The sequence below is a fragment of the Mus caroli genome, unplaced genomic scaffold, assembly GCF_978045245.1.
Source record: "Mus caroli unplaced genomic scaffold, Mus_caroli_1 scaffold_18, whole genome shotgun sequence".
Lineage (NCBI taxonomy): Eukaryota > Metazoa > Chordata > Mammalia > Rodentia > Muridae > Mus > Mus caroli.
This window is the reverse complement of record NW_028227273.1, coordinates 87,207,566-87,351,744: the sequence shown is the minus strand read 5'-3', so window position 1 is coordinate 87,351,744 and position 144,179 is coordinate 87,207,566. Positions and strand designations below refer to the sequence as shown.

General features: G+C 45.3%; 1 protein-coding gene and 2 pseudogenes across 4 annotated transcripts; 2 read left to right on the top strand and 1 right to left on the bottom strand.

Annotated features, from left to right (window-relative positions):
• The first annotated feature begins 33,417 nt into the window (after positions 1 to 33,417).
• LOC110283902 (vitamin K epoxide reductase complex subunit 1-like protein 1 pseudogene) lies at positions 33,418 to 34,050 on the top strand (annotated as a pseudogene).
• A 16,916-nt stretch (positions 34,051 to 50,966) lies between these two features.
• Fndc1 (fibronectin type III domain containing 1) lies at positions 50,967 to 139,583 on the top strand. 4 transcript variants are annotated; one of them, XM_029471659.2, is made up of 23 exons: positions 50,967 to 51,231; positions 73,229 to 73,423; positions 76,614 to 76,700; positions 77,302 to 77,370; positions 88,989 to 89,195; positions 92,498 to 92,596; positions 94,499 to 94,616; positions 96,971 to 97,158; positions 98,521 to 98,628; positions 101,518 to 101,706; positions 103,271 to 105,685; positions 107,313 to 107,422; positions 110,599 to 110,710; positions 111,638 to 112,087; positions 119,693 to 119,761; positions 121,432 to 121,575; positions 124,027 to 124,257; positions 127,266 to 127,374; positions 131,014 to 131,093; positions 134,420 to 134,449; positions 135,932 to 136,093; positions 137,351 to 137,473; positions 138,806 to 139,583. In XM_029471659.2, exons 1-23 carry the CDS (start codon positions 51,132 to 51,134, stop codon positions 138,919 to 138,921), a joined length of 5,511 nt encoding a protein of 1,836 aa, XP_029327519.1. In that variant the 5' UTR covers positions 50,967 to 51,131; the 3' UTR covers positions 138,922 to 139,583. The 4 variants fall into 4 exon arrangements, with proteins under 4 accessions (XP_029327519.1, XP_029327521.1, XP_029327518.1 ...); XM_029471658.1 differs by lacking the exon at positions 50,967 to 51,231 and having other exon boundaries at positions 73,006 to 73,423; XM_029471661.2 differs by lacking the exons at positions 73,229 to 73,423; positions 76,614 to 76,700; positions 77,302 to 77,370.
• On the bottom strand, positions 65,139 to 65,709 carry LOC110283674 (AP-3 complex subunit sigma-1 pseudogene; annotated as a pseudogene).
• Positions 139,584 to 144,179: the final 4,596 nt, after the last annotated feature.

Below are 144,179 nucleotides of genomic sequence, written 5' to 3'. Positions count from 1 at the left end.
CTGCCTGGCATGTGCTCTTCCCTCTTGTTCTCGTCCAGTTCTCAAAACACTCCCCCCAGATTCAGGCCCGCTTACTGAGGAAGGAATTGAGGGAAATCAAGCAGGCTGCTGACCCCACAGCTGTCACGTGGAACGACGCAGTGTTACCAGAGTTTGTCGTCTGTTGGGGAATTTTCCTTCTCCGTGTGTCCCACGTCCATTTTCCAGACTGCTTGCAAACCTATCACCGGCCTGCATGTCTGTCTTCTCTGTCACACATGCAAGCGGCCCCATTTATTCCCACCGCCAATCCTCCCTCACTGTGGCTAGCCTGAAGCCAGCCTCTGTGTGGAGATGGGGGAAGCAGTTGGTTGGGGAAGTCAAGGGAATGGCAGGGATCCAGCCAGGCCCTGCCCTGGAACAGTGACAGCTACAGTCCTGGGTGGCATGCCTGGGCTCACTAACTATCACTACAGCCTTTTCAATGTTGGAACAGTCTTGAACAGATGGGAAACTGAAGAGGTCAGTCCAAAAACTTTGGAAAATTCCACCAGACCCCTCCCCTCCTGAAAGAAAAAGATCATAAAGAGCATAGGCACCCCTCCCCTCCTGAAGGGAGGGGCTAATTACAGTCCTCAGACCACAGGGAGGTGGGGCTGACCACTGGCCACCTGTGGGTGGTTAGGGGAGGCCCAGAGCTCATAGACACATTCTGGGACCCTTGGCCACCTACCTCATTCCCTAAAGGCCAATCAATTTAAAAGTCACATTGTTCTGCCAATCACATTGTGCCTAATGGCTGCTGCTTTCAGAACTGTATAAAGGCTCGCTGGACAGGCTGTGTGTGGTTGTTCTCTCATGTGTAGGGTGGCCCCAACAGCTGGAACAATAAATCCCTCTTGCTTTTTGCATCGATTCTCCACTCCATGTCTTCACTCAGGGAGTCCCCAGTAAGCCAGAGTCTTAGAGAACACCTGCCGTGTGCCAGCCAGAGAATCATGTTCAGTACTGCTGAAACAGTGTAACTCTCACCCGGAAGTACATGGGAGGTCCTGTTCTTTCTGTTCTGAAGTTCTAGAATGGATGCTGTAAGTTCAATATAAAGTGTGCTCCAAAAGGCTAGTATTTTGAAAGCTTGGTCCTCAGCTGGTGGATCGAGTGGCCATGAGGAGTCTGACTTCCTAAGTGGGCTTATAACGCCACAGCATTATTGAGTGGCCGTTAGAAGGTGAGGCCTGTTTGAGGAGGACATCATGGGGGGCGTGTCTGTGATAAGCATCTTTTGCTTGTCCCCTGCTTTCTCCTCTTACTGGTTATCCTGGGCAGAGCATCTCTTTCCCCGTGACCATAACACTCTGGCCTCACCACAGTCCTGAGAGCAGCGGGTACAGCTGACCAAGGACTGAAACCTCTGAAACTGGGAGCCAAAACAAATCTTAGCTTCTTTTTTAGTGGTTTCTCTTGGGTATTTGTCACAGTGGTGTCTGGTGACTTCAAAGACAAACATAGTTACGATACCATCAATGACACTCCTGACTGGGTATATAGCTTTAAGATATATTTTACTTTGTTGATATTTTGATCTTGTATTAAAGTGGTGTCCCCTCTCCTGTTCAAGAATGCTACTTATTCTGTAGTGTGATTTTCTGTAGCGATGCATGGTTTTTAGATGGTTCTGAATTCAAAGCACTTTGACCCTCACACCTTACTTGATTTCAGTTTTCATTTTTCTCTGGAATGGGACAGGGCTTCTTAATTTTGTGTAGAGACGGTAAACAAGGTCAGAGAAGAGGGCAACAGAATGAATGAGGGAAGGGTGGGGACTAGACCATCACTCTGGACTGCACACTGAATCTAACCTGTCTGAGATACCAGTTGCTGGCCTCCGCTCATTGCCACCAAACGAGCCTCCCACTTGTGTTAAGGCCAGATGGAATGTTCTCTTTGCAGCCCCTTGTTGCTAGGGGGTGGGTTGGCTCAGGGGAAATACCTCCGGGCTAGCAGACACCCACACACGCGTGAGTGGCAGGAAACAAACCCGGTCGCCTGCATAGGAGTGTGTGCAGGTCTAGCCTGTGCAGGTGCCGGGCATGGGTGGGCTGAGCAGTGTGACATTTCATTCCCCGGTCGCATCTTTTGGTGGAAAAGGCTTGTAACGTAAAGTTTGGGAAGAGAAGCCAAGTGGGAGGCACGGGAAGGCTCTAGCGGAGGTAGCAGCCCCTTATCTGACACTGTGATACTTTGCTTTCTTTGGAAAGGATATGTTGGCCGGGGGTCCTCCCCCTGAGTGTGTGTGTGTGTGTGTGTGTGTATGTGTGTGTGTGTGTGTGCGTGTGTTCTCAAAGGGCTCTGATGCCCCCTTAATGTTTTAAGCTTTACCATTTTTATAGGACTCTCATGAATGTATAAGTAACATGTTGTGCCCAGTGTAGAGATGTTTTTATCCTTCTTAGGGGACTGTCAAGGAGCAAGTCAAATGGCATTTTCTGGTGTACTTTGAAGTGTCATGGCATTTAGAACAGGCTGCCTACCTACTTGGAGCACCCTCTTCTACAGTGACCAACTCTGATTGGTCTATCAGAACCTAACTCAATTCTGCTGCCTGCTGGAGCCTCTGAGGGCTCACCTGGTACCTTATTCTTAGAGTGCTCAGCACTCTGTCTCTAACATGCATCTCCTTGTCCTGTGGTGACTGTTCACCTGTCTCTATACGGGGACACTCCTTGACATATTGGTTTTTACCTCCCTAGTGTCAATCGCTGTGCCAGATAGATCGTTGTTTGATCGGCAGTCTGAAAGTCAATCTATCAGGTACATCTATGAAGCTAAATCTCAGCTAACTTTGGTCAGGATTCAAAGTGTGATTCACCCAGACTCCTTAAATGTCACTAAAGGTCACCACTGACATTAGGGTGCTGTGGCCCCTGAAGCAAACAGTAGAACCTTCAGCCAATCACCAGGGAGCTATTGTGCTTGGAACTTTTTTTTTTTTTTTTTTTTAAATAGAGGGCAGTGGCTTGCCCGCTCCTCCAGGAGATCCAGAATGCCATTTGCTCGGACTTAAGCCAGAGGTCATTTACTTCTCCAGCCTGATTTCCTTGAGCTCAAGTCTGCAGAATTTTGTACTTAGTTGCTATTTCATAGCATGGACGTGAGCTCAAAGGAAACACACAGACCACTTGGCAAGACAAATTTCTTTTTTAGGTATCTTTAGAAACTAAAGAGCTCAGAGCCTCTACTCTCTAATTACAGACGGCACTCCTACCGCTTTGGTGGAGCTGAGCCTGGCTATGGGGACAGGCACTGGGTCCACCCCAGAAGCAGCAGCTGGGTAACTTTAGTGTCCCTTGGCTCTTGAACATTGCTTGACTCCTCAATTCCCTTTTTTTCCTACTGATGTTAGCTTATGTTGTAGAAGGAGGTCAGGGAACCTCGGGTCAGAGCAGCTGCCCGCTGCATCAGGTCAGCTGCGCCTGCTTGCAAGAATCCATAATTACAGCATTTATAGCCTGTTCCCATTCTCTCTGGGGCCGGAGTAGAGGGGCTGGCAGTCACGGGAGCCTATCCACTCCTCCAAGCCTCTCGTCTGCAATTCTGCTTTAATTTCAAGAGACATCCTGATCTTGGGAGACAATAGAATTTGTAGATTTGTAGGCTGCAGAAATGAAAGGGGCTCCATCTAGGCAGCTATGGGGAAGCCATCATCCATGCTGGTCAAAGAATTTGCATGTGGCTACAGTAAATCCTCCTCCCATCCATGCTCTCTGAGGAACCCCAACCTACTTTTTAGCTGACCAGGGTGGACTCTGGCAGAATCTGTACTTTGCTGTGTTGTTAGGACCTCATGGGAGGGGTGGTATTGACTCTGTCTCCCCAGGGAAGGAGTCTTCACCGTAATTGGGATGCACTTTAGCATCTACAGATATCTTGAAGCCTTTGAAGTGTGAACACCTTATGTCACGGGTCCACCCTTTTGGCTTCTCTGGCTGTGTTGTAATCTACAACATTCAAGCTCAAGAAAAGCACAAGTCAGTTATTGAAAAAATGCAAAGAATCGCAAAACAACAACAAAAAAACCACCCCAAAACAAAACAAAAGAACAAAACCAAAAACCAAACCAAACCAAACAAACAAACAAAAACCCCTTTCCTCATGGCATTTTATGTAGGTTTATGATTTTGTGTTGACCTACAGCTGTCCCTGGCCTGAGGGTTAGACATCCTGGGACATATGTCATTTATATATTCAAGTATTTGGTTCCTTGCTAGTATATTGAAATTAACCTTAATCCCAGTTTTTAAAAAACAAATCATTTTTATTTCTTAATTATGTATCCGTGAGATCTCCTAGAAATACAGGTGGTTGAGCCCTGGGATGGGAACCCAACTTGGAGCCGTTTTGAGAATAGTGTGTGCTCTTAACTGCTGAACCATCTCTCCAGTTCACCTCTCCTGAAAGAGCTTCTGTGGATTTGCCATGCTCCCTGTGCGATGCAGAAGAGAGCGGGGTGTTCCCAAGTGACGATAAGTGCTTGTGACCCCAGGTAGACCCACACACCTTGGTAGAGACGTTACTAACTCCCAAGCCTCACTCAGACTCTTGCTCTAGTTTCTCTGCTGTCTGGGGAGCTTTGGGAACATGGCGTACAAGTGGTAGCTGAGGAGAGGAAGTTCCTGTCGCTGTCCCAGAGAATCCGACCCCATCTTTCACATCCTCTTTGCATTCCCCAGGCCCTCTGACCGGCAGTCAGGTCTCCACTGCATAAGGCTTCATTCAAATAGATCCTTAAATGCACCAGTCTGTCCTCTGCAGTCTCTCTTCCTCTTCCCTCCTTCCCTCTCATCAGTGCCCCAACATCTCTTTATCCCTCCATCCTGCCTCAGTTACCAGAAGCACCCTGCCTAGAGACCTCTGCCACTGAGATCGGGGTGGTGCCCTCAGCTGGTGCCCTCAGGCTTTTCCTTGTCTATGCCCCTCACCTCCGCCCCGTACAGATGTCCTGGGATCAGAGGCTGCTGGGAATGGGGGTGGTGGTGGTGTGGGCTTCTCCACTGCATGATCTTAATTCCTATAGGAGGAGCGACAGCAAGGAAGACTGTTTCTGCCCCAGACTGCTGTGGCTTTCCTGTAAGGGCTCCCAACAGCTATGCAAAAGCAGAACCTGTCTAGACTGGGGGCTCTCAAGGCTGAAAGAGGTTGTCCCAGCGGTGAGTTCTCCGTGGGGGAGAGAGCAAGGTCGCCCTCTACAGGCAGCAGTGAGCTCTGTTGTATCTTCAGAGTTGCTGACTTCTCAGCTCTGCCTGTGTAGACCTGAATTGGTGTTGAAGGCAGCCTGGAATGGGGCCTTGAGAGAATCCCGGGGTAAAGAGGGATGCAGTGTAGTTCTTTCTTCTGAAGCCACTTTGGCCTTCTCGATGTGCCCCATTGCCAGGAGCAGCGTTTGTGTTCTTGGCTCCACAGTCATGCCGTTTTAACTTCATCTAACTCCCCCCATGCAAAGGGCTTTCTTTAGGCAAGAACTGAGGCTTTGGTTTCATCGAGATCAGATCTGGGGTTCCTGAGTTTCTCACCATCTGTGTGACCCACTCACTGCCCAGGACCTCGTTGCAGTAGTAGCCGAAGTATCCCTGCCTAAGGTGAGCTCTGGGAAATGTTGAGCCTATTGAGCTCCGTTGTTGTGGGCAGCATCTGGCCTGCGATTGCTGAATGCTCAGATGCTGGGACAAATGTCTGTCCTGCTTGGGGCAGGTGAGCACTTTAACAATCTCATCTTTAGGGCTATCCATCTAGAAGACTGTAAATAACCCGCTTAGGTTAACTACTTGCTGCTTTTGTGATTTCTTTTCTTATGTTCTGTGATTCCTTTTGGGCTACATCCACACGGTGCCCAAAGTACCCAGGTAACTCAGTGAGCACCTCTCAGATCATCCATGTAACATGTGTGAAGCTCTCTCCTCCTTACCCCTTGCCCTGCTGGAAGGGAGTTAGCCTAAACCAGAATAAACACGTTGATCAATGGTACCCCAGCACTCACACCAGTGATGCAGGGTCAGGGATATCTGTCTGCTTGGAGGATCGATTGGTAAGGGGTAGATGGAGAATTGCCACGAGTGTAACCATGTCAGAAGCATCCGTAACAATAATTTAATAAGCTATGTCAGTTTCCTTGGCTACAATTTCCCTCCAGTGTTAGCCATTGGCCATCACAGGTTCTTTGATGCTCATCTTAAATACTCATATCGACTCAGAACACACATTCACATCATTCAGTATGTAGATATATATGAAATACATATCGATGTACATATGTGAAATATAGATGTATGTATACACACATATGAGATATATAGAGATGTATGTACATGAAATATTATAGATGTATGTATACACACATATGAGATATATAGAGATGTATGTACATGAAATATTATAGATGTATGTATACACACATATGAGATATATAGAGATGTATGTACATGAAATATTATAGATGTATGTATACACACACACACATATGAGATATGTAGAGATGTATGTAGATACACAGGTTACAGAGGGTAACGAAGCCTCAGCTGACTTCCTGAGGGCAGTGGCACATTGCTGCACAGCTAAGGAATGCCATCACAGGGTCAGATATTAACTAAGCTAGCTGGAAAGTTGCTACAAGCATCAAGCTGAGCTGCAGAGGCACAGAACTGGAGCTGGCCGGTCGGACACAACTCAAGGGAACAAACATCAAACACTGGGCCAGGTGGAAGTTTTCTGCTGGTGAGTCCCTTGTAGCACACCGAGTGGTTGGGTGACTGGTTGGCAGCGTCATTGCCAGTGTAGTGTTAGGCTCCATTCCTTTCCTGGGGTCCACGTGATGGCCTCGCTATCGGCTGCCCCACTCATCCCCTTGCCTGTAGGTCCTGTTCCTTCAGACTGATGGCTTTATCTCGTCCAAGTAGGGTGACTTAATCTCCCCACCACCACCACACTGGTATTTCAAAACAGGGTTTCTCTGTGTAGCCCTGGCTGTCCTGGAACTCACTCTGTAGACCAGGCTGGCCTGGAACTCAGAGATCTACCTGCCTCTGCCTCCTGAGTCCTGGGATTAAAGGTGTGCGCCACCAGACCCAACTATGACTCAATACCTTACGGCAGGGGTTGGGATGTTCCCTGAACCTTTACTTGCCTTACCCATTGCTCTTTGCAAAGAAGCTAATTAGCCTGGAAGGCCAGGCTGAGCTGCTGCCCCACTGCACTGACTGGGGCTTCCCAGTTCACAGTAAGACAGAAGTCATGTTCTCTTTCTCCTTACACAGCCCCCTTGAAACTCAGGATAAACACTGGGACTCTGTCTGATGCCCTGGATTGGCTGCAGAGGGGGTGAGGGGAACCAGAAGGGAGGAGTGCCTGAAAGGGGATCCTGGGGTTGAACCTGTGAGCCCAGTGCATCACTCATTCTCCCATAGACACTGACTCCCCTCTGTCGCAGGATTCTCCCTGTCCTATTCTATTAATGCAGAGGAGGTCTGGGGGAAAGGGAGTCAGAGCCAAGAGTTGCAGAGAGAGAGAGGGAGAGAGAGAGAGAAAGAGAGAGAGAGAGAGAGAGAGAGAGAGAGAGAGAGAGAGAGAGAGAGAGAGAGAGAGAGAGATCTGGAGGAGAGAGAACCAGAATGGAGGCTGACGTTCTCAAATGGTTAGAATAATTGGGTTAAAGTTTTATCATTATCAATTGGTTCTGAAATTATTGCATTGACATCTTGTAAATTGTGATTTTATTGATATATAAATCTAATTGGTTAACTATAAGCTTAAGAGTCTTCATTTTACTGGGTAATTTAGGTCAGATGGCTGACCTTGGGGCTTTGTGTGGTAGAAAGAGAAACTCACCCCCTCCCTCCCAGATGGCCAGGTGGGAGCCCCGTGGCTGAGACAGAGCCTGAGCAAATGAGATAAGAGAGGGAGCAAGTGAGATAAGCTGACTAGGGGGCTAGCTCCAGAGAGTTGGCAGAGGCAGGAGCAGGGAGTGTGGCCTGGCCCCACTGAGAGTTGGCAGGTTCACTTTTTTTTTGTTTTTGACATTTCCCAAAACACCCCTCCCCTGTAAATTCGATGGCTGTGTTTGCTTTTGCATTTTCCTTGCTCCTGAGATAGCCAGTTCTCTAAATTGCATCTTTTATGAAAGTTTACGTTCTCATGAAATTGTCAGAGACCAGGTGGGAAACAATTTAGGGAGGTTGATGAAGAGTCACTGTCCCTTTCTTGGGACTCAAAATATTTCTGCTACTTTGCTTCTAGAAATGTGTGGACAGTGTTGTTTCTAAAGTCACATTTGAGTGCTTGCTCTTGACAGGGTGGCCCGCAGGGGCAGGGGCTGTATCTTCTTACGCCATTCCAGAGCCAGCCTGGCACAGAGTAGTTGTTTGTTTGTTTGTTTTGTTTTGAATACAAGCGTTTCTTTCTAAGAACGATGAAGTGGGTGCATAATTAGCCTGGAAGTGGCAGAGTTTCAGAATCATGCCAGCTCGGTGCACCCTTCTTTGTCTGGCTCTCTGTCTCTGGCTGAACTCCGAGTGGGTGGATGGTGAAAAGTTAACAGCTTAGAGTTCCCTCATCGCTCATGGTTACTGCCTTACACATAGGCTGTGCTGAAGAAGGCGCTCCATTGTAGAGAGGCCACTGAGAGAAGCTACGTGGTCTAGAGAGGGCTGGAAGGTCTTCCTGGAGGAGGCCCGTTAGAAACAGCAGTCCGGTCGGGAGGCTGGGAACACACCAGGAAGTTTGAGTTCCAGTCCCAGACTGGAGAAACAAACAGATAGGAAAGCGGCAGCATGAGGACCGATCCTACGATCCTACATCAGGAGGGATCCCCCCAGCGTGGATGTGGCCTCGAATCCCTCAGTGTGTGCATCCCAGCAGCAGACCCTCCTCCCCTGCCACAATCCTTCATCTCTCCGTCTCTGTTCTTTCTGAACAGTGGTGGGTGGAGAACCTGAAAAATGCTCTCTTGCAGGGCCTTAGGGTGAACTTTATATTTTCACGTTTTCTTGATGTTTTTGGGTGCACCTCTGTTCCTACTCGCTTCTCACTGGCCTCCACCTCCAAGAGATTTAATTACATTCTCCGAGCACGATGCGCCTTCTTCTGGCAAGAGTCGGTAACTACAGCACCCAGTGGCCAATTCTAGGTCCAACATAAGACTTAGCAGAGTTTTCAGGACATTAAAATCAAATGAGACCACATGACAAACCCTCATCTGATGTGACTGGTGTCCTTGTAAGAATAAACTAGGACAGAGATGTGGTTGCAGACTCAACTGTAGGCAGATGCAGGAATGTCACCTTCTACAGGGCATAGAGTTTCCACTCACAGAAGAAATCACTGTAGCCAACACCTTGACTTTGGATTTCTGACTCAAAGCCGGGAGAAGGCAAACTTTGATGTTTTGGTGCTACCATCTGTGGCACTCTGCCGTGTGGCCCTGGAGAATGGCTCATCTGTGTTCTGCTCTGTGCCTTCCTGTCTCGCAGCAGAAGCCCAGAGCCATCTTTGGTTATCCCTGCGTCTCTTTGGTATCCAGAGATGCTACTTTCCAGCGTCCTTTGCTGGTGTGATTTTTGCCCTTTTCCCTAACTACTAGACAAAGATAAAAACAGGATTAGCAAGTGATGTGGGACACCCCTTCCTCTCAATTCGGCTGGAGTGTCCTGGGAGTCAGCTGACATTATTTAGGCATGATATACTGGCCTCCAGTGCACAGCATGTTAAGTTTTTACAGGGTACTGGCTGTGTGGATTCCTCTCTGCCGCTTTCGATCTGGTAAGGTGCCGGGATTTTATAGGTGTGCGATCGTTTTATTTTTGAAAGAATAATGTGTGCTTATGAGGAAACGGAGACTCCAAAGAGAATTCTGTGGGCAACCCCAGCCTTGGGGACATACCGAGTCTGTCTTTTCCTTGCACATGGTAGCTTGTTCAATAAACACAAGTAAGAGAAAAACTTCTCTTATTTAAGCAAAAACAATGAGTTTCTAGTAATTTTCACCCACCTCGTGCATCGCTTGCTCAGACAATTTCAGGGTCAGAGGCTGGGGAGCAACAGCTCTCCTCTGCTAACAGGGAAGGGCCGCCCCCTCTGTCTCCCGATGGAACTCTGCTTCTCTCTGGTGGCCAATTCTAGAACTGCAGTTAAAGCAGGAAAGTATAAAATGTACTTATTTTAAAGTAGGTACATTTTAAAGCCCTTTAAGAGTCCAGTGGCTAGAATATTTTTCTAGCTGACTGTTGAAATAAATTTGGAAGGATCTGAATACTATTTGAGGATTGGTGTCCATCTAATAAATATAAGCAGATTCTGGACTGTGAGGTTGACCACTTCTTAATGACACACTGTGCTATAGTTCTGTTCATAATCTGTGTTTGTGTTCCCAGCCACAGTGGTGCTGAATATTACAATTTAATCTTAGGAGACTCAGGAATTTATGAACTTCCTGTATCAACAGGAGCCCGGCAGTTTGGAAGCAGCAGAAATGACAGGGTGTGTCACCTGCGTTGGGCTAGGCAGCCAGAGACAATGGTCAAGCCACCCATCCAGAGGTATGCCAAGCCAGTCCTCTGCCCAGTGTGCCTGAAGTCTCAGGCAATCCCAATCCTGTGTATGTGACACTGGTTCATACACCTGCATGGTAAGATTTAATTAATAAATTAGACAGGTTAAGAGATTAACAACAATAACCAATAGTAAAATATACTCATTATGGTGTGATAAAATGTATGTGAACACACTCTCCCTCGAACACCTCAGTTCCTCATTGTGCTTTAGTAATCCCCCCCTTCGTTCTTTCCCTTTCACCCACAATGTCCACCCTCCCTCTATCCCTCCCTCACCCTTGCTCCCTCCCTTCTTTCTTTCCTTAGTTTTAACAGAGGGGTTCAGTTTGGCCCAGACTAACCTAGATCACACTATGTAGCCCAAGCTAGCCTCAAACTTGTAGCAATCCCCCTGCCTCATCCTCCCCAGTGTTTACTTACAAGCATGAGCTACTATGCCTGCCTGTCTAATTTTTTTGTTTCTCTTTTCTTTTCTTTTCTTTTCTTTTCTTGTCCTTTCTTTTCCTTCCCTTCCCTTCCCTTCCTGCCCCCTCTTTTTCTTTTTCTTTTTTTCTTCAAGACAGGGTTTCTCTGTATAGCCCTGGCTGTAGACCAGGCTGGCCTTGAACTCAGATTTGCCTGCTTCTGCCTCCCAAGTGCTGAGATTAAAGGTGTGTGCCACCAGTGCCAGATGTCTGGTTTATTTATTTATTTATATTGAATATTTTATATATTTACATTTCAAATGTTTTCATCTTTCCCAGTTTCCCCTCCAGAACCCCCCTATCCCATTCTCCCCCCCCCTGCTTCTATGAGGGTGCTCCCCCTCCCACCCACCCACTCCCAACTCACTACCCTGGCATTCCCCTGCACTGGGGAATCGAGCCTTCACAGGACCAAGGGCCTCTCCTTCTAGAGGATGCTAGACAAAGCCATCCTCTGTTACATATGCAGCTGGAGCCATGGATCCCTCCATGTGTACTCTATGGTTGGTGGTTTAGTCCCTGGGAGCTCAGGGGTGGGGGTGGGTGGGTTCTGGTTGGTTGATATTGTTGTTCTTCCTTGGGGTTGCAAAGCCCTTCAGTCCTTTAACTCCTCCATTGGGATCCCCATGGTTGGCTGTGAGCATCCAAAGACAGGATCTCATGTGTCTCATGGTGAGCTTTGAACTTGCTGCATAGCCAAGAATGCGCTCCAGTTTCTGATCTCTCTGTCCCTACCTCCATGGTGCTGGGGTTGCAGGAATGTATACCACCATGCCTACTGTAAGGTGCTGGGAGTGAACTTAGGGCTTTGCTCATGCTAGGCCAGCATTCTACTGACTGGGCTCAACCCCAGACCGACAACAACGCTTTGCATTGCAAATATTACTGTAACTGAGTCTTCAGAGAAGGGGGATCTGCTGTGTTTCCTTGTGTGCTATAAGCCTACATTGTTTAGCATTTATTTATTACTGTGTATTAAATTTTCCTGGAATTATTTATTCTGTGTGGATGGATGTTTTCCCCATATGAGTGTATTTGCATCGTGTGTGTGTGTGTGCCTGGTGGCCAATGATGGCACCTGATTCCCTGGAACTGGAGTTATGCATAGCTGTGAGCTCCCGTGTGGGTGCTGAGAACTGGACTTAGGTCATCTGCAAGAGCAGTGCCCTTAACACCTGAGCCCTCTCTTCAGCCCATTTGTGTATTTTTAAAACTGTGAATGGGTATTTTGCCCGCATGTAGGTCTGTGAAGCCTGTATGCGAAGCCTGTGTGTGCCTGGTGCCTGTGGAAGCCAGGTATGATTCTCTCGAGCTGGAGACAGTTGTGAGCTGTCATGTGGATGTCGGGAATTGAACTCAGGTCCTCTGGAAGAGCAGAGACTGCTCTTAACTGGTGAGCCATCTCTCCAGCACTGGTAAAGGTGTATTTGTTTATTAAATGCACATGCATGCTTTGCCTGTGTTTATCTAAGTACGATGTATGTGCAGGGCATGAGGAGGTCAGAAGGTGGCACCTGTCGGATACCTGGGAACTGCAGTTTGTGAGTGACCATGTGGGTACCACGGAGGGACAAAATCCACAAGAGCAGCATATGTTCTTCATCTCTGAGCAACCTCTCCAGTCCTTAACTGTATCTTATGTGTTGTTAGAGTAAAAATGAAAGAACCCACCAGGCGGTGGTGGCGCATGCCTTTAATCCCAGCATTTAGGAGGCAGAGACAGGGAGATTTCTGAGTTCGAAGCCAGCCTGGTCTACAAAGTGAGTTCCAGGACAGCCAGGGCTACACAGAGAAACCCTGTCTCGAAAACCCAAAAACAAACAAAAATGAAAGAACCCAACGTGTCCGTCCAAGCCCACGCCCACTTTTCTCAACAGCTCCCAGGGGGTAATGAGGTCCCGGCCAAGGAGAGCACACGTTAGGCCTTGTAAATGGTCTGATGCATAGCTATGGTCTGAGCAGTAGCTAACAGTGAGTGCAGGGGGGACTTAACCCTCCTCTGTGAAGCTTGATAACTGAGTCTGTCAAAGTAAACCGACAACAGACAAGAGGAAAATAAACGATTATATTAACACGCAGGAGCATGGCAGGCACATAAAGTAAAATACAAGAAGGCTCAGAGAGCCAGAGCCAAGAGAACCCCCTTCCCAGGGAGAGTGAGACCATGATTCCAGCTAGAGAAGGGGAAGGGGAAATGATTTTAGGATTGAAGAATTAGCATCGGAGGGGGCGTGGTCCCCTGGGTGTGGCTACACTGTCTTGTTTAGGTTTCCAATCTTCTGAGGAAACAGTCTTTAGGGGGACGGAGGAGAGAAGGACACCTTAGGGGAGCAATCCAGCACAACGGTGTGACAGAAGTAAGGGTGACAGCTGCTGCGACAGCTGGAGGCAGAAAGACCTCAGGCTGATTATTTAGTTCAGCATAACAAGATACCACACACATGGGGGTGGGGAGCTGGTCTTTGTTACTCTATATCACCCTTTATCCCCACCCCCGATATTTTACCCCATCACTAGATAAGAGAGAAAGAAGGGTAGAGACAGAGAGAGAGACAGAGCGACAGAAACAGAGCTCTCAGAGTCTAATATTTTTCTCTTTGTTTCTTCTTTGAGCACAATTACTAACAAAACACAACCAAGCCTGCCCCAAAATGACCAGCAACCACCAGCCCCGTCTCTCAGGGCCCTAGCATTTTCTGAAAAGTTCCCAGAATTCCAAATGTCACACAATCACAGAAACTATCTGCAGCTGACAAAACCATGCCTCTGCTAGAGCACGAGGCAAATCACAGTCAGCTGTGGGGTTTGGGGATGAAATGAGCTCAGTTAATTATATTTAATTAATTAAATGTATTTATCATTGATTTTATTATTTAATTATCTAACTAATTAACCGGAACAATTAATTAATTCAATTTAATTCTGGGATTAAAATGAAAACATATTCTTAGAATATTTCTGTGCCACTACAGAGGTGTCTTTCCCTGAGCCACAGGAACAGCGTGGCAAGGCACCAGACAAACAGTAGAGTGTCAGCATCTGTCATCACTGTTCTTGTGTCCTGCAGGGGGACAGGAGCAATTCCCAGTCCCTAGACTTGGATCTGCCCAGTGTGGGCAGGGTCCCTGTCTTCTGAAAGTAGCATGGGTGTTCTTCAAGGGAGCCCTTAGGAGGATGGCGTCTCATAAACACGCTGCCCAAGGGTCTCGTGCCTTGTAACGCTCTGAAAATCGCTGAAGGAAGACCCCAGATTCAGATAGTATGCAAAGACAAAGATCATTGATTCTGCAGAAACAAGCATGGTTAATTTTTTGAAATGGCGACCTGCATGCAGACAAAGGCATGCAGGCCTTCTTACAGTGAATCTGGGGAACTCCCTAGAAGAGCTAGGTAATCTCAAATTTCATTGGTGGGTGCTAGGGGGTCACAGGCGTTCAGTGGTCTGCATCCCTATGTCATGAACGTTTAACCATAGGATGAGATTGGGCTGCCCAGTGCAGATGGCCCATTCTGAGATAAGATGTTTCCCCATTTTGTGGCTGACCTCAGGCTGTTCTTTGGGAGGGGTTTTATGACTCGGTTTCTGGATCTTAGGGTCTGTTCCTGGAGCTGGTGCCTATGGCCTTCTGTTTTAAATCAGGCCTGGCCCTTACATGGAGACAACAGGGGTTATGTTGTCCTTTCAGTCTGAGGACCCCAAGGAAGAACTGGTGCAGCCCCGTTTGCCCTACTGAGTCTGCTTCCATAGCACTGGACCAGGGTGCTGTTCACTGGTGGCATTGCACTCACCAAAACTGCTCTGGCCACACATGCCTGTGCCTGCTCGGGTGTGCATGCAAGTTTGTGCACACATACACATGGGCGGCCAGTGTAGTGTGGCGTGGGGCAGCTTTGTGTATGGTGTGGATTTCTCAGACTGTGAACTGCAATGTAGGGAGAATCACCTGTCAATAAAAAAACTGATGGCTGCCAGGCATGGTGGCACATGCCTTTAATCCCAGCACTTGGGAGGCAGAGGCAGGAGGATTTCTGAGTTCGAGGCCAGCCTGGTCTACAGAGTGAGTTCCAGGACAGCCAGGGCTACACAGAGAAACCCTGTTTTGAAAAACAAAACAAAACAAAACAAAACGCCGATGGCCAATGAGCTGAGGCAGGAAATAGGAGGTGAGACACTGGCAGGAAGTGAGAGGATTCTGGGAAAGAATAAGGTTATAAAAGAGAGCAGAGCTGGGTGAAGAGCAGAGACAGGCGGAAACCAGCAGGTAGGCGAGCCCAGGGAGGCGCTGAGGAAGACACAAAGGAAGACGCGGTCCAGAGCCCAAGGAGAGGTAACTAACCACATGACAGACAGAAAATAGTTTAAAAGGGTTAATTAGGTTACAAACTAGTCACTAATGAGCCAAAGCTTATGGCCTAGGCATTTAATAATGATTAGTCCCTTACTCATTGTCCCAGGAGCAGGCATGAGGTTAGGAAAAAGAACCGGGCTTAACTTGTACAGTGAACAATACTTTTCGGGGCTCTGGGGACAGGACTGGCTATTTCCTGCTCAGTCTGAACACTGAGACTTTCTGTTCCTTTTGCCTGCTCCATCTCCAAATGCAGATCTCTGGCAGTTCCTAACTGAGGACAGTCCGTTCTGAATCTGGAGAGCGTCCTTTGAAGACAAATTTCTGGGCCCACAGAGACAGACATGAAGGGCTAATTACCCAAAGGCCTCAAGTGAGCGGACACACTCAGGACTGGGAAGCCGACATGCGGAAAGATCTGCAGGCTGTTAGCATGGGCAGAACCCAGGAAGATCGACATACCAACCTGCATTCGTATTTACAGTGTGGATGCTGCAGGGGACAGATCTGCAGATGGAATCTTTCAACCCATAGTTCTCTGTTCTGACCTATAAAACCTTCACCCTCCCCCATCCCCACCCCCACCACTGTACACACAGACACACCACACATGCGGGAATTGAACCCTGGTCCTCTGGAAGAGCAGCCAGTGCTCTTAACAGAGGAGCCATCTCTCCAGCTCCTGCTGGTCTTTTCTATGTGGCCCAAGATGGTTCCTCTAACTGTGTCCAGCGTTGTCTGGTGCTTGCTGGGGTGTGACCTGTTCTCTGGTACCCACCTAGGCTATGCTGCACTGTGCCTGAACCCGGGTCCCCCAGCGTCCATCTTTGTTGTGTCCCACTGGACCAGATGCACTCGGCCAAGTCTAGTTTTGCAGTGGTGGAGGGAGGTGGATTTTACCACTGGTCAGCAGTTGGTGTCAAGTCATAGTATGAAGTGACCAGGGTGGGGGAAGAAGGGAGACCTGAGAACCTGTGTTGAGTCTCAACAAAGGTTATGACATGGGTCCCTCTCACAGGACTCAGACCAGAGCTGGAAGCCAAGCGAGGAGTAATAGTTCCAGTGACCCAGAGTTAGAGTTGTCGCTCTCAGTTGGGGCCATTAGATGGCAAAGAGGATCCCAGACTGGGGGGTGCAGAGATGATTCACAAGTGAAGGGGCACAGAGCAAGTGAGGTCTGTGGAGTGGTGGGAGGGGCTAGGATGCCACGTGTGGACCTGAACCACCACCACAATGACCTAATCATTTATTGTCTCCCCAGTTCCCTTCCCTGGCTCTGGGGTCTCCCTGTCTCCTTACTTTCCTGTCTCTGTTCTTTACCTTTCTCCCATCCCCTCTTCCTTATTTCTCTGTCCCTGCCCCTTTTCCCTCTGTCCCCTTTCCTGTTCTGTTACTTTCTCTCTTCCCCTTTCCTCTCCTCCTCTTCCCTCCCTCCCTTCCCCTTCTCCTTCCCTCCCCTCCCCTTGCTTTCCCCTTCCTCCCACCCCTCCCCCTCTCTTTGGCCTTTATTACTGTCATTGACACAGTGGAATGGAAGTATGTGGTTGGATTTGGATCCTGAGTCTGAGGGTGATGTATTTATTTCATCCCTTTTCAATTTCAGACATATGTTGCTCTTTCTGTGGGGTTCCACCCGAACCATCCACATGAGACCGTCACAGGAAAAAGTCCTTCTTAGCTGAGTGTTGCTAACTTGGCTTTTCTGATTAAATCTGGCCCAAGGACTGTGGAAGCAGAGGGAGGAGCTGCAGTTGCTTGCCATGTATTAATTGTGGCCTGCAGCCACTGCAGTAGAAACGGAATTTTGTCTGGGGCTGTAAAGGCCTGAGGACTTCTGGAAGCACCATTTGGTGAATGTCTCTGCAAAGGACATTGAGTGTAATCCCTGCTCCAGGAGAGGTGCGGTGAGGCGGGGCCAGATGTTCCCTTCCCACACTCTGCCCTTCTGCTCCCCCTCAAACCTCAATCTCCAGCTCTTCTCCCTCTTCTCTTCCCCCTCTCCACCTTCCTTATCCTCTCTCTCCTTCTCTCTCCCTCCATCCCTCTTTCCCCCCCTCTCCCAGCTATGAGTTTTGCTTTGTACCCCTGACCAGTGTGGAGCTTGCTGTAGCCCAGGCAGGCCTTCAACACTGGGGGATTCTGGTGCCTCCACTTCCCAAGTGCTGAGATTTCAGGCTCGCACAACCACAGCCAGGACCTTTCTCTTCTGTTAGTTTTCTCTGCGTTTGGTATTGGGGCCAGATCACTACCACTGATCTACAGCCTCAGACTCCTCTCTTCTCACACAAAGAAGTGGCCAGTGTGTGTCCTTTTCCAAATCCTGGTCATGCTTTCTAAATAAGATAGATCTGCCCTGGGGCTCGGCTGGGACAGGCCACTTTTCACAGGGACATACTCAAGCTTTCCTCAGAAAATGAGGAAAAAATACAAGAATGTAGTTTAGAAATTGGAGAGTTATTTATTTACCTATTTAATAAAATCTATCATTTTTTTTCCTGCAGAATCTTGTCTGTCCCTGGGCACAGCCACATCAGCAGGAGGCAAGAGGAGGCAAGGCTCTCCTTCAGAGAGAGAGAGAGAGAGAGAGGGAGGGAGAAGGAGAGAGACAAAGATGAGTGGAAAGGATGAAGAGGGCTTAGTTTTCTATTGCTGTGAAGAGATGCCACGCCCAAGGCAGGTCTTTTAAAGGAAAGCATTTAATTGAGGCTGGCCTATATTCAGAGATTTAGTTAATTATCATTACGGCAGGAAGAATGTTGGCACACAGACAGACATGGTGCTGGAAGTAGCTGAGAGTTCTACATCTGGATCAGAAGGCAGCAAGAAAAGACAATGAATCATTAGGCCTAGCTTGAGCTTCTGAAACCTCAACCCCCTCTCCCCAAGTGAGGTACTTCCTCTAACAAGGCCATGCCCACTCCAACGAGGCCATGCCCACTCCAACAAGGCCATGCATCCTGATAGCGCCACTCCCTGGAGACCAAGCATTTGAATTTATGAGCTGATGGGGCCATTCCTGTTCAAACCACCACAGAAGATGACAGAAGGGAGCAAGAGGTCTGAACTCTAGCCAGGCTCCCACGTGGAGCTCGGACCATCCAAACAGTGTACAAGATTTGCAAATTAGCTACTCAACTATGGGTAAGAAGGAGCTGGTATAGGCTGGCCTGGGCGCCGTGTGTGGAAGGCAGTGTCCAGTGCAGATAGCAAGAGGAGCTGTTGCCTTATTTTCTACTGCTGTGAAGAGACACCATGACAAAGGCGACTTATAAAAAGAAACATTTAATTGAAGGCTTGCTTACTGTTTCAGAAGGTTAGGCCATCACGGCAGGGAGCATGGCAGCAGGCAGGCAGTCATGGTGCCAGAGCAGTAGTTGAGAGTTCACATCCATGAGACAGTGTAGACACCCAACTCGCCAGCAAGAAGGACGCCACAACAGGATTCTTCTGCATACATTTATTGGGAGAGCTTTATAGTGAAAGCAAAAGACCCAGCCCAAAAACCAGTGCTGCTTATATAGGCCTAGGATAGGTGTGTCTACACCCGATTGGTTATGCTTTCAGTACCTCATTTACATGCCTCGGGCCAGGCAGTGACTCGGCAAAAAACTCTACCGCACATGCACACATTGGTTGTTTACCCATATTCATGGGCATCAGCTTATTGAAACCAGCGCCATCTTGTAATGGCGTTTATTGGCTTCCCACATCTCCCCCTTTTTTATTTAATAGAAAAGGCCTAATCCGATGATCTAGTCTCGCACTTCCTTAGCACAAAACGATCAAGAAGGATTTAGAAGGGCAAATCAGATCACCCTACCGCGTGCGATGAGGAAACCTCAGCCGTGTGCAAGGGCTGATCAATGATCGTTGAGTCTCTCATCCCAGTGCAATGGATCCATAGATCCGTGAGGTCCGAGAGCAGAGGACTCAGATGCTGACTAATTCTTGAGCATAGATAACCAAACTTCAGGGGAGGCGCTGTTTTCAATGGCTAAAAGTGCTTGAGTTATAATCACCTTGTCACGTTTTTGTTGGGTTCTGAATTTGCATACCAACCAGAGCATGAACACCAGTCCACAGCATATGGCAGCACCAAACAAAATCACTCCCACCCATTCCTTAAAGTAAGAAAATGCAGAGGTAAGCCAAGAGGTAAAGTCTCCAAGGGTCACTGGTTTCACTCTGGTTCCAGGATCTGTATCTGCAGCTTCGTCTGCAATCTTTCAAGCTCCTGCGACCAGTTCCCCTTTAGATAATTCGATAAATCTGTACTTTTAATAAAAGAATTATTAATATACCTAATGGGAGTAATGCACACATGCAGGGTTGATGCCACACAACTCATTTGTATGACATCCATGTCAGGTTGTAAAACATCCACTCTTTGATTCACTAACAATAACCCTGAGGTGATATGAGAATCCACCCTTTGCAGGGTAAGCAATGCCTCAGACGTTTTTTTCTGCTTCCTGATTTATGGTGTCAGCAGTATTAACTTGATTGGCCATAGCAATTCCTGCGGTAACCACTGACACTGCGGACACCACAATGGCAGTAACAATGGCAGCTGTGATTCCAAAATCTCTCTTTTGCTGAACAAGACTCATGATTGGGAACTTCTCTGGATCTGCCTCAACAGGAAAAGGGACAAAGGTTGGTAGATGTACCACTAAGGCTAAGAAATTGGTTCCATTCCAGCATTGCGTCAAAAAACAAGTGATATTTGTACAATCTAACCATTCTGTATTATTTTGAAATTCAGCCAATATAAAGAAAAACGGAGGATTGACACAAACTTCTACTGGAGAAGTAGTCATATTTCTGATAACTCTATTAGATGTCACATTATCTAAATGAGCAGAGGTATTGGAACGTATGGCAGAAACATTCAATATCTCATGAAAGGTTCCAGTCAGCAATGCAAAGGCTGACAAACTGGTACTAGCACCTGCCTCATTACTTAAAATCCATTGGTAATATGGCCAAATATTTTCTTTTCCTGTAGCATCTCCTTTATCATTCATTACGGCAAAATCCAATGGAGGTGACAAAACAAAACCCTTTGCTATTTCTTTCCGAGGAAAAATTTTTGATTGACAAGGTGAAAAAACTATAGGAAATGCAAGGTCCGGATGACACCAGGGCACACTGCGTATAGCAGTAGCATTACCAACAGGCCATCGTGATCTTTTGGGAATAGTCACATTTCCCTTTATCATAATAGTGGTGATGTTTATAGGTGAAGTTACATTATTTCCAACATCACTTGAGCCTGATTGTGCTCCTTGAACAACTTGCGTTAAAGCATTAAATAACACTCCAGAGCTCACTTTATTTTGGCTAATGGGATCTGCCCAATTAGAGATAATCTTTTTCTTTAAAAACATACAGGGTGTAAAAGGTTTATCCACATTATGCACAAAGCATAGTGTATAATTTAAATGAAAACTCGTACTATTATATACCTGTGGCTCTTGAGGAGTTTGCCGTGCACAAGGCACATCCAAAAAACATTCAGTTGCAAGAAACAAAGGCAAGATAGAAGAATTGGAATGTACCGGTAAGGGTACTGGCCATGATCTCACTATGGCCCACAAAGGTATACTTATCCCTGCCTCAATCATCAGGAGTAAGAATAACAGAATCATCTTGGGATTCCTCTTGATCTTTCACGGTTCTTATCAGTTGCGTCGGAACCCAAAGTGGATTATCTTCACCCTGTGGAAAAACACAAATAGCTCCCCTGGATCTGATTAATATGGGATCAGGGCCATACCATTTATTATCAAGGACATTTTTCTATTTGACCATTTCATTGGGCGGTTGAGGCCATTGTCCGTGCCTTTCGGCTGGTGATGTCCCAGCATCATCCAATTTTTAAAAATTAAGGGTAAATATTGTAAGGGATAGAGCCAACTTTGGCGTCATAGCCTCTATCCCCCCTTTTGTTTTAGCAAATATTGTTTCAAAGTACGATGGGTTCTTTCAATGATGCCTTGGCCCTGTGGATTATAGGGCAACCCAGTAATATGTTTCACTTGCATTTGTTTGCAAAATTGATTAAATTTAGAAGAAGTATATGCAGGACCATTGTCTGTCTTCAGCACAAGGGGCTTGCCCCATGCAGCCCAAGCCTCTAAGCAGTGAGATATGACATGAACTGCTTTTTCCCCTGTCAAGGGAGAGGCATGTAGGACACCAGAACTGGTATCGATGGACACATGTATGTATTGTAATTTACCAAAAGCTGGGATATGCATGACGTCCATCTGCCAAACATCTAGGGGTCGCAATCCGTGAGGATTAGCGCCTACAGAAGGTACATTAACAAATTCTACACACCTACCACACTGTAGAACAATATCTCGAGCTTCTGTTCGTGTGAGCTTAAACTTTTGTCGTAATGTAGAAGCAGGGACATGATAAAGTTGATGAAAATTCTTAGCACCTTCTATAGAACTTTGTGAGAGCAAAACCATATCTCTGGTGGCTGAATCAGCAATTGCATTTCCCTTAACCATAGGTCCAGGTAATGATGTATGTGCTCTAATATGTTGAATATAAAAGGGGTGTTCACGCATCAAAATACAATCCTGTATTTTCATCAAAATTTCAGATACTGGACTAGACTGCTTAAAATTTCCAGCGGTCTCTAATGCTAATACAGCATTAACCACATAAACAGAATCAGAAATAATATTTATGGGCATAAAGAATCTCTTAAAAACTTCTAAAACCACCAAACATTCCACCAATTGAGGGGTTCCTGGTGTAAATTGCAACCTTACAGCCTTTTCATTAATCACATAACTTCCAATTCCTGTTTTGGATCCATCTGTATAAATATCAATGGCTCCCTTTATAGGGGTATTAGCCGTCACCTTTGGAAATATCACTGGATGCAATAACATAAAATGTAATAAAGGATGTTTAAGATAATGATTATCAATTAAACCAGAATAACTGCATCTAAGAATGGCCCATTCATCTATAGTCGAACACAACATTTGCATTTGTGCGGCAGTATATGGAATTATTATGCTATCAGGCAGTTTTCCAAGTGAGTAATTGAACTTTTTATGCCTTTATGGGCCATATTTGCCACCATGGTGGGATAATGCTCTATAGTCTTATTAGGGGATATATGTGGATGTATCCATACTAAAGGACCATCTTGCCATAACACAGCAGTTGGCAAATTTATGGTTCTTAATATGCATAGGTACAAAGGTTCTTGCTCATTTATGCGATTTAGCTGTGCTTTTTGGATAGCTCTTTCTACCTTCCTAAGAATTTCAGAAGCCTCAGGTGTTAATTGTCTCAATGAGGTAATATGTGATTCTCCTTCTAAAATTTGAAATAGAGGTTTTAATTCCGAAGTAGGGATTCTTAAATAAGGTCTAATCCAATTTATGTCTCCTAATAATTTTTGAAAATCATTTAATTTCTTTAAATGATCTTTTCTTATACTAATCTTTTGTGGGGCAACACACCATAAAGTAATAGTGGCTCCTAAAAAAATGACTAATATTAGACTGTTGTACCTTTTCCAATGCAATAATCAAGCCATTATTTTTTAAAGTTTCATTAAGCAAGCCATAAGCTTGCTGTATACTTTCTTCTTCAGGTCTACATATCAAATAAAAGAGGCACTGACTCCATAGATCCTTACTGACTCTACTACATCTTTCAATTCTTTATGCAATATTGGCTCATAATATCGCTGTTGATCTTGATCCTGAAAAACAGGAAAAGCCTGACATATTTTACGCAACCCTCTAGGAGTGCAAAAAGAGTGGCCATTGCCACTTGTTTTCTTTTCTGTATAAGGCAGAGGTGGTGGGGGAGCACTGAGACTCCTCCCCATTGGACCAGATCTTTCTGCCTCACACTCCCCAGCAGCCTCCTCCAAATCTTCCTCCTCCCCTGCTGATAAATTCCGAGTCCTCCGAGCTAGATAATTCTAACAACTCAAAGTCCTCGAGAGGAGGGTAAATTGACTTAATTTTTTGATCTTGATTCTTTATATTATCTTATCTTTTGAATCTCTATATTTTGGTTTCTTTTCCTTTTCTCTTTTTATATCTCTTCCTTTACTTATTTTTCTGTGCGTTCCTTCCTTTTCATTTCTCTCTGTTTCTGACATGCTTTCCTGGTGCTCCTGCAAAAGTCGCTGCCCTTCCTTAACAGCTGGTTCGCATTTCTTGTCCTGGATACAAGCCTTAATTAACTTCCATAGCAGTCTTGTTCCTGCTTTCACTTTCCCTTCAGCCTCCTCTCTCGCTATATCTCTCCCTAACTTTTCCCAACTAGGTAGCGTCAGTGACCCAGTGGGGGCAAACCAAGGAGTGAGTCTATCTCTTTTAAGAACCCTCTCACTGTACTTTCAGAAATCTTTAAACCTCGTTCTTTGAGCAAGGCTTGCACCAGCCCTACTAACGGCGTAGACCCATGATCGTCCTGGACTAAAGTGTTATCTACGTGAGATTATTCCCAGCAGATACATTCATGTCCAGGGCGATGAAAATTAAGACAATAACACAATATCAGGACAAGAAAAAAAAAAACAAAAAAAACCAAACAAGCAACACAACCCCAGCAACAATCACAGGATCTATTCCGAAAGAAAGCATACTTCTCAGAGACTTACCTTAATTCTCCCAGTTCTGAATCCTCCCTTTCTTGGGGGTCCTCGCTCGTGCCTTAAGATGTCTTGTTCTCGGATTTCGGCACCACTTGTAGATGCCAGACTCGACAGCAAGAAGGACGCCACAACAGGATTCTTCTGCATACATTTATTGGGAGAGCTTTATAATGAAAGTGAAAGACCCCAGCCCAAAAACCAGTGCTGCTTATATAGGCCTAGGATAGGCATGTCTACACCCGATTGGTTATGCTTTCAGTACCTCATTTGCATGCCTTGGGCCAGGCAGTGACTCGGCAAAAAAAAAAAAAAAAAAAAAAAAAAAAAAAAACTCTACCGCACATGCATACATTGGTTGTTTACCCATATTCATGGGCGTTGGCTTATTGAAACCAGCGCCATTTTGTAATGGCGTTTATTGGCTTCCCACAAGACAGAGGCAGGGGGAAAAGGGAGGCGGAGGGAGGGGACTGAGGAGAGGGAGGAATTGAGGAATGGGGCCCGGTGAAGGCTTTTGAAAGATAAAAGCCAAAATCCACTCCAACAGGGCCACACCTCCTCTTCCAAGGCAACACCTCCACCTCCAACACCTCCTAATCCTAACTCAGCCCACTAATGGGGAATAAAACTTCTAACTATATGTGCCTATGGGCGCCATTCGCATTCAAACCACCAAAGCCTTTCTTCCAAAGAGATAGAAAATAATCTAAAACTATGAGTAGAACAGTACTTGTTGATACTAAAACACACTCATGAGATGCTTTTCAGTTTAACAAGGCAGACGCTGTTGCGGGGAAATATAAAAAGAACCGCCAGGTTCCTGCCCTTGAGGCCCGCAACTCTCTGCCCCACAGGCCTGGCCAGCCATGCACTGGCAGGCAATGGCATACCTGTTTTTATCTCGTGGAGATTCTGAGTCAGAACTCCACAATCTCTCCCCGACGTCACTAGGCTCCCACTGACGGGTTGTTACCACGCCAGCCCCATGCTTCAAAGCCCCCACCCACGCACGCCGCTGTACCTTTTTGCTCTGGAACCAGTCGAATCCGTGAGAAGAAAAACACCACACAAGCTTAGCTCAGAAACAATGATAACTCTATCTCTGGGTGCAACAATTAAAATCTTATCTTGTAAGCCCTATTAAATCTGATTCCTCCGGTGCGGAATCCTGAGGATCCACCATGATACTGGGAAACTCTCGCAGCTACATCTTGCCTTCAAGCTATCCCCATTGCAAAAGCCTCTAACTTTATCCTCCTTCCTCGCTTCCGCCGTCAAACCCGGAAGTCCCGCCTACTTGCCCAGTGATTGGCTCCTTTATTCATTAAGGGATTGGTTCACAAGAAGTCATCTGGGTTCGGGACTCACTCCTTGTCCATAACCCCTCCCAGGAGAGCAGAATTAGCATCAACATACAAACAGCACCAGGCCCATCCACAAGACACAATCTAGGGTCACCTGAAAAGAGAGCCTCAGTGAGGAGTCCTCTAGACCCGGTTGGCCTGTGGAAATGCTTGCAGGGGTTGTCTTGCTTGTTCGTTGATGTAAGAGGACCCATCCCACTGGGGGCGGTATCATTCCTTTGGCAAGGGTTTCTGAACTGGGCAAGAATAGAGGAAGCCAGCTTAGTGAGCGAGCGACTGTATTAATTCCTCCCTGCTCCTGAGTGCCCAGGTGAAGTGACTTCCTGTTGGAAGTTCCTGCCTTGTGCTCCAAGCACCTGGCAAAGCTTTACAGCTTTATAGCACGTTTAGTATGCACCCCTTTGGGTAGACACTAGGGACAGCTGTGACCCATGCGTCACAAGTCAGAAGTGATGCTCACAGATCATTAACTGTGACATATATTTGTCTTTCAGCTCTGTTTCTGTCCCCTGCTTGCCCCTTCCCCTCCACACCATTCAAGCAGGCAGTAAACTGGTTCTGAGTAGGCTGGTTCTGAGAGTGTAGGGTGCTAAAACTGGCAAATGTGCCCTGTATCCTTAAGTCTGGACCAGAACTCATGAATGATGCTGCCAAGAAGTAAGGAGGGTGCTCCAGTCAGGAACAGCGGGGTCCCAGGGGAACAGAGATAACAAAAAGCCTTTCTATAGGTCAGGCTTCCTAGGTCTTAAAAATGTCTCCATGCGAAGAGTGGGACTGGGCCTCCCTCATCCTACTAGAATGGAGAATCGGAACAGAAAACTAAGCTAGGCTCAGAAAATAAAGCTTTACTTGAGGACTGTGACACCTGCCCCCAGACTTACGGACTTATGGAAACAATGCCACAAGTATGCACCCTGTGGGAGGCGTCATATTAAATGTTTACGGGTTTGGGAAGGTGCAGGCATGCATGTGTATTCTTGTGTGAGAACCCTAATATCTTAGGCCCTTGGGGAAGTTTAAAAAAAAGAAGAGTTGGCTAAGCTAATAAATAAAAACCCTGTACAAAAATCACACCCTCCTTTTGTGGTTTGATTTGGCTGTCTTCACTTTTAGCTTGCCTGGAGGCTTTGTAATCCCCAACCCATGGCTGGTTAGAGCTAATCGGTGCAGTTTCCTTAACAAAGCCGAGGCGGGTCCGTGGTTCAGAAGCAAAAGATGCAGGAGTTTAGTTCTTATGAACACAGATGCACCATATTTACAGAACCCCTGATCTGTTCCTGGTGCCGAGGGGCCTCTTGACCTCTTGTGAGGATAAATAAGGGCAGGGGGCTCGGTTCCTAGCAGGTCGTTCCTTGTCTTAGTCTCAGAATGAAGGATAAATGTGCCAAGCCTGGCTCCTTAGAGATTGGGATTCCTGCATCACTTCCTTATTTGTAGGCCAGAAAGAGTTTCTCTACTAGTCATGAAAGCAAGAGAAGAGAGAGAAAGCATCCCATAGACTGAGCATGGCCCTAGATAGTGCTTCGGAGCATCCACTGATTGATTCTGAGAGGGTTGCTGGCCATGGTGATGCCGGTAAGCCATTGCATCAGACAGGATCCAGAGAAGCTGAGCCACGGAGGAAAGGATCTATCTATCATCGATCATCTCCATCTATTATCTATTTATCACCCATCTAAATATTATCTATTAATTATCTACCTATCAGTTATCTACTTGGCTATCCTTGTCTTAGGGTTTTACTGCTGTGAACACACACCATGACCAAGGCAACTCTTATAAGAACAACATGTAATTGGGGCTGGCTTATAGGTTCAGAGGTTCAATTCATTGTCATCAAGGTGGGTACATGGCAGCATTCAGCTGAGAGTTCTACATCTTCATCTGAAGGCTGCTAGCAGAATACCTACTTCCAGGCAGTTAGAACTAGGGCCTTATAGCCCACATCCACAGTGACACACCTACTCCAACAAGGCTACACCTCCTAATAGTGCCATTCCCTGGCCCAAGCATATACAAACCATTACAATCCTCTGAGATCTATCAGTTATCTATCTTCTACCTATCAATCATGTGTGGGTATGTCTATCAACTATTATGTCTATGTATTTATCTGTCAATGTATGTATGTATGTATGTATGTATGTATGTATGTATGTATCTATCTATCTATCTATCTATCTATCTATCTATCTTTATCATCACCTGCTTATCAATGTCTATCTACCTTGATATTGATCTACATACTAATTATCTACCTACGGATTACTTACTTATTTATCTATCAATAATCTAGCTATTGTCATTTAACTATGTCTACCTACTCACCTATCATTTATCTATCTTCACCTTGTAATGACTTATCGATATCATAGGTATACACACATTCACACACACACACACACACACACACACACACAGACTTAATCACAGAGGTTTGGGCCCCCATAGTCTGGGAGTTGGGCAGGGTGTGTTAATGGTAACTGGTGGTGCTGACTCAGGTAACCGGGTAACCTATGTTCTTGTCCTGCTAAGGACAGATTGCTTCTGGTTTAAAGCCGGTTGCTTCTAGGTTATTACAGATCTGTCACAGGAACCAAACTGAAGACCTCATCATGACTCCAGCTCTGTTAGAATATTTTGCATCTAGAATGCTGTGCTGTATCTTTCCACAAAATCTCCGTTCCTATCAAAAGTTTCTGGGTTACTCTGAGTCTCTGAAGGTCCCTGAAGTCTGTAATGATTAGACTGACTCAATTTATTGGCAGCTGAAGCTGACAGCATTAGACTGGATAGTTTTAGGGCCTCAGCTTCCTCATCTGAACAGTGTAAAGAGTGACAGAGCCCATAGCATTGTCCTGAAGAGTAAACGGTACAATGTACTAACAGCTAAAGTAACTGCATTGTCAGTTATTACCAGTTTCTGGTAGATAGTGGTTCTAAGTAATGGCACGTCCACAGTTAAGCTTTACCCACAAACATCTCATAGAACTTTAAAACACTTCCTCTTTACTCAGTGGTGGCCATACAAGAAGTATGTTGGGGAGTTAGCTGTGTCCACTCAGGAACATGGGGAAACCAGGGACTGTAGACAGTGGAGTTGGTTTGAAAGTTGTTGGTTTGAGAGACCCACTTGACACCCAGTGAGGAAGGACAACTGGGCTGTACAAGTGTGGGGTTGTTGGATCAGAGAAGTAGAGAAAGCAAATCAGATCAGCCACATGACATTTGCGACGGGTGTTTTAGGAAGTCAATCTTACATTAAAGTAATGAGCGGGCAGGGAAGACTGGGGGCATTGGGAAGAAGGGACTGGCGCTTGCTAGGGATGATGGAAAATCTGGTTGGTATAGGAGTAAGAAGACTACAAAGAAGGGAGGTTATTCCGGGGCTGAGGGGGTGAAGTCAAGGATTGGCTAAGGAGGGTGAAATTGCATCCAAGGTTCCGTGTCTGATGACAGAAATAGAAAGGGTTAATGGTTGTAGGGCACGGTTTGGGAGATGACGGAGAAAAGTATACAGGGTATTTTCATTTGATAATATAACAGAATTTTTATAATATTCAAGTGGCAATACCCAGGAGGAAGTCAGACTGTACTCTCAGAGGCTGGGTCGCTCACCCATCTTTGCAGGGCTTAAAGATGAAGCTCTGAAGTGGAATGAGTCCCAAGAACTTCCGCTAAGTGTAAGTTTGAAAATATACCAGGATAGGCCATCTTTTCTCTGATTGCAAACTGTCAACAAGTGAGGCATAGCAATTTCTCATTTTCCACGGTACTTACGATCAGTGAATTTGCTCTGAGCGTTGGATTAGCAAATCCTGAGGAGCTACCTCAGGAGGAAACACAGGCTTAATCCCTGTGTCTCGTCACAGTGTTTTCTTCAGCCAGTCAATACATTCTCTCTCTGTCTCTCTCTCTCTGTCTCTGTCTCTGTCTCTCTCTCTCTGTCTCTCTCTCTCTGTCTCTCTCTCTCTGTCTCTCTCTCTCTCTCTCTGTCTCTGTCTCTGTCTCTCTCTCTCTCCTCTCTCTGAATAGTATCCTGTAGTGTGTGTGTGTGTGTGTGTGTGTGTGTGTGTGTGTGTGTGTAGGCCAAGGCTGAGGGCTAGGAGTTCCACTATTGTTCTTCATCTTAGCTTTTAGACAGGGTCTTTCACTGACCCCGGAGCTGACCAGTGGGCTGGTGCTAGCCTTACAGAGATGCAAGACCACGCCCAGCTTTTACAGTGTGCTGGAGAGCCAACTCCTGCACAGAAAGCTCTTTATAAATAGAGTTACCTCCCTTGCTGTCTTAGGGTTTCCATCGCTGTGAAGAGACATCATGACATTGTAAAGCAACTCTTATAAAGGACAACATTTACCTGGGACTGGCTTGTGGTTTCAGCGGTTCAGTCCGGTATCATCAGGGCAGCATGCAGGCAGACATGGTGCTGGAGGAGCCTAGAGTTCTACATCTCCATCCGGAGCCAGCCAGGAGGAGACTGGCTTCTGAAGGAGGCAGGAAGAGAGTCTTCTCCTCATTGGGCAGAGCTTGAACCCTGGACCTCAAAACCATGACCCCTACAGCTGAACTTCCTTCAGTAAGGCCACACCTACTCCAAAAGGCCACACCCCCTAGTATTGCCACTTCCCATGAGCCAATCCTATTCAAACCACCACACTGGTTTGCTTTATATTGGATGTTTCTCCTTCAAGACACTTTATTTAACATAGATAGTCCACTTAGCGCTATAGAACGCTTGACTGACTGACTGCATATACTCTCCCTGCGTGAACTGTCTCTAACACATGCATTCAGGAGCTCTTGCATTTAGGAGTGCTATGCTTGGGGACCACTTGATATCGAGATATCAACTGACCATTTGATATCGAGTTTAGGAGGGCCTTCAGTGCTATGTTTGGGGACCATTTGATATTAAGAACTCACCAACAAGGGGTAGAGAAATGTGAATGGTGGTGCATGTTTAAATGAGCACTGAGAGAAAAAGGCTGCCAGTTGCTAATTGTTAGCTTTCTGCTGGAACATGCCAGGTGGGGGATTTGAAGCTTTCAGCGCCCCACACACATCCAGAAACTACCCCCTGAGTGCTGTTAGCACTGACTTAGAGGTTATAAATAAGTGTCATGAAATAGGTGGATCACAAAACTGGAGTCGGGATAACGGGGTCATTGTGCTTGCCTGAGGACACAAGGCGAACAACAGTGACGACTGTTTGCTGTTTAGTCCCCAAAGCCTGAGGCTTTGGAGTTCATTTGTAAATGAACTTGTAAATATTTGTCGTTGGAGAGTAAACTTGGATGTGAACCACCATAAAGATGTTGGGCCAAGCTCAACTGGAGCCCTTTCTTCTGCATTTCTTACCACTTAAGCCAACTTGTGTCAGCGATAGCAGCTTCACACTAATTGTCTGTATTGGTCACTAGCTGCATTGCTGTGACAAAATACTCAGTAAGAAGCAACTTTAGGGTAAAGGGCTTATTTCGGCTTACAGTTTGAGTGTGTGGTCCAATGTCAGGGAAGGCATGATGGCAGGAACTGGGGACTCCTGCTCATTGTGTGCAGTCAAGGAGTAGAAAGGATGAGTGTTGGTATGTAATTCAGTCTAGTACATTTTTATCCAGTCTAGTTCCCCAACCCATGGGATAGTGCTGCCCACCTTGAGGGTGGGACTCCCCCCTCAGTTGACTCTCCACAGAAATGCACCCACAGGTAGGTGTATCTCCTGGATGGTTCTAAATACAGTCAAGTTAACCATGGCAATTAGTCCTCACACCCTGTTGGTGTCTGAATACGCTTAGCCCAAGGGGTGGCACTATTAGAGGGTGTGGCCTTGTTGGAGGAATTATGTCATTGTGGGTGTGGGTTTTAAGACCCTCCACCTAGCTGCCTGGAAACCAATCTTCTATCGACCTTCAGATGAAGATGCAGAACTCTCAGCTCCTCCTGCACCACTCCTGCCTGGATGCTGCCATGTTCACTCCTTGATAATAATGGACTGAACCTCTGAACCTGTAAGCCAGCCCCAGTTAAATGTTGTCCTTATAAGAGTTGCCTTGGCCATGGTGTCTGTTCACATGAGTAAAGTCCAAGCTAAGACAAACCCCAACATCTTAGTGACTCACTATATACAATAAGGTACATTTCTTGTTCGCAGGGACAAGTCACATAGTCAGGCCAACAGGCATCTGGGGACGCAGGGTCCTTTCACCCATCTGCTAAGCTATTGGAAGGACCAGAAATCTTCTACTGGGTTTTCTACAAGTTGGCCACCAGAGGGTGAGAAAAATCCTGTGGCTGTCTTAGGGGCCAGGACTTGGCAATGGCACAGTATTGGCCTCTGCACTTTACTGGCCAGAACGCAGTCATGACCCTCCATACCTAGAGGTGGGAGCCAGAGAAATGCTGGGGACGTACAAGGGTGTGTGTTTGTTCCTGGTATTGCAACGAAGACCACACTCATTTATAAATGTCCAGCCCATCGATTTGGGGGTCAGAGGTCCAAATCAAGCTGGATGGACCTGAATTCTAATGGGATATCCACATGGGGGGAGATTCCTGGAGAAACAGCAGTCACCTGGAAAACAAAACCACTTAGCCAGCGCTGTATGAGATCCTGTGAACCGTGTCCTGAGGAAGACTCCACAAAGTCTTCAGAAGTGGGATTTAGGAGAGAGGGGTTCAGCCTCTGCCTTTGCTGTGGGGCAGGGCCTCCTTTTGGGGTCCTTCCCTCTTTGACCTTGACCCTGAAAGGTCAGAAACCATGAGGCTGGAAGCATTTATGGAGGGAAAGGCTCCAACAGTTTGCATGTTCCCAGATGTAGCGAGAATTATGAAAATACAATTTTATGTCCTTTGGAATTTTTATCACTATAAAGGAGTAGACATTTTTGGTTACTGAATTGACACTGGTTTTGGCTTGAAAGGGTCAGAGACTTTCTTCTTCTTCTTCTTCTTCTTCTTCTTCTTCTTCTTCTTCTTCTTCTTCTTAGCTGTTTAGTGGCCTCATAAGTCACGCTTGTCCGAGTTTCTCTCTGAGGCAGGAGAACTTTATCCAATAAATATGCTTTAAAGAGCAGTGGCTTCTTACTGAGCTTAAATGTGTTCCTTGTTCCCCTTTGGAATGTTCCCCTCAGCAAGCTGTGTGTTAGCATACTGCGGCTTGACTCAGTCCGTGGCTGTTCACGGTGCTTAGGATCCTGCAGCATAGACAGATGTACAACTGTCCTCTTCACTGATGGACTACCTGCCACTTGGCCCACCAACTGTGTGAAATGGTGGATGTGTGCTCTCTGTAAGAAAGCAGGCTGAGCAAGCCATGAGGAGCAAGCAAGTAAGCAGCACCCCTCCATGGCCTCTGGACGAGCTCCTGCCTCCAGGTTCCTGTTAGGTCTGAGTTCCTGTCCTGACTCCCTTCAGTGATGAACAGTGATGTGGAAGTGTAAGGAAAATAAACCCTTTCTTACACTCTGTCTTGATTAGGGTTACTATTGCTGTGATGAAAAACCATGACCAAAGCAAGTTGGGGAGGAAAGGGTTTTTACAGAACTCAGACCACCACAGCAACACCCACAATGAGCTGCCCCTACCCCAAATAAATCACCAAGAAAACGATGGCTCACCTACATCCTGATCTTTTGATTTTTTTTTTTCCTTTAAGATTTATTTTATGTATGTGAGTACACTGTTGCTGTCTTCAGACACACCGGAAGAGGGTATCAAATCCCATTACAGATGGCTGTGAGCCACCATGTGGTTGCTGGGAATTGAACTCAGGACCTCTGGAAGAACAACCATTGCTCTTAAATGCTAAGCCATCTCTCCAGCCCCTATATCCTGATCTTATGGAGACTTTTTCTTAATTTGAGTCTCCTTCTTCTTTGATGACTCCGGCTTGTGTCAAGTCAACATAAAACTAGCCAGCACCTTGCTCCCACCCCCCTAAGAAAGACAGCTCTACTTCCATAGGTGTGTGAAGCCAGGAAGTCATGTGATCCAATTAAGTCAATCACCCTGGGAATATGAATCTTGGGCACACTAACAGAAAAATCTATCAGAGGGTGGCGGCATCTGGGTCGGTCCCCAACGATGGGCAGCAGCCTCTGAGGTGGAGGTGGGTGGAGGGGACCGTCCTGCCAGGGTGGGAACGGGTAAGCAGTGTGCACTCTCCAGTGATCCTGCTCTCCCTCCATCTATGCCTGCCACGCGGAGCGGAGCGGGAGGAGAGGGACCCGGAGCACCAGGCCCTCAGCGACCTGGGACCCTGGTTCACCCGCCACCCTGATGGGGATGAAGGATTTGGTCTTTTTGGGTTCCAGTTCTGGAAAAGATGGTGTTTTAAACCAGCCAAACAGTGTCTTTGGACTTGTATTTTATATACTACAGTTATTGATTGGCATGACAGTGGCGCAGTTGCAGCTCTGGGCCTCACGACCTCCTCCATTGTGTCTGTGGTGGGCTCTGTATCTGGCCTACATTCTGTACTTTGTGCTGAAGGAGTTTTACATCATCTGCGTCCCCACATATGTGATGAACTTCCTCTTCCAACTCCTCTTCCTCCTCTTCCTTTTCCTCTTCCTCCTCCTCCTCCATTACAAAGACTAGTTTACTTAAACGAGGCCTGAAAGCGACAGCTGCAGCCTAAGGAAGACTGACGCCAGCGGATCTCCACCCAACCATCTCAAATACTTCTTTCATTAAGTTTATTTTGCAAGTTTTTTTTTTTAATTTACAACAGACACTCTCCCTGAGAATCTTAAACTAATTTTTAAAAGTATTGTACATTAGAAGGGGCCCTAGCTATTTCCTGTGTCAGTCTTCATTTTAAATCCGGATACTAAAAAGGGTTCATGGAGCCAATTGAAAGACCAGCTTTAACTTTACCTTGAAGGCGTTTCTGAGATAATAAAATGTAGCCCTAGCCCCAGATCCTCAACCATAAAGAGAGCAGCCATTGCTAGTAATTCTTTAATGTGTATAAATTCAATTTCAGGTATAACAGATGTGATCACGAACATGAAAATATTTTAGAATAGATACTGTATTAAATATTGCCATGTTTACAGTTAAAAAACGAGAAAAATCTACTAGACAATCTAATAGAAGGTGGTGTGCCCCAAAACAAGTCTGAGAGAAGCTGGCTGGGTGTTTCTGTCCCAGGGCCTTCCTGGGTCCTGTTACCCCAACCTGTGTAATTTAGCCTTTTCTTTAACCCACTAAGTCATGTCTTACTCTTCTAACACTCTTTAAAAGCTTAATTAATTTCTCAATTCTTTGCCAAAACACATTAAGAGTTATGTTTGTTTGTTTATTTATTTTAATAACTAATACCCTTCTTGCTCACCAGTCTGAAGCGGTGTGGAAACTTCTAGCAACATCTGGAAGAATTGGAGGCTTGCTTTACTTTGATTTACTGTTAACAGTTCTGTGTTACAGAGAATCTTCTCTCCATTTTCCTAACACAGTATAAATCTTATTCCTTTAAAACAAAAACTATCTATTTTTATTTATGTGTATGTGTCTATGTTGTCTGGGTACATGTGTGTGAGTACCTGGAGAAGGCCTGAAGAGGGCATCAGACCCCCCGGAGCTGGGGTTACAGATGGCTGGGAGTGCTGGGAACAGAACCCAGGTCTTCCGGGGAAGCAGCAAGCGTTCTTAAACCACAGAACCCTCTCTCTAGCCCCTTGCCTCCACTTTGATTTCTTGAGAGTTGTTTGTTTTTTAGTGCAATGATTGTGGCCAACAAATCAGCTCACCTGTTACTTGTAATGCAGCTGGTTTGTATTAGTTTGCAGCAGGCACCCTTAGTGAAATGATCTAGTGTCGAATTAATTTTGCTGATACGTGGGGGTGATTCACAAGTACCTTAAGTCACAGAATTAGACACAGCCTTCTTACACAACCACCTTCGAGATTATAAACAATGACATAATCAGTAAATACTGGCACAAAGGATGGCCGACCATGATATTAAGGGTTTCTTCAATGAGCATACTTACGGGTTACTATATTTTTACTTTAATATACATCAGGGGGAAAAAAAGGCAAGTGTGAAAGTAGAGCAACTTGTGATTTGAATTGGCAGCACATAGTAACAGTTCAGAGCAACTGGGCCAGAAATACCATTGCATTTAGAGCAGTGCATGCTGGGTTATCTGAGTTCGGTAAAGAAAACTTTCAGGTGACTTAAGCAGCAGATGAGTTCTATAGAGAGATGAGCGGAATCACTAAGAACTGTGTGTCCTGGGGAGAGTATGAAGAAGTGACTCCGTGCCCACAATTAAGCTACCAAACTATGTCATAAATGGAGATGTGTGTCAATTTTCTGAATTCTGCCTACTTTTACCCAGATTTTTAAAGACAGTGGAAAATACCCAGAGGAGAGCGATTCTCAGAGCTAACACCTGGGCTTGTCGTGATTCTCCTAAGAGCCAGGGTGTCATTCACAAAGTTTGAGACCCACCACAATCATGTAAATGAACAAACAGGATGAATGAGATCAATAGCCAGCGTTGTGCTTTACAGAATCTTTGTAAGGAAGATTACTTAAGTAAATAAAGAGCCCTGTTGCTCTGTTGCTAGGACATGTGGAAAGATTGGCTTTCACGTGCCAAGCCGTGCAACTGACAGCGGGGAAATATTGCCAAGTGCCTGGAAGAGATAAAGGACTCTGTGTGCCAAAGACTCTGGTGCAGCTGGGATAGGGCCGATGGCCACAAACATCCGTGCTTCCTGTGTTTCAAAATTAAGGGCAACTTGCAGGAGAGTCTTGGTTGAGACTATCCATGAGTCTATGGGATCTCCCTTGGGTTGTAAATTTAATAAGAATAATCTCTTTTTTTTTTTTTTCGACATGAGGAGATGTGGAATTTTATCAACTACTTTCTGAGTCAAATGGCCATGTGACCATATGAGGACCATATGGTCATTCTCCTAACGGTGGTAAATTACATTTCCTCTTAAAGTTAAATGTCTTTTGAATTCATAAGACAGAGGGAATTTGGGTATGCTTTCACTTTTTCCATATTAAGCTGGATCTGATTTGTTAATTTTTGAAATGATATTTGTACCAAAGTTCATGAGTGTATCTGCTTTAGTCTCCTGGCATCAGATTATAGCCGTCTAGTTTTGTTATCAAGTCTGAATATATGACCATTCGGGTCTTCCTTTCTTTTGGGGTCAAATTTAGAAACTATAATCTCTAGGAAATTTTTTGTTTATTGTTATGAGTGGATGAGCCCCAGGACCTTGTGAACTCTCAGTGGCTGAAATACCACCAAGGCATGTCCCAGGCCTTTTCTGTATAGGATCTTGCTTTGCAGCTGGAACAGGTCTTAATTCACACGCCTCATCTCCTTGGTGCTGGGTTGACAGGTGTGCACCAATATACCCAGACCAGGAATTTTCTTATTTTACCTAAGTTTCAAATTTGCCAAGATATTTGATGAAGTAATTTTAATCAGATAAAATAATCACAACAATTCAAATATACTCCTTTTAGTACCTATGGCTTTATAGTTATTTGCTTTTAAAAATGCCATTGTCCATCTTTATCCATGCCTTCTCTAGCTTTTTTGTTTCTTACATATTTAAACACAAAAATTTAAAGTTGCATATTTCTCTCCTATTTCAACATTAGAGATATATATTGTCTACTTTTTAAATCTCTGTGTATATATGTGCCAAGGTTTTCATTCATGTCTATGTTTTCAACATCTTACAAGTTGCCATACACAAAGTTTATTTATTGTTCAAATTTATTTAGCATCAAAAGGTTCTATTTGATGATGCCTAATTTCTAGAAAAAAATTTTAAATTTCCATTTTGACTCCTGATTTCATCTCAAAATAAAAAGAGAGTGTATGATCCCGAGTTTGTGAAATTTACTCTGTTACTGTTTGACCCAATTTATGGTCAGATTTTCTAAGAAGGACCCCACGTGTGCTTGAGAAAAATGTGCTTTGCATACATGACTATGCAGTCAGGTCTCTCAGTGCACGGCTTGGGCATTCCACAATGTTGTTACTTCATCCAGTTTATCTGCCCACAGTGGAGAAATGGGTGATGAAAGCCACTCCTCATGGCCTTGAGGTTGTATGCTCCAAAGTTTTCAATTTTGCCATGTGTAACAACAGCGAAAAGTCTAGTTATTCCTATTACACCATGACCAAGGCAAGTCTTATAAGAAACAACATTTAATTGGAGCTGGCTTACAGGTTCAGAGGTTCAGTCCATTATCATCAAGGTGGGAGCTTGGCAGCATCTAGGCAGGCATGGCACAGGCAGAGCTGAGAGTTCTATGTCTTCATCCAAAGGCTGCTAGTGGAAGACTGACTTCCAGGCAACTGGGGTGAGAGTCTTAAGCCCACATCCACAGTGACACACCTACTCCAACCAGGTCACACCTATTCCAACAAGGCCACACCTCCAAATGGTGCCACTCCCCAGTCCAGGAATATACAAACCATCACAGCACCCAAACAAAGGCAGTTCATTTGGACACCTTTGCCAACACTCACACGGAACCCACTCTCTTGTGTGTAAAGCCAGAATTTCCATTATCTTGTTTCTAGGCCATACACCTTTATGGTACTCTATTTTAAAAATTCTTTGTTCCCCAGACCTTCCCTCCAAGTCTGTCTTTTCTTTCTGAACCACCTTTAGAAGCCCCTCTAGAGAAAGGTCTACAGGCAGTGATGGCTTTCAAAGTTTATTCACTGGAGAATGCCTCCTTGTACCTAATCCTTGAAAGGTAATTACCCTGAGTACATAGACCTAGAACGGTGTTTACTTTTCCACCTGTGGTGGTTTGATTACGCTTGCCCCAGAGGGAGTGGCACTGTTAGGAGGTGTGACCTTGTTGGAGGAAGTGTGTCACTGTGCTTTGAAACTCTCTCAGTGACAGAGTCAGTTTTCTGCTGGATGCAGTCAGGTTGAGATGCTGAACTCTCAGCTGCCCCTGTGCCGTGCCTGCTTGGATGCTGCCATGTTTCCTGCCGTGATAATAATGGCCCGGAACTTTGAACCTATAAGTCATCCCCAATTAAATGGTGTCCTTTGTAGGAGGTGCCTTGGTCATGGTGTCTGTTCACAGCAGTACAACCCCAACTAAGACACCGTCCAAGTCGGAAGATTTTGTTGCTTTGGTTTCCTCTTGAGAGGTTTCCTTTTGCAGGCCTCCCTTGCTGCTTTCTGGCTAATCTTCTTCATCTATTGAACCCTGGTGTGTGCAGACCTGGGTTTCCTCATTGGCACTCGTTTGTTTCCTGTATCTGTGGATTTGTATCTCTCCTCATTGTTCAGCTACAGTTTCGCTGCATATTGCTTCTCGGTCCAGTCATCCCTTGCCTCCTTGGATTTTGCCTGGATACCCATTAGATCTTTCAATGCCATTCCATCTGTTTACTTCTTTACAGTCTCTGTCTTCCTCTCTCTCTCTCTCTCTCTCTCTCTCTCTCTCTCTCTCTCTCTCTCTCTGTATAAAATGTTAGTAATTTGTTTTCTGACTTTTGTTTCTTTTGTTTGTTTGTTTGTGTTTGTTTTTTTCAGACAGGGTCTCTCTACACAGCCATGGCCATCCTCTGCCACACCATCTCCAGTAGGATCTGTGTGACAAGTTCCACAGACTGAGACAATTGACCTCAAAAGGGGGAGGCCTCCTGGAACCAGTTGTGGAACTCTTCGCCCAAGGAAAAATATTGAGCTGTAGTTCTCATGGCGATCTATATGTGTTGTTTTCTCTTATTCCTTTTCTTATTTACATGTTCCTGGTAGCCTAGGCCAAGATCTTAAGCGAGAATCATGCGTGGGTAAGAAACCATCCCTATGAGATGGAGTCACTAACATGATCTTATCCCCAAGGAAACCAACGCTTTACTTTCTAAATCATTTACAAAACTAGTATGATAGTAAAAACTTTCCAACAATAAAATTTCATATGGCTACACATGTGTCATTGGAGGTGGATTTTGGTATATGGTAAAGAAAGCCTTGATTAGAAAGAATTAAAATAGTTTAAATTTATACATTGAAGATTTATAAAAAATCAGGCACTAGATGTTAAATAATAATTGACCATGGGGCTGGAAAGTTAGTTTAGAAGTTAAGAGCCCTGACCATTAAAGATTTATTATCCTGCTCCTGGAAATATGCCACTAGCCTTGGACGACAGCCCCCATTGAATACATCCTTTTAGAATTGTTATATTTTGATGATTTATAATGATGTTACCTGTTCTGTTTGTGAATCACTGAATACATAGTTTCAGAGTTGCGATGCTTGGATGATTTTTGTCCTTTAATGTGCCAAATAATTTTTGTTGGTATTTGTGATTGTTTCACTGGATATAGTTTCTAAGAGATGTAATTTGTTTGTTTGTTTAAATTATAATATCCCCTACTTGAGAACTGCAAAACACACTCAAATTCAAACTGCTTCTGTGTTTGATTCTATTTGTCACCACTGCCGAATCCTTACCCATCTAGCTTTGAGGACCCTCATTCTAGGGACCCCCACACCCGACTGGGCTGGTCCGTAGCAATCCTCGAACTCACTCTACAGACCAAACTGGCCTTGAACTCTGAGATCTGCCTGCCTTTTGTCTCCAGTGTGCTGGAATTAAAGGTGTGTGCCTTTATGCAGTTTCTTAAAGAGCCTTTCACTTCTCTAATTTTTCTCTCTTGTCATGTCTAGTCTACTATTTAGAATGTATTATCCATAATAATGTTTTTATTTATGTTATGCTTGATCATGCTTAAATCATCATTTATCTTGTCATATTCTTATTTCTACCATTACATAACATTGTTTTGCATTTTGAATTTAATAATTTTAAAATGGCAAACACGTAGAAGCTTTGTCTTGTATCTGTTGAGTCTTCTCATGGTATTTTCTCCTTTAAGGGTTCTATGATGACTTGTTTAATTGGTCTTAAACTGTGGAAGTTCCAAGGGCCTAAGTTGGGATGTTTTACTGTGTTTGTTAGGAGAATCTCTCTGATCTAGGACTCAAGGATTTAGACTAATGTAAAGATCAGAAGATGTCAGATCCACTCTCTGCCTGTGGTAAGCTTGGACATCAATGATGACAGCTCTTTACGCCTCTTGACACACATATGTGATGTCAGCTAGACCTTCCTTCACAGGTCTCATCTCGGGATTTGTTTCTCTGCTGATGTCCTCACTCAAGATGCCCTTCTGATGTCTGCTCTGAATTACTTTAATGCTTCCCAAACTTCCTCGATACCTTTATTCTTTCCCACTTCTCTGATCTCCAGATAGCCGCCTAGTATTTTTAAAATATGATTCTGAAGTCTTTCAAGATAATGGGATGTCTCCCCTCTATCTACTGCTTCTCTGTAAGGAGTGCTGGCTCAGTGGCCTCCTCTTGCCCCCAGTCTTCTTTTTAATGAACTCTAACCTATCTTTAACACCCGATGCCTGTAGGTGCCTTGCATCCATCCTTCTGTCTAGTCAGTGTGCATGCTCAAACCTACTTTCATCTTTGGTCCCTGCCATCCTCACTTCCAAGGGAATTATCTTTTCTTCAAGGCCCAATCCAGTGATTTTCTCTTTGTCATAACTCCCACCCCCAGCTGAGAGCTGTTGACAGCTGCTGGCTGCTGGGGGAGGGAGAGCCAGTTTTCATTAAGGATGTGGTCCCTAGTAGGTAGGCGGGCCATGCTCCAGTGGATGGCCCGTGCCTGTGTTTATATGGGCAGTACAAGTCTGACTCAGTGGGCTTTTAAAACTCCCGACCACCAACTCAAAGCAACACAGACGTGAAGCTGAGAGGAAGCGCATCTGGGAGAAGATGCAGGAGAGTGGAGGGTAAATATGATCACAATACCCTGCGTGCATGTACGAAACTCTTAACGGATTATCAGAATATTATCTTAGAAATAATGACTCTCCAGGCCAGGTGTGGTAGTGCTCACCTTTAATCCCAGCACTCAGGAGGCAGAGGCAGGTGGATCTCTGTGAGTTCAAAGCCAGCCTAGTCTACAAAGAGTTCCAGGACAGCAAGGGCTGTTACAAAGAGAAACCCTGTCTGGAAACCAACCAAACAAAAACAACTTCTAAGATGCCCTTGTGAGTGCATGCACACACACACACTTATGTGTGTATACTACAGAGGTCTTTTGTCTCAGAAAGTAATATTGTATTCTTTTCTTTCTTTCTTTCTTTCTTTCTTTCTTTCTTTCTTTCTTTCTTTCTTTCTTTTTTGCCTGCCTTTGATGTCAGATTCTGTTTCATCTCTGTAAGTCAGTTTTCTCTTCTGTTCACTCCAACCCCGTCTTTGGGATTTTCAGCATGAAGACAACTGCTTTTACAGCATCCTAAATGTTTTTCTGGAGCACAAGCAGACACGATGGAGAAACCTGTAGTGGCTGTAACTGATTCCAAGGCTCCCCAGGGCTTTTGGATGGAGCGGGGCACATACCGGGATGTATTTTGGATGGAGCAGGGCACACACGGGGATGCATTTGGAGCATGGTTTAGGGGCCAAAGTCTGAAGCTCTGTGGTTTCTGTACATTAGGAAAACAAACTCAAGTAAACCAAAGGCCCCACCCTGAACGATGAGAGCCACAATTCATAAGAACATCTGTGTTCACAAGGAGAAGATGAGCTGTGTGGTGTAGGGCAGGGCTCCGGTTCCTTTGATGGAGGACTCTGCTCATTATGGAGATTATGCTGGTGAGCCAGCCCTTCCTAATAGACCCATGATAGGTCTTTGATTTGATGAGTGACTCAGTAGTTTCAAGTTTCTTGTTGCTTTTGGTTCTTCACATATTTTCTTTCTTGGCAATAGTTCTAACAAGGCATCCAGCTTTAAAACACTTACATACCACTGGTACGTTCATGCCAGGCTTTATGACAGTGCTCACCGCAAAATGAAAAGAAGGATAGCTAGCTTGCCCAATTGGCCTTGTCTCTGAGCTTACTAACCATTGCAATATGCAAAATGATCACCTTGCTGCAGTCCAGCCTTGACTTAAGATGAAGTTTATTTATTCATTAACAGCCTAAGTCATATGTTAGAGGACAATGTGCCATGGCCACACTGGAAGACAGTGTTTCCACACATTTGTACCTGTGTGCCTCTGTTTATCGTAATGTTCTGCATGCAATAGGTATTCTAGGAATGTCTTTTAAAAAATCCATGAAGTTGTTTATAAAAAAAAATTTTTTTAGAGATTCAGTGTATGCTCCAGGTTTTCAGTAGTTTCACGGGCTGGCATCATGGTGTAAGCACATGTCAAAGTGAGAACTCATGTTGTATGCTATGTCTGTCTCAGGCTTTTAGAATTCTGCAATACAATTTAGAATGTTATTTTAAATATAGAACAAGTCCAGAGTCCCATGAAAGCTACCTTTCTTTGTTCCATCTCTGTGACCAGAAGAACTTCCATGAGGCCTCCCATCTCTTCTCCCCAGCTCTTACCATTGTACCCCAGAAAACCAACCTCCCTCACAGGAGTTCTCCAGCGGCAAGCAGCTCCGGAGACGTAGCTGTCTTGAGGACCAAGATGCCACGTCTGCACCCCAGGATAAAGAATCTGCATCAGCTGCTGTCGGAAGGGAGGACACAGCAACCATGGTGAGCATCACCAGCGTGAAAGAAGAAAGGACTTGGATGGATGAGCTCCTGACACCTCCTCCACCTCCAGCTTGGAAATAAGCAGCCAGCCTCTCGTAACTGACTAGATGCACCTCGATAGTGGGATGAAAAAGACCGTTTCTAAGATGCCATTGCTGCAGGGTCTCTCTGCCCCAAGTCACCCACCTGTGCACAGGTTCACAGGATCGTGCAGGGTGTTCACCATAGCCAGGGGGCGGGGCGGGAGTGGAATGATTACACTGGTTTCTTGCAAAGGGCCATTCGTCCAAGTCTGTACCGCTCAATACAGACTGTCCATACATGAACTCACAAGCCCTTTCCATGCGCTTGCTACAAGGGAGGGCATGTGCTAGGTCCTAAGGCGTGTAGGGTATAGTGTATGTAATTTAGATGAAAATGTCCCTCGAAAGTCTATATGCTAAAGTTTGGTCCTCAGTTGGCACTGTTGGAAGGCAGTAGAAACTTTGAGATGTGGGGAAGAGTTGGAGGGTCTTGAGGTCATGGGGTAGATGCCCTAGGATGGGATGGTGGAACAGGGACCTTTCCGTTTTTCTCCTTGTTGTTTCCTGTCAATTCGGTGAATGATTTGGATCTCCTGTGTGTTCCCACTCTGATGTGCTTTGCTGGTCCAGGCCCGAAGCAACAGGACCCAACAGCACTCTCCACTCTGTGATGAGATGCTTAGCTCAACTATTTGTTACTGTGAGGAGAAGCTGACAGACACTTGGTTGTGAGCAAAACCAAACATGACACCTATTCTCATGGAGTCACACCAGGATCAGGGACAAGGACTAACCCCAAAGACAAGGGCAATTCTACCGCCAGGAGAGCAACTACATATAGAATGGATGCAAGCAGACTTCCCTGACCTAGAGAGGTTTGTGGGCGACTCTAGTAGAAGCTGAGCTTGGAAAGGCTAAGTGAAGGCCGAAAGGGAAAGTCGCCAGTATCCAGCTGTGAGGAGATCAAGTGGTCCTGTGGTCTGAGCAGTCAGGTTGTGGATAGGTCTTTTGTGGGTGGCAGACAGGGGACAGGAAGGGGCTTAGACACAGTGGAGATGGAGAAGGATTGGCTGGCTCTGTGTGTGAAAAGAAGCTGGAACAGCTAGATGCTTCCAGAAAAAAGAGGATGCCTTGGGGCTGAATGTGCTGAGGGCAAAAGCAGAGAGACAGGTCCTTCCCTGCTCGAGGAGTTCAAGTGCCCCCTTTCTTCCCCAGAGCATCATGTAAATACGGACTGAGAATCACCTGGGAGCTCTAATTCAGATGACACAAACCCCACAGAATGTTGTTGATGAGACGCCTCTGTTAGGAAAGTGCTTGCTACTCAGGCCTGGAGGCCTGAGTCAAGTGCTTAGCATCTGTGTAAAAGCTGGGCATGGCAGAGCATGCCTGTAATTCCAGTGCTGGAGTGGCAGAGAGGATCCTGGGGTTTGCTGACCAGCCAGTCTAGCTATTTGCCCAGCTCTGGGTTTGATGAGAAGCCCTGTCTCAAAAATAATATGGAACACTGTAGAGAAAGGCAGCCTGCATGGCTTGGTGGCTGCCTTAAACGCTTGCTGGCTTAAAACGCAGGTGTGGAAAATGGCCCTTTTCCCGAGGCTAGAAATACCTGAAGGAGAAATGAAAGAGTCCTTGCCTCGATGCCTCCCAGACAACACTGTTTCTGCTCATGCTACTTTTGATTCTGAGATGGTGCAAAGAGGCTCCAAGCTTGTCCATGGGAAGTCAGGTTGACCTCCCCTGGCTGTGCTGTCTACTGACTGAATAAATATACAAACCCTTTGTCTCTTCTACCTCGGCGAAATGTCTCCTGTGACAGTTCATGATCATGAAGGAATGGGCGCCACATGAGCTGTTAAGCATTACGTATGTACAGAGGAGATCACTTGAAGGTTTCCCAGCCAATCACAAGTCAGTTAGAAAGAAGTGGTTGCCACCCCTGCCCCCATCAGCTTCAGAAGGGAAGGGTTATGCTACCAGGGCTTCAGAACCTTGCTTGGCTTTTCCATGGGACAGCTCACTGGAGTGACGGCAAGTCAATTTTCGATCAATGGCCAGCTGCTTCTGATGGTATTTTGCAGATGAGCATTTAGGCCTGTGCCAGGTACACAGCTGGGGCACATCACAGGACTACTGAGCTGATAATTAGTTTCCTGATTCTGAGAACAAGTGCCTTTCTGTCCTCTCACAGGACATGGGCCTTGGAGGACACATTCTGGATGACCCAGCAGCTTAGGACTGTGTGTGCGCGGCTCTGTAGCAGCTTCTTGGTTGTATGGTGGTCTCAGCAAGGGGCTGGGAGTCAAGTGATGTGCAGCCTGGGAAGGTGGCCAGACATGTTTCCCTACTATGGTGCATGGGCCAACTTTTAAAACTGTGACTGCAACATGAGGACTGTACATTTTGAGCTCTGCTTCTGCTCAGACTGGCCAGTGCCTCTCACTCATCCCACACTCTCTGTAATTACTTAGGATTACAGTAAATGTGACTGTGTCTACCTATAGCACTGGTTCGCAACCTGAGAGTCACAACTCCTGGTAGACCTCTATCTCCAAAAATATTTACATTGTGGTTTGCAACAGTAGCAAAATTACAGTTGTGAAGTAGCAAGGAAAATAATTTTATGGTGAGGGTCGCTACAACCTAAGGGTTTGCAGAATTAGGAAGGTTGAGAACCATGGCCTAGGGGAGCACACATGCTGTGTACAGATGGAGTCAAACACCTCCTTGGGATAAAGGAGGATGAAGGATGCTCGATGTGTGTAACGTTTCCTTGGAGGTCATCGCCTCTGTACAACACTCACGGTTTTAGTTTGGTTTTGATTGATTGGTTGATCTACTGTGTTGGACATGGAGCTCTTTGAAGCAAGGGCGATCTGTCTTGACTACATTTGAATACTCAGATCCTAGTACACTGTGTGGGACAAGAATAGATGATCAATATTGAGAATGCACAGGAGGTGATGGGTAAATAAGCTCTCTTCATATAATCCAAGCTAAGGGACCACTGAGGAGTGTAGATGACGGAGCTGGACTATCAGCTTTCTTTTGTGATATGGTGTGCCTGACTAACCTAGGACACTGAACAGAAGGGGAGATTCTGTCTCTGGCTTTCTGTTTATATGTGTGCTCTCTCTCTCTCTCTCTCTCTCTCTCTCTCACACACACACACACACACACACACACAAGCACACGCACAGTACAATGTGTAACGGAAAGCCAGAAATCACATCAGGTATTGTTTCTTCCTGAGGTGTGCACCCTGCTATTTGTGACAAAGTCTCTCATTGGCCTGGGGTTTGCAAACTGTCTTAGGCTGGCTGGTGAGGCCTTCAGACCTGCCTGTCTGCCTTTGTTTTTGTTTTTGTTTTTGTTTTTGTTTTGCAGGGGTTGTAGGACCTCATGATGTACTCAGACCTCATGATGTACTGCGAACACTTTGTCAACAGAGCAGGCTATGGTTTTATATGGGGCCAATAGATACAGTCTCAGCCAGAGCTCGTAAGGAAGCACACGCCAGGCTGACATCTTACGTCCTTCCTGTTTCACCAACCCCCCCCCACCCCCCCGTTTGTACTAAGGAAGAAACCATCCCGACCTTGCATGGAAGCAAAGTCAGAGCTTCTGTGCTCAGGAGCTCGCCATGGGCAGTCACATGGCTGCAGAATAATTTTCTGACCACAGACACCATTTCTTTCCTATCCCTCCCAAACTCTGAGAAGATAAATGACTTGACATCCAGGGCTTGCCTGGTTGTGTGTTATCGAGGTCGGGCTCCCTCTGGACACTAGGAGAGTGTTTCTCTCAAATCTATGGTGGTATTGGTGTAAGTGAGATAGACTTCACTCTGCACTCTCTGCTTTGATCACACTCTGAGTGGTCATGCCCTGTGGAGAGAGTCCTGAACTTGGAGTCAAAGCTTGGCTGGGCTGTCATGCCCACTGGTTAGAGAACCCAGGACGTACCAGATTTCCTGAATCATTGATTTCTCCGTAAAAGCTGAGCCATGATGACATCTTTCAAGGAGCAAATGAATACAGTTCAAGGGAAGGTTTGCAAAGCGTCATCGCATTGCCAGATGGAAGCAAGTTTATTTTTCCATATCAACAGCATCGGGAGGAATGGCCGAGTCTGCTATTGACTTCTACTTTTCCTGTCTTTTCTGTTTGTTTACTGAATCCTAGAGAAACTCTCTTTCTTCCTGATTCGTCATGGTGAAGTTATATTCATCCCAAGCATGTTAGGCACGTTCTCTTTGTCGTGTGTAACCTCTAAAGACTGTGTGCACACCACCATTGTGTAATGGGCACCGCACGGCATCTGCTATTACCACCTCCTAAAGGCAGTGTTTTCAGAGGAACTAGAGAGCCAAACCCAAGGCTGAACAGGACTGGATGTCCCATGAAAGGGATGAGATGCAGACTTTTAGGACTCTGCTTGAATCTGCTCTAGATGGTTCCCATTCATCTATGTGAAGCATGAGAACCCCACTCTAATCCCCATCCTGCCACATAGGAATGCCTTGACAATGTGTAGGGAGAGTGCTGAACTCTTTTGATGCATGGTTATTTAAAACATAACTAGAACCAGAGACAGTTATGTGGACACAGCCTGATAGGGTGTAGCTGGGAATAAAGCATAGAACGGAGCTGGAGGCAGGCTAACAGAGGGTCAGACTTCAATAGCTGATGATCTACATGACCACGGAGAGACAGCTATCTATCTGTCTGTCTATCTGTCTATTATCTATCTATCTATATCTATATCTATCTATCATCTTTCTCTCTCTCTCTCTCTCCTTCCTCCCTTCCTCCCTTCCTCCCTTCCTCCCTTCCTCCCTTCCTCCCTTCCTCCCTTCCTCCCTTCCTCCCTTCCTCCCTTCCTCCCTTCCTCCCTTCCTCCCTTCCTCCCTTCCTTCCTTCCTTCCTTCCTTCCTTCCTTCCTTCTTTCTTTTAAAGATGGGAGCTCATGTAAACAAGGCTGGCCTTGAACTTTTGATCCTCTTGCCTTCAACTCCCATGTTCTGAAATTTTATTCCAGTGCCATTAAGCCCTGACTTTTTACAGTTTTGATGAGCGAAATCAAAGCAACTGTCAGGAGATTAAGAAAAGGTGTGAAAAAGAGTGAAACTTGTTAGGACAGCATTGGTGGGTGAGCACACTCAAAATTAAAGCAGAAGGGGGGCATTATGGGGAAGGGAACTAGCCACTGGGGGCAGGGTAATGATGGAAGGGTTCAAATTAGAACAAAGTATATATGACACACACACACACATGAACAAGATGATACATATCTATACAAATATATAGCTCATTGAGCAGAGTGGGTTGTAGCACACACAAAGCCTTGTGTTTTAAACATAGCACCACATAAGCCAAGTGTGGTACTAACACACACCTGTAATCCCAGCACTTGGGCAATAGTGGCAGGAAGAGCAGAGATTCAAAGCCATTCTCACTGAGTGGTGAGCTTGAAGCCAGCCTGGAACACGTGAGACCCTGTCTCAAAAACAAGCCAGGAAGATGTCAGCTTGCCTACATTTCTGAGACAGTTATGTGCTGGACCAATGGCAATGAGTCTTAAGTGAGCTGACACCCCCCCCCCCCGGTGTGTGTGTGTGTGTGTGTGTTTTGAACCTAGAAGTAGGGATGGGGAGATGGTGCAGTTGGTAAAATGCTTCTGTGAAGGCGTGAGGACCAGTTCAGACCTGCAGCATCCATGGAAATGCCAGGTGTGGCATGAGGAGCCTGTAACCCTGGGATGTGTAGACGTTGGCCACATCACTGGGTGCCCAGCAGCCCTCAGCTGACTTCTGGTTGGATGTCCAGACTTTAACGCTGGCACTTGATTTATCCCGTGGTCTCTGAAGAGCCCACAGAAGGCGGTTACTCTAATGAGCCACCTTATGGGGTGGGAGGTAAATATGTATGTGTCTCAAGCTAAAAGAAGGAACCCACTGTCTGCTGAGATGTCACACAATAAATTTTGTTGACTCTAAACTAAGGAATGACATCTTGAAGTTACAAAAGTCCCACAGAGTGGGCTGAGGACAGAATGCCGTTGTGCACTGCCAATCTCTTTTCTCCATAGCCCACCAGTCTTCCTTGCTGTCTTTTCCAGATGATCCTGGGATGTTTCTGGTTCTCATGCCCTACTGATATCCCAGCTGTGCGCCCTAGTCTTCCCTGGGTCATGAGAGCCTATTCCTGGTTTTTCTCTCTGTCCTGCTCAGAGTTCTGAGCCCAGCACCTGATCCCTGTTTGGTGGCTTTCTGTGGGAGGTTCCCTTTTCTTGGGCCACATCTCTTGCAGCCAGAACCACGGCTCACTTTGGCTACTATATTAGACTCCTCTGGCCACTATAACAAAGCATCACACACTGGGTGGGTGGCATAAACTTTGGAAATTTCTTTTGTCATGGTTGTAGAGACTCGGGTCTAAAATTAGATCTGCAGGGCTTACAGCTGGGGCTGCAGGGCCCTGGAGAGTGCCGTTCTTTGCCTCTTCTGCTTGAATCCTTTGGTCTTTGACTGCCTCCCTCTCCTGGTCTCCCATAGCCCATTTTCTGTGGTCACACATCTTCTCTTATATACAGATCAAGTCCCTCTCTTCTTTTTATACACATACATGTTACATTCATAGCCTAAACTCTCTGAGAATGTTCAGTTGAACCACGAGCCACCCCGGTGTAGCCTCCAGTGATGAAGACAGACACATTTTTTGGGAACTGAGTTCCAGCAAACCATGGCCACTGCCCTTCACCACCATGGAGCGAGGAAGAAGAGAAGATTCTGTTATCTAGAGAGATTTCCACCTCTGACTGACCAGCTGTGACCACAGGAGCCCTGGATCCACTGACTTGGAACACACTTGAGAGAGAGAGAGAGAGAGGGAGGAGTGCAGAAGGAACCTGACACTCCTAAAGGGAGACCAAGCTGGGGTCACAAAAGCCAGAGGCCAGACTAATGAGAGCCCTAAGGGGCGAGGCAAGAGCATCTGTTTAATTGTAGAAGGTTCCCGAACTCTAAAGAGGGGATCAGTGGAGAGCCTTCCTGGGGGGAACCTGGAGACTTCACTGCAGGTCACAGTTAGGCAAGAGGTGCCAGCCTGGGCTCAGCGTGTGGATGTCTTGATTTTGTAATTTTTGTTTCCGAATAGAGATTCCGTATTTCAGTACCATCCTTCCAGACTTTGTTTAGCGTCCTGGTCAAGTTTGGGGTTGCCACGTGGGCGAACAGATTCCATGTTCCGTCTGTCGTGTGCCAGTGGCATCAGGATGGTTTGCAGAGAGCAGCAGTCTGCTTCCCTAGCGCGGAGTCTTTGTCGCCTGAAAGGGCGCTCCTACTCCGCTAGTGTCTCAGACTGGGAGTGGACCAAAACCCAGTCTGTTATCCCGCACAACGGGATCCTAAGGCGGTGTTTAAATTACAGAAAGGGAGGTCAAATGAGTTCTTGGCAGGGCTTTTTGCAGCGTGCTTAAAGTCAGCTTCTGTTTCAATTGGGATCACGCGCTCCTGCGCAATGACAGCCAGGAGCTCCCGCAGCGAGTCCGGTTCCTCATTCTTTCCCAAGGGCTCCGGCTGCGTGGGAAGGATATCGAGAGCCCACAGACCACTGCCATGTGCAGAAAAAGGTGGAGGGTTCTGACCCGGTCCCCGAAGATGAAACTACACAGAGGTTTAAGTTCACGCCTCGTCTTAGCACCGATTGTTTATAATAGGTCACTTCCCTGGCCAGAGAGTATTAGAGACTTAGACAAAGGGAGGGAACTTTCCTGGTCACTCTTCCTGGTGCAGTTTTTTAATTTCACAAAAATCGAATGGGGTTCCGGGACTTGCGCCCCGCCCGCCTCGTGGGGGTCTCATCGCGAGCGCGCAGGCAGGGGGCGCCCGAGCGCAGCTAAAAGGAGCTGCGGGCAGCGGGTGGCCTCAGTGGCAGAGCGCGGCCGCGGTGCGTGGCCAGGAGCGGTCGCCTAGGGGCTGCACCGCCGCTCGCACAGTACACCGGACGCTCAGCCACGGGCACCCGACGGCATTGCTCTGCGTTCCTCTCACTGCGGCCCGCGCCCTGCCAGCCACCTACGCTAGGTCTCCGCGCATCCCGGGCTTCCGATGGCCCCCGAGGCCAGGGCGTCCCCGCGCCTGCTGCTCAGGGCGGCACTGCTGCTCCTGGCGGCGCTGTTACCAGTGGCTACCTCAGCAGGACCCCCAGGTACGCGCATGCCTGACTCTGCGGTCGGCTAGGCTGTGCTGTCCTCTGCCCACCCGCTTGTCACTCTGGGGGACCAATGTCCCGCACTGGCTCTGTGTTGCCCGCGTGCGTGTCTTGTCACTAACCTGTGCATCATCTTGAGTGGAGTCAGGACGCGCTGGGTGTGGGCACTGGGCACCCTGAGTATGGGAGAAGTGTGGACACGGAACACACAACAGAACTGGGGACTGAAACTTGTCTAAGTGCCCTGGAGATCCAGGCAAAGGAAAGGAGAAGTGACTTTGGGCATCGCGGTGGGGGTGGGGGTCTGGGGTGATAGGAGTTGGGGGGCACTCTCTTTGGTCAGACTCTCCTCCGGGTTGAGGGTGAGCATCTTTCTGTCATCTTCTTCACCTGTCTCGATGTTGGATAAGGTCACTGAGGGAACTCAGATGGAAACTGAGAGGCAGGACTGTACTCCAGGACCAGCAGCAACTGAAGTCCTAAGCTTGGGAACTTTGCAGCTGGAAGAAGACATTTGTCTTCGAGGAGGGAGAGGGAAGTTGGACCGTCCAGTGAGTTCCAGAGAGCCTAACCCACTCCAAAGGTCAGGCTGCAGCCTGGATGGACACCTGCTTTGCACAAGAGGCTTAGCTGACTCTCTGCTTTCTTGCGTGTTTCACCAGCGTCCAGATGGTTACACAGTAGTGGGCTTTCACCCCTATGTCCTTGGCGTCTTCATGTCTAGCATGCATGCATTTCCACACTTGGAAACCGTGACTTTTGTTTATGGCATCAATTTGTAGGAACCTGAAAAGTGGACTCCCCTTCCCCTTTCTGGTATTGTTCAGTGCCAGCAGGGCTGAAAACAACAAAACAAAACAAACTTCTTTTCCAACAGGGGCCACTAGTTTTGCATGCTGGTGTCTGTATTGCTCTCCCCATAAGGATATAGGGAGAGTGCTTGGTGACCTCTTGGTAGTATCGGGTGCTACGTATTCTGGCGTTGAGTTCCCTTTTTGTAAAAGGGTCATATAGAAGTAGGGATCCTTTCTCTTCCACTTATGATCTCAAGGCAAGTATTCCCTTCATATTTTATACAATGCCTGACAGAATAAATCTCTTCTAGCCTCCCAGCTTCCCCACCTACAGTCCAAAGGCTTCGTTCTTTCTAAGCTCAAGTGTTCCAGGCTCTGAAAGAGTTCTTGTTACAGAAAGCGATCTGAGAGTGGGGGCCCTGGAAAGTGAGCTTTGTGGTGGTTCCAGCCTCCTTCCTTTCCGTGTCCATGGTCACCTTAGGATGGGTTCTGTTTGTGAATGTGGGAAGTCAGGGCTTGTCATGCTCCTCATGGGCTCGACAGCGTTGTCGGCTGCTCTTTCTTTGGCTCTCTGCTCTGCAAATCACTGCACTGTGGAATGTTGGAACTGGGCGGCTTGTTGGCACTTCTCTCTACTGTGTTGACGTGGGATCTGCAGTGAAATGATGACCAGACTAGAAACTGACAGAGGAGACAAGCACATTTCCAAGTGCCTATTTACTGTACTTAAGTTCAATTAGAGAAGGGAAGAAGTGGACATAGCAGCCTGCAGAAGGCTCCTGTGCCGGGGAAGAAATCACGAAGCAGCATGTAATTTATTCCGTGGGCTCCTTGAGGAGCCTTCCTGTCTGTCTGTCTTGCCATTCCCAGTTGCAGCAGCTGCTTGGATTTGTGTCTAGTGGGGCAAAGCCACGGGCAGACGTAACTCATGCTTCCTGCAAGTGGCTACTGTCAGCCCCATTCCTCCTCTTTTGGGTCCAGCATTTCTGGTAAAGCAAATTACCCAGAGCTATGCCGACAGTTAGCACACTGTTACAGCGCTAGAGGTGTTATTCTTCTTCCAGCACACATGGAAGATCCCTGCAACTCAGGACAAAGTAAGCAGGTGATGCCCGCCCCCCATTCCTGCCATAGGCTACTAGGCAAACATTAAAGAACAGGGGTGCTCCCAGTCTGAAGGACTGAAACCATCTATGCATTTACAGTAGACACTCAGGGAGGGCTAGGGATCATCTCTATTTTCTTCTTTAAGGCTAAAGATCTTTTTAATGAAGCTGCAAGGCCACAGTCATTTTCAAAGTGATACGGGTTCAGTCCCAGCCTCTTTCCTGGGTTGATGTTCACATGAGTGAACAAAAGCTTACTGGGTAATAAATGGTGTCTGACAGGGCCCACCACTTGGAGCCTGAAAACACTAAGAGTTTAACCCCAGGGATAAACACCTGTGGGACTCCAGTCAGCACTCGAATGACTTGCATGACTTGCTTTAAAAGAGGAATGCGGTATTTACTCTAAAAAAAAAAAAAAAAAAAAATCTACAGACAAACTATAGTTGCCTACTTGAATAACTCTCACAAATTTTTTCCCTCCAAAAATGAGTAAACTGAGCCTGATGTCTCTTGTTATGTAACTGCACAAATTTCTTGTCAGTGATGCAACTTGAGTTTCTTTCTTTTATAAAAAAATCGAAGAGGCCAGGCGGTGGTGGCGCACGCCTTTAATCCCAGCAGTTGGGAGGCAGAGGCAGGCGGATTTCTGAGTTCGAGGCCAGCCTGGTCTACAAAGTGAGTTCCAGGACAGGTAGGGCTACACAGAGAAACCCTGTCTCGAAAAAAAAAATCTAGTGAGGAATTTCAATTTTTTTTTAAAGATTTATTTATTTATTATATGTAAGTACACTGTAGCTGTCTTCAGACACACCAGAAGAGGGTGTCATATCTCATTACGGATGGTTGTGAGCCACCATGTGGTTACTGGGATTTGAACTCGGGACCTTTGGAAGAGCAGTCACTGCTCTTAACCGCTGAGCCATCTCTCCAGCCCCGAATTTCAATTTTTTAAAAAAGATTTTATTTATTTATTTTATGTTTATGGGTACACTGTAGCTGTACTGATGGTTGTGAGCTATCAGTGGTTTCTGGGAATGAAGGTTGCTCACTCCAGTTAGTCTGGCTCACTCCGGTCTACCCTGCTCTCATCTGGCCTAAAGATTTCATTTATTATTATATGTAAGTACACTGTAGCTGTTTTCAGACTCACCAGAAGAGGGCGTCAGATCTCATTACAGATGGTTGTGAGCCACCATGTGGTTGCTGGGATTTGAACTCAGGAACTTTGGAGGAGCAGTTAGTGCTCCTAACCCCTGAGCCATCTCTTCAGCCTGCAACTTGAGTTTCATAAGTTAAAACTTGAATGCAGCTAAGCTGTCTCTCCCCTGGTAGGCTTGAAATACTTCTCTGTATTAGAAACTTTTTTTATGGCCATGGTGATAGGAACGAATGTGGTTTTAATAGCAATAGGAATGAAGATGTGCCTTTAAAATGTCACGCGATGAGACATGGTGAATTCAAATAGCGACTACACCAAGTATTACACAGGGATCCGACATGGTGGCACGCATCTGTGATACATCTGCAATGGCCCCTGGAGCAAGATGGGAGGTGGAGCTGGGAGAATCACTGCAAATTACTCACAGTTGCGAATCAGGTGCATAGGGATGCAGAGTACAGCAACAGAAGCAAGAGAGACTCCGCCCCAATAAGGTAGAACACTAGAACGGACTTCCAAAGACCATCTTCTGGCCTTCGTGTGCAAGTGTGCATTCATATGTGCACATGCAGGGCACATGTGAGTACACAGCATCCATGAATACACACACACATACCTATGTGGGCGCACATATGCATGCATACACACAACCAAACTTTCCACAGGGCCTTATACATGCTAGACACACTGCTCCTGAGCTCCACCCCCCATTATAAACAAACTGATTTTAAATTAGCATAATTCCTACTATAGTAGGGAAAGATAGACGACAGACATCCCATTCAAGTATAACTTTTATGGGAACCTTGCAAGTTTAAACGTAGAAAGGAATCCAGAGGCCACAGAGTGTTATAGCTCCTGGCATACACAGCTGAATGGAAGTTAGAAGTCCAGATGCCAGGGTCTTAACACCATCACGGCCTCTCTGCTGGCCTTCAGCAGTCCATCTGAGTTTGTGGGTAGATGTGGTCAGTGAGACCCTTTCATCTTTAGAAGCCCTGGAAACTTTCCTATGACCCAGGCGGCCCCAGCTCTCTGGTGTGTCTCTCTTCATTTCTGCCTTTACGAGCAGGTTGGACCCCTTTGGCTTCAGTTTGTGCTTCGGAGCCTAGCAGGCAGATGACCCAAATCACTCATTTGTGTGAGCATAGAAAACATTATTGTAAAATTAGGGAGTGTAGTGGGATTGCAGGATGGCAATTCATGTCCCTAAAATGCCATCACTAGAAGCCACTCCATGTCCCCAACACGCCCTATCAACATGTAAGTCACAGTGGCCCATCCCTTGTCCACGGGACAGACACGGATGTGGGCTGCATCCTTTCCCTCTGTTTGCTGTGAGGAATGACCACACACCTTTGGCTTAAAGCAGCAGGAATGATTATAAGATGGTATTGGAGATCAGGATTCCAGATTGGGTCTCCTGGGGCTAAAATCCAGGGCTGTGTTCCCTCTGGCGACTTTGGACACTATCGGGTTTCTTTTACTTCCAGCTCCAGAGTGCTCACCTTCCTTGGCTCTGGAGACTTAGGAGGAGATATTTGGGTACCACGACTGCTCTGCCAACCTCAAGGGGCGTGAATAAGAAACCTGGGCACAAACATTTCCAGAGTTGCTCCCGGAGGTTGATTGGGGACAGGACCTCTGTTTATTTATGGAATTTCAGGGCTGTCTCCATTGTAATTAAACTTCAATAGTCAGGAGCTTTTGTTTTAATTAGAAAGCACGGGGGTGGGTGTTTAAAGCTATAAAGATGAAAGCGAGAAGGGAACAGGCCTACCTGCTGTATAGTTAGTTACTTGTGAATGCACAGAATCCATCTGTTAAAATACAAAGCAAACTGGAAACTTCGGTGCCTTGGGGAGATCAGGGAATTGGGGGAAAGGGGACAACTGTGGGTTTTGTTGCCCTCACATCTTCCCCAGCCTTAATAAATGAGCATTTGCGTATTTGGAACCATTGGTTAATCGCATAAACCAGCATACCTTTTCTTCCTTTCCCTTTAAATCTTGGACTCTTCCTTTCTGGATCTAGCTCTCGGCAGCACTTGCGTTCTGTGGTCCATAGAGGGCGCCCCTGGCCTTTCGGAGGCGGGCCATCATCCTTGGGCTTCCTTCAAGCAGGGCCTTAGAGAGATGAAAATGAGCACAAACTTCCAGTTATCTGCTTTGTTCCCTTGGTGCACTGCTTCAAAATTTTCTTTAAATTAAATTAAATTTAATTTAAAATTTAAAATGTTCTTTAGCTTGCCATTCGTTGGATCTGCCTGCACACCGGGAAGGACATGGTCGACATTACCGCACTTTAACAATTAAGTGTTAATAAATACGGGGTTTGAAACTTTTTGAAACTTAAGTCTAGCTGAAGTTTGCAACTTTTTAGCTGTTGGGGCACCTTTGTAGGCCAGGCCAAAGTTGAAACAGTTGGACCATAGGGAAAAATTAAAAAAAAACATGGAGGGGGGCAGGTCATAGTCTTGGTAGCCCCCCTCTCTCCCAGCCTCAAGGCTTACTTTCGTGACTAGGGTAATATTGCAAATTATTTTAATTATAATAGCCAGAGTCTATCGTAACTTACTGTTAAGTGTAGCAACTTAATTGCAGAGCTGTAAATGTTGATTAAAAACAGACAGCAGTGTAGTTTTCTGCGGTGGCATTAAAATACTCAACAAAACACAAGCTGCGGATGTGAATCTCACCCTTGCCCTGTAGGTAGACGTTTTTAAAATGTTCTCTTCCTAACTGGCTCTTCCTGTTCTCATGCTTGGTTTCCATAGTCACCATGTGAACTTGGTGGTACCCTCCTTTTCTTCCTGTGGGAACCAGGCGTAAAGCTGTTAAACTGTTCTCCCACAGATATAGTCTGGTATATACTTGTCCTAGGATTTGGACTCAAATCTTTGAAATCCTACAATCCTCCCATGCAGGCTACCTGGGGTTACATGTCTGGGAATTAACTGTGCTAACCAGATTTTCTTCCCTAGGCTATGTGTAAATGTCAGTACAAGCATTTCTGCCCTGCTCTGAGGGTTGGTTCGTTTTAACTGTCAGCTACACACAGCATAACATCACCCGGAAAGAGTCTTATTTGGGATTATTTAGATTGGATTGGCCTGTGGGCAGGTCTGTTGGAGATCGCTCGTATTAACTGATATAGGAAGACCCGGCCCACTGTGAGCGGAAGCAGGCAGTACAAGACAGGACAAAGCTCTGTTGCTGGGAGCAAGCCAACAAGCAAGCGCTCATGCATTTGTTTCTTCCTACTCTTGCCTGTGGATGTCTTCTCTAAATTGCTGTTGCCTCAACTTCCCTACATGACAGTCTGTAAACCGGAACTGTAAGCCGACGAAATGAATGGAGAGCAGCACCTTTTCTAGGTCTCTCCTACTGTGGTTAGCTGCCAAGGAATGGTTCCATCACACCGTGGGACGCTCAACTTCAGGGAAACAGGGCTTCCCATAAGCTGACTAGGTTGGTGTGAACCTAGTCCCTATTACAAAACAGATGTTAGGGTAAAGTGGCGACGTGGGGGCGCTTTGGCCAAGGTGTGTGCCACTTAGAAATTATGCCGCACATCGGTCTAGGGCAAGATGTTTATTGAGAGAGGAGGAAATCGAAAGGCTATCTCTGAGTGGGGACATAAGAAATAGACAGACAGGCAGACAAACAGAAGCAAAACGAATGAAAGAGAGAGAGAGAGGGAGAGAGAGAGAGAGAGAGCCCGATCTTGAGTGACCAGAACCTTTTATGAACTGCACCTGGTGTATCTGGCCATCTAGGAGATGACCTAAGATGCTGCTGCTAGGTCCCCGAGGGCAGGCCAATGGGAATGCCTGATTTCCAACAAGGGGCGTGGTTATAACAAGGTCCTGCCTGTAATTGGTCTTGTTAAACTTGTCCCATCCCCATTGGAGACCTGTGCTTGTGTGTCTAATCCCATCCTTCATGGTTCATGGTTTACCTCCACAGGCTCATAGCCAGCACACACAAGCTCCCTACCTGTAAAAACTTTGAAAGTGTGTTCTTGATTTCAGCCAGGTCTGGGTTTGGTCACTGTCCCTTTCCGGCTGTGTAAGAGCTCTCTAAGCTCCCTCATGGTCAGTTCGAGGAATACCTGGATGGAAGACTGTAGTTGAACAAATTTAAATTTATAACCTAATCTACCCTTCTAACTGCAGGCCTGGCTACCTCCCTCTAGTGTACCCCAGATACTTGCTGTTTCTCCTGGCCATGTGTTCATGTTCGATCTCCTGTCATGGTGGCTCCTCCCACCTCTCCCCACCCCCTCTGCAACCCCAAACTCGGTAACTCAAAACCCACCTACCTCTAATACCTCCAGTAATTGGCTGTACCATTTTCATTTAACCAATAGTTTTAAATTAAGGAACAAGGTTTACACAACGGAAGCTAGCAAATGTGAGAATTCACTTGTAGGCAACTAGACCTTTGGGTCTAATTTAGCATTACAATACACAGCAACAGACCAAACCTCAACAGAAAACACATGAGTGAAAATGGCTCCCATAGGTGGAAGTCTCTCTAGTCACTTTTGTATCCCTCGTGCCTTACGTACACTCCAAGACCTACTAAGTGCTACAAAAAACGTTTGTGGGATGAATAAATGTGGTTGATGCAAGTTATCTGTTTAACCAATGAGCATCACACACACACACACACACACACACACATACACATGCCTCTTTTTGTTCAATATATTATTTGTATTCCTCTTTTATTGATATATTATTTGTCTATTCCCATTAACAATCACTAAGTGATTAAAAATTTTTGAAACTATTCAATTGAAATTTGGACTGTCACTGGGTCTTTTTTGGTGTGGTCACATCTGTCTCACTTGCCCCCCCCCCTTTTTTGGTAAACCTACCTCCCCACAGTTCTTGTTGACTCTCTTATGTGTGTGTGTGTGTGTCCCAGGATGGCCTTAAACTCACTATCTTGCCAAAGATGGTTTTGAGTTTCTGATCCTTCTGATCCACGTGCTGGGATTGCAAGCATGTATCACCATTTTTGGGTTATGTGGTGTTGGGCACTGAACTTAGGGGCTTGTGAACCCTAGGCCAGCATTCACCAACTGAGCCCTGTACCAGACCCTGCCTGGCACATTTTCTAAGGGAATTTTCCAGGGAGTTTTCAGGGCTATATATGAGTGGTGACTGAGGACACAGGATTGTCCAAGTGTTTAACATAGTTAGACAATGACTTTCACATTTTGGGGAAAGAAATTAATTTTTAGAGAGACTGGTGTGTGTGTGTGTGTTGCCTGGTATGTCAAACAGTTTACAGTGGGCTGAATCGGAATTGAACCAGTGAACAATGGCAGTTCTTTTGGGAATCATTTCTTGTTTGCAAACTGAATTTGAAGAATGTGCAAGAGATTCCCTAAAAACCTAGGAGGTACTGATTTCCCATGAGTCTGTGGTGTTATCACCAGCAGGCATGGCATGGTGTTCCCTCCACAGCTCTCAAACTTTGCTCTTGCCAGTGGCAGATTGTCTTATAAGTCTTACAAGGAAAACAACCACCAAATCCCTCTGATTTATCTTTCTAATCCATGCTGGAAAGCCAGTGGCACATGTGGGTGGAGGAGATCTTATTTCCCCTGAAACAGTAGCTTTTGTTTCTGTTAATTTCTAAACAGAAAGTCCAAGAACTTTAAAAACGTTATGTCCTAATGATCACACTTTGCCGGAGGTGCTGCTTAGGTTCACTTTCATTTCCGGTTTTGTTGTTCTGGGGACAGATGTACTTACTCAAGTCAATGGCATGCCTACAAAAGGACTGACGTCGTCAAAATGGCATTTCCAGAATGGACCCCTAATATCATCGGGAGCAAGCTAAAGTGAGCACAGTTCTTGCTTAAAGTCAAAAGTGACTTGACATCATAAATCCACAAGCAACAGTGTGGCTAGCCCCAAATCCTTTATGATATCAGTGGATAAACAGATGAGGGAATTGTTTATCTCTTCCTTGTAAACTTGGGAGCAGAGAGACCTAGACTGGGGTTTAGTGAGGCCAACAGGGCCCCAGATCATCCCATGTTTCCACTCTGCCATTACTGCCCATGTCATCTCACCTCCCATGGCTAGACGGTTGCTGCCTGTCTAGGGATTATGTATGACATCACAGGAGGCAAGAAAAGAGGAAACTAAAAGAGGTGAGGAGCACACGATGGCTGACAGCACCTTTCCTCACCTGTGTCATGGACCAGGCTAACTTGTAAATGTATCCTAGCTGCAAGGGAAGCTGAGAGTCAGGGCGTTCGTATTTGGAATTCTAGCCTTATGTATGGCAAGGGAAAACAAGGGCCAGAGAAGTGAGCAATGACCTTGGAGTGGCTCATAGGCAGTGTTCATTATGACAGTTTCAGATTCTATCAACCTACTAAACTGTTACAAATTACTTATGAAATTGTTACAAATTACTTACAAAACACTAGGAGTGATAAAAATCCAACAGAAAGCATCTTGGAGACAAGACTGTTTGTTTGTTTAATGAGTATTCTTGGGCACAAAAATCTCCTGATTTTAGGTGTTTGATTTTAAATTTGTCATTTGCTGCTCTCTCTCTCTTTTAAAAAAGAATTCCTTAATGATTTCTTTATTGTTGTTGTTATTTTTATTTTAAATTTTGAAATCCCAAGCTTGCCTTGGACTATGCAGTTCAGGATGACTGCATATTTGAAACAAAAGATTTATTTTGAGTGTATCTGCATGTGGGTATGTGAATGAGTGTGTGTGTGTGTGTGTGTGTGTGTGTGTGTGTGTGTGCATGCGCATGCAAGAGGCCAGAAGGCATTGGCTCTCTTGGAACTGGAATTGCATATGCTTCTCTGGTTCATTACATAGATGCTGGGATCTGCACGTGGGTCCTCGTGACTGTGAAGTAAGCATTCATGACTACTCAGCCAGTTTTCCCGCCCAGATGTTTCTTTTTATTGCTCCATTTTATGTTTCTCTGTGTTGTAGCTCTTTCTCCAGCTGCAGAGGATGGAGAGATACAGCGAGGAGAAAGGAGGGAATCCTGGGAAGAGAGCTGCAGTGGCCTGTGTGCATTTTTGCCTCTCAGTTTCCCTTGAATACTAATCAATGATATTCTGTACCAACAATGTCTGAAAGAAGCTGCTAACCCCATGTAGTGGGAGCATGCTTGATGTGAAGACACTGTGAGCCAGCATCTTCATTATGCAGATGGTCTTGCATGTAGATTGGGGCTCTTGCTCTGGGCTATTCCCAATAGTATATGTGGTGGCCTTCTGTGACCAGCTTGAGTGTAGCACCCAGACAGACCCTAGTGACACAGTGTTTGACTGCAGTTTCTATAGTCAAGTGTGAACCTACTGAGGCAGCCCACTCTGTGCAGACCAGTGATGCTCACACAAAAAGGGAAGCAGAGCAGACTGTGACAAACACTATGTAAAGGTTAGCAAGTAAGTGTTGGATAGCATCAGTCACCAGTTAGCTTCTTGGGGCTGATGAATTAAAAATGTGACTCACAATTGTATTCAGAGTCAGCTCAGCGTTGTCATGAGCACTTTCACATGCATGCAGAGGGACGAGGCCTTCTGTCTTCTATTCTGAATAAGTGGTACTTTGTTATTATCAAAAGGCTGGCTGGGGGGACAACCACAGGTAGTTCACATTTAGCTGAAGTGGCAGGAGTGTCCGACTGGTTGCTGGGTGCATCTGTGAATGCTGATGGCAGCCAGGCCTGCTGCAGCCACCTGCCAGGAGCAGCCCCAGTCATTCTGGGTCTCTCTAGCTCACACTCAGTCATGTGTGGTGCTTCCCCTGCACAAATGCAGCAGAGCACATTGAGTGCCAGAAGCAGAATCCACTGAGTTAGCACGGTGTGGGGAATGATTGCCTTCCAGGGACCCTGAACTGTTGTGTTGGCTGTCCTTGTCCTTGTGGGGGACACAGGACACATCTGATTGCCTTGATGCTTCTCTGTGCAAAAGTTCCCTGTGGTGGGGTCAGGTGCTTTCTATGCAAAGGTCTTCCAACTCCCTGTGGTATTTTATTTCATTTATCTATCATCTATCTATCTATCTATCTATCTATCTATCTATCTATCCATCTATATATCTATCTATCCATCTATATATCTATCCATCCATCCATCCATCCATCTATCTATCTATCTATCCATTCTATCTATCTATCTTGAGTGTTTGAGACAGGGTCCCACTACATAGGCTAGCTGTCCTGAAACTCACTATAAAGACCAGGCTGGCCTTGAACACACAGAGATCCACCTGTCTCTGTCTTCCAAGTGTTGCAATTAAAGACCATGCCGCCATGCCCAGCTCCCTGTGGTGTTTTATAAGGGCAGACTCCAAAGACCCAGAGACAGACCTCCAAGCAACCAATAACTATGGAAAATGCTTTTTATAGAGCCTTGAGGTCAAGAAACTCCAGAAGAGAAACCAGGCTGTTGTTTTAAGGTACAGGTGCCTGCCTCTTAGGAAAGATTCAGCCAACCATCTGTGGATCTTACTGGTAGGTACCTTTCTATATAGACCAGGCTGGCCTCAGACATACAGAGATCCACCTGCCTCTGCCTCCCACCTTTAGTCAACCTGTCTCTCCGAAGTCAACCATCTGTGGGTCTTGCAGGTACCAGTTCTGTATTACAGAACCTTCAGTCAACCTTCACCTTCACCTTTGAGGAGACAAGAAAGGTCATAATTATTTGACAAATATAATTCCTTTTAATGACTGATTTAAGCTTTATCCAGTTAACTCAGGCCTTCTGGACGTTTCTGTATATTCTGATGCTATCTAATACTCGTGGGAGTTAGCGCAGTGCGTCCACTTCCCTCTCACATGAAGCTCAAACGTGTCTCTCACCTTGATTGCCACTTGCAAGCTGCACTAACCCAGGTGTGTCTCCTCTCTTCTGATGCACCTGTTGGGTTTTTGGTTAGATGCTTGTGGTTGAGATGGAGGAGATGACTTAGTTTGTAAAGTCCTTGCTCATAAGCAAGTGCTGACTTCTAAAACCCAAGTAAATGCCAGTGGTCATGGCACATGCTTGTGATCCCAGTGCAGGGGAGACAGAGCCAGGTGCATCCCTGGGCCTCAGTGGTCAGCCAGTCTAACCAGTGAACTGCAGGTCAGTGAAAGATTTTATTTCCGAGAAGGTGGGTGGTGTTCCAGAGAACACATGAGGTTGTCCTTTATTATACATACATGCACACATACGTACATGTACACACACATGCTCACACACGCACACGCACATGCACAGAGAGAGAGAGAATCTAGTAGTTGCACTGAAATGAATGCTTTCTGCACTAGAGAATCTTGGAAGCATTTAGATGCTTTCAAAAGACGGTAGAACTTGATTTTCAAAGATGAAGCAGGGAGACTTCTGTCAACATCCAGACTCCAAGCCGTTGGAGAGTAATTCTAGTGTCTTTGGGGTTTAAGTGGCTCACCTACTTCAAAAGCTTTGAACATTCCTCTGGGGGCCTTCTTTGTAACTAAGCCTGTTCTCACCTGCTCTGTGGACCCGCCTGCCTCTCTGTGTGGTGCTCACTGGGCACGGCAGCCTCTGTTTGCTGACCTTGGCTTTCCTTGCTTTGGGTGGGTTCATCACTGGCAGTTTTTGTGACCAAATGCACTACTGGCTGCTGGGTTAGTTTCAAAGGTTGCCTCTGATTTTCACAGCAGGTCTTTATTAACAATACCCTAACCTACCAGTGCCTGAATACTAGTAACAGAATCTCACCTTGGACTTCTTTAAAGTTCAGAATTCATTGATTTTTGGAGCCAGAGCACGGGAAGTCCAGGAATTGGCTTTAGGGACCCTGATAACCCAGAACTCTTTATTAGTCTGGTTAGTGCTATAACTAACTATCCATAACTAACTATCCAAGGCTAGATGTCCACAAAGAAAAGGTGTTTACTCAGATCACAATTTTGGATCTCTGTTGCCTTCAGTGTATAACAGGAAGTAAGATTAGGCTTCCTTAAAGCCCAGAACTCCCTCCCTAGCTTCTTGGTGGCATCCCCAGTTAGAGTAAGCCCAGAGAAGGCTCCTAGGCATATTGGTGGTCATAGGATCACAGGGTTGCAGTGTGTTACAGGATCGAGTGATTACTGGACAGACAGAAGAAAGACACAACCATTATATAGCTGCCCTCTGAGACCACTGCTTTATAGAGACCTCAGGGCCTTTACCTGTGTAAGGCACTGGCAGACTCTGGACTCAGTTACTCTTACTTTAGGGCAGCACTTCTCAACCTTCCTAGTGGTGCACCCTTTAATACAGTTCTTCATTTTGTGGCGCCCCCCAAAAAATTATTTCATTGCTACTTCATATCTAATTTTGATATCTTTCCAGTTACCTTGGAGTTTATTTAAACTAAAGAAAAGGTCATGTTTTCATGCAATACATACTTTGTTCTTTAAATAACAAATATGACAAACAGCAGAAAGAATTAGAGAATGCTGCACTTGTGGTCCATACAAACATATCAACATCTCGGGTTGTACATAATTAAAGAAACATCTCATTTTTTTGAATTACTGTAATAGCCAATGTATAGAGGCAGGCCTTTATGTGGGCGTAGGAATGCAATTTAGAAAAGAAAGAAAAAAATCACACGGGAACACTAGTCAATTTCTTTAAAACCACTGAGCAAAAAAGCAACATTGAATTTCCATACTGATTTTACGCAGCTTCTATACAGTACCTTGACTTGAATCCAAGAGCAAAGTTACAAGTCTCCTCCTCTATTTTTGGTAAACAACTGCATGGTAAACTTAGATAATGTTCCCTCTGGGCTTTACCTGGGAGTGGCCCTTTTAATATTTATTTAAGAGGACAGGTTTGGCACTTTTATTCTGATGTCACCAATACTAATATTTCTTGGGAAGATTCATATTCTTTGCAGCTGATACAGCACAAGCTGGAGCTCCAGCTAAGCCAGCCTCAGATTTCCCCAGTTTATTTTGTGCATCAATTGGTATGGCAATTCTCATTCATGTTGGTCTCCAGTACCATTGCCCCCATCACCATCTATCTCTGCAAGAATATTATGAACCTTGTCTACCTGGAATACTAAGTCCAGTTCACAGATGTTTTCAAAACATTTGTGTAATGTTTCTGCAAATACTTCCCTTAGATCGAAAATGCCAAGTTCACTTTCTGAGGAATCCACACAGAAGACAAAATACAGTGTTGCGTAATGTTTGTAAATGAGTTTGCTGTCAGAACCTCCAATTAATAATCCTCCTTCTAGGAAACTACAAACATCCTCATCTCGCTTAGATACCAAATGACAAGTCTCCCTGATGAGTTGCTGTTGTAGCTTCACTACAGGGCAGGTAGAACTTGAAGAGCCCCGGCTTCCCATGGTTGTTGAAGATGAGGATGACCTTGATCATGGCTTGGCCGGGCCCGGCCGACTGGGTGGACGCTGGGGCCAGGGCGGGGTTGGGCGGGGGAGCTTGTTGCTGCTGCTTCCCCACCCGTCCCCTCCCGCACGAGCCTGGGCTGAGGGGCGGGGCCTGAAGGCGGGCAATTTTGATATTGTTATGAATCATAATAAAAATATCTGATATGCAGGATAACTGATATGGGACTCCTGTGAGAAGGTTGTTTGACTCCGCCCATCCACCCAAAGGGATTTTGGCCCACAGGTTGAGTGAGAACTGCTGCTTTTAGGGTGTCCAGCAGGCTCTGTACCAGTTTGACGGAGATGCTATTGCTGAGAGAACTCTGCCCCGATCTGGGCATTTGATTCTATAGAGGCCAAGTGGAGTAAGAAGCTGGGGAGGAGAGAAGTTTAGATATTTGTTTCTTTGATTTTAAGCTAGAAGACAAAGATGGCTTCATGTCTGCCTGCCCTGTCTGTAACTGTCCCCGGGGACTTTAGTGATGAGATGAACGTACCTGAGCATTGTGCATGTTTGTCTTGCTGGCATTTTGAGGATGTCACACCATCTCCTTACTTACACCCTGGTGAGCTCTTTTTGGCATCACACACTGAGCAAACTTGGAGATCGAGGTAGGCCAGGCTTAGGAGGGGACTTTCAGCCTAGAAGTCAGCTTGGTTGTGGAGTTGTGCTCATTTCACAGCCCTCTGGGGCCTAGGAAACACCAGTTCCATTTCTAGTCCTGGGAAGACACATGCTGCCTCTCAGTGGGTATCGCAGGGGTCCCCAAACATAGGCCGAGGTCATCTTGAATCTTACTTGGAGAAGTCAGTACGGCCTGAGCATAGAGTAATGCTCACACCGCATTCGAACAGGGACAGCCCAACAGCTAGGGTTGTTTGTAAGGGAACCGCCTCTTTGTCCTCTTCAGTCCTCTCCTGTCCTCTGTCCTCTTCAGCGAAGTGGCTCTGGCTTCTGTTCTATGCATCCTCCTCCATGCAGTGCAGAGGGCACTATACTTCTTGGCTTTTTCTGTTAGGCAGCGTTGCTGGCTTTGAAGCTCCTGGCCCTTCCTCTAGGTGGGAGAGTTTGCATTTGGCTTCACCCTTGCTTCTACATGGCACCTCCTTAGGATAGACCAGACCTGATGTTCTAGTCCTCCCTGGGATTTGTCATCCTAAGGAACTCTTCTGGGTTTGTCTAATGCTCCGGAGCTTGAGAAAGGGGGCAGAGAAACAGGAAACACATTAGTGACAGAACACGCCCCATTCTCTGATTCAGTGTTGTCAACAGTAAACTTTATGTTTTCGTTTCTGACTCCACCTAGTGTTGAATTTAGATTTTTAAAATAAATACACAGAGAAGTCACTATATATACACCTGTCAGACAAAATAAAGTCCACGCCTGGTTTGCTATTTGTTGATGTGGTAGAAACACGCAGTTCTTTTCTGTCTCTCGCACACCGGTGCTGATGCTACCAAGACTTGCAGATGGTTCTGTGAATACATGATTGTCAGAGCACAGAACGTGACCATGACTTTGGAGAACCAATAAGTTCTACTCAAATCTACTTTTCAGATGTGGTTTTCTTTTAGTCCAATTAAACTAACTCTCAGTTACATAAGTTTCTTCAGTAAGTACCTTGGGAGCAGATCAAAGAATGAGATAGTGTTTCCTTTTAAATCGTTAGTGTGTGGTTAATTGCTTCAGAAAATGTCTGGTTCTTTCCGGTCAATATTTTCTTAGTGGTTTTCTCTAGAGCTGTGGGTTTTAACCTCGGGATCTAAGATGATCCTGTCAGCAGTAGCTGTCTGGTGTAGGCACCGAGATGGAGAAAGGTTGGATGATAGCTTCCCTTTCTTTCTAGACGGTAAACTGCCTGTCAGTCAAACGTTAATACTCACCCATTCATCTAATAGGACTTGAGTGCCAGCTTAAGCCAGCACTTTCTGTGCTGTAACGATTTTGGCTGAAATCAATTGGCTGCAGAATTACAGGGGAACAACTCAAAGCCAGTGAGCCAAATGGGAGGAAGTTCCTGCTTTGTTCTTTCTTGGGTTTGTGTTCCCAGGAAACCTTTCCCTGGTCCTTCTCTCTACCCTTTTCCTTCCCACCCTTCCCGATGTTTCTCCTTCCCCACACATATCTTTCTTTCAACCCGAAGAAACAACTGTATTTAAAAAAGAAAGAAAGGAAGAAAGAAAGAAAGAAAGAAAGAGACAGAGAGAAAGAGAGAGAGAGAAAGAGAGAGAAAGAGAACCTAGAAGGATTCAGTTGTAACTTTGAATCCATCTTTCTAAGCACGATTTCTGCACGGAGCCTTTAGTGGTTCATTTTATTGACTCTGCTTTGGACATTTTGTTTCTTTATTCTGAGACATAGCTCTCCATGCCGCTCTCATTAGAGAAAACCTGTGTTTACACCCAAGGTAGACTGGCCTGGGATTCAAGGATGGTTCTGATTATCGGCTTCTAGCACTCAGGCCAGGGCTTATCCAGATCAAGACACTGACTAGCACACGGAGACAGTGAGCTCAGTCTGGAGCTCACACAGGGCTGTGCTGGATCAGGAGTGGTCAGACTGTGCATAGATGTGCAAGTCACTTGTTTCGCTAGTCGCTAAGCCTGGGTAGCATCCCTCATCACATCCTCTCTACCCCCAATTTCCTCCAGCATGGGTCTCTATTATCTCTTAGAGCCCAGGTCAAGGCATCTCCAGTTTCTTTGGGTTTCCTAGGAAGGGAGGAATGTCTGGAGGTGGTACGTGATAACTGGGCCAATCTGTGTATCCTTTATCATGGACTGGGGAGTTCCTCTACCATCTCTGCTCTCTAACTCTCTTCCCTTGTAGTCTTTCCTCACGGACCCATACTCATCTCTGTACTGCAAAGGACCCAAGGATGTTGGGGTCTTTCCTGGGCTCAGGTAGCAGTTGATTACTGTTTGTCAGAGGACCTGGTCTGGCCTACTGACCGTTTGCATGTGCATTCCTGTACTGTTTTTAAAAGCAGTCTCTATTGCCAGTTAGAATGAAACCTGAGATTTCCGTCTTGGAGATGGTAAGATGGTTCGGTGGGTAAAGGTGCTTGCTACAAAGCCTGGTCACCTGAGTTCAACCCCACATGGCTGGAGAAGAGATCCAACTTCTGCAAATTGTTCTCCGGCCTTAACATGTGTCCCAATGATGTGTGTGTGCCTGTCTCCTGCCCCACTGTGCTTCATTTGAAAGTAGAAATGACTCCTGTCTTCTTAGGATAAGGATCTGTGAGCACCTGAGAGTTGAGAGCCTCCTGAAGTCTGTTATGTCAACAGGTGCCTGAAACTAGACAGTGACCCCGAATATGCAGGCTGTCCTCTGCTACAGCTTCCTGACCCTAGTAGGTATTTGGGTTGGAGACTCCTGGGATGATGTGTTGTTTATCAGGTGTTCTTCTCTTTAGCAGTGTGTGTTAATGATGGATACCAAGGCAGGTAGGGGGAAAGCCAGCTAAGGCCTGCAGCCTCTAGAATGGATACACTGTGGACTTTGGCCAAGCTCATCCTAAGGACTTAGCTCTGGCGTGGTTTTATGGTTGAGTATTAACTGGAGAAGTTTTGAGGTCTGTTTTGAAAGCTGAAGACCCCACTAAAGACAGTCATTGAAGAGGTTCCAGAATCTAGAATTTGTCTTGATTGGTGATGGCTCAATAATTAGACCTTGAACCAAACTGGCTCCCAGGATCTGCACTTTGACTTTTGAAGCACATAACCCTCCTGGAGTCCTCTTGGATAAGCCTTGGGGTTTGGGAGCAAACCAAAGTAAGGGGTCAATCTGAGTACAAAGTCCATTCCTAATGAGCAAGTTGACCTCCTGTGGCAGCCAAGACCCAGAGTGTGGCAAGGGGTGGCTCCCTGCAAGATCAGCAGAACAGCACCTTGCTATTTAGTACCTGGCAGAATCTTCTCAAGTCTAGACAAAGTCTCCTGGCATGAGCTACTGGCATGATTTTGCCATAACACAGAATCGCTGGAGCCCTAGCTGACAAGTCCCGGCTGAGGCTTTATGACGAAGCACCTTCCCATTCGTCTCCATTCAAAGACAGCCCAGGATGGGGGAGATGAGGCAGGTTGCAGACAGGGAATTCTTCTAATTTAACCCCAAGTCCCTTCAGCTGTGGCCTAGGCTTACTTCCCCATTTTGCGTGGCCCTGGAGACGAGAAACAGCTTGTCAGGGTCCTCCCTGTCTGCCCCTCCCCCATTACCCTTCATAAGACTGCAGCATTGACATTTGAGTTTGTCTGTTTCTTAAGAGACAGAGCTCCTGGGTCAGACAGCCCTCAAAGCTGCACTAGGGTCTTCCCCTTAAGAAATGGCTAGAAAACTATTTAAAAAAAAAAAAAAAGGCTGTGTGCTTCAGCTGTTTATTGGACATTCAAAAAGAACCTGAGCCTGGCAGTTCAGGCCTTGAGCCCCAGTTACTTGGGAGGCTGAGGTCGGAGAGTGGGAAGATAAAGGCCCACTTGAGCTATGCAATGAGTTCAAAGCCATCCCAGGCAACTTAGTAAGAGCATGTCTGGAAATAATAATAATAATAAGAAGCTGTAAATGTAACTCAGGGGCAGAGCCCTACGGTTGATCTCTGGTGCCTTAAATAAATTCATTATTTAAATAAGTAAGTAAATAAGGACCTCTGTTAAGCTTCCCGGTGTCACAATGCTCCTTCCTCACAGAGCCTGGAAACCAGCCTGCAACTCCAGAAACCACTTTCACTGTGTGGCTTTGCTCCATACTTAGAGAGTAAAGTCACTAGACATTTACAGTGACACCAGAAATACGGCATGTTGTCATGTTCCTAGCCCAGGTATAAGCTTACTATGGCCTGAATCTGGATAACGGTGCTCACTTGCTGGAAGGACTGAGCTCACTCCATACTGGGTTGGTACTCAGGCACTGATGGAGGAAGGGGTTGCTGTGGGGCTGGCATGGTCCACGCACGAGGTTGTTCTTGCTCACTTTCCCTATCCTCTTGTCAGCCTGTCCTCTTAGTTATCCATGGGTGATATTTATTTTTTAAAAAGGTTTATTTGTTTATTTTATGTATATGAGTACTATAATTGTCTTCAGACACACCAGAAGAGGTGTGATCTGATTCCATTACAGATGGTTGTGAGCTACCATGTGGTTGCTGGGAATTGAACTCAGGACCTCTGGAAGAGCACTCAGTGCTCTTACCTGCTGAGCCATCTCTCCAGCCCTGGGTGATGTTTATTAGGAGGTGCGGGAAATGATGTCAGCTGTAAAATCCAAGCAGATGGGAATCTAGAAAACAAGGACATTTAATCAGGTCGAAGACCTCAATTCACTGGCCCAGCGTGGGTTGGGAGGATGAGGAGGTGGTATGCTGATCTAGTGAGTTTTGTCAAACCTTAATTTCGGACTAGGGCTGCCTCTGAGACATGACTTCAGGGTGTCCCCAAAGCCTTTATGTTCAAAAGTGACTTCTACCAGTGTCACTCTAAAGCCTGGAAAGCTATTTCTAGAAAGCTGTTTCTTTGGTTAAGTTTTTGTAACGAGAAGGCAAAGGTCCCCAAGAGAGCACGTGGAGCATCAGTTATAGCTTTCTTCCCAGAAGAAGCACTCTTGTATGAGATTAGCTTACAAGACTGCTGCGGTTCAGACGAGTTCGCAGAGGTTCTAATTAAAGGCTGGCCCTCTACCTCATAGATGTGGGGGAGCTATAGAACCTTGAAGAGGTGGGGCCTAATGGGAGATTTTATGTCACTAGAGTTTTTTCCTTGAAGGGACAGTGGAATCCATCTTCATTCTCTTATTGCTTCCTGGCTGCCATGAGGTGGCAGCTTCACCATACCATGTGATCCCAACATCATGGCGGCCTCCTGTCAGAGCCAAGAACAACAGTGAAAATCAACCGTGGCCAGAAACTTCCAAAACCATGACCGACACAGAGCCCTCCCATTTCTAAGTTGACTCTCTCAGATATTCTATCATAGCGACAAGAAGCCCATCAGCATAGAGTTGCAGAAGGGAAGGAGATGGAATGTTTATAGATGGCTCTTCTCTCTAGATGGCATTGATGAATTGTTTCCTGACCTGAGTGATTGGGAGAAGCCAGCGTGGCTCATTTCTCAAGCCCAGGAAGCATCTGACATCTGTCCCTCTGACATTCTGTCCCTCTGACATCTGTCCCTCTGACATTCTGTCCCTCTGACATCTGTCCCTCTGACATTCTGTCCCTCTGGTTTGCTTACCTGTCTTCTCCCTCACTGGGCTTTGGGACCTTCACATGTGGAGTTGCGATGGGTCCTCTGGGGATTATGGTCAGGGCACATCATTTGACACCTTGTTTCTGTCCTCAGAATGAACATCCCTCCTCTAATGCTTCAAAAGGCATCAAGCCATCCTCTTTACGCATGTTGTGGGCTCTCCCAACAAGCTTTGGTCCAGAGGCCATAGGGCAATGTTCAGAGGGAAGAGGATGGGTGTGGATGTTACGATCATTCATGTTTGTTCTGTTCAGATGTTTCATCAGTATCAAAATCACATGCTAACCCATGTGTGTCCTCATGAAAGTGTTGTCTTCCCTTTCTTTCCTCTATGAGATTGCAAGTGCGTTTTAAAAAATGTTATTAAAATTTAGGTTTTCCTCCCCACTCACTTAGGTCACTTTTTTATTTATTTTCTGAAAATACCTCCTGTTTCACCTTATCATCGAAATTAACTCAACATTTGTCTGGCTGTTGCAATTGCTACATCACTATCCAGCACACATTGCTGCAACCTTGCATTGCAGTTCCAGCTACTCGGGGAACTGAGAGATTTTGGTTAGGTAAAATGTTAGGCATTAGCTTGATAAATTTGAAAATGAAGAAAAACTTAAGAGTTCATAATTGAAGATGAGGTGGTACTTTAAAAAGTTATTTGTTTTGTTTGCATTTATGCAAGTGCACCATGCGCATGCGGTGCGATGCCCAGGAGGCTGGAAATGTTGGATCCTTTGGAACTGGAGCCCCAGATGACTATGTACCACATTTTGGCCTTTGTGGAAATGAACACTTTGTCTCCTCACTTTGAATATGGCAGCTGGTCCTCCCTCACTGTAACTCTCACTGTAACCCCTGCCCCTTAGAGAGGCTTTTAAAGCTTGTTCAGTTTCACACAGAAGACACCAGGAGCCAATGCAGTGAGCAAATCCTTCTGGGGACTGTGAAATAAATTACTCATTTGTTTTTCTTGCCCTGGCATGTCTGCATAATCAAGGCAAGAAATGCCAAGGGTTGATTTTGACTTTCTTCCCGTTTGGTTTAAATTTACCACCCACGGTAATCCAAAATACAAACCACACGTGGGGTCTGTGTGTTTGTTTCGCTGTCATGCTGTGACCGTGTGCAAACATGGTTGCACGCAAATCTTTAGGGTCAGACAGATGGAATGTCATTTACATTCTTGCTGAGAATATCAGAGAACATTCAGAGAAGTATTCTCCCAGCCTGCCATTGCGTAAAGTTCATAGTTGCGCTGTTTGTATAGTTGACCACCCACTGAAGCCAAGGCATGTGAGACTGCTGTCCACTAACATGGGCCTGAAGGTCACATGGGACCCACCCAAAGACGCTTCCAGTAGACCGGTGGAGTATTACAACATTGCCTATGGGAAGTCACTGAAAAATCTTAAGTCCATCAAGGTGAATGCGGAGACGCACTCCTTCCTTATTAAGGACGTGGGTAAGTGACACACATTCCTTTCTTCACTCACCCCTAACTGTGCATCAACAGTCGCAGCTGTGCACTTAGGAGAGCTGTTGGCAAGACAGAGTGTGGCTGGCCCAGAGTCGTTGGAAACAGAAAGCCACGTTTTGAGACTCATCATAAGGGTATGCTTGGAGGTTCTTGCCCATACACTTAACCGAAGCATTCCTAATGTCAAAATAAAGTAGGAAGTTTTAGTTTTTGATAGTGTTTTGGAAAACAATGGAAACATTGTTGATCTTTTATTATTACTATTTTTTGATCTTATAGAAACTTGACTATTAGATGGTTTAATAATCTAGTATGGACATCTTTCCGTTCATAAGCCATTTAATAATTAAGTACAGTTGACCACTGAACAACTTTGGTTTGAACTGTGTTGGTCTGATCATATGTAATTTTGTGGTGGGGCGGGGTGGATTGTGACAATTAGAAAAAAAAAAACTTGCTGAAGAACTTCAAAGCCTAGTGATATAAGATGTTGGGTGGGTCAGAAATGCATAAAATATGTAAATGACAGTCTACATTATCTGCTACTATAATGTAATATACAAATCTATTTACAGCTAGCATTTTTCAACACTTACATGTGCAAACACTTGAGTTCACACACAGCAACTGCCTCAGTCTACATTGTCAGATGATACAGTACAATACAGCCTAGAGTTATCTGAGAGGAGAAGCCTCAGCTGAGAAGTTGTCCGTAATATGTTGGCCTGTGGGCATATCTATAGGAGATTGCCTTGAATATTCATTGATATAAGAGGACCCAGCCCACTGTGGGCAGCAACATCCTTAGGCAGACAATCCTGAGCCATGTAAAAAAAGCCAAGTAAGCATAAGCAAGCCTCCCCAAAGTGAGCCAGAGAGCTAACCAGCAAGCAGCATTCCCCCATGGTTTCTTCTCTGAGCTCTTATTTGAGTTCCTGTCTTGATTTTCCTCAGTGATGGACTCTGACCTGCACATATAAGATAGATAAGCCCTTTCCTCCTCTAGGTTGCTTATCACAACAACAGAAAGGATCCTAGGATATATAAACAGAGACTGCAGTGTTAAATCATGACTGCAGAAAACTGACTCTCATGACGTCAGCATCCTCCAGGTGTGAGCATCCCATCTCCCTAGTAAACCATGCATCTCTGTTTCTAAAAAAAAAAAAAAAAAAAAAAAGGTCTGATATCTTGTCACTCTGGCTAACCTTTCATGCAATGTGATACTCAACAATACGGAAATAGGTGTCACTTGACCGCTTCTGCTAGCCATGGGTTTCCTGTCACTGGCAAGCTCATTTTTACCTACACGGGTGTTGGGGCCCCTACCTCCCGAGTTGCTCCAGGCTAACTGTGTCACATGCCTGTGAAGGTCACAGAAGGTCACACATGCGGAGAGGACAACCTTTGCACTCACTGAAACCTGATTTTCATCTGATTCTGAAACACGGGGACATTTTAAGTTCTGCCTCAGTGTGCCTTGTCTTAAAGGTACAGCCCTAGGGGGTCTGCCTCTGTACCCTCTTTTCTTCCTCTAAAATTTCTACCATCATATAAGGCTACAACTTTGAGATGAGGCATGAGGAAGTCACAGAGCCAACTAGAGAAAAACTAGTATCCTTTGTGCCATGTTACTGTTCTGATCCTGGCATGAACCACAGCACACCCCTCCCCATCTCCACCCTCCGCTGGGTGCCACTGTGTTCTTAGGGTAAACAGACCTAGAGGGGGCCAGGTTCCCTTCCTCCGGCTTGCAGCCAAATACACAGTGCTATGAAGCATGGTGGCTCACATCCCCAGTCCAGCTGTGAGGTTAAATGTAACAGAGCAAAGACTCGAGCAGGGTTAGATTTGATCAAACATAGGGTTGTTATGATTGCTGGAGAGAAACACACACACATGAGAGAGAGAGAGAGAGAGAGAGAGAGAGAGAGAGAGAGAGAGAGAGAGAGAGAGAGCTGTACCACCCGATAAACAACATCTCCCAAGGAAGTGATGAGTTAAATGGTGGAGAGTCGGAGACATGTGGACTCCATTGCTGGGGAATTCAAATGAGTCCAGAGTGAGGAAAGGCTGACAAAGCACAATTCTGTATTCTTTTGGGACCTGTAACGGTTTCCCATTAGCTCGGCAGGTTGTGCCAGGCCCTAAATGCCACCAGCTCCTGCCACAGACAGCCAAGAGCCCACACCAGGCTTGAGTATAGCAGAAGCCCCAGATAGCCTCAAACCTCCAGTTTGAGGACTGAGTAAGATTCTGTTGAAAAGAATGCCTCAAGGTTGAGAAATGCCATTCTCCCTTCCCTTCCCGACAGGACAAACTGCCATCTCTCCAATGTCCATCCCACCCCCCACACACAGGCTTTAAGCTCTTCAAGGAACTGCTCCTTCCTTACCTGCTACGAGACAATGATTCATTTTGGGGGAAATTAGTGTTACAGTTTTGGTTTTGGAAAATTGTGAGTCCAAGGCTTTGTACTGTAACAGTTCCCTTGGTTTCCTTTTGAATCTCAACGGTTTCAGGGCTCAGCCAAGGAGACCTCTGCTACTTGCCTTGACTCTGAGACCAAAGTCCAAAAGCAAAAGCCTAGTTATTTCAAGATTAGCATTTTCAGAATTCCAGGAAATATTTTTCTAACCTTTTTTTTTGCTGTTGCTATTAAAATAGTCAAAAACCACATGCAGATGTAGTCTGGGGAACATTTTACAGTGAAAAAGAAAAATTCCATGAAGCATTATGTACAGCAATAAAGATTTTATGATTTTCATTGATAGTTCCTTTTTTTTTCCTCCCTGGATCTTTCCATTTGGAGCTTCCCTGTGTGGTGGTAGAGGTTTGTGGCACTGTGTTTGGGTGCTAATGTGGTCAGTGAGCTCCTAATTCCTCTGCTGAGTTCATACTACAGACCTCAAAGTCTTCTGTTATCAGTGGCGCAGGAACCCAGGTTTGTTCCGCTTGCCTGCACTTTGTATTAAATACAGCTGACATTCTTAGGGTCAGCCCTGTTTCAGCTGCCTGGGGAGAATGTTAGCGATTTCTGTAAAACCGAAGAGAAAGCTGCCGTTGGACTTGCCACTGCATTTGGGTTTTTGTATTTGTGTGTAATCGGTGTAAGTGAGATGGCGAGTGAATGGAGTGTGCGTTTCCGGTAGTTTATGTGAACCGTGTGTTTCAGAGCCGGGGGTGGTGTACTTCGTGCTGGTTACCGCAGAGAACCACAGCGGAGTGAGCCGCCCCGTTTACAGAGCTGAGAGCCCACCCGGTAAGTCCGACCTGGAGGCCCTGCTTTGATGAGTAGACTGGGAGGGCCTCTCTCTCCTGGCTTCTTCACACCAATAAAAACTTAGAATTACTGGGCTGGTGAGATGGATCAGTGAGCAAAGGCGCTTGCCACCAAGCCAGATGACCTGAGTTCGATCCCTGGGGCGCACTCCATGGAAAGGAGAGAACCGATTTCTGTAAGTTGCCCTCTGAGACTCACATGTGCAGTGTGGAATGCACAGCCCCAATAAATAAACGTAATTTAAAAATTAAAATTAGACTGATTAAAAGATTTCCACATTGTAGGCTTGTACAGTAAGCCTAAAGAAGGAAAATTAGGAGAGAAGGATTTTTTTTTTTAGATTTTTAATTTTCCCCCCCATTTTGGGCATAACTTTGGTGCAGTTTATGAACATTTTGTCTGCTATTTTTCAGCACGGCCCAATTAGCCAAGTACAGACCCTACAACTAATTGTGTTGTCACAAAAACTTAGGTGTGGTGTTTCTCAAGGACCATTTGACTAGTCACTGAGGGTGTATTGAACTTCGGAGAATCCCGCAGACCTTGTTTCTAACTATCCAGTTGCATTTCCCTGATTTAGGAGGTGAATGGATCAAGATAGATGGTTTTCCCATCAAGGGTCCAGGACCATTTAATGAGACCGTCACAGGTACTATGCGCTCACCTGGCTCATGCCTTCGCCGGAGCCACGTCTCCCAAGAGGACTGTGGCTCTGTCACACGCATGTGCTCACAAACCTTCATCCATTCTCATTGCTAAACTAATGCACATTGGTGGTCAGACTGCAGCTGGTGTTGTGTGCGACTTCCTGCTCCTTCCCCTCCCCGATGGGCAACGTCTGTGTTTACTAGCAAATATGGTGGCTGAAATGGTAGAACTGTCCTGGTCAGGAATTTTATTCCTTTTATCTGTGAACAGCTAATGGAGAACCTTAAAAAGAATGGCTCTTGTTGGCCACTGTGTGTCTTCAAGTCTTGCACTTTTCTTGGAATGCTCTGGAATATTTTGTGATAGGCCAGATTCCTCCCATCTCTGCTCCATATTTGTCTATGCGTGTGTTGCCCTGTGGACATTGATGTTGTCTGGTCACATTGTTTTACTTATTTAGAGAAAAGTTGCTATTTCTTATGAGCTGTTACTTGAATATATCTAATTAATGGTAAAAAAGAATTCACAAGAATGCAGTTATTTCAGAACAACGGCAGTAGGGCAGAGAGCTATGCTTCGTTTTTGTGGAGCACGTGCTGAAGCACGTCGGCATGGAATGGGTTAGGGAGAGGTGAGTATAAGTTGCGGTTGGTGACCACAGTGAGGTTCTGATGCAGGTGGTTGCCAAAGGCTTTTATATTAGGAAAGAGGGTGAGGTGAGAGAATAAAGCAACAAAATAAAGGAAGGGATGTGGGAAGCAGCACACTCTTCCTCAGGGATGCTCCAGGTGGCAGTGGGGTGTTGTTGTAATGCAAATGTTTTGTGAGTGAGTAGAGTTGAGGCCAGAAAGCTGGAAAGGGAAACAAGGGGTTAGATATGGTTGGGAGTCATTCTAGAGAGTGAGAACAGCATTTCAGAGAGTGCATATACCAGGATTGGGAGAGGAAAGGGACCAAGGATCAAACTTGGCACACCCTGGCCGCATAGGAAGTCTCTGCATCTCCAGAGTGTATGTTTCCAGAGCTAAGTAGAGCCTGAAACCACTCATGCTTTTACCTCAACCTGTACACTTGTGACCGTTTAGAACTCTCAAGGTGGGTACAATGAGAGTTTTTGTTGTATTTACTTGTATTTTTGGCATTTGTAGTTTCCTAAAATTTTAATTTAATTTAATTTTTTATTCACTTTACAACCCATTCACTGCTCCTCCTAGTTACTCTCCCCCTCACAATCCTTCTCCCATTCTCCCTTCTTCTCTGAGCAGGTGAGACCCCCCCATCCCCCTCTGGCTAGCAAGGCTAGGTGCTTCCCATTGAGGCCAAACAAGGCAGCCCAGCTAGAAGAACATATCCCACATACAGGCAGCAGCTTTGGGGATAGGACCAACTCCAGTTGTTCGGGACTTACATGAAAACCAAGCTATACAAGCTATCTGGTACATATGTGTGGGGAGGCTTAGGCCCAGCCTGTGTATGTTCTTTGGTTGGTGGTTCAGATTCTGAGAGCCCCAAGGTTAGTTGACTCTATTGGTCTTCCTGTGGAGTTCCTATCCCCTTAGGGGCTGCTATCCTTCCTCCTATTCTTCCATAAAAGTTCCCAAGCTCCATCCACTGTTTGGCTGTGGGTGTCTGCATCTGTCTGAGTCAGCAGCTGGTTGGAGCCTCTCAGAGGACAGCCATGCTCCTGTCTACAAGCATAACAAAGCATCATTAATAGTATTAAGCATTAGTACTTGCCCAGGGGATGGGTCTCAAGTTGTCCGGTTATCAGTTGGCCATTCCCTCAGTCTCTGCTTCATCCCCTGTGCCTGCATTTCCTGTAGACAGAATAAATCTTGGGTTGAAAGTTTTGTGGGTGGATTGGTGCCTCTGTCGCTCCACTGGGGCTCCTGTCTGGCTACAGGAGGTAGCTTCTTCAGGTTCCATGTCCTTGGAGCAATAAGACTTTAACACAACTGTAATACATTTAAAAACCTGGAGCCCTGCCCTCTAATGGCAATGTGAATGTGACTGCTCTTCCCTGCCTCTCTTAGGTTAACCAGCTGCACCGTCTTTACCTCCTTCTCAAGGTGATAACGAGCTGATACAATACGCAGATGATTGTAATAAAGTAACACAAATTAGTCATCGTGGTACTAATAGTAGGATATTACATGTTAGGAGATGTTACTAGAACAAAAGGACTTGTGTATTTGCAAGAGCCAATTTGACGACTTAGAAAGCTATTAGGTGACTAATAATAGCATCATATTCACCCCAGATACACTGGATGAAGGCATCATTTATATCTTGGGCAGGATGGAGTCGGGTAATGTGAGGGACCACTACATTTTGCAGAACAATGTATACTTTCATTGTAAATTTCTTATTTCTGGAATTTTCCACTTAATTTTTTGGGGATACAGTATATTACAGGTAATTGAACCAGGGAAAGTTAAGCTTTAGATGGAGGGGGGCTACCACACACTTAAGACGAGGGCAACATAGGAAAGGATGTTAATTTTAGATGTATTTACTCCTGAAGACACATATGTAATTAGTCAGAAACACACATTTTACTGATAGCTATTCATGCTTTGTATTTGAATCTCATATTCGTATTTTAAATGTTCATTTTATACTCTTGATCTGCCATTAGATTTAGAACTAGGAATTTTCTTGCTTTTTCCACAGATAATCACTTTCTTTTGCCACCTTTAATGGGACTGTATGAGTGTGTTTGAAAGTGTCTGTGGGTACATGTCTGTATATGTGTGACATGGTCTCCCAGGGTTACAGATTAGGATTTGGGAATCAAAGAAATTCAAGTTCTAACTCACTGTTGGTTTAATGCATTGTGACTGTGTTCAGCTTCTTTCTGTAGGTGCTTTTGGATCTGTGATCACCAACACTCTCTTTTAGGATATATGATCTCTATTTGCCATACAGAATGAATAAAAGATACGAGAAGAGAAACTCCCAGCTGAACTTGCAGCATATGATGTAGTCCAGACCTCAAAACACCAAACTGAACAACCACCCATGGTTTCCAGAGAGCACAGTCTCAGAAAATGCTATATTTCATTATTGCTGAAAGAATGAGAATCTATAGGAAATTGTCTATGATTGATTGATATGATACCTCGCCCCTTTGCTTTTGGGTCTTGAAATAAAAAAGCCATTTCTTGTTCAGAACAATGAGTAAGTGGATAACAGTTTGGTCAAACAAAAGAAGCATTCTGAATGGTACCAGTCTTCATTCATAAGAAAACATTTGCCTTACAAAAATGACACAGAATCAGCACCAGCACCGGCATGAGGCCTCGCAGGGGCTTGTTGGTGCTTTGGCTGACTTGTCTGTGCCCCACCAGCACCCCGTTTAACATCAGGGGAGAATCTGTTCTTTATTCTGCTGAAAACAGGGATTTCAATTCAAATTGCAGAAAGTCTCCTTTGGCTGGCTCAGACCTATCATGTCTAAATATTCTTTTCCTAAAAATAGTGCCAAGGTTGTTAATCTATTCCTTTAGTACCTGGGTTTTGCAGACACAGGACCCAGAGGTCTCTAGCACGGTGAACCAGACGGATGAAGGCACATCAGCATGAAATATACACACTAGTGGGAAAGAAAGCCAGGAAGCAACTAAGCAACTGAGTCACATGTATCAGAGTAGTGTTGGCGAGGGCTGCCACCCACGGGGCAGGGAGGGCTTGTACAACAGAATGTGTTCCCAGTGGTTCCCGAGCGTCGAGGTCTAAGAGTAAAGTGTGGGCAGGCCTGAACCTTGGGAATTCTCTGTGTTTGCAGATGGCTTCCTCCCCTTCTGTCTTTACCCATCTCACATAGGACAGAGATGGCAAGTGTCTGTGGGTCTACTCTCCTTCCTTCTGCAAGGACACCAGTTGGGTTGGATGAGGATGGGCCCCGATATCTTTATTTAAACCTGATTACCTCTTTAGGGACCCTACGGCCCAATATGGCTAACTCTGACGTTCTGGGATTAAGATGTCACTATACGAATTTTGAAATAGTCACCAATTATTTGAAAAAAAAAGAACCAACTGTATAGTAATCTTGGATGAGCATATGGGGAGCCTGGTGATTAGACTGGACCACCAAGCTGCGATGGGGAAGTAACATGATGAGGGGGAGGAAGGGGAAGAACCTTCTAGAAAGTCTTAGAGGTTGGACAGGACATGAGTGACTCTGAGTCTAGTTGCTCACCCAAATATGAAAGGTTTGGACCCAGAAATGATATCCTGAGTAAAGATGCAACTCCTGGGTGGCAGCCTTGCTGCTTCTGACAGGGCAGAAGGTCTCCTCTGTTCTGCATGCAGAACCCACCCTCCTTGCTGGGATGTCTGCCTGTAGCCCCCGCCCTCTTTCTGATCCCAGGGAAGTCTTCTCATTTATTTCAGAATCCTTCACTGCTGTCTTAGCTTTCTAGGTGGCTGGCTCCAGAGTAGTGAGGCCACATTGAAGCAGGCCCCTGGGGCCAGGACTGCACCATGTTCCCACTTTGATAGTGACCAGCCTAGATGCAGCTGTGGGCCGGTTATTCTGTATTGCCAAAATTTCATCTTGGAAACCACGTTAGATCCTAGTTAATTTTTGTGCAGGATATGTTCCTATCTGTTTTAATGGTTTTCATGGATTCCTATAGACCTGTCCTCTGTCCCTTTCCCTCAAGCTATGGAACCGAATTGGATCCAGAACTGACACAAAGTCTGGGTTTTACATCATGCCTTCTTTGCACTGTATTTTAGTTGTGAAGGTTGTTCATGTTTTCAGTAGTTCAGTGACAGCTTCATCTAAGTTGGGTGAGCTGTAGATCATTCCTCTCTGGCCATTGCCACCAGCACTGTGGTTCAGACACTATAACCCTATGGTGATAGCCACTGCACTGCTTAAGCTGGAGCTCTGAACTCCTCTGTCTGTAGGCAGGATGTCTTGTTTCTTCTATCCATCACATCATGAGCTTGCTTCCTGACCTCGCCAGGATCCAGTTCTGCAGGCTTTCCCCCTTGGCAGAGTCCCGAGGCCACCCTTGGCTTGTTTCTTCTCTGCTTTAACCCGGACATGCACTCAGAACATCTCCCCCTCTCTGAACTGCCTTCCCTGGTTCCACCAGGACCACCCAGATGCATGGTGCTCTCTCTTTGGCCTCTCATAGCTGGGCTAGGGGATCTGTCTGTCTTTACACGGTCACCTTTCTCTCTTCCAAAAGGGCTGCCACAAAAGGTAGCCACTTTCTTCAGCTTCTTTCCTGGATTGTGCTATCTTCTGTCAGGTGCCTTCCTTCCTGCTCCTCTCGGGGTGAGTACCTCATCTTCCTTGGGTGACTTCCATCTCCCTTTCTCCTTGCTTTGGGGAAAAGTTGAGTCATTCCTTCTCTTGAAGGCTGACTTCATTAGCAGAGGATCTTCAAACCACAATGAGACCCCAGGGCAAATTTGGGGTTGGACTCCTTTTTGGAGCCTTCCCTCCAGCAGCCTCCCTGATGCCTGGCTCAAAGTGTTGACACACACGGTTGCACAAATAATTCAACACTGAAATAACTTTACCATGAAATCATGAAAACCCAGTTTAACCTCTTCTTGGTGTCTTACCTAGTTCGTTACTTTTTTGTAGTTAAGACAGAATGTCTGACATTGGGGATAAATTATAAAGAAATGGAGGTCTGTCTTGGAGGTCTGTCTGTCTTGGCTCATGGTTCTTGCCACGGGGGTGACTGCTCCTAGGCTAGGGCCAGGATGCTGGAAATCTGGAGAGGCTGAGCTGTGCTTGCTCATGCAGCCTTGAAGGAATGTTCTAGAAGGACCTCTGTAGTTTAATAAAAGCCAGCACTTGTTCAGAGGTCAACAAATGGGCCCATGTGCTGCTGCTCTCTGACCCTTGTGTCTATCAAGGGCTCTTCTTTCAAAGTCTGAAAGTGAAAAAAAAATAAGAGTTTGGGGCTGTCAGCTTGGAGTATAGTCTGCAGGATCACTGAAAAATTCAATGTTAGTCTGGAAAGAAACACCTCCTTCTTATCGAGCTATTCATAAATGGGATTTTACTACAAATGGGGTACCAGGTAACAGGCTGAAGGAGCCAAGCACCCAGTCAACAAGACCAGGCCTCTCCTTTTCAGAAAGCACACGCCCTGCTCTCCATTTGACCTTCAGATGAAGCAAATGCAGGAAGACTTCCATTAAAACCATCCTGGAGAAAACCACACTTTCGAGATAATGCTTTTCCCAAGAATATTTCACACTAGTCTTTCTTAGCTTCCATAGTCTATGATCCTGTCCCTCTGCTGTCCTGAGGGGTGCAGGAGCACCAGCTATTAGAGTCAGGAAAGGACTACTGCTCTCTTTGCTTTTGGTGGCCCCCGTGAACTGTCAGGAAGTGTGGCTGGAAACTAACATGCCATGAGATGGATCCATGGCAGCTGTGGAGTCTGACTCACCCATTAAGAGCATATGGAGCCTTCACAGCTGGATACCCCGAGAATCTGGATGATCCCCTCAGACGTGTTGGGGGAACTAGGTCAGCAACGGGAGCCAGTAGGCTGGACTTGGCACGGACGAGCGCTGAGCTCTTTTTACAAGTTGAGATGGTGATGTGGTCGTCAGGGTCACATGGATGTTAGCATCTGACATTAGTCTCTTAGATGCCACTGAAGGGCACAGGGACATCAGTATTTTCTACTCAATGGGAGCCCCAGGGAAGATCTGTGACTAATGGAAACTGAGACCTATCCACACAGGCAGCTGAAGAGCCTCTGGAGTCTCACAGTACTATCAAAGGTTTCTTCACTGATCTGTGCAGAGTCCTCTGTCAATGCACAGCAATTTGTGGGTGACTTGGCATCTTGCAGCACAGTAGAGCCTCAGTCCCACATGGTTAAATAGAACTGGTATTGATAGACCTACTGATGTTCAACTCTGGAGGGGTCAATAACAAAGCCACCTGCTGAGTGACAGAAGGCCATCCTGACTGCCTTTTGTGGGGTCACTCAAACTGTGACTCTTGAGACCTAAGTCTATAGGTATGACCAGAAACCAACAAAGGCATGAGGAAAACTGAACACATCTAATCCAATGGGAGTCCTCTCTCTGTGATCAGGCACTAAAACTCACTATTTTTAATCATAAAGCAAACACCAACATTTGGTGGAGTGGTCTACAAAATTCAAACGCAATGTTGAGAATTTTGAGATAAAACAGATTGTGCAGAAGTAGCAGCACTCCAGGCTTTAGGGAATGGAGATAAATCTCCTTGATGTTCTGTGAAAACCTTGAGGGAAAATTGTTTAAGTGAGCAAGTGCTGCACCCCGAGTGGCCCCGGGTAGTGCAAGCTATTTGACCTGCTTCTGATTGCCGGCTTACTGGATTTCAAGAGCCAGTTCTAGGCTGCAAATGCTGGCAGCTTGGCTCTGTCCTGTGGGATCACTTCTGTCTACAGTGTAGCTTTCTGTCCTCATGACGGGCAGGTGTCTGGTAGCTTCCTCATTTGAGGGCACCCTGGAAGCAGGAAAGCAGGATCTCAGACATACTCCACAGGCCGGGTGAGCTGGAACTGAAGGGCCCTCTGGGGGTGTTTGAAGTTAGTTTTATGTCCATCACGAAGGCACATTGGCTTTTGCGACCTATAATGTTCTACGTGGTGTTAGTGAGCCTGGAGGACATCAAGATTCTTTCCTATCTCTTTTATCCATCTCAAACTGCTTTGCCTTTTAGACCATCTCCTCCTTCACCTTCTGCAGAAGGTTTCCCGACTCCAGGCACTGCTCGTGAGGCACTATTCCAGTGTCTCTGCGGGGAGCAGGATGTCTGTGGGCTGTCTTTCTCTACTTTGGGTTCTGAGTGATTCCTTGGACAAGTGAGCCAATGGATCCGTTGGCATGGTGGACCAGGGACTTGGATCTTCATCCAGTGGTCCTTCCTTGGAGCACTGAGTACATCTCTAATGTGAAAGGGATAGGGCAGTGAGCTGGCCTCAGTGGGACAGATGTCACTGGCTTACTTCCTGATGGGGGCCAGAGCTTGGGGAGCTCAACCAACTATTTGTGTAAGGAGATAAGTGTGAATGCGACGGACAGAGACTCCCACTGAGCCAGATCCTTTACCCAAAGCACTCAGGAGCACCATGGTCCTCCCCAGAGTGGCTGCAGTGTTTATGCTAGTGTGGCTACAGGGATGCTCAGTGCAGCCCCCAGGAGCTTCTGAGTAAACACTGCAGCACAGTGAGCTAGGACTACAGGTCCAACAGCAGGGTTCTAATTCCTGCCCAGTGTCTGTTGCCGTCCAGCTCGGCAATGTTACCCCCACCTTTGCCTCTCAGTCTCTTTGTCTGTTATCGGTACTATTCCTGGTGAGTGATACCTGATAGATCCATTCCAAAATAAGGAAATTAAGGGTCCTTCTCTGTTATTATTAAGTAGATGATCTTATTTAAGTATTACTCCAAAAAGTCATTTATTGGAGCGGGCACCAGCATCCCAATGGAATGTGTAGACAATCATGGTGTTTGAGAGTACGACACTTAGTGATGTCATAGTCACCTCAGTGTATGTGAGTGTGCCATATAACATGCACATGATGGAATCACCTGACAGTGCATTTGCAGAGTGTGTTTCTGCAGTTAGCAACACACAGCTGTATTGTAATACTGTGTGTGTTGAAGGGTTTGGGGAATCTATTCAGAGATGGTTCAGGGGGTTGAATCTGAATTTGACCAGGAAGAATGGGTTTATGATGGATATAAACTTATGAGGCTGTTGTAGCCAAAGCTATCCCAGAGTTTGTTATAGCCTGGGCTAGCTTTTACTTCAGAAGTGCTGAGGTTACTGACATAAACTCTACCCGGCTGTTATGTACAGTCTCAGAGAAGAAGAAACTGAGATAGTCAGGAAGTGCTCTTGGAGTCCGCTGTAAGTAGTAAATTTGTTGTAGACCCTGAGTCTAGAGTCTGGGCTAGCCTAATCTAAAAACCTGTCACATTTAACTAGCATAGAATTATACCCAGGCAAAGCATCATGTGGAATTTTTGCCTTTTTTTTTCATGGTAAAAAGAAAAAATTGATTCCATACAACTTCAGAAATGTGCTGACTTACAAATCACGAGGAACAGCCCAGCCCTGCCTGGCTTCCTAGTCTACAGCCAGGCCGTGCTTTTGTTCTATGCCTGGCAGGGGGACCATGTGTAACTGTCCCAGGTCTTCTGTAGCCCACCAGCTCTGCTAACGTCTTACCTGGTTCTGTTGCACTAAAACTAATGGGGGAGGGGATGTGTCCCTCCAATTCTGAAATAAATACACGCTGCCCTGGTGGGTGTGAGCCTGATTGATTTTGTCAGTTATGACTTCCTGTTTTCAAGATAAAAGATCTACAGAATTTATTAGAAAAATTCATAGTGCTTTTGTGAGGCCACTGCACACAGCTTAGAGAAAATACTCACATAATTTAATTGCAGATGAATTTTAACCACACAGGAATGCTTTTGTGATGTGTGTATCTGCTTTAAGAGAGGCTCCCTGGATGATCTGCAAACGACAGTTGACAGTATGCAGAATCCAGATGTTAAAGAAAGGAAAGTTTCAAGGTGCTTGAAAAATCAAAGCCGCAGAAGGGAAGTGACTGTGTTTGAAGGGGTGGGCCCTTTCTCTATGTTGTGGCTTTTATCCACACTTCCATTGTCCTGGGAATAACCTCTAGCTAAGTCCTTCACTGCACTGTGGGGAGACTGCAGTTCCAGCTTGTGTAGAGTCAGCTGGGCAGGGCATAGTGTGCCCACTCTGTAAGGACTGTGCTTAGACCCAAACTTGTTTCACAGGCATGAGCAGAAGAGACTGGATGGCTAGTGGGTGGTGTGGGAGGGGAGTTTAAACAGAGAGCCCTGGGGGGGCAGAATAGTTGGGTCCCCACCCCTGGCTGACACTAAATGACTTCATGGTTTTATCTGCTTTGTCTCCAAATGTGGATAGCTTTCTCCCTCACCCCAGGGCCACTCTGTATTGGATTATCAGCTGTTCTGTGGTCCTGGCCCCATTCCAGGACCCCAGTAGGAAGGTTCACAAGTGCTGGTGGCAGGAGCCACACTGTGTATTGGGACAGCTGCTGTCTCTGCCATGGGGTTGTGTGGTTAATGCTCAATGAGATTATTGTGCATGGGAGTTCCAGGATGCACACCCCAGCCAGCAAACTTGTGTGGTCTTGATGAAGCTCCTTGTCCTGAGAACCTCATTCTTTCCTCTTGTTGACCCCATCAGTACAGATTTCCATGAGTCTTTAGTATCCCTGCTCAGCATTGCGCTAGTGAGTGCAGAGGTTGCCAAATGAGAATCTGTCCCGGGAGGAAACCTGCAGCTATCCTCAAGAATAGAATAGTCGAGGGGACACCAGGTCTCCTTTCAGATGCTTGACTGGCAGGACTCTGATGGAAAACAAGTGCAGGCTGAGCATATTGGTCCTATGTAGCAACAAGTGCCTCTGGACTCACAGAAGAACCAGGCATTGCCTTTTGCTGGGTTATTCTGTTGGGTTACAAAGGGTTTAAACTTTTGCATATTGGGGAAAACTTTTGTTATGACTTATATACTGTTCTCAGACGGCTTTAAGGAAGAATGTCCAGTGGCTCATTAAGCAACTCCAGGAACGCCCCAAAAGGGTGGTCCTTTACTTAGATGTACAGCATTGGAGACAGTCATTTCAAAGTTAACTATCTCATTGCATTTGTTCTCAGATTTCATCTGAGACTGAAATTTCTAGTCTAACAGAATTAGTCAGAATTGGTGCTGAGCCTAATATGGATGACAAAGAAGGGATGCTTGGGAGTAACTGCCTTATACAGAGAAATGCTCTTTTGCTTAGCAGCATCCTCAAACGAGGGCTAGAAGGTGGTCCATTGTTAGAAATGTGCAAACATGGTAGCCACATGATCCATAAACCCTTGTTCCTCGATGTATCAGCTCTTACTAAAAATAGATAGGTAGAGAGATAGATAGGCTCTAAATATTACCCAGTGTCCCTAAGACATACTACTTTGAGAAAGTTAACAATGGAAACATTTCAAGTCAGTTCAGGATTTTTGCAAACTGGTTAATTTGTCAGTAAAAACCATCAGAGTCCCTGAGGATAGTGGCCACAGTGGGGCATAACCAAGATTTGTGGGGGGTGGGCAAGATTTACATAAGGGTGGGAAGAGAGACTCCAGATCAAAACTGGTTAGTCTTTAGCTCATTACAAGGAAGGAAAGTTATCCTTTCAACATGACAGAGGAAATGCCTTCTGGAGGCCAGTTATAAATAACACCTAATGACTCTGTTGTATTTTAATATCTATCTCTAGCCCTCACCACAAGTATACAGTCTGTCTAGCCTATCAGGAGTGAAAGGAAGTAGATGAAAAAGGATCTTATAAAGCTTCCAGATCTGTGGCTGACACACATGGAATGTTTTCATTTTAAGTTCAGAGAATTGGCATAAAATGGAAGCCCATGTGGATGGAGTCCACCCTGGAAGTTAACAGGTTACCCCTCAAAAATTAGTGTTTTAAGTCCAGCGATTAACCGATGAGGCTCAGTGTTGCAGAGATTTCACATACATGACGTAAGCTCCATCCTTTAATCATGTCTATATTGTGTCCTTCTTAAGAAAAGGAAGTGCCCAACAAGCCCTTGCGTATGCGTGTCCGAGCCTCAGACGACAGGCTGTCCGTTGCATGGAAGGCACCACGCCTGTCTGGAGCCAAGAGCCCACGAAGATCTCGGGGTTTTCTTCTGGGCTACGGGGAAAGTGGCCGGAAGATGAATTATGTCCCACTGACCAGAGATGAGAGATCACATGAAATTAAAAAGCTCGGTGAGTTTGAAATGCTCTTCCATGCAATGTGTTCATTGCTTTTATATTTAGAACATCATTCAAGGAAGAATGTCGTCTAAACAAGACGTGCTTCTCTCAGCTATGATGGTTATTCGAGGCAATGCTCTATGTTAGCCCCCTCCTTGTGAACAAGCCAACTTCTGGAAGGAAGGGGCTATTCTGGCTCTCAGTTTTGGTGATGGAGCCCCACAGCGGGGAAGGCCCAGAGGCAGGTATGCTGTGGAGGCTGGAGTATGCTCCTGGAATGTCCTAAAGACCGGTAGAATAAGAAGCAGAGTGAACAGGAAGTAAGGCCCAGCTACGGAACTCCCAAGGCTTGCCTCTGGTGACACACTTCCTCCAGCAAGCCTTATCTTGTAAATGTCCCACCACATTCCACAGTGCCACCAGCTTGGGGCCAAGAGATCAAACTCATAAGCCTAGGGGCACAGTTCTTACTGAGACCACAACACCACTTTGTCCCATCCTGTCTTGGCCTCAGTCACATTAACCTTTATTCAGTGGCAGGACCACACTGTCTTATACGCTGTTTCTATACACAGAGTCCTTGAGCCACTTAATCCAGATGTGAGGTGTGGTGGGGAGGGAAAATATTTTCCCCTTTATGGTTCTGTTTTCATAGCAAAGGTAGCATTAGCTATGGAATGTTCGTGGGCATATTTGCTGGGGCCAGGAGATACTGTGTGGTCCACCTTAATAGGCCTTTATTGACAAGTTAGACAGGGACACAGGTCATGGTCCGAGGCTATGCTACTCTCCAACTGCTAATGTCCACTCTTGCCCTTGCCCCTGCCCCACTATCTACCTAATGAATTGGATGTAGAGCTGGGCCCCTTTATGTACTATTTTAGGGGAAGCCAGGCTACAGAGACTCAAGGGTCCAGGGTACATGCTCTGACACCTGCTCTTTTACCAATGATAGGTATTTTGGTCCTTATGGTTCATGCTTCCTTTGTTTCCTAATGGGTCAAGTCTCAACCAAGGGAGAGGTAATGGCTTATTGGGACTACTCAGAAGATTCTGGTAAAACATCTGGTCTCTTTACGCAAGTGTAGTTGGCTGCCTCTCATGTCATTGCAAACCTGATGGTGTAGACAGTGGAGGTAGAGGCTCATATCACTCAGGGGCGTAAAGGCCAGAAGTGGAAATTGGCATTGTTGGGGTCAGAAGCTAGGGTGGGAAGGAGCCAGGAGGCACCCACAGGCCTGTGGTGTGTGGGAAGGAAGTGCTGTACCTCTTATGTGGCATCTCTGTCATAAAAGGTAAGTTCTCTAAGATAGGTGAGGGGTGTGCAGATGGAGGGACGTGGGAGTGGGGTCAGAGCAAGTAGGAGGGGGACTCACAGCCAGGCCATGAGGCACCATGATTGAGCTCAGGGAACAGCCCTGGGTGGGAGCAGCTTCAGAGAGACAGAGTTCTGGGAAGAAAGCCTAGTGGCCTGCATTGCTGGTTTGCTGTGAGGATTCACTAGCTAAGGGTGTAAGTATACATTCTTGTGGTGTCTAGGCAGACAGTCCTATAGTCCCCAGGACCCCCCGTCCTGGCTCCCAGGACCATGCTGCAATGTGAGCAGCTCATATTTGAACTGGTGAAGATCCTGGGACAGATGGCTGTATTCCCCCTTCTGAGGAATCTCAGACATCTCTGTGTGATTGGATGCTGTGTTCAGCCACCTGCTGGACACTCCAGTGTTACAGTATCTATCAAGCTTCTTGATTGGATGTTCCCTACATGAGACAACTGTGTGGTGTTCTTTGTATCTACATGGGCCTCACAAGGAGGTACAAGCCCCTCCGAGCCAGGCAAAGCCCATAAGCCATCAAAGTCCAGAATCCAGCAAGAAGACACCAAACACCTCTCTTCTCCAATGCCACAAGAAATGTGGCAAGAGCCAAGAAGTGACAGGAGAATCTATGCTGGGTGGCATCGTGAAGAGCAGTTGTGGGAAAGCGACCTGGTGATGTGGAACCACAGAGTAATCCAGTCACTCCAGCCCTCCATTCCTGAGCAGCCCCTTTGCCGCTGGATGGTGCAGCTCTTTAATGATAGGGATCAGACCCTACCCAGCTATCCAGCCAATGACGAAAGACTCTCCTTGCATGTGCGATACAGTGGACGAGAGTTTCACTCACGGGTCTCATTCGCAGCAAGCACTAGAACATAATTTGGCATTACTCTGACCCACGTGACTGGGCTCACAAGTTTTTCATCTCTCCAGTAGTACACCTCTGCTCACCTGAAGATGACATGATCTTGCTCTCTTGCTGCCTAAACTTCATCGAATTTGGATCTAAGATATACGTGAGCTCTAGGTCTGGTATAATCTCACAGGGAAGCCCCCTTGCAGGCTTCTTCTACAATATGTTATCTTTTGAATTTCATCAACAGATTTGGGCTTCCTGTGGTGGGTTCCTGTGAAGAGAAACTCTAAACAGAAGGACATGGTATGGGATGAGAGGGTCTGCTGTGTCCTGGAAGCCTGTCTTTGTGATTTATTCTGCATAGGACCGTAACGCTGTTTACCTCAGAGATGCCACTGGTCATGAGGTATCTCGGAAGTGGACGCACACACTGAGGAATTGGATTAAAATCCCATCACCAGGGAATCTGCCCCGAGGCAGTCATTAAACACATTTTATTGGTGGTCTTCTGACTCAGTGAAATCCCCAAGACAGGCAGCAATGTTGAAGTGGAGGGGCCTCAGGACTACAAGAGAAGAGGATAAGATCAGACTTAGAAGACAGGGAAGTCTGAAGACCTTCTGGAAGTTGCCAGAAGGGAAGTGAAGAAATTCTGTTGCATATACTCAAGGCTGGGAAGCGAGCCAGCCAGGGTTTGCGAGGATGGGGTGGATGGGGTATCCTGGGTTCACTGGGTAGTGATTCTGGTGTCAGTTTGGAGATTGTGGTTCTACCCAGTATCCAATAACCAAGGCACAGAGAGAAGTGTGTGCCTACTGTTGAATAAATTGGATGTATCTCTGTGATGTCCGCATAGGGTCTGCTCCTTCCCCATCTGAAGTTATTTAAAGCCGTGGCCTTGAAGTCATGTAGAACTGGCTGCAAGACCAAATTACTCTATGACTTGGGAATTCACCTCACCCCTCTGAACCTGTCCTTGCCCATGAAACAAGAACAGTGATAGGGGCCTCTCTGCAGGGCATAGTGACTAGACAAAGGCTTGCCTGTGAAATGGCTGGGGAAGGGGGAGAGAAAGCTGTAGGGCACATAGGCTACGGAGGAACAAGGACACTGTCCCATGTCCTGCTTTTTGGTCCACAGCCTCTGAGTCGGTGTATGTGGTCTCCCTGCAGTCCACGAACTCCCAGGGGCAGAGTCAGCCCGTCTATAGGGCTGCCCTCACAAAGCGCAAGCATGCAGGTACGTTTCCAAGGAGGATGCACTTGGTGAAACCATGGTCTGGTGTGAATGCTGTTTCCCACGTGATGCTGGCTGTGATGGGATGGGGGGCCTGGTGAGTTTCAAGGGGAGTGAAGGGAACTACAGTTGTAGGTACGCATGTTTCTTTCCTGGGTAGAGACGGGAGAATTCTTTTGATAAGGCCTGTTTCACTGTGGATTGTGGACAGCTTTATGGTACAGTTGCTAGAGGGAGCAAGGCATCATTCCATGGAAAGACAGTCTGGTCCATCTGTTAAATGTCCCTAGGGAGGCACTGCACAAAGCAGGAGGAAGAACAGGTGTGCTGGGGCAGCATGGAGGCACACACATTTCAGCTCACTTTATGCAGATGTGATAGTATCCAGAAAAGCAGGAAAATATGTAATTGTGGTTCACTCGTAGCCCAATCACTGTGCACTTATTGAAGTGTGTGTGTGTGTGTGTGTGTGTGTGTGTGTTTTACCTCCATTAATGGGTGGGTTTTTTTTTTCATCACTCATAATATTTACAAATTACACATACCATTTTGTGCATGAACCTCCATGAGTTCTAATTCCTTTCTGTTGCTGTGATAAACCACAGCTAAAAGCAGTTAGGATAGGAAAGGGTTTATGTCATCTTTACACTTCAGTCAGTCATTCATGGAGGGAAGTCCAGGAACGAAAGCAGAAGGCACGGAGGAACACCGCTCCTGCTTCACCCTCTGGCTCCTGCTCAGCTGATTCCTTATGCAGCCTAGGCCCACCCTCTGGCTCCTGCTCAGCTGATTCCTTATGCAGCCTAGGCCCACCTCCCCAGGGCCAATCTCCACCCACAGTGTGCTGGCTCTGGGCTGGGCCCTACCGCGTCAAGAAACAATCAAGATAATCTCTTACTGACATGGCCACAGGCCAGTCTGAAGGGGCAGTTCTCCAGTTGAGGCTCTCTCTTCCAGGTGATGCTGGGTTGTGTCAGGTTGACATAAAAATTAAGCAGACCCGAGGAGACCCTATCACAACCCTTTAGTGCAGTCATGATGTAGAGTGGGGCCTACTATGCCTTTCCACATTGCATAGAGACGTCTATCAGTCTCTATGCAATGTGACGTGTATCAGTCACCGATGGTCCCACCAGAGAGAAGGACGGCTTCCCCAACAGTCCACTCCAGTGTCTCCCACTTAGATAAACTCTGAGTTCTTTTGACCCATACAAAAACCAAAATACCAAAAAACCCAAAACAACACAACAAAGAAACATACAAGCGAAGTTGAGGACACTTTGTAAATCTTAATTAGTTAGAGACCAAAATAAGATGGTAAAGTTTGTGACTGTATTTTTGGATGACGATAATAAATCTCAGTAAGACACTAGCAAACTCAACTCTATCTTCTATCTGAATATAGCATTTAACCTGCCTTTCAACCACATACTCTAAAATAGGAAGAACATTTGCTCCCATGAGATTCATAACCATTGTTTAAGGCAGAATTTTCATTTGACATCATGATCTCTAGTGAATAACAATGTAAAATTTATTCCCTCAAACATATGCCCTGATGAAAACTTTATTACTTCTGAGAAATTTACAGTGTGTAATGAGCAAGCACTGAGCTTCTGGTAGTGTTTTCTACCAAGGCATGACAGCCCCTTTACACCCTTCTGCATGCTGATTGGCTCAGGCAGCTTTTAAAGTGAACTCCTTGCTTCTCAGGCTATGGTTAGGGAAAGCAAGAATGGAGATTCCCCTCTTTATGCAGACAAAATAATCACTTAGTGTTCTATTCATCTCATCTTACCTACATTAAGCATGAACAACTAAAAGTTGGGCAGGGCATGGCTGGAGGAAGTCAGTGCAGAGCCTGTGGTAAAAGAGACCCCTTTTGTGCATCCACTGTCATTGCAGAAGAGGATGAACTGGACGTGCCTGAAGACATTAGTGTCCGGGTCATGTCATCTCAGTCCGTGCTCGTGGCCTGGGTGGATCCTCTTGTGGAAAAACAGAAGAGAGTTGTTGCATCAAGGTACACAAGTACGCTTATTTCTTATCTTTGGGTAGGAGACGCACGGGTTCTCTGGACTTGAATTCAGTGGGGTTTTTTTCTTTTTAATTTTGTGAAGACTCATTTATTTTACTTCTTGTGCATGAATGCTTTTGCTTGCATGTGTATATGTGTCCTATGTGCATGGATGGTGCCCACAGAGGAAGAAGAGGACATAAGATCTTCTGGAACTGTAATTACAAATGGCTGTGAGCCACCATGTGAGTGTTGGGAACCAAACCTGAGTCCTATGGAAGAGCCCAGTGTTCTTAGCCATGGACCCATCTTTCTAGCCTGATTTTATTTTCTTTCTTATGTGGGTGCTGACCCCTCTTTTCCTGTTGAATGTCCAGTATTTGGTGGCAACTTATTTCCTGCAAATCAAATAGGGCCAGGAGGCTAATTCACAGGACAGTACTTCATATTTCATCTGTTCCATTTTTATTTTGTGTGTGTAAATTCCCTGATTATTTTCCCCCTGCCTCAGTTATGCACTTTCCCTCTGTGAAGAGTGCACTGTGGGAGGAGTCTTCTTGAAGAGTCAAGGCAGGATAGACTTTTATGTTGAGAGGCAGATGTTTATCTAATATCACATGTGTGCTTCTCAGTAGACATTAGCTGGTCTCTGAAGTATGTCAGCTTCTCTTTGGTTGTGTATAATAAAGAGCACCTTCTTTTCCTTTAGCTCATGATGTTGTCCTGTTCTGTTTTTTTTTTATACCATTTGTAGTAAGAACAGACAAAAAAATTAACCAGTCTTATCATGTTAGAATAATCTTTTATGTGAGTTTTATGGTTTTCTACATTGTATAAAGACTGGTGAATATAAATTTAAAATGGTTTTTGTGTGTGTGTGTGTTCAAAGACTTGATAATTTATACAACGAAGAAAAAGCCAAAGGTTGGTGGCCTGGTTATTATGAATTAAGTTTCAAACTTAGCTACAGCAGGAAGCAGAGCATACTGGGAAGTAAAAGAAATATAGTGCTCAGATTGTAAAAGTGTATCAAGTGCGATCTTTAATAGGTACAGGGCAGGCTTTCTGTTTGCTGGTAGAATGTCACACGTTTTTACCTAAGGGCTCAGAAGAGGTGTCTCTCATCCACATACCCTCCCCCAACAGGAAGTGGTCCTGATTGCCTCTGGGCTTTGGCTTCCAATATCTTAGGAGAAACGAGAGGAAGCTAGACTCTCCTCAGAAGAACTGCTTTGTTCATAGTTGTGCCATATCTTCAACTGATGTCTTCTCCTGATTTACTACATATAATGAATAACATATGTGTGCATGTGCGTGTGTGTACACATGTACATGTGCACACAGAAGCCAGGGGTCAACATTAAATGTTGTTCCTCAGGCATCCTCTGTCTTATTTTATTTATGGTCTCGAGAGCATCTCTTGCTGGCCTGAAACTTGCCAAGCAGGCTGGGCTGGCTGGCTGGCAGGCCTCAGGAATCCCTGTCTCTCCTCTTGAGACCTAGCATTACAAACATATACCACCATGCCGATTTTTAACATCTTTTTAATGAATCAGAAGAGTCTTATTCATATACTGATCTTATACTTCATCTTGCAAGTACTGTGTAACTAAACTCCCTTGAAATCCCCAATAGAACATTTTTAATGCCTCAAACACTTTTTACTGGGAAGAAGCCATGAGGAAAAGCTGTATTAACAGGGGTCCAGTCTTCAGGGTTTGCTGCTCCTCAAATGTCATGCTGTCCAGGGTCTTAAAGAGTCTATACTTTGGTATTTCTCTCCCAGTGGATCATACTGGAGTCTTCTCTCAGCCACTCTGTCCTGCTCCATTTCTGTCCTCTCTAGAGGATGTTCTATTTCATGGCAGTAAGTCTACACAAGGCCACCTGTTTCCTGTTCTCCTGAGTCTGTAGAACAGGTCCAGCTAAGCAGGAAATGAGGATTTTGGCTTTGTGTGCATGTGTATGAGAGACAGGCAGAGAGAGAACCAGTTCTCATCACATTCTTCAGCTGGTCTGCACACACACATCACTGAGAAATTAGGTGTTTGTAAATTCTGACCACCCCTCCTTTACCTTTCTGTTTGTCATCTCTGGTCTTTGGAACACTGGGGCATTTTTAGTCTTGGACAGAAACACACTCTATTTCTTGGCCCGTTTTTTACACACACTTGCCAGGACCCTGGCTTCAGATTCTTAGAGTCAATGACATCGTTGAAAGTTTAGATTTTTCTCCTCAAATCTCCCTGCTTGCTTTTAAGAATGACCACTTACAGGGAAAGATGATCAGCGATGACTCTGGAAGTCAACTGCGAAGACTCAGGCCCTCCAGATGACTGTCATGTTGCGTTCTCTCCTAGACAGTACACTGTGCGTTACCGAGAGAAGGGGGAGTCGGCCAGGTGGGATTACAAGCAAGTCTCTAACAGGCGTGTCCTGGTGGACAGCCTGATCCCAGACACCGTGTATGAATTCGCAGTCCGGATTTCACAAGGGGAACGAGATGGCAAGTGGAGTGCATCCATCTTCCAGAGAACGCCGGAATCGGGTTTGTGTCTGAAATGGCCTTGGGGTTTCAACTGAGGGTCACGCCTAAACTGACAGGTCAAGCAGTAAAATCTCACTATCTATAAGTCTTAGTAGTGCCCGGCAGTAGTGGTGCATGCCTTTAATCCCAGCACTTGGAGGCAGAGGCAGGTGGATTTCTGAGTTCAAGGCCAGCCTAGTCTACAGATTAAGTTCCAGGACAGCCAGTGCTACACAGAGAAACCCTGCCTCGAAAAACCAAATAATAACAACAACAATAATAATAGTCTCAGTCTTAGTAGTAGTGGAGTTTGTATGTATAGGTAGATGTAGAGTTTGGGTTTAGAAGTATTAAGTTGGTGGGGTGGGGGGAGGATGGTTAAGGAGCAGTTTTGCTTGGTTCATGCTTTATACTCTGACATTTGTTTTCCTACCAAAATGGTCTTCTGACATACCAAACCCTTCAAGTTCCAGGCTGTAGCATACATATGTTGCTACTATGGCCACAGATGTCCCTGGGTGGCTTAGTTTTTGTTGTATAATCTTCCCGAGAAGACCTCTTCTGTAGCCAAGGCTGTCATTCAGTAACAGCTAGAACCACACCTTTGTAAGTTGCACTAGGTTGGATATGGCGGCGGATGGCTTTTATCTCAGCCTTTGGAACACAGAAGCAGGTGGATCTATGAGAGTCCAAGGCTAGCCTGGTTTACATATTGCCTTCTAGGCCAGCCAGGGCAATAGAGTGAGGCCCTATTAACAAAACAATAATAAAAGTTGTACTAAAGGATGTTGCAGATTTTGAACTTCTAATAGCACAATATTTATCTGGAAGAAAAAATTGGAATTCCTAAAAGCCTATTTCTAGATGTTTCTAAACTCGCTGCAGGGGCTGGTGCGAGCCACAAAAGTCACCTTACAAAAAGCTAGTGTAGAACCACCTCTTGTGTGTCACCAACACAAACACACCATCTCTTCAGTAGACAGTGTATGAGGGGCCTGTCGGAGGTCATGTGTGTCACCAACACAAACACACCATCTCTTCAGTAGACAGTGTCTGAGGGGCCTGTCAGAGGTCATGTGTGTCATCAACACAAACACACCATCTCTTCAGTAGACAGTGTCTGAGGGGCCTGTCGGAGGTCATGTGTGTCACCAACACAAACACACCATCTCTTCAGTAGACAGTGTCTGAGGGGCCTGTCGGAGGTCATGTGTGTCATCAACACAAACACACCATCTCTTCAGTAGACAGTGTCTGTGGGGCCTGTCAGAGGTCATGTGTGTCACCAACACAAACACACCATCTCTTCAGTAGACAGTGTCTGCGGGGCCTGTCAGAGGTCATGAGAGCCTTTTGAAATGCTGATTCCCTGTCATCTTGTAGCTCCCACCACTGCACCTGAGAACCTGAGAGTCTGGCCAGTCAGTGGCAAGCCAACAGTTGTCACCGTATCCTGGGACACATTGCCAGAGTCTGAGGGGAAAGTGAAAGGTGGGTGTCTAATCCTTACCCTCTGAGTGGCCTTTCTGAGAAATGCTACTTTGGTGACTCTGATTGAAAAGCAGACTAAAGGCATGCATAGTGAATCAAACAAGATGCTAATGAGGTGCTAACCAGGTGACACGAAGGTGGACATTATCTGAGAGCGAGGCAGTCACCTGCCAGTTATTCTTGCCATCCCCCTGTAGGCACTATTGTCAGGCACGCTGGAGTTATTTTTAACTGCACCGTGTGCTATTATAACTTTTATACCCCGTGCTAATTCTGGAGCTATTCTGCCTGTGAGATCCTGAAAAGAGAAGTCGGCAGGGGTCTGTCGGGACCATAAAGATCTTTAATGAGACTGTAAATGCTTTTAATGGGACAAAAAAACCTTACGTCATGATTCCAGAACACGGATTTGTTCCCTAAAGTTCAGCCTGTATTGATTCATTTGAGCCAAGGAAAGGATAAAAAATAGAAAAGAAAAAGGATTTCTGGAACTTTAAAAGAATAAAAATAGAAAGAGATATGTACAGGTTGAAAGTCTGTTGGGGCTGCTAAATAAACACTTAATCTTTTCATTTCAACAGTTTCAGGAATCCAGACATTTTCCTGTTGGATTTTACCTGGCTTTGCCCACCAGTGTATCCCCATGGTAGGAGAGAAGGGATCTTTATTTAGAGAAAGGAATCTTTTTATTGTCATTAGGTTTGGGGGAGGCAAATTTAAGTCCTGTACACCCAAAAACTATGAACACTTTGCTTAAGCTTGGAGAAACACAGACTGCCATTTCCAGTCTCCTGTGAGAATTTTCCTGGTGGGATCTATTGAATGGTTCAGTTTTTTGCATTCAACTGTGAGTTAATTTGGCTCACAGGTAGTGTGTCTTTTCATAGGACAATGGGCTTCAGCAAGATGACTGGCATGGCATTTTCTGTACTTAATTTTTTTTTCATTTTTCAGAAAGAATGCATGACCCCCTCCCCCACAGTAATAAGTAAAGAAACAGAAATGTATTTAGCTGGCCCCTTTAAGTCTTGATTTTTGCACCATAAGCACCCACCCCCTGTGTATTAAGACTGCAGTGCTGGAAGGAAGGACCTCTCAAAAGGGAATAGAGACACCTATTTGCCTGGTTAAATTTCCAGTCTCTGAAAATGGCAGGGACTGTTCATCTAGTGAATTTATCTCCATGCTATATGGACTCATCCTCTTTCTGGCCCACCTCTTAGTTTGAATCTAATGCTGAAGGTCACACAGGTCACCAGCTAAATATCGCCAGAAATAATGAGAGCTACTGAGGTCTTTGTTTAAAGATTTATTTACTTTATGTATGTGAGTACACTGTTTCTGTCTTCAGAAGACATCAGATGTCTTCTGGCATCAGATCTCATTACAGATGGTTGTGAGCCACCATGTGGTTGCTGGGAATTGAACTCAGGACCTCTGGAAGAGCCCTCAGTGCTCTTAACCGCTGAGCCATCTCTCAGTCCCTGAGTTCTTATAAATGGAAGATTTACATAGCTTAGTTTCCATATGGGTATGATTGTGAGATTAAAATTCATAATTAATGGGGGGGTGTTTTCTAAGTCAAAGAAACATAAAGCATAGTAATAAGGTGCACATATTGATATGGTTAAATATTTCTGCAGATGTACTTCATCCATTATGCAATAGTAATGGCAAGATTGTGTAGCATGGGATCCCAAAACTAAGAATATTTCTGCTCACCTTAAATGACTAGGCCTATGAGCAAAGAGAGCTGTACTTCCCAGCAGGTGATTCAAAGGCACTTCTGCCTGAAAGATTTCTTTATTTAGTGCACCTTTTAAAGCTTAGAACTTAGGGAAAGGGAGGACTCCCCACCCCATACTCATCTAATTGCTTGATTTTTTTCTGTAATTCAATTTTTTTCCCTGAGGCCATCCTCATATCAACTTAGTAAGATTTTTGAATCTTAAATTTATTGAGAGAATAGGCAAGGATAGTTAGTTGTTGACTATTAAAGTCCCACTGTTGCATACATACATATATATATATGTATATGTGTGTGTATGTGTGTGTGTGTGTGTGTGTGTGTGTGTATTTCTAAATATATAGGTACAACTTGCTTGGTACTGAGCACTTGGGAGAGGTAGGAAGGGGGATAAGGAGAGGAGGAAATGATGTACTTATGTTTCAGAAAAAAAATAGAGAACAAGCTTAAAATATAAATAAATGTAAAAATTCACATGTAATAAAAGAAACAGTTCCTTATACTCGGCTGTTTGTGGTTTTCAAATGCCAAAGTCATTATGTGATTACAGACAAGCCGACAAAGGATGGAAGCATTAGGAACTGCGCTGCTCTATCAGTGAGTCTTGACAGTTTTAATTACTGTGAACTATTCGTCTCAGCATAGGGCGGTTTCTAATTCTTATGAAAGTGAAGTTATATGCAAAACATGGCATTCAGTCACTCCACGTGATAAATGAAACTTGAGGTGAGCGGTTTATTCAGAACCAGTTCCTGGGAGTCAGCACTTTTGGGGTCCCTTGGTTTCTTACATTAGGGTATATTAAGGTCAGCATAGAAAATTTTTAAATAAGTGCAAAAACAAACAAACACTAGTGTAAACATATTTGGTCAGTTTTATAAAGATAACCGCTCACCCCCTGTGTGTGCTCCATTTGCTTAAAATAGCAATTGTCAGCCTGGAACTTAACTCTCAGAGACTCTAGTGAGTGCGAGCTCGCCTTGTGCCCTGTTCTGCTGCAGCTGTTGGGCAGGTGTGCATCGCTGGGGTGTCAGTGTCAGCAGTGTATGTCTTAACTCATCCTGTGTGTACGATCCATCTGTTTGCTGGGTACAGAAAGATTTTCATCTTCTTCCTTCCAACCATCTGCCAAATCATTTCAGAATACATTCTTTCATATGCCCCGGCTCTCAAACCATTTGGAGCAAAGTCCCTCACCTTCTCTGGACACACTACTTCTGCCCTCGTGGATGGTCTGCAGCCTGGGGAACGCTATCTGTTCAAAATCCGGGCCACAAACAGGAGAGGCCCGGGGCCACACTCCAAAGCCTTCATTGTCGCTATACCAACAAGTAAGCATCGTGCGTGCACTCATGCTTTGCCCCCACCCCCGGCCCCACGCCTGCTATTTGTTTTGTGTTTCTTTGAATCATGCTTCTGGATTTAGAAATGCTCAGTTGATGGTTCTATAGGCCCGAGTTTGCACAGTAATTTTCAAGATATTCTGTAGACCCCTTGGAAATCAATTTTCCAAAGATTAAAATAGTACTCCTGATTGGTATTAATAATTATTTACAGTTTTATCAACATGCCAATTATATGATTACTTTGATTTTAGTATTTAATTTGGGGCTTAGGAAGAAAATATATAAACACTTTTGAAAGGCTAATTTGACATTTTAGTTGTTAGCCCCTGCTCCAATCATTGAAAGGTGTTCACTTTGTTCTCTGTTATTTTGGAATGCCACATTATTCAGAATACTTTCAACTGTCTGGTTTGTCTGATCAGTATTAAAACCAACCAACTGATGATGATCCAGAGATGGGGTGGACTGTGTGTGGACCATGCTTCTTTTATTGCTTCCACATTTATTTTGGATATGCACAGCTCTCGCCTTCACTGTCTGCTGTGAAGGCCCACAGTTTCATGTTGGAAGACACTGGAAAAGATGTTTGTACCCTCTAGAGCCTCCTGTTACTATATAAATAGCCTTCCAATACAATGTCTCTTCCCTCAATCAGTTCTGCTCCCACAACAGAATGAATGACAGGATATGTTTAAGATACTATTTTGCCGACTGGAGGCTCTGTTTTCAAGCCTTATTTGGGGGATACAAATGTACCCGTTTTGAAAGAAACTTTAAGGGGGGGCAGGGATTCTTTGTGGCGCTTCAGAGTTTAAAGGTTGGTGCTCACTCCAGTCACCTGCACGTTCCATATACTATTCTAACTTTGAGTGTTGGTCACTGGGTAAGAGCAGCCATCCTACACATTGGCAATGTACCGACAGTTTGTTTAAGAAAGCCCCACTTAGGATTTTGCATTTACAAAACCAGTGACTCATAGACATTCCTTAGTATTTTGGGGTTGGTTCCAATCCCACCAAGGATGCTACCTCTGCAGATGCTCTTTTTTATGAAGTTGGCATAGACCCCGCCCCGACATTTCCTCACACACTTTAAATCGCCCTTAGCTTACTTACACACCAGTGCAGTAGAAATGCAAGTGCTGTTTAAACACTGTGTTCTTTAGGGGGAAAATGAGTATATACATGGTCAGTACAGACATCCCCCTCCCCAAATGTTTTCTAGGCAAGATTGGCTGAACCTGTAGCTGCAGACTCCATGGATACAGAGGGCTGACTGTATCTAAGCACTCATTCCAGAATTTCTTCAAATGAGAAACTGAGACATTCAGTTTCTGATTCAAGTCCTGATTCAATCCACACATATGTTCTAGAAGTTTATAGTAAAATATAACTTTTAAAAAAGAATGTTGTAATTGGGAATGTGAATCTCTAAGGACTTAAAAGTGATCAATTGTCATGAGCAATTTGGAACACATCCACATTGGATGGTGGTTACTCTTAATCTCTGACGTCCATCCTTTAATGTGCTACAACCTTTGATGTTTCAGCCAGTTCTACTGAGGCCAGTGCCCAGCCAGATGGGAGAGACAGCAGCAGGAAACCTGAGAAACTGCAGCAGCCTTCTTCCCCAGCTCCCAAAGTTGCCGCTTCCTCAAAACACACGCCGTCAGCCAAAAATGTCAAGGATGCTCTCTCAGACTTGAACAAAATCCGAACTAATGGTGTGGTACCTGGAAAAACCCAGCTTCACTCTAAAATGGGAGAGCTGGATCCGCAGTCTACAGAAGTCACTGGCGAGGAGGAACTGGATTCCCTTGAAGATCCTCGTTCATCACGGTTGGAGACCCTAAACCAGAAGCAACCCTTGAGGGTACCAAGTAGATCTGGTCATGGGGTTCTGGCTCCTGGTAGGACTCCAGCCAGGACTGGCCTGCCAGTGCTGCCCCGCAAGGAAGTGATGGATAGGCGTGGCCCCTCATTAGACCCCCATCTTCGTCCAAGGGTTGAACCTTCAGCTTCTTCAGCCTACCACCAGCTCAGCTCTATAGACAATGATTCTGTGGACCAAAATGAATATGATCAAGCAGTATCCCCTGACCCTAAAGCTGCCTCTTCCTTGTCATCTCCCAAGAATCCAGCCAGGTCCAGGCCAACTTCCGTCCCTAGCCGCCATGCGGCTTCTAACATGCTCAGAGACAAAAGCCGGATGCACCCGGGTACAAAGGCATCATCATTATCTGCATCGAGCCAGTCCCATTCTTCCACCAGCGAGGAAGATTCCAGCGCTGCAGCCCAACCCCGGAGACATTTCCTACGGCAGGGAGGATCCTCTCGACCCGCACTTTCTAGGGATCGCCAGGATGCCCATGCCTCTGGTTCCAGTACACCTTCCCAAACTGTCAGCTCTTCTCATCCCTCTGCCCTGACAGAGGGCTCTGAGGAAGAGGACACTTCTGATGGTGGGGCGGATATTGACAGAGCTGCAGGAGACACCAGAAGGCGAGCTGAGGCCACTGCTCAGATCCAACAGACCCGGCCTGCCTTGGGACACTTTAGTTTGATACGGAATAAGCCCTTCCCTGCCCACAGCAGAAATCCAAACAGGTTCCCCAAACTCCGCGGACCAAGGCTTCAGCCCTCTAGGTCTCCCCAGTCTACCTCAGCCTCGAAAGTCCTCACCAGGGCTCCTTCGCTGCCAGCATCCCACACTAGGCCTGGCTCTGATGTTTATGGAGACGGTGAGGATGAAGAGCCACTTCCAGCCACCGTGGTCAACGATCGTACACCTTCCTCTTCCAGTCACCCAATCTCTGGGGGCTCAGACACTCTGAGAAGAGGCTCCCAGAGAGGGGCCAGCTTGTACGGGAAGGAACCCATCCCAGAAAACTCCAAAGCTGCTGGAGCGGATGTACATCCAGGAGGCAAATCCCCTCTGTCCTCCAAGGCTCAGGGCTTTCAACTGAGCACAGATGAGGGTGCTCCTCAAACACCCCCATCATCCACCAGCCGCCAGCTGTCCCCTGCTAGACATCCAGCATCGAGATCACAGCCCTCCCCTGGGTCCACTGTTCCCAGAAGAATGGCACCAGGTCGCAGCTCAGAGCTCTCTAGTTCTCAGAGCAAGGATAGGTCACTTTCCCAGCCCAAGTTGTCTCTTGCTCACACAGGGCCTGACCGCCCACACGCAGCAAACTCCCGTGGGGTGCTCCCCTCGGCTCCCCAGAATCAGAATGAGGGTTCCCAGAGCAGCTACGAGGACAACAGCACTGAAATTGAAGGCCCAGACCCTCGGGCTCCCACTCACACCGCTCACGCCAAGGATACCACCCCATCCATTCTCAAACCTCAGGAGAAGGGCTCCCAGCCAGGGAACAGTGGCAACCGACCTCAGCCCAGCCATTCAGGAGCCTCTGAGAGACCCATCCGGCCTGGCAGCACCCACCCACGGGTCCAGGTTCCTGGCAGGGCTGGGGTCCAGGCCACACCAGCAAAGAAGATCTCGCCTTCCAAGCATCCTCTGCCACCTGAATCTCAGCAATCAGTCTTCGCTGAGGAGGAAGAGGAAAATGAAGGGACTTTAAAAGGCAAGGAAGACTCTCTGTCTACCTCAGTTAAAAAGTGGCCTTCTTCCTCCTCCCCCCGGAACAACAAATATGCAGACAGGAACCTTGACAGAGACAAGGCTGCCATTGGGCAACTTGTGCAGGAAGAAAACAGCATTCCTGGAAGGCGATCACCAGGCAGCCCCCCAATAGCCTCACATCCACCTACCTGGTACCAGCCTAGAAACCCTTCCACTGCAAGTCCCAGCGCAAGCACGCACTCCTGGCCAAGGTATACCACCCGGGCCCCTTCCACCTACTCTTCCACGACACCAATGCTGTCTTTGCGGCAGCGGATGCAGCGTAGGTTCCGGACGCCTGTCTCACGCCAGCCTCCACCGAGACCAGTGCTTACATCAGGTAACTGGTTCTTGCCTTCTGCAACACAACGTTTTATATTTCTTTTTAAAAAGTGCTTAGTGTTTGTCATAATTTCTGAAAGTGTTTTTTTTTGTTTGCTTGTTTTTAGTCCATTCTGTGTTACTAAGCACCCACCATAACCAGGCATGGACAGTATGCCGACTTCCTTGTTCAGTTGTATGTGGGGGTAGGGGATAGCTTACACTGTGGCCTCTGCTTTTCTGATGAGTTTGACCCTCAGAGACCAGAGCTACCGGCTTCAAGTCACATCACTGGGAGATGTCTGAGCTATAGTTGAATTCCTAACATGAAACCCACTCTCCCATCACCCTCCAAACTGCCCCTTTAGCTGTAAAAATGGCTTATAGCCAGATCATATCTTTAGTTTTCCACTTGGCAGAATAACTTAAGGAATTAATAGTAATAATATGTGTACGCATGTGTGAATATACATATGTATGTATACATGTATATATGTATATATATTTCATATACGTACATGTGAATATATATAGTGATTTGTCTTCTGCTTGTTCCATACGTAATATGGATATGTATGTACTGGTTATTCACATATTTAAGGAACCAACAGTAATAACATATGTGCATATGTGCATGTGTATATATGTGCATGTGTGTATATGTGTGTATGCACCTTGCACTTATCTTGCATATTGCTGGTGTTTCTTAGAACATCTTCAACAAATGCTTTAGAATCTGGTGGTACTGGCTGATTGATTGATTCATTGATCCATTCAAGACAGTGCCTCACTCTGTATTCCAGACTATATATAGCTCAAGCTGCCCTCAAACTTAAGACAGTTCTCTTGCTTTAGCCCCTCGAGTGCTAAGACTGCATCCTGAATCACCGTACCCGGCAGCATTTGTCACTCTGCTTGATGCATGGTTTTTCCACTTTGACTTTTTTAAGCGATGACTGCATTAATAGATGCCATGCTCAGCAGTCGCTTGCATGTAGCAGAACCCAGCACATGCTTGCTCTCCAAGGGAAGCGGTTAGGTAAGTCTGACCAGCAGTGTTGTCAGAAACCCTACCCCTTCCTCCTGAAGTGAGGCTGGACCACAGAGACTCCCAGGTGAGGACAAAAGCCAACTGTCCCACAGAAGAACCCATAAGGGACAACTCAGTAAATACGTCTCAAATTGTGCTGTGGAGCCCAGCATGCTGTGAGAACACCACATGGCTTCTCAACCACTGAGACCTGGGATGGGAGTCAGCTGGAATGAGCTGTCCTGTTTGATGAATTTTAAACTACATCAGAGTTTATCTTCATCATTCCAGTGCCTTCCCATTCTTCCAATGTCCATGTGAAAATGAAACTAGACCTACTAAGATCTTCACTTCATGTCCTAGGATACTTATGAGGCACATTCTCCATCTCTCAGCACTGTCAGACTGTCATGTGACTATCCTGTAGACATTACTGTCATGTAGAAGTCACATTGTAAGTTTATTATCTAGCACATAGATGCTATTGGTTGAAATTCTGTTTTGTGTTTGTTGGAAATGAAGTGTTTGCACTTACAGTGTGATGAAGTCAATAGTCCAGAGTGGTTTAATTTACCAGGAACTTATTTTTTTTTCTTCTCTTTTCTTTGCTGTGTAGGTTATAACGGAAGGGCAAATGTTGGCGAGAACAACATTCCAATACCTCCTGGTAGTATTGGAAAACCAAACGGTCAGAGAATTATCAATGGTCCTCAAGGAACAAAGTGGGTAGGGTAAACTTTGTTACGCACTCTTGGTGTTCCTGGTGGGAAGAGAAAACCGTGGATACTGTGTGCCAAAAATCAAGCAGTCTGCTACTCCCCTCCCCTCCCCCCTCTTCCCCTCTCCTCTCTCCTCCCTTCCTCTGTCTCCCCTCCCTTCTTCTCCCTTCTCTCCCCTGCTCTCCTCTTCTCCTCTCCCTCCTATCTTCTCCTCTCCTTTCCCCTCCCTTCCCCTGTCTCCCCTCCCCTGTGCTCCCCTCCCCTCACATTTTCTCTTCCTCCTCCCCTCCTCCCCGCTCCCCTATCTTATCGATAAACTCTTAGTGTGTCCCAGCTGGCCACAAAAGCGATCTCCTCCTGATCCACAGCCTCTCTGGCACTGGATTCATAGATATGAACCAGGATCTCATCCCATCCATCTAAGAATTTCATAGCTTAAGAAAGAGGAAAAGGCACATGTTTCTACTTGGTAAACTGAGGCAGCAAATGTGATGGCTGCTCCACAATAGAAACTTTCTCTTTTCTTCATCTTTAGTTTTAACTACCTGTGTACAGGGTACTTGAATATAGTTACTTTCAATGTCTAGAAAGTCTTTGGTTCTCCCAAGTAACTAACTTGTTCATTGAAGCTGAAGAGTGAGGCTTGGGCTTGGGAAACCTCACAGTGAGGTTTTTCTATTTGTCTTGACTGACAGGAAAATAAGATGAATGTGTGGCCCCAGCACAGCAGTTACCTGAAGCCTATAGAATCTTTTTTTACATTCTTCTTTGTATTTAATTTTTATTTTTAGCTTAGTGTATAATTAGCTATTATATGTTGTAGTCACTAGCTTTTCTACCTCGCCTCTTCGTTCCCAGAATAACAACTCTGAGACTTAATTATTTATGAATAAATGCTTTGGCTTATTCTCTGACTAGCTTGTAACTTATCTAACTCATTTATTCTATTCTATGCCTTCCACATGCTTAGTTACATGCCCTCAGCTTCATGCAGCCAACTTCATCCAACTTCCTCAGAGCCTGAAGCAAATGCCTCTTGACTCTTTCCCAGAATCCCATCTCTCTCTGTGCTGGAAGTCCCACCTTCTATTTCCTGCCTCAGCTCATTGGCCAGTCAGCTTTTTATTGACAAGTGATGCTTCCACACAGTGCACAAGAGATCCTCTCTGTAATGTGTATTTTCCATTAGTTGTTTCAATTCATTTATAAAAGAAATAGTAAACCAAGAACAAAAACTCTAAATCAGATAGATCATTTTATCAGATAATCTTTTGAATCTCACCGATATCTGATTAAAATTGAAAATGTGCCATGGTACTTTTTGTTTAGACAAAGAATATGCTAAATTCCTGCCTGGAGCTAAAATAAATATTTAGGAGATTTTTGTGGGTTCAGTGCAGAGAATAGAAAACAATATTCAAGGCCTGGAATTATTCTTTGAAAGAATAAAAAAAAAACTCACTGTAGAATTACCAGTCAAGATTTCTATTTACAATGAAAAGGTTTAAAAAATAAACTGAGAGTCTCTGATTTTTTTTTTGTCATATATTATCTAAAGATGAGATCTATGCAGATCAAAACAGAATTTACTTTATAAATCTCTCTGAATTGAAAAGGCTTCCTTGTCTGGCCTCAGTGGGAGAGGATGGGCCTAACCCTCCAGAGACTTGATGTGCTAGGGTCTGGGGACACCCCCAGGGCCCCACCCTCTCAGAGGAGAAGGAGAGGGAGGGATGGGTGTAGGGTCTCTGTGAGGGGGAGGGCAGCATTTGGTATGTGAAAAAATTAATTAATTAAAAAAAGAAAAAGAGAAAAGGTCTTGACAACAACATTTCCTAGCCAAAATGCTGAGAGGTGATTGGAGCTGATTTTGAAAGTAGGATCTATAATAAATGCCTCACTTGGTTTGCTGTTAAAACAGGACTTCTTTCGTAGTATGGTTATGTAGAGACAGGGTTTCAGATGTTCCTGAGTGTGGGATCACTGTAAGCCTCAGGCCAATGTGTATCCGAAAAGTCACTAATGGATGTGGACTGTTAGTCCAGAACCACACTTAAGGGACTGACTCATGTCAGGGAAGACATGAGCTCTTTCTCAGAGGGAAAAGAATGAATTTTCAAGTTTTATAATTTCTTGGAATAGGATGTTTCTCTATGCATTCTATATTTTATACTATTTCCACAAGTTAAAAAGTAGTTCAATAATCAAAATTTAATTTATTTTTAACATAAATAACACAATTAAAACATTTCATATTTTTAAGCAACTGTGATATCTATCAATCCTTAAAGTAGTTTAGAAAGACAAGGAAAGGAAACAAATGTTCTTTGCTCCAAACTGGTTCTTAGGAGTGACCCCCTTGGTGGCCATTTGGGTGATATGTCAGGAGTGACCCCCTTGGTGGCCATTTGGGTGATATGTCAGGAGTGACCCCCTTGGTGACCGTTTGGGTGATATGTCAGGAGTGACCCCCTTGGTGGCCGTTTGGGTGATATGTCAGGAGTGACCCCCTTGGTGGCCGTTTGGGTGATATGTCAGGAGTGACCCCCTTGGTGGCCGTTTGGGTGATATGTCAAGAGTGACCCCCTTGGTGGCTGTTTGGGTGATATGTCAAGAGTGACCCCCTTGGTGGCCGTTTGGGTGATATGTCAGGAGTGACCCCCTTGGTGGCCGTTTGGTTGATATGTTTTCAGAACACGTGTTTCTGACAGTTTCAAGCTTGTGTACAAAATGCAGTTTTTTCTAAGTAATCAGTCCTGTTGCCTGGGTATGCATCAATTTAGATCAATATATATGAGATTCCTATCTTCCTCTATTGGTGGCTGATGGGTCATTATTTACTTAAGCTCTTCTGTCTGTTGATGGATCCTTGGGTTGGTTCCTGGTTTTGACATCAGATATGATATACTTAACTGGGAAAAATACTTTGAATGTCTTTTGCATATTTGATAAGCAAAAAAGTGTATGAACTATGTAGGTAAGCCATGTGATATAGTGAAAGCAGTCCAATATGAGATACTACTGTGCTTAATGATGCAGGCCTTGCACAGCTTAGCGACAAGAGTGTTCCCCTCTCATGCCCGAGCTTCTTCCCGTGGCTGCTCACATGTCTGCACACATAGTTAGAGATGTGAACATTTTGAGGGATCCCTGGCACATCTTTCCATCCATGTCTTGGTTTAGGTTGTAGACCTGGATCGCGGCTTGGTGTTGAATGCAGAAGGGCGGTACCTGCAAGACTCACATGGTAACCCTCTCCGGGTGAGGCTCGGGGGAGATGGTCGCACCATCGTGGGTGAGTGAGACTGCTTCCTAGGAACCAAAGCCGAATGAGCTGTGCAATAGGTTTGGTCCTCACCAGGCCCCTCCTTTCTAATGGTTGCCAGTGGCTCTGCCCCTGTCAGCCATGTGGGAAGAAGGTCCCCAAAGGGACCAGAACACAGCATTTGCCTCGTGGTTTTAATCACCCTATTTCCTTAGAATCCTCTCCTAGAAATGTATAATCTAGTTTGTTCCCAAGCTTAGCCATTTGGAGCACAGGCCAGAAAACTACAGCCCACAGATCAACTCCTGTGCATCCTGTCTTTGCAAGGCCTGTGAGCCCAGAATAGTTCTTAAAAATGATTCTTCCCCTATTGCACAAGAACAATGACTGTCCTGTGACATGTGGTAAACTCATATGAAATTCACATTTCAGCATACATACATACCACACACACACACAGGCGTTATTGGAACATGGGAGCATTTATTTCGGTAGCCCATTGATTCTGTATTGTTTATGCACTGTCTAGTGTATGTTTTGCCCTACAAGGGCTGAGTTGAACAGCTCCATCTGCCCTGTAAAGTTTAAAATACATACTCGCTGGCCTTTGGTGAGAAATGTTTGCTGTTCCTGGCCCAACCTAACATGTGTTCTCCTCTAGAAGTTAAAATAAAGAGCAAAGAACCACTTCCCTTAGCAGACACGGAGTTTTCTCTGGTAATGGCACATCCTGACATGAGAGTTTCTATGGTTCTATAAAGGGGTGGGGGGATGATGGACGATGTCCTAAACCCATCTATTCTAGATAGCAGCCGATACTACCACCTCAGACACATACATCACCAGTTACTCCTCTGCCATTTGCTGGTTAAAGCATAGGCATACGTCAGCTTTGAGAAGACAGGAGTGACCTCTAGAGTGACCTCGCTACATATATCTCCCTTGGTTTTCTTTCAGATCTGGGAGGAACCCCTATGGTGAGTCCTGATGGCCTCCCTCTCTTTGGGCAGGGGAGACATGGCAAACCTGTGGCCAGTGCCCAGGATAAACCCATCTTGAGTCTCGGAGGGAAGCCCTTAGTGGGCTTGGAGGTGATCAAAACCACCACCTACCCTCCTACCACAACCATGCTTCCACCTACAACAACCACCACTGTGCCGACCACTACAACCCGGCCGCCTACAACCACCACCACCACCACCCGCCGCACAACCACCCGCCGCACAACCACTACCAGGCATCCCACAACTACAATTCGAGCTACTCGAAGGACAACGACCACTACCACCACTCCAGAACCTACCACCCCTTCTCCTACTTGTCCCCCTGGGACCCTGGAACACCAGGATGAAGCCGGCAACCTTATAATGGGCTCAAATGGAATCCCAGAGTGCTACCCCGAGGAAGGTAACCAGCTTCGTTCTAATGTAGGCAACTTACTTACCTAATATACTGCAAGACAGAGATAAGTCTCAGAGCCAGACAGAAAAGGGTGAATGCTGTCTAGGGCAGAATGGCAGCCAAGCAGAGGCATCTTGAATCAAGGCTGTCAGATTCATTCAGTAAGAAATATGGCATGAAAAAAAAAAAGAAATATGGCGTGCGATATATCTATAAACACAGGTTATCATTAAAATTCAGGGTGTCTTTTGTTTATCTAACAACTGAAACAGTATTATTGGTTCAGGTTATGTTTCCCAAGGGATTCTACTGTGTATTTTTGGTATGTCTATGTGTATATACATGTGTGAGAAAGAGAGAATGAGAGAGTGAGAGAGTAAGAGATGGAGGGAGAGGGAGAGAGATAGAAGAATTGGTAGGTCACTTCTGAGATGGTGCGATTTAACAGGTCAGATGGGTTTCTGACTTGGTGGCTCATTAGATAACAGTCTCCCCATGAGCTCCAGGAAAGCTGTCAGTGCACTGGGCAGCAAAGCTCCCTGTGATCAGCTTTCCTTTTGGAGACAGCCAGTGTCAAGTGGTGAGGCTTCTCCTGAGAGTATGGAGTCTCCATCGGATAAAAACAGACAATGTCTCCCGCTTCACCACGCTTGATCCGGGCTCTCCAGTTACTCCTGACATCTGCCTGTCTTCCCACCGATGGTCCAGGTCACAGTAGAACGGTGTGCCATCATCCCATTCAGACTACTGTGGACAAAGCTCTGCCTCTGACACGCAGGAGACAGAGTCCCGCTAGGCTCCATAGGCTGTAAAGCCCGTGTATCTTAGTCTAACACAGGCTGAAGACCCTTCCTCTCAGGACGTATTTGCAAGGCTAGAACTCCTGCAGAGCATCACTGCGCATGACGAGCCCTGACGAACCTGACATTAACACTGTGTTCAGAATGAGGAGCCACTTCCAAGGAATTGCCTGCCTGGGAAGATGAAAAATTAATGGGAAAACTTGACATCTTAAAGGTCCACAGCAGAGAGCAAAGAGGTGCAGACCGAGGGGGCGAGAGAGTCACTGGCGAGAGAAGTCTTAGAATGACCACTCAGTGAGTACAACTCTGAATGTTTTTCTTCTTCTTTTTCTTTGTTTAACATGTGTTTGTTTGCTTGTTTACTGGGGTAAGAGATGTTGGGTATACACATGCCAGAGTATGCATATGGAGGTTGGAAGATAACCTGTGAGATTCAATTCTCTACCATGTGGGTTCCAGGGATGGAACTCTGGTCATTAAGCTTGGTGGCAAGTGCCTTTACCTGCCAAGCTGTCTCCCTGGTCCGGGATTTATTTTTGACTTTCTAGTAGTATTTGAGTGGCTTCTTCCTTCTACTTGCATTGACACGTTTGTTTCTGGAAGTAGAGATGTAACTAGGGCAGATAACCAACTTTTCCACAGATAACCAACTTTGTAACAGTTGGTTGTAAACAAAAGGGTTTGTAAGGCCAGGGTTTGATTTCCATCTCTGCTGTTTTGTACTTCTCTTGGGCTGAATCTTTTTTTTTTTTTAATATTTTTATTAGGTATTTTCCTCCTTTACATTTCCAATGCTATCCCAAAAGTCCCCCATACCCTCCCCCCCACTCCCCTACCCACCCACTCCCACTTTTTGGCCCTGCTATTCCCCTGTACTGGGGCATATAAAGTTTGCAAGTCCAATGGGCCTCTCTTTCCAGTGATGGCTGACTAGGCCATCTTTTGATACATATGCAGCTAGAGTCAAGAGCTCAGGGGTACTGGTTAGTTCATAATGTTGTTCCACCTATAGGGTTGCAGATCCCTTTAGCTCCTTGGGTACTTTCTCTAGCTCCTCCATTGGGGGCCCTGTGATCCATCCAATAGCTGACTGTGAGCATCCACTTCTGTGTTTGCTAGGCCCCAGCATAGTCTCACAAGAGAGAGCTATATCTGGGTCCTTTCAGCAAAATCTTGCTAGTGTGTGCAATGGTGTCAGCATATGGAAGCTGAATATGGGATGGATCCCCGGATATGGCAGTCTCTAGATGGTCCATCCTTTCGTCACAGCTCCAAATATTGTCTCTGTAACTCCTTCCATGGGTATTTTGTTCCCAATTTTAAGAAGGGGCAAAGTGTTCACACTTTGGTCTTCGTTCTTTTTGAGTTTCATGCGTTTAGCAAATTGTATCTTATATCTTGGGTATCCTAAGTTTCTGGGCTAATATCCACTTATCAGTGAGTACATATTGTGTGAGTTCCTTTGTGATTGGGTTACCTCACTCAGGATGATGCCCTCCAAGTCCATCCATTTGCCTAGGAATTTCATAAATTCATTCTTTTTAATAGCTGAGTAGTACTCCATTGTGTAGATGTACCACATTTTCTGTATCCATTCCTCTGTTGAGGGGCATCTGGGTTCTTTCCAGCTTCTGGCTATTATAAATAAGGCTGCTATGAACATAATGGAGCATGTGTCCTTCTTAATGGTTGGGACATCTTCTGGAGATGGTACCAGGAGAGGTATTGTGGAATCCTCTGGTATTACTATGTCCAATTTTCTGAGGAACCGCCAGACTGATTTCCAGAGTGGTTGTACAAGCTTGCAATCCCACCAACAATGGAGGAGTGTTCCTCTTTCTCCACATCCTCGCCAGCATCTGCTGTCACCTGAATTTTTGATCTTAGCCATTCTGACTGGTGTGAGGTGGAATCTCAGGGTTGTTTGGTCTTGGGCTGAATCTTAAAGGACCCCCAGCGAGGCCGTTCATTGACACTTTCCTACTGCAGACTTTAATTTGGCATCAAACCCAGTAGATTTCCTCAGCATTTCTTGTCAATGCTTTTTTTTCCCCTTCAACCACAATGCAGAGTGTTCATTTCACTTGTATCTCCTCTTCTGTCTCCTTGGTCCAGCCCAAAGGCTAATATACTTCTTGGCAGTATTTTGAAATCAAGAACAAATAAACACAGACTCTGGCACAAAATTAAATTTGGCTAGAGCGGCACATCTCTCCGCCATGTTTAACGGACTCTGAGTTAGCCTTAAAATCCTTCAGTGCACTCAGCATTCTCTATCAGCAATCCCTAAAACTCAAATGTCTTCTTTCTTGTTTTCATTACAATTGTAGTTACTTTGTATTTTAATTTAAAACCCTTTCACGGAGGTGTGGTTGATGTATACCGAGCTGTGGATATTTAATCTACAGTCTGAGGAGCTCAGGAATGAGACGATTCATAAACATATCCCAACATCAGGACCACAGACCCCACAGCACCCCTCAGAGTCCTCAGCTCCTCCCCCTCCCCCCAGTGCTTAGTCTTTTTCTCCCCCATTTTATGTCTTGGAGTTGTTGTTTTTCTCTGTGTCACTAGGCTGGTCCACTAGCTAACACCCATATGTTATTACTTTCTGAGTTTCTACAGTAGGTTCCAATGGCTTTCTGTCCACTTGCTTCCAGTTTAACATATCATTATCTACTATGACCAGGAACCAGCCACAGTGCCTGCCTCTTGTGTAGAAACTTAGTTGCAAAGATGGCTTGAGGTGTGAAAAGAGTCAGAGTGCTATAGAAAGCTTGCTCAGCAACTATGTAACACACATGAGTTCTTTGTCAGCTGAGCACCTTGTGATGGTATCAGTTGCAGAATGCTCCGTTAATATTGCAATGGCACTTAGAGAAGAGATGGTCCCAGTAAAGCCCCAGCATCAGGGGAGCAAGACCTGTTCCTGGTCTTCCCTACAGAACCACAGAAACTCCTGGGTCTCATCCATGCCCTAGTTGTGCTTTTCACCTTCCCATTCCCTTAACACAACCTCCTTTGTTGTGCTAAGTAGAGTTCAATCCTGAATAAGCACTTGCTGTGTATATACTGTGGCTCCCTCTGTCCTCAGTTAAAACTACCCAGACAGCATCCTGGCTGTGGCTCCCCTCAGCCCAGGAGCTGCAGTGTTCATTGCTACAGTAGTTCTGACTTGGAACCTGTACTGGTGGCAGTAAAAATATCAATGAGTGACCTTTCCAATCCTCTGTCCTCACCCTGCTTCAGCTGCCATTGGACAGTCCATTCCATTTGTAAAGTCCTGGTGTTTTGTTCCAGTGTTCCAGCTTTAAAAGCGTCTTTTCAAACGTGCAACTCTTGGCTCCTTTGGTTAAGTCATGTCTCCTCCTTTCCTTTGAAAATTGCTTCCAAGAATGTTCTAGTAATAACCATGGGCTACTTGGTCATGCCAGCAACTATGTTATTTATGGTTACTTCCTCATTTGTTATGGATGCTGTATGTTCCCGTAGCCATAGATTTACATTACATGCTTGTTTCCTGTGTATTATTGCATTTATTCCTCTCTCTTTACACACACACATGAGCAAACACACACACAAGTACATACATTTGCGTGCACGCACACACACACATACTCACATACACTAGGACCATGGTTTTAGTTTTTAGTTTTTAGTTTTAGCTAGAATTAGCTTCTCCTCTCAGTAATGGACCTCTGGAGCTGAGATAACAGACTCTTCCATGTCTCCAGTTTTTCAGGGTACCAGGTTATCTTTTCAGGCATCTAAATATCTTAAGATACAAGCATTCTGAGTTGTCTAACTGGGAAGTTAAAACCATTAATCTTTGTTTTCCAGGATCTAGACTGGAGGATTGCACATCTCTGGAAGTGCTTTGAGCCCACTGAACATTCAAGAATTTGTAACGTGACCTTGTTACATGTTGGAAAGATTACACATTCATCATTATAGAAGACAATTCCAGCCTGCCGTGTTCACCCTCCTGACAGAAAATACAAAGACAACGATTGGGATGTATTCCCAGTCGACACACCATACCATATGGGGATGTCCCTAATTTCCCAAGGCTGGAGTCAACTTCCTCCCTCCAAACTTTTATGGAGAACAAACTTTAAAAAAAAAAAAAAAGCTACTTTAATGTCTCTGGAGCTGAGGCCTTAATTCCGTGGAGACATCAAACATTCGTTCGTTCGTTTGTTTGTTTGTTTTGTTTTGTTATTTCTTTTACATGACTGTGGCTGGGAAGACTTGGCTATACCTCCATGCCTATGTCTGGAAGCCACTTTTATATGAATGTCAAAGTTTTGACATCGGATCTAGGTTGCCTTATAAGATACCCAGTTTTACATAGTTCCAGATGGTCTTGTACGGCAGTCAGGAGGTCATCCGTTCTGATGAAATGTGGCTCGCTACGTACAGATGATACACTTACTTGGAGAGAAGACTGTGGTAATTCTGAGAACAAATAAGTGACTTTATTTGCTTTTAGAAATGTGTTAAATGACTCTGTGAGATGTTCCCTTGTGCCAGAGGCCTTATGTTGGTCACCACAAGAGGTGATCTAAGTTGACAGGTAAAAAAATACATGTGACCTTCTGAAAGGTACCAGCTACCTCAGCATCTCAAGGAGTTTCGGTGAACATGGTATCCACAAAGGGAAACCTGCTTCTCCCTGTTCTGTTTCATCCGGGATATTAAAAATGTACATTTTTGTTCTTTTTTTAAACTTGGAGACATAATGGAAATGAAATAGACATGGTGAATAAGAAAGTCACACTGTGCTCCTAAAAACCCAACTGGCAGATGGGGCAGAGGGAGGTAGATCAGGAACCAATGGTAAGATATACCCAAACTTCAGGAACCATGAACCCCAAACAGACTTGAATTTGGTCAGGAGTTGCGCCATCTTGGCTTCAGGCTGTTGATGTTGCCCTGGCCTGTGGATAATAATATTATTTAATGATAACCATGCTTGGGATTTTTTGAAAAGATGACCATTTTCCCCCAAGGGTGGATGAACTGGAACTGGCCTTAGTAGCAATCACTATGAGCACAGGTTATCACCCTGGGATGATAATCCAGGATGCTGGTGCCCATCTAGGGCAGTCGAGGGTGGCTGTGCGTGTCCTGATGCTATGGGCTGGTGACAGCTGAGTACCCCTGCCTGCTGCCTTAGCAGCTGACTTCAGCATGTTAAGCTTGGTGTAATGTGTAATGCTTACTAAAAGCTCCAAGGGAACTGATAGGATTGTTACACAGAAACGTTGCTAGGTAAATTAGATGAGTGTCTTCTAACAGTTTAGAAAATGCCAGACGGATACATGTGGTTTCCGGGGAGATGGGAATTTAGATACTTGCTTTCCTTTGTTTCCCTATGGAATGTTGAGTCAGACAGCAAGGGTTCACAGATGGTTGGATTGGGTAGTTCAGCTCTGAAACATAGAGGTGCTGGAGTAGAAAGACATGTTCTCTGAGCCAAAGAGCCTGAAACTCCAGTTTTGTGTTCTGCCCCTGTGTGGCTTCAGGCCGTTACAAATCCTATAGAGCCCCAGTGTGGAACACAGAAGTGGGTGCGATAAACACTATTATCCCAAGGGTATGTTGTGAAGATTAGTAACTCACACAACATCCACTCAGAGCATCCAAAGTTCAGAAGGCATCCAGTAGCCACCTTCCTCATGCTATCCCCTCCGCCCTTCTCAAGAAGGCGTTGTGTCTAGAGAGTTCTGTATTGTGGCTGGCATGGGCTTCAGGTCATAAGGAGGAGGAGCTCCTCTGAGCTGTTTGGACAAAACTTCATTGGCTTCAAAGCTCATATGCAAGTCAAGGAATCTAGTCAGAAGCAATTTCCTGAGCCACAGTAAAAGGTCATTGGGAAGCAAAGACACTGGGAATGGTGACTTGAGACAATGAGTCTTTTAATTAGGTGGTAGGGCTGCAGAGAAGGCTCTCTGTAAAACCCTGAGCCTGCCATCTACTTACAAGTGGGGACAGTTTTAGGGCACAAAGGAATTGCAGGAAAGGACTCTCAATCCCCCTTAGAATTGGCTCACAGTCCCCTGTAGCTAGGGCTAACCACTGAGTCAGTCAATGTCATATAATTGACAAATACCTTTCCTGGCAATTACTAGGGTCCCCCAAGGCTATGAGGGCAGGGGCTAGAGAAGCAAGCACCTTAACCAAATTGCTGCATTTGCAGGAACTGTCGAATTTCAACCAAAATGGAAGAGCTTTACATCAGGGCATGGTCTTGGCTGACACAGAGAAGCAAGGGAAACTCAAGTCATGCTGTCTGCCAAGCTACAAGGAAGCAGAGGCAGGAAATCGCCCTGGTTCTAGAATATTCTAATGGCAAGGTAGAATTAGGTGGAGAATAAAGGCAGATAACATGAGCTCCCAGGGAAGGGGATTTTCGTCACCACCCAGGGTCCCCCTCTCCTGACTGATCTCTGAACAAATGTGTCCAGGCTTGTCCAGGCACAGGTGGCCCTCCCTCCAGGTCTAGAGCAGTCCAGACAGGTGGGTGGAGGTGACTGGGAGGGTAGCAGAAGGCTCTGGAAATACAGAGCAGGGTGGTTTGCTCCTGAGTAAAAGGTATTGATTGGATTGCCTTTCTCTGATCTCAGAGAGAGATCTGTTTGAGGGTTCGGATTGCCAGTCTTCTGGAAAACCGAGGAGACACTGGTATTGGTGGCTGGTTTCCGGGAGATGCTCAGGATGAGTGAGCTGCTGTTCTGGGGGCAGAATTCTAAGAGTGCCGGGAAGAGTCACGTGGTGATGGGTCTTCTTCCCTCTTCCTCCCTAGATGACTTCTCAGGCCTGGAGACTGACACTGCACTACCCACAGAAGAGGACTATGTTGTATACGATGACGGTATGGAGACAATCCCACTTTGCTTTCTAATCACAGGATCTTATTTTAGTTACAAGTCTTTTTTTTTTTATGTGCTGCTACACACTGCTAGTACCTAGCAGTGGCAGGCAGTGACATAAGCAGCGACTAGGTCCCTGGGAGGAACCCAGTGGACTCGCCTGTAAGTCAACACTTTGTCCTTTCTTATTTCTTTTCTTTTCTAATTAAATAATATAGACGCTGCTTGGAGATGTGTTGGTTTCTTGTCACGGAATCTTTTCAAATAGTCAAGTTCAGAATTCCAGGATGCCCCTGACCCAGCTCCCGCAGTCTCTTTAAGAAATAGCAGCTGCTCTTAGCGACCCATAGGACCCTGGAGTTGTCTTGTCTTTCTGGAATGGCCTCTGCAAGTGAGCCGCTCACCTTGGAGACTTGCCCACCTGGTGCGGACCTTTGCTGCCCAAGCCCTGGTCTGCCTCCTCTCACCTTTTGGCCTCAGGTGTCTTGAGCTACAACCCTGTGAACAGTGTTGCTTTTGATGCTCTCTTTATTCATAATTAAATGAGACCCCCTGCAGTTTTCAAATGAAGATTGATTTGCAAGAAAAGCAGCAGGGACTAGGAAATCCAGGAAGATTTCTCAGCACCTTGAAAAACTGACTTTCTGCCCCTTCCATCTTTGAGCAGTTAAGGGAATCAGTTTTATTTTCTTTTTTAAATGTTAAAAGGCTGGTTCTTTTTAGAGCATTATTTGCAGAACTGGAGGTGCCAAAAGTTGTGAGCCACCCGCTATGGGTGCTGGGAACTGAATCTAGGTCCTCTGCCTGACAAGTAAGAACTCTTAACCACTGAGCATCTCTCTATCCCCACTGTGATCTTCTATAGCGTAAAAAGAGAAAAAGAAAAGGAAATTAAGAATTAGCTTTGGGCATGAACAACACAGCCCGGAAAGTTCTAAAGGTCTCCCCTTTTCTATTCCCCAAACTTCATGTTTGTGGGTACATGTGTGTCTTTGTTCTTCCTCTTTCTTTCCCTTTTATAATATGCAACTGCATATAACAGTTGATCTAGAGTGTGTGTTAAAGGGGAGGGGTGTGTGTGTGTGTGTGTATCTGTATATGTCGAGTGTGGCTGTCTCTGTGTATGGTGTGTGTGATATGTGGTATGGGTGTGTGTATCACTGTATGTGACATCTGTATATTTGCATGTGGTGTGTGTGTATATCTGAATATGTATGTGTTGTGTGGTGTCTATTTGTATAGGGTATGTGTTGTGTCTATATGTGTGTATGGTGTAGCTGTACTGTGGCATGATATTTGATATGCGTGTGTATAAATATCTGTGTGTTTGAATTGGTGTTTGGTGTAGGGGGGACAGGTCTGGTATGGTATGTGAGGTATACGTGTGTGTGTGTGTGTGTGTGTGTGTGTGTGTGTTGTGTGTCTATCTATCTAGGTGGTGTGTGATGTCTTTCTCTCTATGTGTGTGTGGTATGGTTGTATATGTGGTGTGATGTGCAATATTTGTATGTACTATGTGTATCTATGTATTGGAAGGTCTAGTCTGTAATATATGTATGTATGTGTTTGTATGGTGTGTGTGTGTATCCACAGTTAAGTCACAAGTATCCTTAGATTACAACCAGTGCCTCTTCTGGTACCATGCCATTACAAAGACTTCACATCTTTTCAGATTATGGATTTGAGACCACAAGGCCACCGACCAGCACCATGCTCTCAACCACTGCTGCCACACCGAAGGTCATCCCAGAGCAGGGCACGGTCAGCTCCTTCCCAGAGGAAGAATTTGACCTTGCTGGAAAGAGGAGATTTGTTGGTGAATATCACTTCCTTAACTGGAGAAACTGATTTTAAGCTTTGCTCCTTGAAGACAGCATAACTAAGCCCTGGCCTGACACTTTAAGAAAATGCTTCCCTGGGGTGAATTTTCCATGTGGGGTATTTTAGTGAGTCCATTTCACTTAGATGGGTGTTAATTTGCAAAAGTCAGACAAGAGGAGGACCAGAGAGCTATTAGTGCTCAACAGAGGACCTCAGTGAGTGTGTCCACATGAGCGTGTCTGCGAGCGCACATGCACACGCACACGCACACGCGCACGCGCACACACACACACACACACACACACACACACGTGCGCACACACGTGCGCACACAGAGACCAGAGGTCATCTGATACCTTCCTCTGTCACTCTCTACCCTATCCCCTTTCTGCCAGCACCAGAGACTCACTGTGTCAGCAAGGCTGGTTAGGGAGATCACAGGGTCTACCTGACTCCAGGTCAGGTAGATTTAACTCCAATACCTGGGTTAAAGGAATGCCCTGCTATGCCCACCTTTTAATGTGAGTACTGGGGATACAAACTCAGGCCCTCACGCTTGTACAGAGAGTGATCTTACACACTGAGCCATCTTCCCAGCCCGGGGGCCAGTTTTTGTTTTTGAAGGTAAATTGGATGGCTGGACCTCCACTTGTTCATGGCTTGCTGAATGCTGGATGGTGCAGCTTTGTGAATGCTGTCACGAGTCCTGATCATTCCGCAGAACCAACGCCATTTTTTATACAGTTATCTTCTCCAACTTCATTAAACTCAAAGAATTGGGCTTTGGAGACTCATTTCTCCCGTCTTCTTTCTCAGCAGCTAAAGCCATTTTAATCAGAAATTCTGTGTGGCTGGATTCCCTGCTCCACGCCATTCCCTTTCCCATGCCCTTGATGAACTGCATCAGTGAGACAGTCAGATTAGTATTTACTGCGTGGAGACAAGCAACAGCTTAAATTAACATCGTGCTTTTCGGTTTCCAAAACAAATGTCTTGCCATGAGCAGAGAAGACGTCTTGCCAGCTAAGAGGCTGTGACTGGGCGTCTCATCATATGAGTTAAAGGGCAAGACCATTAGCCTGAGGCAGCATTCCAGGGCTGAAGCCAGTGTTTGCTGTGGTGTTCAGCAGTCTGGTGGAGTTCACCAAGCCTTCCCTCCCCTCCCTGCTGTCCCACAACAGAAAGGGAACGAGTCATGTTATCATTAGTGGTATACGTACCAATACCGTTTATACTATGATACCATAATGATACCATTCAGTGTTACCATTAGCCTTTCCACAGATTGCTCCCAAAGACGCAAAAGTCTTTAATAGAGATTTCTAGCCATTTCAGTGGAGAGAACCTGAGGGTCTTGAGTGGAAAAGCCTTAACTTCAATTCCTTGGCATTCCTAACATTTTTTTAAAGAATGAAATACAATCAAAGGGGCTGTGGGTTGGTAGCAGAGTCTACTCTTTGTCCATGGCTCATGAGCGCATTCTCACTGTAACAGGGTACCAGGCCATGGCTTGCATATTCACAGTCTCCTGTAGCTACTGAAATCCTGTGGTTAGGAAGGGCTTGGACATGCTGTAAATGTAAGAAGCTGATCAACAATGTTGCAGAGGGCCCCTTGGGTCTTGGCTTCATGCTCAAACTTCTAAGAGGATTGTGAGGGTCCCAGAGCTCTGCAGGAGGTCACCTAGGGAAAGAGCTTGAGTATGTCACCTGTTTCTCTGGCCTCAAGACGGCTGAGGAGGTGAAACATGATGCAGTGATGCTAGTTAACGGACTCACACTTTTCTGAATCTGAGGGCATAGGCGTGGAAGAATGCTGGAGGTTTATATTATACCAAATTGTAGTCAGAGGACCTTTCCAAATCACACTGAAGTTACATCCATCAATGTTGATGGGACAAAGAGACATTTTGAAGCCATCTATGTGCACATGGGCCTGTAAAGAGAGATAGGAGTATGTTCTTTTACATTGCTTATGTACATGTGTGTAATGAGCATACATGCATGTGTTGGGGCATACACGTGTGTGGAAGCCCGACCTTGGTATTCAGTGTCTTCCTTGCTCACTCTGCACTTGGTATGCTAAGGTAGTGTCATTTATTGAACCCAGAGCGTGTCAATTATTGTAGTCTAGCTAGCCACTTTACCGCAGGGATCCCTTGTCTCAGCCTCTCAAAGATTAGGATTATGGGTAGCGTCCACAGCTGCTTCACTGTCACACGGATGCTAGGCATTGAAATTAGGTCCTTATTCTGGTGTAGCATGTCCTTTATCCTCAGAGACATCTCCTCAGCCCCAGGGGTGAGTTCTTGAGTTAGCATCAGATGTCTCTGGAGTCTTAGCAGGAAGAGGTTAAATTGTAGGCCTGAGTCCATGCAGCAAATTCTATGATTCTGTTTCCAAAAAAGAAAAAAAGAAGTCCAACTGGGCATCTCTGTTCTTTCCAGCTCCTTATGTCACATACCTCAGTAAAGACCCAACAGCCCCGTGCTCCCTGACTGATGCTCTGGACCATTTCCAAGTGGAAAGCCTGGACGAACTCATTCCAAACGACCTGACAAAGAGTGATCTGCCTCCTCAGCATGCTCCCCGGAACATTACTGTGGTCGCCATGGAAGGCTGCCACTCCTTTGTCATTGTGGACTGGAACAAAGCCATCCCTGGAGATGTGGTAACAGGTGTGTCCTAGGTAGATGCTCAGAGTTCCAACTGGTCTGTAAGAGAGAGGATAGATGGGTGGATGAACAGATGGACAGGTAAGATGGGGAAGGCAGACATCTTTTTCAGCGGCTTGGGAATGTGGGTAACTGCAGGAGCAGTGTGGGTAGTTAAGAGAACATTGGATGAAAGCCAGAGTCCTGAATTATAATCCTAGATTGATTTGTGTGACCTTGAGTCATACATACATCATCTTGCTAGAATTTGTTTTCTCATATGAAAAATATAAGTACCACAAATGTCCAATATTTTGTCTTTCTGCAAATAAACAGCCTGGCAACCACTTGTCAGAGGTCCTATAGTAGGGGATGCTAAAAAGGCTCTACTGGATCACTACTATGAATCTCCTCCTTCCAGGCCTGCTGGCCACTCCCATAGCAGCCTGTGTGTTTCCCAATTCCTCATGTGGGCATTGGATAGAATGAAGGATACCCTGAGGGTCTTAAGCCCCGCCTCTGGGCTTTGGCCTATGAGATGCTTGTTTCTGTTACTCTACCTAGATGACACTTGAGAATGAGTCTATTGAGATGAGTTCTTACAGAAAGAGAATCTGCAGGTCCTTTTATGAACAGCTCCTTTGTACATGGCTCCTTCCAGGCCTGTGAGCTGTGTGAAAGTGTTCCTGGATGGTGGGGTTAGGGTTGGAGGTTAGAGATCAACATTACCCACTGCAGGAGTCACTTCTGTAACTCTGACCTTCTAGTGCTTCTGCTGTAGGACCCCAACATTGTCTTTTAAGGAGAGAAAATGTGTTCAGGAATGTTCTAGGGGCTTCTCTTAGCTTCTCTTATGGAGCTTACATAGTGGGCCCAGATCCAGGGTAAGGAACTGGGAGATACAGTCCCCATGCATCCTGCCAGTGGTGGCTGAAGGGTTAAGGGGCACAGAGTCAGTGTGGGTGAGTGGGTCTGAGCCTTCGATGTAACTGACAGTTGCTTCTTTCTTTCATGGTGTGTGCTGAGTGAGACCAATCTCTGTAAAGCATAGCACATTTCTAACAGAAAGCACAGAGATCAATGGAGGAAGGAGGTCTATAACAAACCACTGAGAAGTTTCTTTTTGATTGAATGTGGTTTTATGAATGGCCTTCCCTACTTCTACCCCTTCTCTCTGTCTCTCTGTCTGTCTCTGTCTGTCTCTGTCTCTCTGTCTGTCTCTGTCTCTCTGTCTGTCTCTGTCTCTGTCTCTGTCTCTCTCTCTGTGTTTGTGTGTGTGTGGTGTTTGTGTACCTGTGTATAGGTGCAGGGAGACCAGAGGAGGACAGCAAATGCCTGCTTTGCCGCCCTCCACTTAGTCCCAGAGACTGGAACTGGACATGGAGCTAGGTTGGTGGCCAGAAATTCCAGCAGTCTTCTTGTCTATGGCCCCTCCTTGCCCCAGCAATGGGGTTCTAGGAAGGCATGTGCTCACACTTGGGTCTTTGCCTGCTGAGCCATCACCCCAGCACCATAATTGGCAAGTTTTAAAGGCAAATAGGGTCAGAGGGAGTCTTTCAGTCACACCACATGCCTGGCAGTCACTGTCGTTATTCTTCATCTCATATAAAGGACAACTGTACATCTCTACCAAGAATCTTGAGTTTTGTCTGTCTTTTAAATTCTTATTTATGCATTCATTGTATAAAGTGATGGTTTTTAGAATCATACTTTCATTCCAGTGTATCATGTACTTTGGCCATATTCACCTCCTCTTTTCTCTCCTTTCATCTCCCCTTCTCCAAATGGTCTATCATCTATCTATCTATCTATCTATCTATCTATCTATCTATCTATCTATCATCTATCTGTCTGTCTATCTATCATCTACCTGTTATCAATCTATCATCTATTATCTATCTGTCAATTATCTATCATCTATTATCTATTAGCATCTATCTATGTATCTATCATCTACTATCTTTCTATCAATCATTTATCTACCTATCATCTATTATCTATCTATCAATCATCTATTACCTATCAGCATCTATCTATCTATCTGTCTATCATCTATCTGATCTATTATCTATCATCTGTCTGTCTATCATCTATCTGTCTATCTATCTACCTACCTACCATCTATCTATCATCTCTCTATCAGCATCTATCCATCTATCTATCTATCTATCTATCTATCTATCTATCTATCTATCTATCTATCTATCAATCTATCTATTATCTATCTATAGTCCTCATATGATAGGGAAAACAACACTTGTCTGAGTCCAGCTTAGTTAAATACTAAGTGCAGGGCACTGCATTTTTCTTTCACGTCTTTCTCCTATGTGCAGTCAAGATTAGATGTAATTAGCCCTATGAGGTGAGTGACGACAGGGAATGAAACTGGTAGAGCAGAAAGAGAAGTAGGAAACCAGCCAGCCAGCAGAAAGCACTTGAGTTTGCTGTCCCCACTGGAATTGGTCAGACATTACTGAAGTGAACCATCCTGAATCACAGTGAAACTTGCTCTCCTTGAGGTTTTCATGGAGCCATACATCACGCAGACGTACACATGCTTCGGCCCTTCCCTATCACACCTCTGTGTGATTTGGTTCCCTCTTAGTTAGCTTCAGCTATCAACTGGACACTGCCCAGAATTATCTGAGGGAGCAACTGGGACACTGCTTCTATCTGATTGGCCCATAGACACAGCCATTGGACTTTCTTAATTACTAATGTGGGAGAGCCCAGTCCACCGTGGGTGGTACAAATCCTAGGTAGGCGGGTGTGGGCTGCATAAGAAAGGAAGCTGAGCAAGCCAGAGGAAGCAAGCCAGGAAGCACATTCTTCTACAGTTCTACTTCAGGTTCCTGCTTGAGTTTCTTTCCTGATTTCCCTCCATGATGTACTTTGACCTGAAGTGTAAGATGAAATAAGCCCTTTCCTCTCCCAAGTTGCTTTTGTTCATGGTGTTTATTGAAGCAACAGAAAAAGCAAACTAGAACAGGTTCCTTGGTGGTCACCAGGTTTCTCCCTCTTCCTGTTTCCAGGATACCTGGTCTACAGCGCCTCTTATGAGGACTTCATCCGGAATAAATGGTCAACTCAGACCTCGTCAGTGACCCATCTGCCCATTGAGAACTTGAAGCCAAACACAAGGTATGGCATGGTGGTTGCATACAGACAAAAGGCTGGACCTGTGAGCTTCATCATAGTATCCTTTGGTTGGAAACAAGGATTAGTCAGTCATCACCATTTCCTTGAATTCCTGGTTTAGCTCATGGGATACCAATGAAGGCTCACCACGTGCCATGCCTATTGCTTAAGACTGTGTGTATTGTGGTTGTTGCTTAACAATTGTGCCCATTTCTCGTTCTCTTAGGCATTACATTAAGGGCAGAAAGGCTGTTCTATGTGTTAGAAGAGAACTGATTCAGTTTCACTAATGTAACATTTAGGTAGTACAACCTTGCTATATGACATTAACGGGACAGTATTTGCCAACCATGTTAAGTGACACGGAAGCTTTGTGGTGTAGATGTTCAGAACATTCTGGAAAGATGTGTTGCATACATTAGTGAAGACTACAAGACACAACAAGAGGAATGGCTACTGATGAGAGGGCACTGCCTTGTCAGCCAAGGTTTATGGCACTTGCTTAGAAAGTGGTCAAACTTGTCCACATGAGAGTGTCTGTCTACTCTTCTGTTGTGCTGTCTGTTTTGGGAGGTTCAACTCTCAGAAAGTGACCTGGTCAATGAACATGTGTAAGGAGCTGGGCATGCCTTAGCCAGGCAGTGGTGTGCTGGTAAACTGACCATCTGGGAAGCTGGGTGTCGGGTGGGGAAAGCCCTGGTTTATAGCATTTTCAATGCCTGTGGTTCAGGGACTCCCATCATAGCCAATTTCACAATGGCAGTGGGCTCACAGGATCCTATCATCCTACATAGCTTCACAGATCCTGAATAGGTCGTGACTGGCAGGATGTCCAGACGTACCACCACACTGTTGTATAGAGCCAGTGGGTTTGCAGTGAAGAGCTCAAAATGGCTTCCACAGGCAGTGGAGTACAGAAAAGTCTGGAATAAGTCACTCAGTAAACAGATATCTGCTAGAGAGGACAGGATCTGGCCAGAACCAGGCTACCAGGAGACTTCCCCAAAGCTGGGAGCATTCCCTGCAACGTTCTAATGTGACATTTAGGCTCCTTGGAATCAAGCTTCCATAAGCTGTTATGAATTGCAGGACTTGGCAGGTGGAAAGAAGCAGTGAGTCAGGGAATAGAGAAAGTGCTTCATTCCTTTTCCTAGTAGTAAAAGTTGACCAGAGGAAATAAAAGCAACAGACTCAGATGGAACAGGGCCAGCCTTCTTTTTTACTATGTGTCATGATTTCTTCTATAGCACATCCACCATACATATCAGAGAGCTGGAAGATGCCTTCCAGTGCATTCACCACATAACAACCAGCAACAAGAGTTGAATCTTAGTCTCTTGACCTCTTCCTGCCCAATGTTCTTTCCACAGAGTTGGCTGCCATATTGGATTTCTGCCATTTTGAGTGTCAGGTGATGGTGTAAGGTAGAGGTGTACTTGTTCTAACCATGGCTCTAGGTCCAAACTTCACTCAAGCAGTTCTTTCTGTTTATTTTGAGCCAGGGTTTAGTTGCACAGAGGTGAGCTAGATGCAGTGCAGCCCTCTTGAAGTGTACAACACTGTCCTCATGGGGCTTGTTGCATGGCAGGAGAGACAGATGTTAAAAAGGAAAAACAGATATGGACTCCCATAGCCAGTGTCCTTAGGGAGCTTAGGGAGAGTATATAATGGAGGAATTCTTGATCTTCTGAGCCTAAGGCCAGTCAGGCAAGTCTAGGAGAAAATTAGGTTGAAGGAATATGGCTCAGTAACCCAGAGAACAGGTAGGCAAGGTGAAGTAATGCAAAATTGCTCCAGGGAGAGGGGGGAGGGGCAGGTTGTCTTTCAGGAAAGACAAGAAAGCAATCCGCTCAAGGGAAGAGCCAGAGTCTCAAACTTGGTGGTTTATGTCAGATCCTGTTTTTTGTTTTTAAACTAAAACAAGTGTATTCTACCTTAGTCACTAAACAAGGGTCCTGCCGTTGTCACTCCTTAGAGTCTGCATATTTTAAAATCCAATTTTACAGTAAAAAGCTGAGTCTTAAATGGATCACACTCCATCAGGGGTGTGAGGACTGTGCAGCAGGAGGGTTCCACGTGGTTTCTGGACTCCTAATTTTTGAATGGCTTCTCTTTAAAGACAAAAAAAAGTGTTGGCAAAATTCAACTAGAGTTGTTGATATGTGCAGCCCCCTCCCCCCACTGTTGGAACTGCCCACATGGGGTTGTGCCATAAACCACTCCACAGCCACTAAGAGTGTGAATAATCAAGAAACGTGTACTTCTGGGTCAACTGAGGTTTGGAAACATGTTCTTAATTGTGTGTATCTTTTTTAAAAAGAGAATTGAAATGGGAAAAAAATCAATAGTCAGAATATTTGGATGATTTAAGATTTTATCGAGTGGCTTGCCTCTTAGCGGTAACTGAAAGCACAGGAGAATGTCTGTGTGCTATGAGACCAGAGGTAGCGATGTCATCACCTATGGCTTGTGGTTACCTCTGAATGTAAACAGGCCCTCCTGAAAACTCTTTTGTTGTTTAGTCAGTACTTGCATCTGTACCGAGCTTAACCAGATAAAGGATTTTGAAATAGTTAAGTGAGACATTTCTTCTAGTCAAGAGCTAGAGGAAAACACTATTTCTAAGGTTCAAAGAGTCACCATTCATGAGTCCTAGAAGAACCTTGTGGAACCTTGGGATGAGGAGGTCGCAAGAGTTAACAGCAGTGGTGCCAAGTACTGGCCCTGAGTTCTTCTTTGAGCATCAATATTGGCAAAGTAAAAAATACTTGTAGACTCCGATTCTTTCTCAGTGAACGAGTTGACTAAAACGCCACGCTTTCCAGAACACGCTGTGTTCCTAGACAAAGTTTGGCCCTGCAGCAAAGCCTCTGTCCTCAGGTTGTCTCCCACTTCCTCCCTCAGGTTGTCCCCCACTTCCTCCCTCAGGTTGTCCCCCACTTCCTTCCTCAGGTTGTCCCCCACTTCCTCTTCCTGGACTTGCTTCTCTTGCCTGGAGAGGTCAAAGCTCCAGACAGGACTGTCGTGTGAGTTGTACTGAAGAGGCCACTCTCTAACCACCCTCTCCTGCCAGTCACAAGCCATATTTGTGTTGAATCTACCACGGAGGTGGAGATGTTGATTAAGTTAATGTTTGAGTTCTACTCTGTGTTTTCTAGCCCCCAGCTCCTCTCTCTTGGAGCCTCCGAGTCTTAAGCAGTTTTGAAGGATGGACTGGGAGAGTCACCCAGTGTTTGCCTGGATGCTCCAGGAAAAGCACTCTGAGCAACCACCAGCCTAGTGTTCTGTTCCAGTCCATCAGCCATGTGCCTGTGCTGTATTAATTATACCATTCAAGAAATTATCAAAAATGAGAACGTTCAGGAAAAAACATGAGGATAACATCTCTCCCTGTGTCTCATTCTGCCTCTCGATCTCTCTACTATATCTATCTATCTATCTATCTATCTATCTATCTATCTATCTATCTATCTATCTATCTATCTATTTATCTACCATCTATTTCTGTCCGTGTGTGTTGGTGTGTCTAAAGACAGATAAACACGACTCCAAATTTACTACAAGCATGCTTGTAAGAATCTGTCTCCTTACCCAGAGGTCAAGTCAACTTCTCATTTAAAAGATGTTTTCTTTTTATTTCAGGTATTACTTCAAAGTTCAAGCCAAAAACCCTCATGGCTATGGGCCTGTCAGCCCTTCAGTCTCATTTGTTACAGAATCAGGTACGGGCATGGTCATCTTTGTATTGCTTGCTTTGGAAAATGAGAGAAATTATCAGAACAATAGCTATTGGCAGAGTAGAAAGTGAGGCAAGAAAATGCCTTCTTTTCTGTTGGATGAGTTCAGGTTTCTTTTTATGAAACAAACACCCCCTCCTATTATGTTAGGAGAGAACTGAGGTCAGATTCTTTTCTTTTTTTCATTAATTTATTTATTCACTTTACATTCTTTTATCAGCCCCCCTTTCCCATCACCCCTCTTACAACTCTTCCCCTTATTCCTCCTGTCCCTACTCCTCTGAGAACGGGGATCCCCTTTGAGTATCACCCGACCCTGGCACATCAAGTCACGTCAGGGCGAGGTGCATCTTGTCCCACTGAAGCCAGACAAAGCCCAGTTAGGAGAACAGGATCCACAGGTGAGCAGCAGATTTAGGGATAGTCCCCAGCTCCAGTTGTTGGGGGACCTACATGAAAACCAAGCTGCACATCTGCTACATATATGCAGGAGGCTTAGGTCCAGTCCATGCTTGCTCTTTGGTTGGTGGTTCAGTCTCTGGAAGCCCCCAAGGGGCTTGAGAGTTAGACCAAGTTAGTTGACCCTGTTGGTCTTCCCATGGAGTCCCTATCTGAGGTCAAATCCTAATGAAAGGAAAACAAATTTAGTTTTCAATCCAAAGATGAGTTTGGCTCATTTGCATAAAGTAGTTTCAGAGCTTTCTTTGTTGCTGGAATTTTTATTGTTTGTTTATTTGGTTTTAGTTTTAATGAGACAGAATAGCCCAGGCTGACCTGGAAATGGTCATCTAGCCCAGGCTGGCATCAGGCTACTGAGTTCTGGGATTATAGGCATGTGCAAGCACACCTTTTAAAGTTTAAGAACAACATTTTTATTCCAAATAGCTGGAAAAAAACCACCTTAGATGACCTGGGAGACAGCTGCTTCTCCGGGTAGTCAAGTCTACATTTAAGATTATTTTTAAGAAGAAGCAGAAGTATTTGTACTAAGGACTTAAAGTTTAACTTCTTCCCAGTGCTTCCCAACCTCCCTAATACTGCTACCCTTTAGCACAGCTCCCCATGTTGGGTGACCCCAACCATACAATATTTCTGTTGATACCTTTTAAGTACAGTTTTGCTATTGTGATGAATCTTAACGTAAACACCTATGTTTTCCAATGGTCTTAGGCAACCCCTGTGAATAGGTCGGTGACCCCGATGCTGTTGTTGTTGTTGTTGTTTTGCTACTGTTCATCTTCACCCCTCTCCTTCTGCTCGGTAGAATTGGAGTAGCACCCTTACCTTGTTCCTCCTAAACTGATATCACTACTGCAAGCAGAGCAGATGGCGCCAGAACGAGCGAGCTGCCTATAGAAGCACAAGGGGAATTTAGGGTGATAGCATATTCTAAGTGTGGAGGGGAAGCTCTGCGATTTTATGTATGCTCAGACTTGTACGGTGTGAGCCCTGAAACACAGGTTTCCAGCTGAGGATGTAGCGCAGTGGTCATTGTTGCCTAGAATGAATGAAGCCTTCTCCTCCCACTACTGCAAAAATTAAAATAAGGAGAGGATGAGCGACAGAGAGGAGAGAGTGTTGGTTGTTGAGTCCCTGCACGGTATATTTGAAAATCAATGTACTGCCCAAACTGGTTCTGTGGGCAGAGGCCTGGTCCAGTGTAGCAGAGGCCTGCCCCAACCCCACCTGAAAAATGATTTTTTCCTGAAGCAAAACTTTTTCAAAAGCAAGTTTTATATTCTCTGAAGTGATTTTTGCAGTTAAAGCATATATACGTTTAGATATGAAATGTCATAGATTTTGAGTATTTTTAGCCCTGGCCACTGTCCAGATGGCGTGTCCTCCATCAGCTTCCCCCTGATGTCCTGCACAATCTGTCCCTCCCACTAAGTACATGTCATCTAGGATTTCATATTCCTGCCCTAAAGTGTAGACTCCTTTGGCTGGCTTCTCTCCAAATAATCATTTTTTTGTTTGGTTGGGGGTTTTTTTGGTTGTTTTCTTGGAAGTTGTTTTTGTTTTGTTTTGTTTTTGGCTTTTTGAGACAGCATTTCTCTGCATAGTCTTGGCTATCCTGGGACTAATTCTGTAGATTGGGTTGGCCTTGAACTCACAGAGATCCTCTGCCTCCCTAGTGTTGGAATTAAAGGTGTGAGCCACCACCACCTGGCTATCTAATAGTCAGTTTTTGATTGATCCATGCATTGCGTATGTTAGTCTGTCATTTCTCTTTCTTCTGGTCTGCATTTCATTGTACAGCTGTGCCACAGCCTGTTCATGCAACCCATTCAACTGTAATTTAAGTTATCTCTACTGTTTGGTAATTACAAAGATGCTATCAGTGTCTATATGCAAATGTTTAGATTTGTACTTTAACTTCTCTTGGGTAAACACTGAAGAATCGAAAAATATGTGTGACTTTATAGTATGCAGAACAGTTTAAGAAATCACCACACTTTCCCAAATGAGAAGTTTAAAAACAAGAGCATTGGTTTTTTTTACAAAGTTCTACATAATTTATTTACACATATGTGTGTAAGAGAGAAAGAGCATATGTGTATATACATACCACAGTGTGCATGTGAGAGAGTATGTGTGTGCACATGTGTGAATGTACATGCCAGTACACCTGTGAGAGAGTATGTATGTGCATGCCACAGTGAGCCTGTGAGAGTATATGTGTGAGCATGTCACAATGGGCATATGAGAGAGTATGTGTATACATGTGTGTGTATGCATGCCACAGTGTGCCTTTGAGAAAGTGTATATGTGCATGTGTGTGTGTGCATGCCACAGAGTGCCTGTGAGGGAGTATGTGTGTGCATATGTGCATGTGTGTATGTGTGTGCATGCCACAGTGTGCATGTGGAGGCCAGAGGACAGCTTTCAAGAGTTGGTCTTCTTTTACCACACAGATCCTAGGGATGAAACCACGTTCTTACTCATTGAGCCATCTGGCCAACCTGAAGTATACACACACACACACACACACACACACACACATATATATATATACACACACACACACACACACACACATGAATTGCTTTCATAGCACACAATTTCAAAACATCACTTTCAGAAACTCACAGCTTCTGTATCAACACTAAAGCAGTTGCTCAGAGAGTATTTCTCAAAAGACAATGTTTGCAAAGTGAAACCTATGGAATACTTTTGGTATCTGATAAACAAGCCTTATCATTCTTCTCTCTATTCCAATTTGGTTAGCTCTTTTAATTATAGTCGGCATTTCAACATTTTCCCAACTGCAACGTATGTTACAAAGTCAATTACTTGTTTTTCACCCACAGACAATCCTTTGCTGGTTGTGAGGCCACCAGGTGAGTTTCCCATCTTGAGGATTCTGACACTCCGGTTGTGGGCGTGAGATGTGAATGGTGGGTGTGAGCTGTACAGTCACTATGGTGACCCACAAATAGAAATGGTGGAGCACTTTACATCTGCACAACTTTTCATCCACCCTCCATTCTCTTTGAAGAAGAGAATCAGTTGAAAATGCTTTAACATAGATATTGATGGGAATAGCCAATACCCGTAAAATCGGGACTTTATTTACATGGTCCCCATGAGCATCATAAAGTGGCAAAAAGTTGGCAAAACGCAGCAAGTATACTAGGGCATTTTATCTCCTTTTCCCTCCCCCTCCCCCAAGGACCTGAGCAAGATCTGTGTTTCAAGTTCAAGATAGGAATAAGAGGGATGGAAAGAGAAGGCTTCTAGGCTGAGGGACTTGGCATACTGTCACATGTCCCAGAGGTCAAATGAGCCCAGCAGCTGCTTTTCCTTGAGACGTATGTCTTTCGTGAGCTTTGAAAGTCCTCTATTGAAATACCAAGATCTAAATACTCTAGCATAGAAAGAACCCTGCCCTTCAGATTCTGTAGTCAGTTTTTGGATGCTGTCTTAGTCAGGGTTTCTATTCCTGCACAAACATCATGACCAAGAAGCAGTTGGAGAGGAAAGGGTTTATTCGGCTTACACTTCCATATTGCTGTTCATCACCAAAGGAAGTCAGGACTGGAACTCAAACGGGTCAGGGAGCAGGAGCTGATGCAGAGGCCAAGGAGGGATGTTTCTTACTGGCTTGCCTCTCCTGGCTTGCTCAGCCTGCTCTCTTATAGAACCCAAGACTACCAGCCCAGAGATAGTCCCACCCACAAGAGGCCTTTCCCCCTTGATCACTAATTGAGAAAATGCCTTACAGTTGGATCTCATGGAGGCATTTCCTCAACTGAAGCTCCTTTCTCTGTGATAACTCCATCTGTGTCAAGTTGACACAAAACTAGCCAGTACAGATGCCTTGATGAAAGGCCTGAGAACACCAGAAGGGAGGAGCTTATTTGGCCTATCCTTTCTGAGATTTCAGAGCATAGCCCATGGTTCCCTTGCTCCTAGGCCTGAGGTGAGGTAGAACATTCTAGCTGAAGGATATGTGGAGCAGAGCAGCAAGCAGGCAGGTGGGAGGGAGAAAGTGAGACCCCTTTAAAACCATCCTTCACCAGGCCCCTCCTTGATTCCAGTGTGAATAGATCAGTGGGTTAACCCATGATGAAGAGAGAGCCCTCCTAATCCAGTGATCTCTCCACAGCCCATCAAAAGCAGACCAAACCTTTAACACATGAGCTGTTGGGGGACATTTTGGATCCAACCCATAATACTTCAGTGTACTCTAGTATTAAAAATAAGAATACACATTTGCTCAGAGAAGCCCAGAGAGAAAGGAAGGCAGTTGTCTGAGAGCTTGTGTGGAACAATAACCCCTGTAACCCACTGTACCTCAGAGTGTTTTTTGTGTTGTCAAGGTGGTGAGCCCATCTGGATCCCATTCGCTTTCAAGCATGACCCTGGCTACACTGATTGCCATGGTCGGCAGTATGTGAAACGAACATGGTACAAAAAGTTTGTGGGAGTCGTTCTTTGTAATTCTCTAAGGTATAAGATCTACCTCAGTGACAATCTCAAAGGTAAGTCTTACACATGGTTAGCTATGGTAAATTTCTGTCCATTACTGTCTTAGTCAGGGTTTCTATTCCTGCACAAACATCATGACCAAGAAGCAAGTTGGGGAGGAAAGGGTTTATTCGGCTTACACTTCCATGCTGCTGTTCATCACCAAAGGAAGTCAGGACTGGAACTCAGACAGGTCAGGGAGCAGGAGCTGATACAGAGGCCATGGAGGGATGTTCTTTACTGGCTTGCCTCCCCTGGCTTGCTCAGCCTACTCTCTTATAGAACCCAAGACTACCAGCCCAGGGATGGTCCCACCCACAAGGGGCCTTTCCCCCTTGATCACTAATTGAGAAAATGCCTTACAGTTGGATCTCATGGAGGCATTTCCTCAACTGAAGCTCCTTTCTCTGTGATAACTCCAGCTGTGTCAAGTTGACACACAAAACCAACAATTACTGACTTGGAAAACTGATGCCTTGGGACACGTGAGGCTAGGGGAGATATATATATATATACACATATACATATATACACATATACATATATATATATATATATATTCCCTGAATTTTAGGAACAAAATCCAAATCCAAAATCAACCAGACTGAACAGTTTTTAATTTATTTATTTTTCTTGCTAGAAAAGATTCATTTATCAAAGCCACACCTTCCCTTCCATCCCCAACTCTGGAGTTTACCTCCCTCCCTCCCCCCACCCTCCCTCTCTCCTTCCCTCTCCCATCTTTATGTGTCTCTACCTATCTCTTTACATCTCTTTCCCTTCAAAATCTCTAGGAGAGACTGCATAATCATCTTCCAGACCCTGGCCTGGGAAACACAAGGTGGTCCAGCCTTGAGTTGTGCTTCAGCACCACGGACAGCACCCAGTGTCTGAATCTGTGTGGAAATAGGTTCTTCTAACTAACTACACAGTCCTGACTGACTTCCAATCTCTTCTTTATTGTGTTTTTCTTTATTCTCCCTGGAAATTTGGGCATTAAGAAGTCCATCATTTACACACCAGAGCTGGTTGTATTGCTCAAGGTCCCCCCACTGAACATGTGTTAAATATTTAGTATATAAATTCTTGCTGGCTTCTTATAATGCTTAATGACATTTGTGCCATTACAAACATTTTTCAGACATGGAAACTATGGAACACATGAATTAAGTAATCACCGCAATTTAAACAGCCTCAAAAGCTTGTTCTAACTCATAACCCAACAGTGACACTCTCTAGTAGTCAATGACCTGTGATATTCCCTTATGCAGACACATTCTACAGCATTGGAGACAGCTGGGGAAGAGGTGAAGACCACTGTCAGTTTGTGGATTCGCACCTGGATGGAAGAACAGGGCCTCAATCTTATATAGAAGCCCTCCCCAACATTCAAGGTAAGAAGATCAGAACTGCTATTTTATATTGGGGGTGGGAGAGGAAATGGCTATAATGAGAAAATGTATGGTACTCAGCTTTTGACTTATAATGTAGAGATTAATGTTGTATTATAAAGGGTAAGAAGAAGGAATTAAGGAACTAAAGCACTTCCACCATGCTGGCCTTGGGGTGGCCTCGAGAGACTGGCAATACAGTGGGGTTATATAAGACCCCACACCTGCTCTCAGAAACAAGCTCTGTCACCAGGAAGGGAAAACAACTGTGTAGAAGGTTCATGATAGTGGACACTGTGATATATAAATAACAACAGGTTGTGCCATGTGGTTGACCTCTTATCAAGGAATTGGATTCATTGTGACCATATGAATCAAGGGAGGCAGACACTCAAGGCTGTTAAGGAAAGTTGTCAGGACAGGCAGTATGAGTTGAGTCTTACAGTATGGATGAACATGGACAGTGAATGCACAGTGGAGTCCTTCCACCACGTCTTTCTATTAGAACTTAGTAGTCATTTCTGTTAAGATTTTTACCTGATCAGGTAAGGTCACATTGTAGAGATAATCTGCTTAGACTACTGAATTAAATTGTAGCCTCATCTAACAATTCCTCACTGGGAACATCTAGAGTCATGTTGGGTCAAATATGTAAGCCAGCTTAGTTTATCACAATAAGTATACAACATCTACACAGCTCATATATTTTCAGCTCTTTCAGTGTCCCAGCTTCTGTTACAGCCCTGTGTTATCTGTCTTCCTTGGTGTTTCTGTGCTAAGGTTGTAGAATTGACCGTGACTGGCTGGTGTACTCTCTGGTAGAGTAGTGGCTAGTCATTATTTGGCAAGAGGGAAATGAAGCCAAAGTTGGGAGCAGTAGAAGTCCCCAGACATTTTAAGAGTGTTTGAACATCCTTCTACTTCAAGAAGTCAGCAATGTTCAGATTTTTTTTTTCTAGAAAGATCTACAAGTCTGCTCCAAGTTCTCAGGCTTAAACTTTGGAGTTGAGCAGTTTTGGGATGTCAGGAGCTCTGAACTCAGAGAACAGAATGGAGTTGAGTGATGTGTAGATTCCGCAGACCAGAGTGCCTTACTCCATGGATTCTCTCATGGTGGCCGAAATCACATTCATTGGTGCCGAGTGAGAAAGGTTTTATCACCCACGAAATGAAACACGCCTTAAGGGTAGACCTGCTTTTATTGTGACACATCAAACTGGCCCAGTGTATTCACAAACAACACTCAGAAATGTTCACCAAAATGTTCTGTCTGAAAGCAGACTGTGGGGTGAGAAGGTTGCTGTCAGTAACTCTGGTCTTTCCATCTCTTTCCAGGCTACTATCGCCAGTACCGCCAGGAGCCTGTCAGCTTTGGACACATTGGTTTTGGAACCCCCTATTACTATGTGGGTTGGTACGAATGTGGAGTCTCCATCCCAGGGAAGTGGTAACCACAGGATGGGCCTGCTGCAAGTTCATCCTTCCGGCCTGTGTGACTAACCTGCGCTAGGGATTCTGGGCAAAAGAAAGACAGTGTTCCAAGCCCGCTGCCCCAGTGTGTCAAGAGGCCACAGGGTGGACATGGCATTTGAGCCTCTTCAGTCAGAATTCGGCCACATTTCTTGGTCTGAACTATAAATACAATTCAGTTTTGCTGGAACTTCACTTCTCCTCTGCACTTTGATCATTTGTAATCACACCTTCCAGAGACATCAACCCTGCAGCGGATCCAGTGTGATTTCCAGACTCTCCAGGCACAAAACCTGAACACTCTGGGATCTCCAGGGAACAGCACTGGCGTGCTCTGCTGGCTTCACAGAACGCTCTCTGCTCCTCTCTTCTTCGAATCAGCCAACTTTAAGCTTCACACGTCTTTGTATGAAGTAGAATTGAATTACTGGAATTACGGAAGGAAGTATACCCTCTTTGAGATTTATCCTAAAGACCTATCCATCATGGGGCTAAGTGCCTCAGTTCTTATTTGTAAATTCTCAATTTTGATATATATATGTGTGTGTGTGTATATATGCATATACATATTCACACTCATCAAGAATACTGATTAAACTTGAGCTAAATTTAGAGTTGTTCTTTAGATGAATGTGTGCAAGACTTTGTGGACAAAGGTTCTGTTTGTTCATATCTTTCTGAGATCTCCAGGGCATAGGTTCTCTGAAGAATATTGCTTCAGTTTAAAAGGTATGCATGCCTCCTGTACATGCTGCTTGACTCAAGTCATGACGGCATTGGGGAGTAACAACCATTACCAGCAGACTAAGCACTTTCCTCCAGTCTTTTCATATCAGGGAAATGACTGTGTTACCTTTGTTGAAGCATGGAGACAGAGACAGAGAGAGAGAGGGACAGAGAGAGAGAGAGACAGACAGAGAGACAGATACAGAGGGAAACAGAGACAGAGAGACAAACAGTGACAGAGACACAGACAGACAATCACGGGGGTGGGGCTTGTGTGCATATTTGTGTGTATGAGTAGGTGGATGTATATTTGCGGAGGCATCAGCCATCAGGAGCTATTACCCTTAAGCAAGACCTTGAGAAAAGGTTTCTCACTGAGAGCTGGGGTCTACAGATTATTCTAGGCTGGCTGGCCAGCAAGCCCCAGGGGTCTGCCTCCCTAGTGTTGGAATTTCCAAAGATGTGCCACCATACCCAGCTTCTTATCTGAGCCCTGGGTATCAGACTCAGCCCCCATGCTTTCCCAACTGGCTTCCCCCAGCCTCTATCTCTAATGTGTTCCCAGATGAATGAGTGCTTTAGGCTCAAAGTGATTTTAAAGTCATGTCCTTAAAAATTCAACTTTCCCTTCTTTATTGTCTTAACATCTTGAAATAGAAGCATCTTTCTCCCTGGACTGTAACTTAAGAGGGTGCATTTGGCCCTTTGTTTCCATGGTTCTAAAGGTTTCCATCTTCCTATATTCCCCAGACAGTCCTGTAAATAAAAGGCTTGTCTTCCTGCATCTAAATGTCAGTATCAGCGGAGCTGAGATGGAGATGAGGTGGGAGAAAGTGCTGCTAGATCTGAAGGCCACTCCTGACAAAAAGCACCGAAGGGCAGAGCATGGTGCAGGAGCGCAGGGCTGGTGGCATTAAGTCCCTGCACTGTGCTGAGGTGATGGAAATTACCATAACCTTCAGAAGATAAGCAACTAAAACCAAAGCCAAAGCAACCAAACAAGAACTACAGCATAGGAAATCAGTCAGGAGTGATCTCTAGGGTGACAGACAGACAGACAGACAGACAGGAGAGATGGCTCAGCAGTTAAGAGCACTTGCTGTTCTTGTAGAGGGCCAAAGTTTAGTTCCTAGCACCAATATCTGGTGGTTCACAGCCTCCTTTAACTCCAGTTCCAGGGGATCTGACACCCTCTTCTGGCCTCTGTGAGTACCTGCACACACATGAACACACAATGACACACATACACACATTTTCAGAGAGACAGAGACAGAAAGAAAGAGAGGATGGATGAATAAAAGATAGATTCATAGATGATAGATAGATAGAGAGATAGAGAGATAGAGAGATAGAGAGAGAGAGAGAGAGATAGAGATAGATAGATAGATAGATAGATAGATAGATAGATAGATACAGAGATACAGAGATAGATAGAGAGATACAGAGAGAGATACAGAGATAGATGCAGAGATAGATACAGAGATAGATAGATAGATAGATAGATAGATAGATAGATAGATAGATAGATAGATAGATAGATAGATACAGAGATAGATAGATAGATAGATACAGAGATAGATGCAGAGATAGATACAGAGATAGATACAGAGATAGACACAGAGATAGATACAGAGATAGATAGATGCAGAGATAGATGCAGAGATAGATACAGAGATAGATACAGAGATAGATGCAGAGATAGATACAGAGATAGATAGATAGATACAGAGATACACAGATACACAGATACACAGATACACAGATAGATACAGAGATAGATGCAGAGATATCTAGATACACAGATGCTATTGAAGATCTTAACTGAAGCAATTGGTTCACATGGTTACACAAGATGACCCTCTCACAACAGTCTGTCTGAGATGGAGAGCCTGGCATTCTGGCAGTACAACTGGGTTTAGGGATGTAGAGCCTAGAACCATCATGCCAGTCACTCTCAGGCTAAGACCAAAGGCCCGAGAGGCTGACCAATGGCATCCAGAGATAGTGATCCTGGAATTCTTTTTGCAGAAGAGCATGTCCCAGCTCTAGGAGCAAGAAAGCCTGCCGTCTTTCCTCTGTCTCTGTTTCCTGAGGCCCCAGCATTCATCCACACTGTGGGTGGATATGCCACCCTGTCTGACATGCCAGCTTCCATGGGGAACCCCCATTGCAGACTGTCCCTCTGGTCTCTCATTGCTTCTCTAGGCTCTAGTTAAGTTGGTAACAAAAACGAACCATCACGGATAGTGCTATCAGCAATATTCCATTCAAATAAATTATAGAGTACATCAAATAAGTCTCTGGTGGTCATCTTGGATGTGACACTTTGGAAAGGCCATTGACAGAGGGTGACATTGAAGACAGAGGAACATATGAAAATATGACTTCATACTGTAATGACACCCACCAGATGCTCTGCCTAAAAACAAAAAAACCCGTCACCTCCCCAGAAGCCTGTGAGGAAAGACAGTGCTTGCCAACTCTAGAGGTCAGAGCAGATGCCCATGGGGTTCCAGAGAAAGAAAACTGGCCCAGAGTGACAACGAATTTTAGAAGAGCTCAACCAAGAATGAGTGTCTTTGTAAGCGAAGAGCTCCCCTTTCCCAAGGGACCTGAAACACAACCCAGGGTGCTGATCCATCAGCCTGAGACCTGCCTGCTCTGTGTGCCTGTAAATCCAGAATGGTCTATACACGTATGAAGCTCTGTAAAGGATACAAATAAGAAATACAAAAGCCAATATCCTGGAACACCAACCACAAACAGTGTGTGAGGCCCAAAAACATTTATGATCTGTCCCTTTTAGGAAAAGTCTGAATAGCCATGAGTTTGAGTTTTCCACATTTAAAATCCTAACTTTAAAGTGACATACGAGGCTGGGGAGAGAGCTCAGTGCTTGTTGTGATTTGAGTTGAATCCCACATTAAAATACACAAATATATGCACACACACACACACACACACACGTCATGGCATGTGCTTTTAATCCCAGGCAGATACAAGTAAAACCTGGGAACTCAATGGACAGCCAACCCCGCAGAACTGGTGAGTTTCAGACCAATTGAGAGACCCTGTCTCAAAGGTAGGGGCCTGGGAAATAGCTCAGTTGTTGAAGTTGTTGCTTAAGCCTGAAGAAGTGAGTCAGAATCCTAAGCCCTGTTTCAAAAAGCTGGGCGTGGTGGCTTGTACCTGTAACCCCAGCACTGGGGGGCCAACTAGCCTAACTGAACCAATAAGCCGATGAGTTTTTAGTTAAGGAAGAGGGCCCCACACAACTGTTCATACTCACACAGACAAGAATACAACACACTAACAGCACGACACATACTGACATGGATGGTTTCTAAGAAATAATACCCAAGATTTATCTCTGGCCTCCATACACATGCTCACACACTTATATACACACTTGCACATATATTGACATGCACACACATACAGTTGCATATATTATTTCATACATTTGTGTCTTTGCCTTAAAATATCTTTATTTTCTGACTACCAGCTCCACCAGTTTTGTGTTTTATGGTGGGGCCCTGGTTTTCCACGCTTTCTGCTTGGAAGGCCAGTCACTTGGGTTGTGATCTTGGGAGCCATTTATACCTTGTGGGCAGCTTCTGGCACATTTAATGCAGCCATTTAGTTAGGACATAACTTTCAGCATTTTACAAATGAGTTTTGACTTATTTTCCCCCTTGACCTATTCAAGCTACATATCTGGGTCAGCAGGTGGTAGGGTGGGGAATTTGAGAATGCGAGGAACAGAGATTTTAGTCGTTATGAGTACTTACAGAACAATCCCACTGTCAGAGTCAACCTCAGGCCTGTAAGAAAAAGACCCTATTTTCAATATTTTCATTATTATGTTTATTTTATTTTATGTGTATGGCTGTTTTGCTTGAATATAGGTTTGTGTCTTTAGAAGGTGCTGGATCCTGTAGAACTGGAGTTACAGTTATCAGCTGCCATGTGGGTGCTGGGAATCAAACCTGGGTCCTCTGCGAGAGCAGCTCGTGTGGTTAACCGATGAGCACCTTTCTAGCTCATAGACCTGTAAATTTGTATACAGTGCCCCCAACTATCTCTTTTTGATGTAACTGTTACTAGGTAGTGTTGATGAATGCCTTTAACCCCAGCACTTGGGAAGCAGAGGCAGGTGGATATCTGTGAGTTTGAGGCCAGCCTGGTCTACAGAGAGGGTTTCTGGACAGTTGGGACAATATAGAGAAAGAAACACTGTCTTGAAAAACCACACACACACACAGAGTAACTGTTTTGTGGAGGACTGGGTTCAATTTCCAGCACCTACATCTGTTGGTTCACAACTACCTGTAACTTAAATTCTAGAGGATCTGACTCAGTCTTCTCTCTCTCTCTCTCTCTCTCTCTCTCTCTCTCTCTCTCTCTCTCTCTTTCTCTTACACACACACACACACACACACACACACACACACACACACATATAAATAAAAACAATATTTTTAAGGTGTCACATGTGGAATTTTTTTGGATG

Coding starts and splice junctions, on each gene's coding strand:
- Fndc1 (XM_029471658.1), top strand. CDS start 73,093: ATGGTTGCACGCAAATCTTTAGGGTCAGACAGATGGAATGTCATTTAC. Junction 76,701..77,301: donor CAGAGCTGAGAGCCCACCCG/GTAAGTCCGACC, acceptor TCCCTGATTTAG/GAGGTGAATGGATCAAGATA. Junction 89,196..92,497: donor ACATGAAATTAAAAAGCTCG/GTGAGTTTGAAA, acceptor TTTGGTCCACAG/CCTCTGAGTCGGTGTATGTG.